At 39.7% G+C, this 144179-nt stretch overlaps 7 protein-coding genes and 1 long non-coding RNA gene across 11 annotated transcripts; 4 read left to right on the top strand and 4 right to left on the bottom strand.

Moving 5' to 3' along the window:
- Positions 1 to 18052: 18052 nt before the first annotated feature.
- Positions 18053 to 48461, bottom strand: nnt (nicotinamide nucleotide transhydrogenase). Of its 2 annotated transcripts, XM_010736594.3 has the most exons (22): positions 48372 to 48461; positions 46555 to 46751; positions 42305 to 42534; positions 41655 to 41872; positions 41366 to 41453; positions 41161 to 41249; positions 39561 to 39748; positions 39042 to 39175; positions 38752 to 38943; positions 37351 to 37504; positions 36282 to 36443; positions 32855 to 32965; positions 30293 to 30438; positions 29811 to 30006; positions 28941 to 29174; positions 28405 to 28565; positions 27086 to 27265; positions 26662 to 26821; positions 23827 to 23908; positions 22422 to 22540; positions 21228 to 21343; positions 20343 to 20492 (listed from the first exon to the last, which is right to left on the bottom strand). In XM_010736594.3, the coding sequence occupies exons 2-22, from the start codon at positions 46706 to 46708 to the stop codon at positions 20343 to 20345; spliced, it is 3264 nt and encodes a 1087-aa protein (XP_010734896.1). In that variant the 5' UTR covers positions 46709 to 46751; positions 48372 to 48461. The 2 variants fall into 2 exon arrangements, with proteins under 2 accessions (XP_027137881.1, XP_010734896.1); XM_027282080.1 differs by lacking the exon at positions 48372 to 48461 and having other exon boundaries at positions 18053 to 20492; positions 46555 to 46708.
- A 4773-nt stretch (positions 48462 to 53234) lies between these two features.
- On the top strand, positions 53235 to 59718 carry ccdc80l2 (coiled-coil domain containing 80 like 2). Its single transcript, XM_010737095.3, has 12 exons — positions 53235 to 53878; positions 53961 to 54049; positions 54137 to 54310; positions 54404 to 54555; positions 55223 to 55546; positions 55708 to 55942; positions 56061 to 56217; positions 56835 to 56971; positions 57429 to 57580; positions 57931 to 58034; positions 58348 to 58428; positions 58619 to 59718. The coding sequence occupies exons 1-12, from the start codon at positions 53596 to 53598 to the stop codon at positions 58951 to 58953; spliced, it is 2223 nt and encodes a 740-aa protein (XP_010735397.3). The 5' UTR covers positions 53235 to 53595; the 3' UTR covers positions 58954 to 59718.
- Positions 59719 to 62028: 2310 nt separating this feature from the next.
- On the top strand, positions 62029 to 75008 carry fyb1b (FYN binding protein 1 b). 2 transcript variants are annotated; one of them, XM_010736613.3, is made up of 19 exons: positions 62029 to 62274; positions 65161 to 66163; positions 68675 to 68801; positions 68900 to 68973; positions 69387 to 69409; positions 69520 to 69572; positions 70293 to 70416; positions 70694 to 70853; positions 71101 to 71224; positions 71603 to 71616; positions 71749 to 71824; positions 71988 to 72074; positions 72508 to 72548; positions 73158 to 73236; positions 73342 to 73432; positions 73769 to 73931; positions 74027 to 74060; positions 74214 to 74245; positions 74371 to 75008. In XM_010736613.3, the coding sequence occupies exons 1-19, from the start codon at positions 62272 to 62274 to the stop codon at positions 74391 to 74393; spliced, it is 2331 nt and encodes a 776-aa protein (XP_010734915.3). In that variant the 5' UTR covers positions 62029 to 62271; the 3' UTR covers positions 74394 to 75008. The 2 variants fall into 2 exon arrangements, with proteins under 2 accessions (XP_010734915.3, XP_010734906.3); XM_010736604.3 differs by lacking the exon at positions 71988 to 72074.
- A 1363-nt stretch (positions 75009 to 76371) lies between these two features.
- On the top strand, positions 76372 to 78659 carry LOC104923506 (uncharacterized). The gene is made up of 4 exons (XR_002042025.2): positions 76372 to 76503; positions 76929 to 76983; positions 78350 to 78448; positions 78582 to 78659. It is a non-coding gene; the product is annotated as an uncharacterized LOC104923506 (long non-coding RNA).
- A 1733-nt stretch (positions 78660 to 80392) lies between these two features.
- pde6b (phosphodiesterase 6B, cGMP-specific, rod, beta) lies at positions 80393 to 89390 on the bottom strand. Its single transcript, XM_019260131.2, has 23 exons — positions 88965 to 89390; positions 88494 to 88805; positions 86773 to 86925; positions 86224 to 86313; positions 85973 to 86113; positions 85799 to 85873; positions 85639 to 85703; positions 85351 to 85417; positions 85214 to 85261; positions 84969 to 85118; positions 84695 to 84838; positions 84458 to 84523; positions 84178 to 84327; positions 83968 to 84075; positions 83754 to 83863; positions 83277 to 83364; positions 83053 to 83153; positions 82833 to 82940; positions 82693 to 82756; positions 82517 to 82591; positions 81547 to 81630; positions 81216 to 81369; positions 80393 to 81107 (listed from the first exon to the last, which is right to left on the bottom strand). The coding sequence occupies exons 1-23, from the start codon at positions 89121 to 89123 to the stop codon at positions 81049 to 81051; spliced, it is 2571 nt and encodes an 856-aa protein (XP_019115676.1). The 5' UTR covers positions 89124 to 89390; the 3' UTR covers positions 80393 to 81048.
- Positions 84241 to 95530, top strand: rbp4l (retinol binding protein 4, like). 2 transcript variants are annotated; one of them, XM_019260132.2, is made up of 5 exons: positions 84241 to 84314; positions 94033 to 94150; positions 94246 to 94382; positions 94838 to 94950; positions 95038 to 95530. In XM_019260132.2, the coding sequence occupies exons 2-5, from the start codon at positions 94034 to 94036 to the stop codon at positions 95259 to 95261; spliced, it is 591 nt and encodes a 196-aa protein (XP_019115677.1). In that variant the 5' UTR covers positions 84241 to 84314; position 94033; the 3' UTR covers positions 95262 to 95530. The 2 variants fall into 2 exon arrangements, with proteins under 2 accessions (XP_019115677.1, XP_010734960.2); XM_010736658.3 differs by lacking the exon at positions 84241 to 84314 and adding an exon at positions 93451 to 93686.
- A 5780-nt stretch (positions 95531 to 101310) lies between these two features.
- On the bottom strand, positions 101311 to 113426 carry si:ch211-243g18.2 (keratin, type I cytoskeletal 18). Its single transcript, XM_010736670.3, has 11 exons — positions 113367 to 113426; positions 110132 to 110281; positions 108474 to 108743; positions 108145 to 108270; positions 107639 to 107721; positions 107080 to 107236; positions 105517 to 105684; positions 105072 to 105197; positions 103870 to 104087; positions 103066 to 103094; positions 101311 to 101972 (listed from the first exon to the last, which is right to left on the bottom strand). Exons 1-11 carry the CDS (start codon positions 113406 to 113408, stop codon positions 101857 to 101859), a joined length of 1485 nt encoding a protein of 494 aa, XP_010734972.2. The 5' UTR covers positions 113409 to 113426; the 3' UTR covers positions 101311 to 101856.
- A 24318-nt stretch (positions 113427 to 137744) lies between these two features.
- On the bottom strand, positions 137745 to 143357 carry ndufa8 (NADH:ubiquinone oxidoreductase subunit A8). The gene is made up of 4 exons (XM_019260120.2): positions 143165 to 143357; positions 141411 to 141574; positions 139122 to 139287; positions 137745 to 138215 (listed from the first exon to the last, which is right to left on the bottom strand). The coding sequence occupies exons 1-4, from the start codon at positions 143210 to 143212 to the stop codon at positions 138078 to 138080; spliced, it is 516 nt and encodes a 171-aa protein (XP_019115665.1). The 5' UTR covers positions 143213 to 143357; the 3' UTR covers positions 137745 to 138077.
- Positions 143358 to 144179: the final 822 nt, after the last annotated feature.

The raw sequence follows: 144179 nt of genomic DNA, 5'->3' as shown, positions 1-144179 counted from the left end.
AAAGGCGCGAAAATAACCCACAAATGTAGATACAAACGTGTCCCATAAGCAAAATGTGAGCTTGTGCTTACATATGCACAGCGCAGATGCAAACACGTACACATACAAACAGCAAAAAATACATTTGAGTGAGTCACCAGTAAACTCTGATAGATAAACAGAGTTGTTAGGAGGCAGCGAGTTTATTTGACATTTCTCTCTCGCTCTCCTTCTCTTTGTGGTGTCTCTCTTGGCTCATCTTTAACCGTGACCTCCTGCTGTATTTGTTTTAGAGTTGGGCTTTTCAGGGAAACACACGCACACAGATGGACACACTCACGTATGCATTCATACGCACACACTGTACATGCACACACATTAACACAGACATTGCTTAAACATGTTTACAGTCTGGTACAAAAAACACTTTTGGTCTCTGTAGCTAATTTATGTTCATGACAACTGAATACTGAATCTGAATTTCTATTGAACTAATCTGATCAGATTATATTAAGGCTTTATAAAGTTATGCATAATTAACAGCATGGTCACTTTGACTGACTTAACTGGGTGATGCTATAGGCAGCTTGTTTGAGCACCCAGGCTTTATTTCGTCTTTGCCAATTTTTTGATTAGCCGGGAGGTGGCAGAGGTCAGACTACCAAGATGGCGGCCAGAGCCATCATACTCTGAGCTTCAAAACGGCTCTTCCGAAACCTGTGGGTGACGTCACGAATACATTGTCCATCCTTTATACTGTCAATGGTCAAAACTAAAGATAAATTTTTTGCTGACAGAGCAAAGAATGCTCAGATGATCATAGGGTTAAAAGTTATTGCCACACTGTCCTTTGTCTGTGTACTCTCCGATGTCTTGGTTCAACTCTGACCTGGCAGCAGCAGTATAAAACTGGCTGCCATGCAAAATGTCAACCAGAGAAAAAAGATATACTGATGATGGATTGGTGGAAAGATGGATCGACGACTCTGCAGACAGGAAAAGTTTTTATTACATCCAGTAAAAAAACGTGGAAGAGAACACAGAAACAGATGAAGACGGATGAAAGCAAAAAGTCAGTATTTTATATTACTGTCATCATGAAGTCATCAGTTCAGTTTTGATGATGATGATGCACCTTCCTGGGTAGTCTTTCAGCCCATGCTGCACTGGTAGTTAACCTTATACCTCCATAGACTACAGGGTAATCAAGGAACACCCACACATCAGTGCGCACGTACACGCACACACACATACACAAGCACGCTCGTTCTCCCTGCCTGGTGATGAGCTGGCATGTATAGCTATCCATGTGCAGGGCGGGGTGTGAGGGATAACGTTTCAAAACACATCGTCAATTCTGCTCAGACACAAAGATGAAGTACCCGTACACACACACACACACACACACACACACACACACACACACACACACACACACACACATGTATATCCACATCTGCACAGCGAAAAAAGGAAAGAAAACAACAAATCAAATTCCAGGTGTGTGGAAAATTTGGAATAAACATCCTGAAGTAAAGTGAGCAGATCATGGAAAGATTATTTGGCAGCAAATAATAAACATTGCTCTTGCCTATTAGTTATTAGACTATTGATAGTCTAATAATGGCTAAATGCAAAATGTAGTGAAGACATTTCCCCTGTGGTGATTTAGATTGGCTCAACACAGTATGTGGCATTAGTGTCATTTGAAAGCCCCATTATGTAATTTATCTACCTTTTAGCATTTTGAAGCTACATTGACATGTAATAGGTGAACGGTGTCTCTGTCATTCCCGCTCTGCATCCCTCACTTCTAAGTCTGGGCAAGAAGTTTGTAACTTTTACGGCAATCAGTCACACACCACAGACTATTTCACTGATTTTGGTGAAACTGGATCATATTTTATGGAGAAAATTTTTTCTGTTTTCCTTCTGATGTCGTCTGCTCTGCATCAACTCTCTGTGATCTACAGAGTTTCTTAATGGACAGAAAGCTATCTTATATTTAAGATACTCTGCTGTTATATTTTAGCTTAACAATGTAAATGTGACATAAAAGAATGTTTGAAAGCTTAATTTCAGTAACCGGACTAAATTATTTGTAGTTTGTGTCCTGATATACAAAACACCAGTAGTGTTGCTGTTGTCTTCACAGATCATCTGCAGTATCATCATTTTCCATCCAACTCAAAGATACAGTATTTGATGCTTACCAAGACTTAAGAAATATAATTTCTTTGTCAGTTTTGCACATTCGTTTGTGACGTTGACGGGTCAGTTAAATGTTTTTACCGCACAGTCAGTGTGACTGACATAATGACATCTGAAATAACATACTAGAAAATGGGTGATGTATTCAAATACCACCCCAGTTACAGTCATTCTGTAGGAAACACTGCAACTGGTTCACAATATGTGCTCAGTGGTTGTTAATTATTGATTAATAATGTGTATTCTGTTTGCCCGGGACTTTTTAGTTTTGCCTGTGGTATTGAAACAAGTATCGAGTATCAAAGTTTGAAATGCTGCTGTCATGACAACTTTAATAACTATAGCGCATGTCCATTCCTGGCCTCAAAAGGCCTATCTGCTTTTCCTGTGATGTGTCATCTGTGTCTGCATACTTTTTTATTCACTTTCCAAGTCTTTGTATTGTTTGCTATGTGCGTTGTGGGTGGTTTGCATGGAGACTGTGTGAATGCAAGCTTGACCACTTCTGCATCTGGTTTTGAAGATTCAATAGCTATTTTTGCTAAATCTGATTTCCGGGCCTCCAAAAAGTCATATTGAAAAGATAAGTTCTAACTGTAGTTCTGGTCTAAAGAATTATCTAAGACCAACAAGAAATGATTCAGTCTATCACCAGGAAAGACACAGGAGAGAATTTCATGATTTAGTGCATATTTTTTATCAGGCACCGAGTCAAACCACACTCAAAATCAAAGTCAAATGCACACCCATTGTGCTAGAACAATATTCCAACTTTGGGGATCAACTACAAAAGGCTGAAAAAATAATGAAAAGAATTTTCATGTTGAGATTCACAAGCTTCGGGATTTCTCAGCATATATCAAAACATAAATGTTATGGCACTAATTGATTAGGCCCAAGTGGCCGTATTTCAAAACTGGATCACTTTCGTGGCTCTGTTTCTGTATCCAAAGCTCTAAAGGACTCTGCACTATGTTCACAGACAAACCTGTCTACAGCTGAAATGATTAGCAGATCAACAGAAAATTGTTGTAATAATTGGTTCACAATTTAAATGAATAATCTACATATGTGTCAGCCATGTTGGACCACCATGTTTTTGCTGTACCCCAGAACATAAAAAAAACAAACAGCAGGTCACATTTTTTGCGTGTTTTGGCCACCGTAGTTTCTCCTCTGTGCTTGCAATAGGAGGGCGAGGGGGTTGCAATCTGCAACTAAACCATTGGACGCCACCAAATCCTACAAACTGATGTTTAAGTCATTTATTTGAGTGAAAAAGCAGTGCTTTGACCTACAAATTAACCATAGCTTGCCAACATACTCACAGTGACAACATAAGCATGCACGTTTTTAGCAGGTTTATTAGTTATGGTAATGGTCTGTGTGGAATTGGTGAACAATGTAGTGTGTTAAATTATTTAACATGTATTTAACTTAATTCTTTAATAAAGTTCATTGTTAAGGAAAGCAGCCTTCTGAGTACTGCTACCATATCTGTGAATTTTTCTCCTCTAAAATCATGAATCCAATATCAGTAAGGCTCTAAAAGATACTAATAAGGATAGGTTAAGAGACTAACCATTTCATGGTAATACATCCAATTGTTGTTTAGACACTCAGAACCAATATGACTGAGTTTCCTGACGTCAGTAGGATTCATCCTCTAGAGACCATAAACATCTGTGATTATTTCCCCTCAAAAATTAGCATCGATCTCAAAAATCTAATCTCAGTTGGGCCGTAGACGCTACTAAAGACAATCATGGCAATCCGTCCAATCATTGCTGAGTTGTATCTGGATCAAAGCGATGGACCAATGTTACCATCCCTAGAGCCAGAACGAATCTGTAAATTGACAAAACAAATATGACCTGTATCTAAAAGAATCTCAACCAAACCTTTTATGGTGTGAGTGTGTGTTTGTGTGTGCGGTGAGTGAGTTATTACATAAGTTACATAAGTTATTAAGCTCTCAACACCACTTTGCCTTCAGTCTGTCTCGAGCCCTCTCAGGGCTCAGTACAGTGAACATGGTGTTCTTTGTTCACAATCACACTAACCAAAACAAGACTTCTCTAACCAGACGCACTTTATCATTTTTGTCTTTGAACTTGCTGAACTGAATCAACAGTTGTACTTGTGATTAAACAGAGCTAGGGCGGGGGAAAAAAAGTGAAAAAAATGAAGAGTGTAAATTCAGGACGATTAGTTGGCAACGACGTGTAATGAAAAATAAGAAAATAAACAAGCTTTGTCCTTCATTTCTTTGTACAATTAAACTCTCCACAGCTCATCTTCGTCACTAGCTCCATGCTTCCACTGCAACAGCTGAGGAACATCTCGTACTGATGCCATAACATACACACAACTGAACACACACACACATCCAGTCACACAACTATAAACTCACATACACACACACACACACACTTTCAAACATACTTATATGCTTGAACACACGCAGGCAGGTCATGGCCTCTTATTAGTGTTTCCTATTCTGGTGTGTTCTCTTGGCAGACTGAGATGTGTTGCTGAAGTGTGTGGGCCTGGCTGCACAAACAGTTTCACAAATAAATCTCTAAATTAAAGTTTTATTACCATCCCGAGGGGTGACTCATTGGACTGTCACGTTAATGAGGGGTTCCCCTACGTCTATTCCGTTTTTTCTCCTTGTTTATTTCTGTGTGCTAATGCGTCACTCGTTGAGACTTCCTATCTCTTAGTCATCATCATCACCACCATCGCTCTTTCAGTTCCACACAATGTTATAATTTAAAATCATTCCAAAAAGCCTGGTGTAATTTTACCAGACTGTCTTCAGTAGAAAACAACATCAGTGTAATACTCACTGGACCTTGGTTTACTTTATTCGCTGTCAGTGACACGCTGTGGTGGTGTAAAGAATGACTGATCTCATAAAGTAGCAAAGGTGGAAGTAGGGTGCTTCATTTGTACGTGTTACCTTCATAGCAAACATAATTTTTTATTAAATGTTCTATTCTTATATCTCTTCTTTATTATAATTCTATTTGATGCTATTTTCTTAACAAATGTAGGCGTTTATGGAAATATATTTCACTATGATTCCACCTGTGCTGCAAACTTCTTAAGGGAGAGATCAGGGTGGAAAGTTGGGTGTATGCACAGGTCTGCCCCCTAGTACAGGTCCAGATTTGAAACTACAAATGTGACAATCAAAAATGAGCTAAAACATGTTTGCATGCTCACATTAGTATTTAGCTCAAAGCAAAGCTCAGACATTAGCACTGCGTGATAGAAATCAGCAGGAGTGCTTTGGTAAAAATAATGGAGGTCATCCACCAAAGAAGATGCTGGACTACCAACATGGTGGCGGTTAGAGCCACAGACTTTGAGCTTAAAAATGGCTCTTTAGAAACCTGAGTGACATCACAGATACACCGTCCATTCTTTATACGGTCAGTGGTGCAAACATGAGCTTCAGAGAATGTCTTTGCCATGACTTGTAATGTGGATGAGCAGAAATTATTGCTCAAGTATTGATTAACCAACAAGAATCCAAGAGACAGACAGGCTTGTGTTTGCTGCTAGGCACATTTACAACACACTTCTGAAAACATGTGCAAGGCACAGCGTCTCTGCTATCTGAGTGATTGATTTAAAATTAGTTTCCTCGTCTGGCACCATGTAACCGCTGTTATTTTTCTCTGCCTGTAATCTGTTCATTGTGCCGAAGTCTGTCATATATTATTCATGTCTGTGCAGTTGGCAGGGCATCGATTGCTCTCTGTTATTACTGTCTGTTTGCAGTCAGTCTTGTCTGTCATAGAAAATTTATTTATACATTGTCTAAAAGAGTCCTTGTCTGTTACCACCATGTAGCGTGATAATTAATGGGGTGACATGTCACATGAAGTCTGCAGACTTACTTGAAGCAGTGTGCTGTGGATAGGCTGATGTGCCATCTTTAGTGCAGCCGTCAAAACGTCACTCTTTGCTGCTGCTGTCTATGCATCTCTCCCCTCATACAACTACATGTTAACCTCCCTTTACATTTTGTTTTTGTTGGCTGTGAATAAAATTTCACATTGATCGATGTCGTGCAAAACAGCCCACGATGCCAAATAAAATCTCCTAAAACTAGAGGAGCTGACAGTGGCATATTTGCTGTCAGCACTTTGCAATATTCTCACTCAAGGCAATAAATCCCAGATGGTGATTGTGTTTTTGTTGATTAAAGTACTTCACAACATATTTAACAATGTTTTGTGAACACGACTGATCACTGTACCTATCAACCCATAAATCTGTACAGCGAGTGTGAGCTCATCAGTAAGGTGGCAGATTGCTCTTTGTTGCGTGTTGGACAAATCCAAGCACGGAAAAGAGACAGCCCTGAGCCATCTTTTTTCCATCTTTTCATCCTTCCTCTGCACGGAATATATATTGTCGATCCACACAAAGACATGAACAACACCCACAGCCACAACAAGTGCTTTAAAAAACAACAACATCCGAGTGATGTGGGTAGCATGATGATGTGGATTTAACAAAGTTTCAAGGTTCCACCACTGCCACCATCAACATCATCATCAGCCGCCACACTACAATACTTTAGACGTCACTACGGTTCATCATGGACCCTTTTCACAGCAGACATTTTGACTTGTCACTGCAGGAAAAAGCACAGGTGTAATAAACACTGTTAACACTTTATTATTCAAGTTTATCAGTGGGTCAGCATGCCAGTGGCAGGACGCTGAAACTAGTAGAGCTTAATTAAGTAACAGCTTTAATAATGACAGCTCTGTTAAAACTCCTGTCCTTGGCATATCTATGTTTTATCAAATAACTTTATTATTATCTGGAGCATCTATTAGCATTGTTGGACTGGTTGACCAGTACTTAAAATCAGAAGACAAGCAAGAAATATTTGTGCTTTTCTGTGCTTGATTTTTTTTTCATTACACTGACTGAAGGGGCCAAGTGTGTGTTTGTTGTGGAGTTTTTATTTTACTCTAGCCAACTTTTCTCTGGAACCATCCCTTACAAATTATCATTATGCTGCCTTCAGGGCCTCGATGATAACCAACAATACAACTTGTTCATGCACAAACAATATAAAAAGTAAGGTAAATATGGAAAGAGTCAGAATTTTCAGTCAAAACCAAATTACCAAGATGTTCTACATATATTGTGCAGTATGAGTCACCTTACATATACAGTCTAGACAGCCTAGAATTCAGACTGTGCTCTGAAGTTCAAGTGGCAAGTGACATAACATGGTTACAAAGCTGTAACTAATTCAACTAACTATAACTAATAGAAATATAACACTTTTTGTTGTCTAATTAAGACACTCTCTACAGGGCAGTGAAGAGAAAGAAACACCACTCTTTGACTTTGTTTTTTAATCATTGTTTTATCATTGTTTGATTAGCTGATGAATCATTTAATGGTGACAAAATTAACACTATCCCAAGGTGATGCCTTCATATTGCCAACCAACAGTCCTAAAAGATATTCAGTGTCAGACAATAAATATTCACTTTTAAGAAGCCGCAACGAGTGAAGAATTTTTATCAGTTATCAAATATGATGCTTGTCATCATCAGGAAATTTACTGATGCTATCATTAATTAATTAATTAAAAGTTTTACTCTACATGTGTTATACAAACCTGCTACTGCCCAAACACAGGACTCATCATGGGTGATTAATATTACTATTTTAAAAAGCATGTAGTCCAACAAAATGAGTTGTCGCGTGTTAGTAGTTTCCCTGTTTTGTTCCAATTTGAGGTATATCAACCCAAAATACGAGAAAGCCAGCACATGAATCTCTACCTGGCTAACAAGCAGGTTTCATCAGATACCCACTCAGACTGTGTGATCAAACACTTTATGCGAGCCACTGATCACTGAATGGGCCACCATACAGCTGGGGAGCGTTCAAAGACTCTCAGGTAGGTAGACAAGTGAGGTATGCTGGCTGCGGCTGTTTCCCTCTCATCCAAACACCCAAACAGACACGCACGTACACCTGTGCGCACACGCACACACACAGCAAACCTCACACAAGTGGCACATTCCTTGTATGACATAGTGCTGCCCAAACAAGGGGCTCAGGTGTTTCTCCCTTTGTAGTTTAACAAACACATAAAGTGAGTGAGACAGAAAGAGAAAGGGAGGGGAGAGATATAATGTTTTCTTTTTTCTGCCTCGGCTCTGAAACTCCATCCCTCTTTCATTGTGTCAGTCGCTCTTTTGTATGCGTTGCTGATGAGGCCCCCTTGACACTGAAGAGGTTATGCAGCTGATACCTGACTCCCATTGAAGACGATTTTCTCTCAAACACACACACACACACACACACACACACACACACACATACATACACACTCCCATGCACACATCCACTACCCTCTTTTCTTACATGCACACAAGCCTCTGTCTCTCAATTTCTTCCTTTCTTCTTTGTTTCCCCGAGTCTTTTAGTCACCTCTCCGCCATCCTAACACAGATACGCAGGTCAAACCACAAAAAGATACCAGAGAAGAAGTGTCGGAAAACACTTACATCACCACCGTCAGGGGGGAAAGGGAGGGAAAGAGGAGTGGGAGTATAAAGGGAGATAAATCCTTTCTCTTCTCCCATCTGCTACCATCTGTATGGCTCCCTCTCCTCTTGTTTGCATCATTTCTTCCCTTCACCCTTCAGTGATAGTGATGATTAGACCATATTTCTATCCGCAGAAATGAGTGAAGTCTCTAAAGAGAAGTGCACTCTCAAACCCGAACCAACCAGACACAAGATGCACCAGTAGGTCAGATCCCGAGGGATTGAAGCTCCACTCCAAACCTTCTTTTTGTTTTCTTTTTTGGTGTCTCGCACTGAAAGCTCCGGAGTTCCCCCCTTCGATAAAAAACACCTCAGATAAGGCTGGGGTGTGTTTTACAGTGCTGGGTTGGGTATGATGAGACAGAGGGTAGTGTGTGTGTGCATCTGTTTGAATAAAAGCGTGATGACAACTCTTGAAACATTCAACAGCTGGCCCGTATACCCTCTACACTTCTACTTCACACCCACCACTCGGCAAAAACTTTGATAATCGGCCTCTGTTCTTTGTATTCCATCAGGTCTCAAGGTGAGATTCACCCACAGAGAATCGTCTTTTGTGACAAAGTGGGTGAGCACACCATGATGTCACAAGTGGTGAAGGGGGTGAAGGTGAGTTAATTTAGGATGTTATGTTTGGATACAATGTTGATTAATGGTAGAACAGCTAATGCTAGTGCATGTGATATTAGTTGTAATTTTTGTTGCTGTAAGTTTTTTGGAGTCCAACTGTTCAGTTATTCTTTTATTTATTGAATAAATCGCTCTGAGTCTGCCTCATACTTTAGCCACTCTGGTCAGGCTTCCCGACAATGTGCACTGATGCAACGTATGCAAAGTTCTTGTACTAATACCTAAATCCAATTTAAAAAAAAAACATATATAATATGCAACAAAAACTAAAAAACACATGGACGGAGAATCACAGGACAGAGTACAGGATGTCAAAAGTCTGATGATAATCCATGTATATATAGTAGCCATGTAAATGTCACTACATGAGGCAAAATTCTGTAAATGATGTTAAAATCGATGGTAAGAAGTCTGTAGATGATAGTACATTTATGTCTCTTTCTGCTCTGCTAAAACATGTTGATGTACACGTCATGAAAACTTCATCATTCGCAGTATAAATGAAGCTGTTTCACATTATACATACCATGATGTAAGAAGTCTTCTTTGAAAGATGAGATTATGGGATTATTAATATGCATAATATTATTTGTAGTAACATGTCTAAGGGCTTTGATGAGCTGAATTTCTGGCCCAAGTATTTACAGTGTAAAGCGGATTATAAGTCTACAGTTACGAGTCTATGATGTGTATCTTGTCTCCCACAGATCATACGGATCCTTACTGCAGCTGAGAACTGATTTAATCTCCAATTTTCCATGACTCAGACAAACTATTGTACATCATGAAAACATCAGACTTTGTTTTCACTACCCAAGTTTTGTAATCATAATCTTGTCCTGTCCTGGATTTAAGTCATTCAAATGTTTTGACCAAACTAAAAACAGGGGAGGAATAATAGTATTTTAGTAACAGTAGTAGGAACAGTTACCGCTGTTAGCTGTCCTTTCTGTTTAGAGGCATCTGGAAGTTACTCAACATCCTCCCCGATCCTAATCAGTATTTTGTCATCTTGATTGTTAGAGATGCACCGATTGAGAAAACTAAGATTGACTTGACTCGTAGTGAGGACAGTTGTAATAATCATAGCAGTACAACAGTCATAGTTAGCAGAAGCAGCAGTGATAATAGCAGTAGCTGCATGGTGATTTTACTACTAGTGATCGTAGTGAGTAGATTTATGTTAATCTAGCTCTGATAATATTGTCGTAGTGTCCTGAAGGAGTTCCACAAACATGGTCCAAAAGGACCAGGATCCCTTTCATTTATGGGGTGTATTGTCTTTGACTGCCCTGCTGCTAATGTAAAAGCATTCTGTCATCCATCCAAGTCTATATACTAAAACTGTAGGATTAGACGTAATCCACGGCCAGCAAAAACAGCCATAAAAAGGCTTGAAAGTAAACATTAAGTGAACCTTCTCAAAATGTAAAGTGATACACCCGTATATATAAGAATAGCTTACTGTGCATTATACAGTCTCTTTCTGCAAGGACGCAGGCATTTTGCCACCAACTACTGGAACAGATGTGTATATCTGTATATGTGTATATGTGAGTCTGCGTAAAGAGATTTAAATCTCATAAATATGATACATTTTGTGACTGTGCCTTGGCGTCAGATCATCCAGGATCAATAAACATTCAAACAGACCAATTAGACGGGCCGTTTCAGAAATGAAACAAAAGGGACCAGATGGACCACAGCAGCAATTACTGAACCTATCTTTCTCTCTCTCAGACAGACACACACAGAGCTGTTCTAGGTCACAAACTACCAGCCTATACATGATCCATTTTACAACCAGACTGTCCAGCTTTTCACCCAGCCTCAGACTAAACTGTGCGTGCGCCTGTGTATGACTGTGTTTTGCCTTGTGGCTAGTTTAAAAAACCTTTATGCAATGATTATAAAAAGAAAGTCCTTTTTTTTCTCAAAACAAAAGAAGCTGTGAGACAAATATTAGCACATTTAGCAATACAGCCTCGATACATCATAAATCTACCTTGCTATTGTTTTATGACTTGTTTACACAATGAAAACATTCAGCTTCAGTCATCATACGGGACACCGACAACAACTAGCACAACTGCAACCGCTTCTCGGATATTTACTGCATCTGAGGCTGCAGTAACAGCTGCTTTCTTTTCCACTCTGTTGGTTAGTGGGAACACCCACAATGAACAGATACATGTACACACTGCATGCACACAAGATGCACAAACATACTACTACAAACACAGCCAGAACTACACATATGGCCAAAGCGGCAAACTCTGTGGCTGTAAAGTAAAGCCTGTGTGGAACTGCCAAAAGCTGAAGTTTCTCAAATGTCCACTTGAGGCTCACTACAGAACAAGTCAACCTCCATATGCCTGTTCACAGCAAAAATAAACAGTTTTGGTTCGTAACTGTTTGTTCTGTTTCGTAACAATTGTACTGAGGGCGAATTTTTATAGAATTCATCTGTTCAAATTATGTTAAGGCTTAAAGTTATGCAGAATTAAGAGCGTGGATGCTTTGATTGACAGGTGGGTGCTGTTACACATGTCTTGTTTGAGTACCCAGGAGTCATTTGGTTCACCCATGATCCACATCTTTGCTGATTTTTAGATTAGGAGGTGGAAGAGGCTGAAGTGCCAACGTGGCAGTGGCCAGAGCCAGAGAGCCGGCTCTTGTCAATTCTTTATACTGTCAGTGATCATGACCTTCATTTTAAGATAAGATTTTACAAAAAAGAAACATTTTCAAAATTAATGCTGCTAAAATATGCAGTATCTGAGTCTATAGGGAATTTGAAAGTGGTTCAAGTCCAGCGTGGACTGGTAGCTGGAGAGGTGCCCTGCAGAGCACTGCTGAGATGCCCTTGAGCAAGGTACTGAACCCCTAACTGCTCCTACTGCTACATGGCTGCCCACCACTCCACCACATTTGCATTTCTGTGAGCCAGACATGCAACTGCAATTCAGACAGAAATAGAGTTCACAATCAACCCATTAGTGATTCTGTGCAGCTGCATACTCGACTCAGCCAGCAACCAACCATCCAACAAGACAAACCATCGAGTAGAAAAGTGCAATTTCTGAACAATGGAACTTATTTATTTATCATTTATTCCGATCCTTGGAAGGTTGTAGGAGAAAACAGAATCACAGCATCCTAATGGACCAAACCAGAGCTGAACACAGTATATTATAACAGACAAGAAGAATAAAAACTCTATATGCTGTTGACTATTTCGACACATCAGGTACAGACATGCCAAATGGGAAGCATGGGAGAAATAAGTTATATGTATGCGCTCTCTCAAGACGGACGGATAATCCGTTATGATGACATCTCATGAGCAAAACAAATAAATATCGCACTAAAAGACATGACAGTCACATAGCCGACATATTTTCAAGGATTTCCATCCCAGTGTTTGTGTCTGACAGCCACAGTGAGGCTACATCAGCTTCAAAGCCTCGTAGTGTGATTCCCCGCATTCATTTGCATAGGTTGGGGTTTCCAAACCGTTTCGGTGTAAATACAATTTGTTTCTTTTTGCATCTCTTTTTGCCCCTACAACTCTCGCCTGGCCACAAGACAATAACAAACTGATGCTAAGTGGTCTGGGAAGATGTTTCAATAAACATTTTGTTTCTCTGAACTTTGTGATGCCTCTGCTTTAATGACACATATGCACAAACATATGAGAGACAGAGAAAGAGAGAGAGAAACCACTCTAAAGGGTTCCTGCTTCCCATCCCCTCGCTACTTATCCCACTACATTAACCACCCCCTCACCTATTTTCACCCCCTCTTCTCTCATCCTTCCATCCCAACCTCTTAACAATTTACATCCAGAGGTTGAGAAGCAGCTGGACAATAAAAGCTACTTAAAAGGACACACTCCCACAATGTTTATGTTAGCCAGCCTTGAGCAGCAATGAAAATGAACAGTAAAGAGGCCAGTTGTGTTGCTCACCGGCCAGGTTAGTGTGTCTACATTTATCTCCGGCTGTCACAGTCAAAACGACTTTAGGACACACTGTATATATTTGTGTGTGTCCTGGGGACCATGTATCCAAGAGGCCTGGGTCTGTGGGGCTTTTAAGATAGCGCTCAATAACACAGTTTCTCCAAACAACCTGTTAGGACGATCAGATTAAACATTAAGGGAAGGGAACATGCTCGAGATCAAGGATGAAAGAGAATTCCTGTCGTTGAAGGGTCATACACCATCACTCTACCTGTAGATACAACAAGACCAGTGCTGCAGTGATAGATTAAGATGAATTGATACAGCATATAACTCTAAAAGATGGTTACTTCATCAGTAAAACCAGAAGCGATTGATGCTTTGCGCGGGTGTTCTATATTCTGGACAATCTGGCTGATTTTCAAAATAAATTTTCTCTGTATGTAAAAACAGCCAAAAGGGAAAGCACATAGACCAGGAAAATATTACCAAATCTGAGCAAAGTCCTGTGGGGTTTGAAGTCACGTGGAGAACAGACCTCTTTCACAACAGAAATCTGGCGAGACAGAAGCATCATAATACTACAACTACTACAAAAAAAAAGCTACAGCAAATCTATTTGCAATGAATTATGCAAGATCAGACTGAACGAGGAATAAAAGGGAACAAAAAAAGTTCTTATATCCCAAGATCACAAATTTAATCAAGACTATCAGGTAACAAGATGAGTATAAAATAAAGGCATAATTATTCTCTTAACTAACATACTTTAAATTTACATTTACAGGATGTTATGTCCATGTTAGGAGTTAGAACAACACAAAGGGAAGAAAAGACAGTAGTTTTAAGTCATAATAATGCCAAAGTTCACATTATAAAGTTTTTAATGTGCTTAAATATGAAATTGCATTACTAGACCTTTTGCCTCTTTAAATATCAAAATCAGTTGTGTGCATATTGCTTATGAAAATAATGAGTAGTAATGTAGTTTAATGAGCCTGTGCTGCAGGGTCTGATTTGGGACCTCAGTTAAAAATCTTTAATAACACCACCTGTAGTTAGTTGAGGCTGTATACGTCCATATTGCACGTCAGCTGAGTCTCAGATACAGTATGTACTATCTTTCATGTTTGGACTGACAATTAGTAGGAGGACATGTTAAACAGATGTTGATCCTGGTATAAAGGCTTGTTGAAGAGGTTTCGTCTCGTAGTACAGCCACATCCTCTGGCCTGATTTTGACTTACACACACACACACACATGCATCTGTGGTGGGGAACCCAGCTACAAATCTCTCCAATCACACATAGTTTCATCTGCACGCCTTTCAACAAGGATTACTTCATGTACACAAGGCTGTGTGCTCTCTCTCTCTTCCTCTAGCACACACACACACACACACACACAGCTAACTAGGGTCTGTGGGTTTGGAGTTGCAGATAGTTTTGAGGGCTGCGGGGTCTGAGGTTAGCGCACATCACACGATCAAACACACTGCCGAGACTCAAGCCTGTCTGCGTAGCATTGATGTAAAATGTGTTTCTTGAACTAACAGTGCCGAAAAACAGCATGGTTCCTATAGTGGTGAGTGGGGGGGGGGAGAAGATGAGCTGTTGCTGTAGCATTCAAACACTATTTGCACAGTTTGGGATGGAATTTTAGAATGAGTTTTGTCAGCCAACTCACAAGGAACTCATTTTTTTAAAGTATAGACTTGATACTTGGTGTCTAGACTATGACCTCATCGCCACCTGTAAACACACAACAAGCTGAGGTAGCAGAGATTGAGGGGTGACAACAGTTATCTCCCCCTCCAGCATGGGCTCATTCCCAAACACACAGCACCTCCAGACATGCAAGAAATATATATCAAGAGATGTGAGGTAGCATCAGGCCGAGACATCAGCTGTTGGGAGTTGACAATCTCAGCATGTAAACAGAAAGAAACACATTTCCCGGCTTTAAAGTTACGCTTTAGGCCCTGACATTGAGTGGGAAATATTATTTTTCCACAGAGCTGTTTATAAAGCCATAAAGTTTTGCAGTAGAGTATCTAATTTAATGCGCAAATTAGTAGCACAGGCAGAGGTAAACGGTGGGCGGATCAACGACAGGTTAGGGTGCGTTTGATTTCGTTAGATTGCAGCTATTACAAATGATCTTAGCCCATTATAGGCTTCTTTTCAATAACATTACAAATACATATTTAACAATATTAGAAGTCACATGAGAACATATTATTTGAATTTTAAGTGGTGGATGTATATTTACTCAAGTGCTAACTAGTATATTTCTGTGGTCTAACTTGCTACATTACAGAGGTAAATACTTTAATACTTAGTGGGTTAAGATTTGACAATAAAAGCATGTGAACAGTTAAAAGTCTAAAATATGATGTATTATTATGGATCAAACTACCCACCAACAACTACATATATTATAAATCTGGTAGCATAATATGATAATGTAATCTGGTATGTGACTCAGGTCATTTGGTCCAAGTCTCAAGTCCTTTTTTTCTTGGGCATGTTACATCAAAGCTTATGTCAAGTCTAGTCCGGAGTTTAGGCAAGTTAAGTCCTAAGTTACGTTACAGAGACAAAACAACATATTTATTAGAAATCTGAGTCATCATGTCAAGTTTAATTTACAAGTTCAAACTCAAGTTATTTCTTTTCTGTCAAATCAAGTTACAAGTCACCAAAACCGTGATTCAAGTCAACTCAAGTCCAATTCATGGTTGATTTTGTTAACAACCGGACAAACCAGTGAAGTGCCTCACGGTCTCTGACCCTCAGAAACCCCAAAAGCACCAGGTTCATTCATTGTCTGTGTCATTTGTGATAATTTTCTGAATTAAAATGATGTTTGGGAATATACAGTAGTCACAACACTAAAGTACAATCATCTTAAATTATATGGGCCCTTTGATACTTTATTGCATTGCATAGTAACACTTCTGTACTTAGACTTAATTCAAGCCTTGAATGTAGGATTTGAAATAATCACTTCATCTACAACTGCATATTTTCCTCTCACACATGTGCATGCGTGCTCACTGACCTTATCAAACATGCGATCCACATAGTACGTCTCATCATCAAATAGAATCAAAAGCATTCACTCATCAAAACACACCATCATAAATAAATCAAATACCAAATTGCATGCAAGACCAGGCAAAACAAACTGTTTTATTTTTTATTTTTTTCAGAGACTATCCCTATAAGGAGGAGGCATGGAGGCTTATTGTGGCTGGGACATGCTGGCTGTCCTTCAGCGCTCTGGGTAAATACTGGCGGTGTGACAATAGACCAGCTTGAGCTGAGGAGGCTGTCACCTCAGCACTTATCAGACTAGGAATCTTCATGCTGTCTCTCCCACTTATCACTCTCTCTTGAGACCATCCAGATGAACATTTCACCAAAAATAAATATTTGCAACAAGTAAATTGGACGGAAGAATTTACTTCTACTCAGATTCAAGTAGGTAACCATTCAGATAGATGACACTGACAGCAATTTCTCATTCTTTTATCACTATCTGCATCTCGCCTCTGCTGTGGGGGTGACAGTTCTCCTCAGATCTCCTCAAGCCTGAAAGCAGATAACAAGCCTGTCTGAGTGGTACTTGTTACAAGATGAAGCTGCCCTCATCACACACACATGCAATCCCCATCTTCATAAATCTATCTACTTCATCTCTATAGGGAGCACCCCCCGCCTTCTAAGTACCTTCAGTTCACTCCCCGCTGATGAATAGCAATCAAGTGCCGCTTGTAGGTGAAAATATCACACAAACTCGTATTTACATTTCAGTCATTATCCCAACCCTCATGACTGACTCATGCGATCTCATTCTGTTGCACGTGGGGGACACTTTGAGGTTTTAGAAGGTGGCTTTCCTAACCCACTATTCCCCCCATCAAGGCAGAGTTATTGTTGTGTTCATCTCCTGCCTTCATTTTTTTGGAAGATGAGTCGATGGTTGCATGACACTGGTTACATGACAGCAAAAAGAAACCACCTTCTCCCAGCTGTGTTTCTCCGGCTTATTCGTGACTGGCCTTAAAAGTATCTTTTTCTTGACAAAAACATGTTATAGTTGGATTGTTATCTGGGACTCTTCAGCTGCATTTGATTACTATTTCAGTGTGATAACAGCAACATGACAGTTCCTACAGAGAAGTTCTTTCTGAAACATTTACAGTATTTGGCCTTTTATCAGATCTTTCCTTTCAAAACTTTCATTTGTTTTTCCTGGCACACGCATCTGCAACTTTTGCCATCTTTTAAGGCCCATCGCTTGCCTCATCGTGCTTTGAAAACTCACCTATCAAAGTGATGATTGCCAGATTCTGATAAAGCTTAAACTCTTTCCCACAAAGTGCTTACATTATATGTTACATAGTCTTCCCTCTGTGAAGCAGACGAAGCATGTGTGCGAGTGTGGATACAACTTCTTTCCCCTCACGATCCTTCATCCAGGTAATTGCTGCAAATATTTGAGTTTTCAACCCCACCGTACCGAACTGGCCAGGTAACATTACCATCAAAGCTGTGGTAGACCTCAGGAAAAACCTCGCAGATCAACTTGTTTATTATTAGGGAATTCAATTGCACCTTTAAGAGTGTGTCAGGAAAGGAATGACACCCTGAGGCAAACTCTAGTGTAAATACAGGTTTATTAGGGATGAACATGTTCCATGAAAAACAAGAGGGGGAAAACATTCACAGTACATTTCATCTCCCTACATGGCGCATTGAAACATTGTACATCTTCATACCCTAACTGTTGCTCCGCACAAATAGCCTCTTTACAAAAAGATTCTCTTCTTTAGAAGATAAAAATTTAAAAGGGCACAGGGAGGACATGTTGGCCATTGTAAAATTTGATTTTCCTTCTTCCTTAGTTTGATCAATGCCTATACAATACAAAAATGGCAAGAAGAAATATTGAGCATACACCTCAATTTAATAGTCCCTAAAGACTTCATGTTTGTGTAAATTGAGTAAGAACAAAAACCCCTCATAAGCAGTAATGACATCGACAGCTCTACACTTGCATAACGTACAGTAAACTAGCCAGCAGCAAACTGAGGTCTGATGGTTAAAAACACAACACAAAAACAGGAGGCAATTGGTCAGGTTTAGGATCCATGAGACCCGACTGGTTGAATTAAGATGGAAAATGACTGGTCTGTTACACATCTGGTCAAAGGTGATTGGTCAGATGAAGTCCTATGGAAAGTTATTGATCATTTCATGGAGAGGTAGGTGTCATGGTCTATGTATCAGGTCCCGCGATGAAACTATAATAACTTAGTTATTATGAAGCACTTTCCTCAAACCGTGTACGAGGAAAACATATTACTAATTCATCTCTTGTATCATGCCCATAAAAAGGTGACAGCAATCCAACCTTAGTCAAAGATTCAAACTGGGTGGACAAAGTTTCTGTTGCTTGTAGTTCGGTTGGCTCAACTGTGTAGTGAGTGACAGGTGTAGAGTGGGAGCTACTGTCATTATATCGGTGATTTGTCAAGAAGTACTTACGTTGTTATACATTAATCAATATTTTGTATTTTGTTGGCACAAGTTAAGGTTTATGATGAATATCAGTCATTCAGATTAACATCTGGCCCTACTTTACAAGAAGTGTTCCTTCATTTCCCTTTAGAGCAATAATGAGGACACATATTGGAGTGGATGAGCCACATTCACTTAAAAAAAAACAAAAAGAAGGAAAAAAAAAACAACAACCCTTCTTTACCGTAATATCAGAGCCACACAGGATGATGGGACACACCTGGCTGAAAAACATCATAAAATCCATTCAGCTGTCAGAGCTACAAGAGTGTTTGTTTGCTCGCAGGAGTAATACAGTCTTTACAGGACAGCTGCGGTCTCGTACTTAAAAAAGCTCAGAGCCCGTTTGGTTTATTGCATTAAATGCTTGACAGTCTGAATGGATTTGTAACTGTATTTGGCCCCATGTGTGATTGCTGCACTAGAGGCATGGCGGAGGAGGAGACACACAGTGAAAAGAAAAAATAGGAGGATTGATGGTAATGACCTAATCAATAGGATGACTAGCTTCTAAAACGTGATCACACTGACATGTTCGAGGTTTTCTGGACCCGAATACAAAAATCTCTCAATACAGTATAAAACTGGAACTGAAAGAACTTTAGAAAAATGTCGCACTATTCTGCTTTTTTTTCTTTTAACTTACAGAAATAAGGAGGTGTGACATAAACATCTGAGCAAAGAGATCTACCAAAAGGAACATCAAATAACTTTGCCATAATGAAAGCAAAGAGAGAAAGAAAAAGAAATAAAGAAAGGGGGAGAAACAGTCTTTATAGTGTGGGGGGAAAAAAACTTTAGTCCTTAAGTCTCTGGGATTTACCATCATTATTATATTTATGTATATATGTCTGCTTTTGTTCCTTTTTTATTCCAATTCATCTAAGATTTACTTTCAGCTATTGACTATTTAAATTTAACACAACTAACATCTTAATGCATCTACGTTTTTGATTGTTGTACATTAACCTAAGTGTCTAAAATGAAGACGACACTCGTCAGATGCTCCGCAGATTACAGACTACATGCACATGGTCGATGTACCCTTCCTTTAATATCTAGAAATAAAAGAACAAATTCTGTATTTAAGTTCATGAGCACTGTGATATACACTAATAGAAAAACTACAATATCTGCATTGCTTGGCTCTTACTGTGTAAGTGTATCTTTGACATCAAACATTGCCAATTCTTTTATCGATAGATGACAGGAAGGGTGTGCCAAAGACCTTTTATTAAGCGATCATCTTTGCTCAATTGGCTGAGTCACAGTTGGACAAAGAGGATCTTAATGCTGAGATATTTTTGGAAAAACGTTGATTCCTTTTCTTTCTACTTCCACGTAGGCTCTCAGTGGCTCCCACAACCTTACTGTTCCTGGGACTCGCGGACCTTTGCTTGCAGGGCGTCACATGTCTTCTTGGCGTCACCTAGCAACATCGCAGTGTTGGGCTTGTAGAAGATGGGGTTGTCAACAGCTGCGTATCCCACGCCCAGGGAACGTTTCATCACAACCACCTTGAGTGGGAGAGAGGAGGTACAGTCACATACATGTGCACGCACAGACTCTAACTGGACGACTGGAAACGACAATAAGAGCAGGAAGCTTTTCTAAACAATTAATTAAATAAAGATGTATTCAACTTTTGACTTGAGCAAAAATCTGGTAGTTTATGTTCGTGTGTGTTCTCGCATGACTCATCCATGCATCACTGGGAACTTATGAATGACTATTTAAAAGCATTTCTGTGGTTTTCTTTTTTTTTTCATATATATACAATTTTTTGTCTTTGTGCAGTTTTCTCTATGCACCTGTATGTGTGTGCCTGTGTGCATCTGTAAGAGTGTGTGTGTGTGTGTGTGTGTGTGTGTGTGTTTAGGTAGGATGTCCTCTTTGATTTCCCCTGGGGGGTTGGGAAAGTGTGTGGAAACTAGTGGGAGCGCTGTATGAATCCCAGATCTCAGAGCGCTGCTAGTGGGATGTTCTGAATGTCGTCATTCCAAACAGTGACACAGTCACCACTAATGGGATCAGGATGGGACCGCACCTGGAATTGTAACAATCTGTGTGTGTGTGTGTGTGCATTTCTTCTGGGGTGTGTGTGTGTGTGTCCTCAAATGGAGGCTCTTCTGCGGCTGTGGACTCTAACATTCAACTTGTGGCGATAAAAAGCAGTCCAGTTGTTTCCATCTTTTTTTTTTTGAGCTTCAGGACAACCTCATTATCACACATGCATGCACCAGATGTCTCACCTGCTTAGACTTCCAGACCTCCAGCACAGGCATACCAGCAATGATGGAGTTGGGATCTTCCTGAGAGGCTGAGTTCACTGTATCATTGGCACCGATCACCAGGGTCAGGTCCGTCTCTGATTGGACATACAACAAATTAAAATAAGGATTCACATCTCAATATCTTATATGTTGTGTTTTTTCTGGATTTATTTGACTCTGTTTAAAAAAAAAATTGCATTATATCTTTTTCCCCTAAACAAATTTTTCATTTCGTTTCATTTATCATCAAGTTGCATCACTGCAGGTGTAATTTTAGAAACTCGATGCCACTTTATTGACGTCATTTTCAAACCCAACTACAGCGTGTCGTGGTTTCGTCGCAGCCCTACAACACATGCCAAATCCAATTTATCTCATTATGTACATCCTGTTTTGTGAGGACTGGAGATATGGCATACAAGTCACAGCTCATTTAGTCTGAGATTGTGCATGACACAATTGGAGGTGATGGTATCAATATTGTGTGGAAAGTTTACAAAAATAGGTTTTTCGAGAAATATATGGGTTACGGAAAGTCCAGCATGATGAAAAATTAATGGAACCACATGCAACGGATTCAAGAATTACCAAAAGATTTTAGGCAAAAATAAATTACTGTGTGTTTGCTGTGGTTACTGGGAAAAACAGGGGAGTAGTTGTTTTAATGTTGCCTGGCTCATTCATTCATAATTTCTAAACGATCTGCTCGTGGTATTGTAGTGTGTGTGGAGTTTATATTTATTCACCTTCTTGCCACGAGAAGATTAATACCAATATGATGCTATAGGCTGCAGCCAGGTAGCCTAGCTTAGTTTACTGGAAATGGGGGAACAGTTCGTCTAACATGACAAGTTTTATTTATTTGGCGGTGGAAGGAACTGTTTCTTGGCCAAGACTTCTTGGATTCTCGGTTGGTTGCCTGGCAACGTCACCGTAACAACAAGTTACGGTGACTACAGCTTCCAGTCTTTATGCTAAGCTAACGGAAAGTGGGCGCCATCTCCTCGTGTAAAGCGAATAAAGCAAATAGTTCCTAAACTGTCAAACAATTCTTTTAACTCAACATATTTTCAGATGGTCTTTGTTGGAAACTCGCTGAATAATTCTGTATTAATCAGTTAAGAGGTTGACAGCAGGTACAGTATGTAAAAGGCAGGGAGGACTGGATCTTACCAGGGAAGTCTTCATTAATCTCTTCCATTTCCAGGACAATATCATACGGGACACCAGCTTCAGCCAACAGCACATTGAGCTGACCAGGCATACGGCCAGCCACGGGGTGAATACCAAACCTGTGGGAACAGAATTTAATGAGTCCCTTAGAACAGCCCTGTCTCTATAGATCTGGTTTTTGTTAAACACTGTAACCAGCCTATCTTAAATCAGAGAGCAAGATGTGAAAAAATGAATGGAGTCAGGCAGAGAGAGAGAGACAACAAATGGAAATTTTGGACAAATGAAGCTGAGAGACGCGTGTGATTACAGTCTGGTTAAACACACGCTTCCCACTGCACTCCCTCACCATGTATTATTTGTTACGTGTGCGCGCATGTGTGTGTGACTGGGTGTACATAGCTCTCAAACTCAATTAGCCATGTCATTTAATCAGGGTAGAAAATTAACACCAGCCACTGAATTCTGTCGGCTGACTGTGTCTCTCTCTCTCTCTATTTCTCTTTCTTTAACCTTCCAGCCGCTTCGCCATGTGTCCGACCGCCATTCGAAGATGTATTTTTCTATTTGTTTGGCGGGTTTAGGAGGATACAGAGTGCAGACGGCCACTCAGTTCTGGGATCTATTAGCGGCGGTGGCTGCTGATTGAAAAAGTCAGTGTCTGCCCTTCATCTAAGCCCATATAGTCTACATGCGTCGGAGGACAGTTGTGCTTCCAAACTCCATGTTGTTAATATACTGTAGTGTCTAAAATGCATGGCTCTTTAGAGACTGAGGAAGAGGTGTGAGAAGCTTGCACATGCAGATATGAAGAGCAAGAAGTTATAAATAAAATAAAAGAGAATGGATTATAATACAGAACAGAGAAAAAGAGAAACTAGGAAAGAAAGAGATCAGGGTGAAGGAGTTTTTTTTTCTGACCACCCACTTTCCTCTAATCAAGCACAAATGCTCTAAGTAGCAGCAGCTGCAACAGCCAGGATCAAACGACTGAGGCAGGACAATTACACAAGCTTCCGCTGTACCTTGTCCTTCCTCTCCTTTCTTTCGCATTTTCCTTTTCTCATTCCTTCTTTGCATACAAGTTTCTTCCTATCTGTCCTATTCCATCTTCTTGTCATCAAGCCCAAAAACTCTCCTCTCTCAGCTCTTCCTTTCTTTCAACCCTTAGGGCAGTTTACATCTTGTATTGGGTAAAATTTGTTTTACTTATGTCTTTCCCTCCTTAAACTACATGTGCATCCATCTACACTATCTATATCTAGCTGCATGTAAACATACGGCCTGTATCTATACATCCATTCATCTGGAGTTTATTTCTTCAATACTTTTATGTTTAATTGAGACACATTACTTACTGTAGTTTCTTTCAAATAGACTAAATCATGTAATAACGTTCCTTTACCTGACTGATTTTCCAGCTTCATTAAGTATCTTCACCAGCTCAGCGATGGGGTACTGGGCCTTTGCAGCACAGAGTCCCCAACCTGAAGGAAATTATAAAAACAACAAGTAAGAGTGAGCTCATCTTAAAGTGCAGACTACACAACTTTTGCTTTGATTTTCCTTCCCAACATAATTTTTTAAGAAAACCCTCATGTTGATGCAGATGTCACAACAGGGTGTGTCTCTTGCAAGATGTCCTGACCTCAGTGTGAACTAATCCAGACTCTGTGACAATTTTCAAACATGTTTGACTTTTATTGTAGCTAAAAACAAGAACACATACAGGAGATGAATTGTATCTAATGCGACCGAAGAAAGAGTGAAACCGTGGACAGAGACACACAGTGAAATATAGTTAAATATCCCTCATCATTCGCTCCACTTATTGGTCTCTCAGACTGAAATAATTTTCTACTACGGCTCCTCTGAGATGAGTTGTTTTGGTTTGTGCATCGCATATTTATATGGCAACAGTCTAGGACAAAAAATATCTTAGTGCAAGCAGTACAGCACTAAAGCCGTGTGATCAATCGATTTGTCGATAGCCAGACATCTTTTTGATAACTGATAAATAATTTGGGTCAATTTCCAAGCAAAAATGCCAAACATGCTCTTGTTCCAGCTTCTCAAATGTGAAGATTTTGGCAAAAGTTGTATGTTACTGTGACAGTGGAGAAAAAGAGTGTAAGTGTGTGTATTAAATACATGACCCAGCTGACTTCAAAAGAATTACAATAAAAGTGATCTGAAGTTTTGAAAAACAAAACAAAAATACAATTATCAAACATATATTTATTCCACTTAAACATTTTCTGTGACTGTTCATTGTTTGCCTTCGTGTCTCTAAATAGAAACTTTTACCAAGTATTCTGAAACATTCTTATTTAATCATGCCAGTGTGTGGTACTTGATTTAAATCATACAGACACAAACACACGTCAAATGGTGCAGTGGTGTTTACTAGCCTTGTCATTAAGAGCAGAAACTGTCTTGTTACATCACACCAATAAAAATGACAAGGTTTCAAACTCAGCACAGAGAAAGAAAAAAAAAATGCTTTAAAGCTCAACAATTTAATGGTTTTTTTCCACCCCCCTCTCCATCATCACTATTCTTTCATTTCTTGTGCTTCCAATACTCTCTCTGGAGTTTCTGCTATAAGAAAAACAAGTAGACCCAGACCATGCAGAGATGGGCTTGACGAAGCCAGGAAAAAAACACTTATGTTTATCAGACAGAGTCTTAGCCATTTCCACAGATGTCAATCAGGGAAAGTGACTGTGACGGCTCCAATTAGAGAGAATAGTCAAAATGGCAATAAATGAAAGCCGAAGCTGGTTAACAATACTAGTCTGACTAGTGACTCAGTCAAGAGAATTACACATTGGTTGGTTCATTAGTGAAAGAATACCTGTATGCTGATGTCATATATACACCTTTAATAAATATACTTGGCATGTCATTTTATCAATGCATATTAACTTTGCACTAATCGTTTATATAAACCTTGCAACTACAGAAAGAAACATCTCTGTAAAACTGCTGCAACTGGATCAAATCTGATCGCAACAAAGTCTAAATGCTTAAGACCAAGTGTGTGACTTTCATGTCCAGGTTTAGAGGCTCCGTGATGCCCTAACTGACCTCCAGAGGTTGGGTAATTCATAAAATTACTTTTAAGGGGGTCTATTACGATGTGTTTCTACTTATTCGGATCCTCACATTTCACTGGTTTATGTTTTTTTATAATCCTTCAAAAAAATGTCTGGCATTTTATTATTGGTCTTGTCTTGGTGTGGTATTGTTTGTGGACCATTTTGAGGGGAAAAAAGGCCTAAAAACCAACATAATTTTTCATTTCCGCTCTTTCATTTCTCCCACTCTGTCCAACTCAAAATTTCTTAGGCCTGTTTTCTGTTTTCCAGCTTTTGTGTTACTCTTACAAAAGTAAGAAGAGAAAAAAAAATCATCTTCGTTGGATGGTGCTCCATGGATCACTTCTTTTTCACTTCTTCTCAACCACGTGACCACTTAAAGTTTGCAATTCTTGTAAATTGCAGAGGTTTCCTCTAAAGAGTTAGTTTTTGTATATAGGCACTCAACACTGTGACTGAAATCACCAATTTACAGGCTGGATGCCTTTAGTCTGTGTTTACATGTACCCACGTGAGTAAAACAACTCTTTGGAACTGTGACTAGTTCACAACAGTCTGGCGAGAGGACTGAAATGTCACTGGGCCACACAATGATGATGATTTTAGGACAAGGTAGCACCAAGGATCACTGCCATAGTCCAAGTGGGAGGTTCAGATACATATTTATAGTCAAAACACGTGAAACGAAGATAAGCATGTAGCTGGAACAAAGGTTGGGCCCCGCACTCGATCCCCGAAAAAGGACCTAGAAGCCAATTTTGAATGTAGTACTTGGAATTGTCAACAAAAACGCAGCATACTCTCATTCCATCTAATTTTCCCTTGACCTGGCATATATACGCTGCACTGTAGAATGTCTATTTACCAGGGACTGACGACCACACAGAAACCCAAGATTGTGTGTAAGTGTGCGCTTGTGTCAGTGTGTGTGTGGCCACTCTACCATGACTTGTCAATTAGCCTAGCGAAATGGTGATGTAACATGGGTCAAGAAAAGGTTAAATAAACAGAACACACACTTTGCTAATGCTGAGGGGGGAAAAGTGACTGGCAAAGTCAAAGTACCATGTTTTTCCACTCACGTACAAGACCTCTGAAGTGTATGTCTGTCTGTGTGTGTGTGTGTGTGTGTGTTTTACCTGGAGTGATGATTATGCTCTGGGCTTCTTTAATCATGTCGACGGTCTGATCCACGTTGACCTCTGTGTGTGTGCCTATGATCTCCATGGGCTTTCCTGTACCGGTGGAGGATGTTCCGTAGCCACCCAAGATCACGTTAGCCAGTGAACGATTCATGGCCTGAGAGGGGAGAGAGATATTTTGTATTTCCTTTTTAATGTTTGGCTTTCACCTCATTGACTGGGTGCAGTAAAATGCGACAATCAGAAGAAATCTGAAGGGGATATGTCACCAAAAACACACATTTGTGTCCTGGGATTTTATTGAGAACTGGGACTCGACTACAGTAAAGTTAGAGTCCCTCCTGGTGGACTGGAGAGGAACAACCACAAACAGTGTTGAAGAGACTTAAAGCAGCATCTTCCTCTTTAAACTGAGACTCACCACACACATGATGTATGACAGAATGGCTCCAGACGACCCAATGAGAGCTCCGACGATGGTCAGGAGGTTGTTATTGAGCAGGAAGCCCTCGGCACACAGGGCCCAGCCTGAGTAACTGTTCAGTACGGTGATGACCACCGGCATGTCGGCGCCTCCGATAGCTGCTGTCAGGGTTACACCCTAAAAGGATAGAAGAAGAAAATGGCAGAGGAGTTTTGATCCACTTCTGTAATCAGCGTAACCTTAGTGATGTGCTGGTTGAACTTTACAAGGATTCATGTCCACTAGATACACTTATTTATCACAATTAAATCTACTGGTTCTCTGTCCCTCCATCATCTGTACAGCTTTTGTTTAACCATGGCCAACTGTATCAAAGCAGCAGCAAGCTCCACACAGGTGCACATCACCGATTGCTCTTGTTGACATACTGTAGGTGTATTTTTAGAAAAACGTGCAAGTGAATGAACACATGCGCGCACATGGTAGATGATACATTATACTGTAATCTTAAGACTGATTAGAAATCAGATACAGCTATTTTAAAACAGATTTATTTCTAACTGAAACTGAAGTGATATCCATCTAACTCTTGGGATGCACTGCTAATTTTATTCTGGGACGGAGGCCACTGGCTGATTTTCCCTGCAACACGTGGAAATATGCAGAGCAAGCAAAAAATGCTGAAAATGGATAACGTCACTGTGTATATCCATTTTATGATAATAATTACATCAGCGTGTCCTAGATTCACCGGATTATGACCTATTTTCAGAAGCTGTAAGGCTCAAAACTCACCAATACTCACTTTCTTGATCTGGTTAATTGATGCTTTGCTTGCAATCATAGCATAATTATAGAGCTAATTTTACATTCACTCATGCATGAGGTTGATCTGCCACAGACTGACAATTTAGTACTAATAAGAAAGAACTATCTATATTTTACTGATGACCACATCTTTGTCTTTGTGGTAAACAAAAGCTCAACATGACTTAAGAGTGGTGCAGACAATAGAATGAGGCGAATACAAGCAAGAACTTGGCAGTTTTACAAAGTCGAGCATGTTTGCCACTCTGCCAGGCTATTAACAGCTCAACTCTGACTGGATTTCTGGGCACTTACCTGCCTCTTACATATTTTTAGTATTTTCCCTCTCACTGTCTCTTTTCGCACATATTACAACCTCGTCAAGCTTCCAGCATCATTCTGACTGACTCTTTTATGCCTTTTCCCCTTCCTGAAGTCTTTTAACAACATCCTTCCAATCTGCAATATTTAAGTGTGTATTTTTCTACTGACGGGCCCTCATGCCGTACCATGACAGCGGAGAGAGCAGAGACAGAGCCAAGACAGGTGAGGCCTGTGGTGTAACTGGGGTCCAACATGAAGGGAATCATCCCACCAACGCTGGCTGCCATAAGAGTGGCGTTCAGAGCGTGACGACCAGGGAGCATCAGGGGAGCACTGTTCAGGACACCTGCATGGAGAGAAGAGGGAGAAAATGGATGATAGGGATAGAAGGGAATCTGTCTGCAGTGATCTTAAAATATATACAAGACCAGTCTGTAGGATCTAGAGGTGTAGCTGCTGACTGTAACCACATCACCTCACCCTGTCCTTCCTAGTGTGAGGGAGAAACTATGTTGGCCATTCCTATTTAGAGCACAGCGTTTAGTTTGTCCATTCTGTGCTATTGTAGAAACATGACAGTTCAATCTGGTGGACTCTCCTGGAAAGAAGGGGGGTTATTTTTACCTGTGTGATCAACTGTGTGGTACTTTATAAATCCATAGCAAGTTCATATTAGAAATGTAAATATTTGTATGTAATATATATAAGACTTGTGCTTCACCTTGCAGTTTGCCGTATGCCACCAAAGATCCACTGAAAGTGATTCCACCGATGTAGGTGCCGATGTAGGCGACTATCTTGGTGAGGTTGGCCGCGGGGTCCGTGGCAAAGTGGGGATACTCGATCATGTATTCGGCCACACAGGTGAACACGGCAGCCAGCCCAACCAAGCTGTGGAAGGCAGCGACCAGCTGGGGCAGGTCAGTGATCTGGATCCTCTTAGCAATGGCCAGGCCTAAAAAGAGAGAGAGAGAGTGTGAGATAGAGAAAAAAAAAAAAAAAAGTGCAGTGGCCCTGAAGGACCCACACACAAATAACATGCAAATCACAAGCATGTGCACACACAGTCAAAAGATTGCTGGGAAGTGGGTCGGTCTGTGGAGCCAGGTGTTTGCTGATGAGGTCTGTTCGGGGAAATTCCATGCTTGTGAGCGGGCCTATACTTTGTGTGTATGTGTATGTGTTCTGCAATGTTACTGTATCTGTAAAAGAGCACTTTTGTCTGTGTGGATTAGTTTAGTCTGGGTTTCGGCTATGTTACTGGAACAATTAGCATTTAAATGATCAAACCGTCCTGCACGAGCGAGAGAAAGTGAGTAATACATGATGCTGACCATTTCGACAGACCTCCTGGTTCTGTTTAGTCATGTTGCGTTTGATGAAAACATCACAGAGTCTATGCGCTCTGCACACCTGCTGCTTAATCTGGCCAAGCTTGGAATACATGCGCACACACAGACAAAGCAATGATGCAAAACTCATTCATTTACATCTGCTGCATCTCATTTCTGCAAGTATCTTTTTCAAGTATTGCCTGTAAGTCTATCTTTTTTTTTTTTTTCCCTTTTGACATGAATACAAACAGACTCACCCGCAGTGCCACCGACAGCCATGGCTGCGCTCATCTGTGCCAGGAGCTCAGGGCTTGGCTTGAGGGCACCCAGAGTGGCAGCGATCCCACCTGCGACTCCCATCATACCCAAGGCGTTACCCAGGCGGGCTGTTTTCTGGTTGGAAAGGCCAGCAAGGGCACCGACACAGCACAGACCTGAGCCCAAGTACATCATCTGATGAGAGAAAGAGACAGGACAGAAAAGAGGGGGGTTATGGACACAGATTGAAGGACCACAGGATGAGAAATAAGCCCAAATGATTTATTTGGAAGGTCCCATACAACATCTGGGCAAACAAATAATCCATTTGGAGAATGATTAGCTGACTTTTATTTAGTCGTGGGCTGTTTTGCAGCAATTCCCAGAGACTAAGAACGTTTTGGGGTTTTTTTCCCTTTAGGAAACCACAAATATAATCTTGAGCTAAACATGTGGATACAGCATAAACATCCTCTCACACCTGTTCAATGTTGTATCCGGACTGCAGAGCGGCAGCGTAGCCTCCAACGAAGACACCACCAGGAAGCAGATAAAGGTAGTTATACTCTGGAGGATCAGTGGGACGCTTGAACATGTCCAACATCTTCTTAGTCACCAGGAAACCACCTGAGTGAGAGACGGGAAGAATGAATGTACCTACTCTTACAAGGGCACAAAAATCTGGTTTTAAAAAGTAACACAGAAAAAACCTTAATGATAAAAATGTGCACGACAGCAAAAGAGGGTAAGAGTTGTTGAGGCAAGGATGTGAATGCAGGGAATCAAGGCACCTGAAGGACATGAAGTCTATTTTTAGACGACAGGTGTTTTAAAGCCAATAGCTAAAAATGGTTGCCAAGTCCAATAACCAATGTTAGGAATTTAATGAGTCTACTTCATGTCAGTCTAAATATTTCAAGTAGAAAACCTCAAAAGTGTCAAACCGGACCAGACGGTGTCTCACTGGTTTACAGGACGAGATCACATTACAGTGTGCATGTCTCCCTTTTTCCCCTCTGGCATGATCATAGCCACGTGCACACACATGCACCCATACATACTAGGGTGAATCAGAGGCCAGTTTCTTTCCAGTCCATGTAATTTTAGTCGTAGACTGTTAAAACATGTAATAATAATAATCTGACTACTATTATTGCGGACCAATCTGAGTCAATATATTAATATGGAGGAATGTTCATGTATTTAAAGAACGTAAAGCCACTCATCTCTTTTGGTTAGTTTTTTGTTTTAAGCCAGAACGGGTCTGTTGCTATATTTAGAAAGCTCGGAGCCTAAAAACAAGCTGTGCTCGCAGCTCTGTGATGTTGTACTGTACACAGCAGCACTTTGAGCTAAATGCTGATATCAGCAGGTGATGGGAATGACATTAGTTTACAGGTTTCTTAGTCATAAACCAAACTGATGTAGAAAACCAAAATCATTAGGATTTATCCACTGGGAACCATGAATGATACATTTTTATGACAATCCATCCAATAGTTGTTGAGATATTTCAGTCTGGACCAACAGAATGACCCCATTAAGAGAGTCAACAACATGATGTCCTCCCACACAACACAACTACTTATCTATTTTCTCAACAATAATGTCAGAGTGTTTTTATTTACTGTTAATAAAAATGAGTGATTGTGTCAAACACTTTGATTGACTGGGTTGGCCGGCCGGCTGAGCTTTGGCAGTGGCATCAGAGCAATCCTAGGTAGGTTACAAACCAAGGACAGACCATTTCTTAATGTAGTGAAGACCAAGGACCACACCACTGTCTGAAGTTCTGAAGGTGTTTGATGCACTATGGCTGATTAACTATCTATCTATCTATTAACTATCTATACAGCAAATGTATGTTAGTAGTGAACACAGTGGATGTTACTAACAGTTTAAAATCTATGAAACCATGAATCCAAGAATATAAATACTATGTTCTCCTTTTAAAAGGTTAATTTTTTCCTCAAAGTAGAGCACAGGATGTGATTTACACAGTAGATGCATAATGTAGCACCCTAAAAACATGAAATAACAGGAATCTAATAAGACCCGGTACCATGTATTCACATTCAGACTGTGAGAAACTGAACACATTTAGCTCAAGATATTCAGACCCAGGTGTTTTCCATGCATTCCCACATCTTACGAGTGTGGAGACACAGGGAACAAGAAGCTACAGCCAGGGACCTGTTCTTCAAAACAGACATACAAACCAAAAAATTTCATGGTCTGTTTTATTGGGGCCAAATTTCACTATTGTGTTTCGGCCCGTTCCATGGAATGAATTTTTCTGTTCCCATGGGTTTATGGGTAAAGTGGTAAACCGCTTAGAAATGTGCGTGTGGAACCAAACCCATGAAGAACATCAAAAATGAAATTAAGCAACCGGTAAGAAACTAGGTATGTCTAAAAAGGCTGCAGTATTTCAGCATGCTTTCATTAAGGGGACTCTAAAACACTAATTTGTGGTTTGAACAGTAATGCCACCGAGCTTAGAGGGTCCATGATTTGTGGCAGGATTCACAGCTTGTCTTGAAAATTCAAAACCTTGCGGTGCCCTGCAACACATAAAACTCAAAGAACCTTTGTTGCATTTATAACAAACAGGCTGAACTGCTCTATCATGCAAGTTAACTATTCATTTGTTTGCATCAAAGTCTCCCCTGGTGTCTAGCTGTGCTCTAATAGGAGAAATTAAAACAAATCCATGGCTCGGCCCTGGAGGAACACTCTGTTTCCCAGGACTATTACAGAGTGATGAGTACCATAATGACTCCAGGAACACTTTGTCATTATAATGGGAATTATTATTGGAAATAGCAGGAATGAATGTGTGTGTGGTCCGAGCCAGAGCCACTGACTCTGGTGTGAGCAGGTGGGTAAGAAAGGGCAGCTGCAAAACTTGGGTTTGAAAAACATGTCATTATACAATTAATGTAAAACACCTTAATCTTCAGCCTAAGTTGATATTTTATTGGCTAAAGGTTGCTGTGATTGGCAGGGGTCGCTGTGAGGTGTCTATGTGCAGGTGACTCACCAGCAATGTTGACCGAGGAGATGAAGGCGGCCAGCACAGCCAGTGTCTCAGCACTAGTTGTAGGAGTGTAGCCGCCTCCCATCAGGGACAGACCACCCACAGCCGTCAGACCTGCAGAAGGAGAATATTTTAGTATTCATGAACCACGTTCATAACTCATTCACGCAGGACGTTGAAAACTTTGGTGAAGAGGTTAAAAGAACAACACATCTATGGACGTTTTACAGTTGTCTTCTTACGCTCAGAGCAGTCGGTGTGCTTCCCGGATTGGAAAAAGACATATCGGAAGATTTTTGAGATAAAAAGAAAAGGAGAAAGAAAGAAAAAGAGTGTGTGTTTACCAAAACAGACTTAGGAAACCTTGATAACATCAGCTCTTTAATGACTTACAGGCAGTAAGATGCAATGCACTGCACCCTGGGAGCCTGCATTCACACGGAATTGTGTGTGTACAATTTAGGTTGTCTAGCAGGTAGAGAGCCAGTGTGCGTGTGAGTCAACAGACTTTTAAGTTTTCTCACTAGCCTCCTTTTTTCCCCCCAACAAAGTCAGCTTTAAAATAGTGTGTGTATAACAGCTCTTAAACAAAGAGAGTCTTAAACTGCTGCCAAACATCATTTCACTTGACTTCGACTATGGAAATACAACTTAATTGAAAATGTTCACTGTTACAGAAGAGACAAATACAGCAGAGAACATGAATTGTTTCTGTGATGAGTATATTATATGAAAGGAATTCAAAGGAATAACAAGCTTTCCACACATTTGTAGCTCCCTGGCACACAAACACCTGTAAGTAGTGTGTCAGGATGCCATTAATCTGCAATTTTCTCAACAAGCTCATGATAAGCATGTTTTGCTCTTATTACCAAGCTGGCACGGACGCTAGCCAACGACCCGTAAGGAAAACTCCTGTGCATATTTACCCACACACAGCTCACATCCAATCTACAATCTTCACTTCTCAACTCTTTATTACATTTTGTTTTACATTCATACATTTATTAGATAGGTAATGAAAGGTTTGAATGTTCTCGTGTGTTTGCTCCGGGTACTCCGGCTTCCTCCCACAGTTCAAAAACATGCACTAAATAGATGAATTGGTGAGTCTAAATTATCCGTAGGTGTGAATGTGAGTGTGATTCTTGTTTGTCTCTATGTGCCCTGCGATGAACTGGCGACTTGTCCGGGATGTAACCTGCCTCTTGATAGGCTCCAGCCCTGATGAAGATAAGCAGCTACTGATAATGTATGTATGTTTTTGATAGCTTATTTTTATTGCAACATAAGTCCATAGGTTATTCCCTGTGTTGATGTTGAAACCTCTGAGTGCTGGACAAAGACCAAATCCAAACAGATTCCACCTTAATACTGATTCATTACGTATCTGACACATCATGTGTAGCTTCTTTTTGTCACATCTTATTTTTCAGGAGCTCCTTGATCCAAAAAAAGGTAGTTGGAGATCAAAGGCGAGTCTGGCCACCACAACTAACAAACCAGCCAGAAAGAAAGCCAGTAGGCATCAGTGGACACACACCAACTATGACACAGAGACACACACATACATACTGGGTGTGCAAACGTCCTTTAGGTGCGTCACTGTGACAAACAGGCTACAGGCAAGAGTGTGACAGTGAATCAGCGCTCTCAAGTAGATTAAAGCATTTCTATCAGACACCAGATATAAAGCCACCTGATACGAGACCAGTGTCTGAAAAATTTAAGATGACCCACCAGTCAGAGTCACTACTGGTTGTAACACTATAATCTCGCTGTGAAGAATCTAACTGTCTTTTATTCAAACCCTAAATTCCAATATGATTCCCTAATGTCTGAGTGATTGTGTGTGTGCGCACGTGTGTGTGTGTGTGTGTGTCTTTACGACTGCTGGCACAAGAATAACAGAATTCTGTTGGTCTCACGATTTCCATAACTGCAGTCAGTCAGTGACAGAAATAAAAAAAAAAAGGTAATAAAGGCCACACCAACTATGAAGGAAAAATACCTGGAGAAGGAGGTAAGGAGAGGAGGACAGATGGAGGGCAGACAACATGGTGATGGAGGGAAAACCTTCAAAAGAACTTTGACACGTATTCATTTATGATCTGATCTGATCCGGCTATAAAACGTGAAAAAAAAAAAACCTGACAGAGCTGCAGATAGTGAAATTCAAAAGAACATACAAGCGGGTGGAAATAAAATAGCACAGACCCAGAGGAATAAGAAAGATGGTGTGAAGATGGGAATGTGAAAACAGGGTGTAGGTGTAAGTAATAAAGTTTTAAAAGGGGAATAAAAACTGTCTCTCAGTTGTTACACTGCTGGGCTCCGCAACCGAGCTCTTATGTCCGGCTGGGTGCATGAGTAAACGAGCAAAGGGCTTCCCTGATCACCGGCGGTGTGTTACTTCCTACCCCAGTGTGGGTCTTAAGAGTGATCAAAGCCATGAAAACACACACACACTTACCTCTCTAACCTCTTAACCCCTCTGTGTTAAGCGGCAGCCGACAATAAGGACACAATCTTTAAAGTTTTTATTTGGAATGTAGAGACCTGCTGGCCTGATGTGTGACATGTTTTATCCTCTAGGTTTTTATTCTATTTATATTTACTACTAGTGTACTATAAATTTAATGACATTTCTCCACGTTTCATGTTGTTGTGGTATTTTTATTTTGATGTTTTAAGCTTCTACTCTGGTGGACAATAAAGTTGCAATCTCTTCTATAATGTCCAGCTCACCAGATTTAATACTATTTTACTTTAATAACTGCTAGTGTCTGAGGAAACCATGCTCTAATGTGTTATATACCATATTCACTCTCATCACAGTTTGCAATTAATTAATAGTCCAAATCTATCTTGAAACTGGTCATACTGTCCAGATGAATATATAAAAATTAAGCAAGCACAAGAAAAGCGTTTAAAATATTTCATTCTTATTTACTTTTATGTTATTGGGGTACTTTATCTTGATATATAAAAGTCTGATCATATTGTTCAGCCCTACCATGTGTCTGTGGCTTGTGGTGGTGTACTTGACCTCATTGCACTGAAAGGGATTTGTTCATTTTTGTTCACAACCCCTTCATTTGCAGCCGTGCGAGGCAGCTGGACTCACGAGATCACATGAGAATCTATCTTGCCAGGCTTCAAGCCACGTGCTTGTGTCTGAACCACAGTTATTCAGACCAATCAGCATCCCGCGAGGAACTACTGGAAGCTAGGCATGAGCTACGAGTGTGGTTTAAGTGTTTACTCTGAAAGAGCAATGGCAGCTGCTAAAGAGGTTAGCATAGATGCTGCTGGCATCAGTTATATCTTCGTTTAAAGAAAAGCAAAAACTGGCTTTGTTCAGAGTTTGACTGGTTGCCCTCGTCCAAACAGATGTAAGATGATATAAGATGCACTAAACGCAGCTAACCTGAGATAGCGTTGGTGACAGACATGAGTGGAGAATGCAGAGCAGGGGTGACTCCCCACACTGTGTGGTATCCCACGATGCCAGCCAGACCAAAGGTGGTGACGATCTGAGTGAAAGCGGCGTTGGGAGCGGACAGACCAAGACCTAGCAGGGTGGCAGCACCTGGCACAGACAGAGAAATAAAAAGAGAGCTACTGTTACAACCGGAGACAGATTTTACAGTAACTGTTGATATTATTACTACACAGTAACACACAAGGTAACATCCACTGCATCCAGAACATTTGAGCCAAAGAGCAGACACAAAACTATCCAATGTTTCACTAGATTTGGGGTAACAGTAGTGGTTAAATTAGTATAAATGAGTTTGGATGTAGTAGAGTTGCCCAACTCTAAGCTCACTCACATCACAGCAAGATGTGGTAGGTGCTTGACCACCCATGTTGTCCATTTCCTGTTGTAGGTATAGTCATCAGTCAGAGAGCAATTTGTCTGTTCTTGTTTGCGAGACTGATGTTAAGTCACAAACTTTCTTTTTCAGACTAACTACTACAGCAAAATAGGTTATCCATCTCAATGACGGTACATCTAAAATGATTAAAATTACTACATCACATGGCACACTAATGAGCAATGAGCAACTTCTCACTTGTGCAGCTAACATCAGCAGCTGTGTGGCGGTGTTAACTAGGAAACTACCGGAGCACCTAAGCAATGTGTGAACTACATTAAGTGCATGGGGTGCACTTACACAGAGCGCTGTGTGGCACCATGGGAACCGCTCGCTACAGCACTACTTCAAACACGCGCACAGCGTGACACTGTTTTTACAACGCACACTTCCTGACACTAACAGGGTGTCTGTGTGTGTGTCACTTCTCTCCTCCTGTGCACATTCCAGCAGTGACCTGAAAAGCTGATTATTAACCTGTCCTTCACCTTATGGCAGACCTCAACCCCCCCGTCCCCATGTGGTCTGTGAGAATAAACCTTGTGAATGAGCACATTTTACAGCGTCTTCCTGATTTCTTTACTTCGCCCAGAAAATCAATCAGTTTCAACAACTGACCTCCGGTGTAGACGCCAGCAGTGGTAAGCGTAGCCTTGAAGGGAGAGACTTGCGAAGCCTTCTCCTTCTCCATTTCCTGGACGGACTTGGGTTTAGGAGGAGCTGCAACAGGCACATTGTTGGGCTGAGGAGCGGGGAACAGGTTCTTTCCATTCTGGAGCAGACAGAGAATGGTATGATGTGAAGGGGAGAAAGAGAGAACAAACAGAAAGTTTCAATCTTTCCTAAGAATCATGTTAACCACTCTGTTATTTGTTATCTTCACCTTATAGAGAAAAGGTTGTAAAAAAAAGTGGTGGAAATGAGGGAGCAGTTACATTAAGAATATCAAATGAAACTTATTAGACGCTGATTTGGTCTCTGCTTTATTCCCCGATCTCATTGCCTGATGGTGTACAATGATCTGTTGCATTCGTCAGTCTGTGAAACATTAGACCGTGCTGTCAAGATCAAAGTAAGCAAACTAATGATCAGTAGGTACAAAAAGGAATATCTGCTTTTTAGCATCATTAGCAATCAGATATGGGTTAAATTACTATCTGAAATCTATTTATTTACTACAACAAATGAACACAGCTTGACTGAGTCTGATTACAGCAAAATAATCTCCCCAAAATATGATAATGATCAATGACTTGAGACTGATATAAATGACATGGGTCCACCTTGCTGGCTCCACATTAACATTTTACAGTTGAGAAATTAACTTTTGCACTGTATTTAAATTACCACACAAAGGAAAAGGGGCATATGTTCAATGGTATATGTTCAATGTGTGCAAATGAAGGTACTTAAAGGGCACACAGAACACTAAAAGAAATGGAACTGCTCCAAATGATTATTTTGGTGACACATTCACATTTTTAATTCTAATAAACAAGCATCTACTTGTTTAGAGTCGTTTTTATTGACTCTTATTAATGGGTCGGTCTTGAAAAAAAAGTCACATTAATTTACAACTGAATTTCATTTGTTGCCATAAAAGAACGATTTAGTACAATTATCTGAAAATAATAATAATATTTGACTAAATAATTACAACAGTAAAGCTGAATGGAGTTAGTAAGAAGCAGCTCATAGAGCCTGATAAACACAGGGACATTTTACATTGGACTTTTTGTTGTGTGCGTGTAGTTGTAACTTTATTTTTATTATAATGTGAATGCAATTTTTTTTTACTATTAATACTCAAACATGGATAATGAGGTTTTATGTTTACTGAAGGGACATTACTCCATTAGCAGCTGTATAGATGATTCAAGTAGAAGAGTATGGACTATGGTGACATCTAGTGACCGTAAAATAGACTTGCAGGGCATTTCGAATGATTTTCTACACGGCTTCTCAGTTGTACGCATACATGCATGTTTGTTGGGCTGTTGGCCACATGAGCCTTCATACCTGCATGACAATAGATCCTCTGACAACGTGGTCCATGGTACCATAGTCGAATGATTCCTTGACATCAAAGTAAAAGTTCTCCTTGTCGGGGCTGATGGCCCGGATCAACTTGGTGATGTTGTTGGAGTACAGACTGCTGGACTGTGTCGGCAAACGGCTGGGCAGGTCTGTGTAGCCGATATGGGTCACTCCCTAAAAAACAAAAAGGTTTTGTGATATTACACAAAACTGAATCCCTGAGTCACTTTTTGATATGGGTGTGAGTGTGTGTGTAAAATATGTGCACTGACGTTGTGTACTGAAAGCTCTCCAGGTACTGTGGTCTCAATGTTTCCTCCAGCCTCGGCAGCCAAGTCCACCACCACTGACCCATCTTTCATGCTCTCTACCATTGGTTTGGTGATCAGGATGGGTGCCCGCCTACCTACAATGATACAATGCAAACACAGACATCAAGGCCTGTACCTACTAAAAGAAGTGAAACGTTCACTACAGCTACTGTGAGTACGTGGCCATACTATGTACAAAAACCACTGACACCAACAGAGTAATGGAACAAATGTGAAGCTGTTGTAAAATATGTTCTGGTAAAGTTTTTTTTTTTAATGTTCAACATTCCGTGACTTATTCGTTTTATTTCTAAATTCCCCGACTACCTGCCCAGAATACACGTCTCACATTTTGTGATATTCCAAATATTCCATGATGAGAAGAAAACTGTTTACATGTCCTTTCATCTGTCTCGACACTTTTTACATACACTACATCCAGTGTTTACATTGTGCACGAGTCTGTGCTTCTGTGCATACCAGGGATAAGAGCAGTGCTGATGACAATGTCCACCTCCTGACACTGTTTGGCAAACAGCTTCATCTCTGCCTCTATGAACTCCTTTGACATTTCCTTGGCGTAGCCTCCCTGGCCCTCGCCTGACTCCTTAACGTGCACCTCCAGCGGCTCGGCGCCCAGAGATTTAAACTGCTCCAAAGCTGCAGCTCTGGGAAAGTGCGGGGGGGAAGAGGTAATTTCTTAGTCAGTCAGAAGGAAAATATCTCTGATTAGAACACATGCACATGATATTAAAAATTTCCATTCTCCTACATCGGTTCTGCTGGAGCAATTTTTTTTCCTTGCATACATAACGGTACTTAAAAGGCCAAGTGTTTAGAATTTAGTGGCATCTAGCTGTGTAGTTGTGAATTGCAACCCCTTTCTAGCTTCACCCTCTCTTTAGGACTGTGATGGAGAAACATGATAAAAGCCCCAGAACCAGTGTAGAGAGGCGTTTGTAGGCTCATTTTGAGGCAACATAAACATAACAATTTTAATTTTCTTCTACACACTACCTTACAGATATCATATTCTATTTCTACCAGATTCTGTAAATAGAGCCCCCTAAATCTGGTCCAAGCAGGTAATCCAGCATAATTTTATCTAATTCATAAGAAGCTCCATGTTTACTGTCCACTATCTTTAGACCAAATTAAGTTACTGCAAATGCAAATCGAACATTTCCTACTGCTGCTGATTCACATTAAAAGTGTTCATCTGGCCAAACACAAGATAGCTTTTATTGTGAAGAAGCCACAGCAGAGGAATGTGTCTTTCACTGTGGTTAGGTACCATGATATTCATCAAAACTGCACCAACCAAACAAGACAATTTGGGCATTTTTTGACAGTGGGTCAGTTTAAAATTTTCCAGGGCCTAAATGGAACAAGAAGGAGCAGCCACAGTGGGATGCCAGATGAAGAGTTGCGGGATTTGCAGAATGTAAATCTCAAACTCCTCAACAAGGGAACCAAATTTACTGTGCCCTGCTGTTGTGTGGAAACTACTCATGCTGCGCGCAGCATGATGTCAAACCCTGTTGCTCATGGCATAATGGAAAAAGACTGTGTATTGACAGACTCCTTTATTAAAACAATACAAATCTGCTATGTTGTAAAAAGTTACGTAAGGAGCTCCTCTGTTGTATTTATGAAAAAGTAGCTGTTTGTAAACCCCAGGACTGAAATACTGAAGATTACAACTTCAAACTGGATCTTTATGTTATATGTAATCAATCCATAATTTCAAGCTCAGCGCTGCAGCAGCTAGTCATGAGACATAATTTCCATATTAAGTGTGAAACTACATTACCAACTCATTGTCTCAGAACATCTGGTTTTGTTGATAGTTTCTCAAAGGCTTTTAATTAAGAGGGCTGGAATAAGCTAAGGATACGTGCACATGTGCATGGTGCCTTAGTAGATGTCAATCTATAAAGTTTAACAAAACTGATCATATTCATTGGTAAAGAAGAAGAAAACTTCATCCAATTCTACACGTGTGCTCAAATACAATCTTCCAAAGCAAGTGTTCATCTCAGTTGTAATTCAGACATGTAGTACAATATCAAAATCAAACCTGGTATCAAATCCTCTGACAATGGCTCCCATCGCCCTGGCAGTACCAGCTGCTGCCAATCCAGCCACCCCACCTCCAATGATCAGAACCTATTTACATGAAACAGTTTGAGATGGTTAACTGTTAAAATTAACAGACATATTCACACTTGTATAACACCTTCTATAATTTGCCAGTAAAAGGAGAGCTTAGTTCAGATACACACCTTTGCAGGTGGCACTTTACCAGCTGCTGTGATTTGTCCGGTGAAAAAGCGACCAAAGTTGTTAGCTGCCAACACAACTGACTTGTACCTGAAATGACAGAGAGGAAAATAACAGGAAATTTAAAAAAAATCAGCTAGAATGTATAAAAATATTCAAACAAACAAGATATATGAACATATTTGGAAGTGCAGTCAGTTGTGTCATAACTCATGAAAAGAAATGTAAAAACACTTCTTCTTCTTATAAACACTGTAAACACAAAGGCACTTAAAGTCACAGTGTACATACCCTGCAATGTTTGCCATGGAGCTCAGTGCATCAAAACCCTGGGCGATGGTGACTCGGGGCACCTGGTCCATAGCCAGGACGGTGGCCTTCTTCTGGGACAGCATGTCCATCAGCTCGGGGTTCTGAGCTGGGTAGATGAAGCTGATCAAAGTGGACGCATCTTTCATCATCTCCACCTCGTGGACGCTCAAAGCAGGGTTGAAAACAGGAGCGCGGACCTAGAAAGCAGAGAAAGTGGATGAAAAAGAGAGAAAGAAAGCTAAATATTCAACTAAAAGTTCTCACTCCTCTTCATTTCTCTATCTTGACCACCATGTCTTAAATGGAGACATATTTGAAAGTTAATTGTTGTATTTTCAAAGTGTTGGTCAAAGTGTTGGTCATTCACCCTCGTCCTTCTGTACCTAACAGATGTCCCTGCTGTCCATGCGGTACCATCCTCTCTTTTGGTCCATGGCATTATTGTTCATTACCCCTTCTTATACCTTAAACAGGCCTTCAGAAAAGAACACATCTGGTGTTTTCAGCTGCTTACAAGGTTGTCTGAATCATCAGACCACCTTATTTACCTCCTCCTCCCTCTCTGGCCTTAGTGAACAATTAAACAATCCACTTCTCATTCCTCTTTCCACACCCCACTTAAATCCTACCTTAACCACCACATCAGATGCCAAGACATCTTTAATGTCTTTAATTGTTGCTCCAGCCTGGGTGTACTGTTCATCAGGGAACTTGGAAGACTCTCCGGCTCCGGACTCCACGACGACATTGAAGCCCTGCTTGATGAGCGCCTGGACGCCAGCGGGTGAAATCGCCACACGACGCTCATTCTGGAATATTTCTTTGGGTACGCCGACCGTGATCTGTTTGTATGGAATACCTGCAGAGACCAAGAGAAACAACACATGGGCATGTGAGATGAGTGACAACTTAAATAATGACAATTAATTCATGCCAGGCTAATGAACTGTTGTTTCTGGTCTTGTTTAAGCCTCCGAAACGCTAAAGGTTTTTATAACTAACAGGCTATAAAACCAAAGCATTGTTGACACAGTCTGGTTGGTCTAAAGGGTTTTTCACAAAGTATTTTACAAGGTTTCATAGCACATTTAAACAAAAGAGCAAATACCACAGATATGAGAGAAATGTGCACAATGTGTATATGGGTTTGTGCATGTGTGCATCTTGTTCCTGGTCGAAACAATAGAAAGATACAAGGAATGAAATGAATCACTGCAGCTATTAAAGCCTTTCTCTTTCAGAAGTTGAAGCTAACGATTTAAGACGTTGGAGATAATTTGAGAAAAATGTTTTATTAAAGATCACAACAGCACAGAGCACAATACTCTTTCATGCAGATACATCTGCAGAGAATCTCGTCAGGAAACAACCATGACCTAAAAACCACGAGTTAAAACTGTGTTTACCATAAATACTGAACTGTGTGGCCTTTGTAGGAAGACGGACAAGGACAGGAACAACACAAAGTATCTACATTTAGCATTATACTGAACGTACATCTGAGGCTGATGGGAAGGTCTTTTGTTTTGCATGTCCTAAAGGAAAATAAAGGACATAGTGAAAGTGAACACCACACTCAACAAGGACACTTATTTAATGTCAGTAGTCCGGTCAGTGAGGTGATAATGAGAATAAAACTGGTAAAGGGAAGACAATAAGACAGAAACATCAAGAGAAAGACACTGGCCTATTATTATATTCAGCCAGTTCTTTCTGTGTCTTTTTTTAGGACTCTTAATCAGGTCCAGTGTCCAAGCAACAGACAGGTCACATTTTGCGCTGGCTCCTATGGAAAATTCCACTGCAGCTCTTCCCTTTGGTCTCCTCGTATATACATAAACAGACAGGCTGCCTTTCCTCTCACCCTGCTGTGCTGACCTGTCCTCTAACAACTTTTGTTTTCTGAAAAGCTCCACAACACAAGACGGCCGACAGACGTAGATGCAGCAGCAGCAACGATCCTTTATCTCTCTCTGTTTACGCTTCACATATTTGTCTATTAAGATAACTCACAGTAGAGATAACAACATGAGAACCTGCAAGCTTCAACAACTAGATTATACCTAAAGATAGGATGTGTCAACTTTTCATAACAGAGTTCTAATGTAAACTGTGTTTCTTTCATGTTTTCATCCAGCTTAACTCCGTGTCTCAATGAATAATTCAATTCACATTTTGCAGGAACTAGCAGAGACAGTTTTTGGCCAAGCCCAAATCTATGATGGGTATTTAGCTAAACCAGAGGCACAAGTAAAGTCCTGCTTTAGCACCCTCTTCTGGCTGTGAGAGAGAGAAAACTCAACAGAAAGTAAACCTCGTTTAGCCTCAAGGCTGAGAAACAGTTACAGCCTCACTTCTCTTCCAGTGTCATATTCAATTTGTGACATGACTGGAAATGGGTAAAAAAAAATGATATTGATATCATCAGCTGTTCTAAATAATCTCATCTGTTGTGATGCTTTACTACTAGTAACAGTATTAACCAAGTTGGGTATCAGTGAGTCCTGGCTTTGTTTCTATGACCGAGAGGATACACATGTACTTCCATGATTCACATGTGACATTAATCTGCAAAAAGAATTGAGCCAAGAAAGCCAGAGAAGAAGAAGAGGACAGGGTTAGGCAGCAACCAGTGATTGATATGTTCACACAGGTGTGTCTCCTTCTGAGTTTCAGCTGGGAGATGTGTGCTGAGCTTGCTACATTCCAGTAATAAACATAATAAACTCATAAAATGTCAAGAAAGGAAATACTTCTGCACATATACAACCATACAACTTCTGAATTCAGGTTCTCTCTTTTAAAAAGGACTAAGACTAAACTGCCTTGTTAACTCATCGTAAAACCCTCTAATAAAACTGTCTTGGTTAGTCTTTCCAGTGATCCAACAATCACCAACTATGGTCAGAATAAACTCTTAATCCACCGACTCGATGTGAAAATTTTCTGGCTCTACAGCTGTTTTTCCTCTCGCTCATTCTTCAGCTCAGTGTGTGTACTGAAAGAGTCTGTCGTCGGGCAGTGGCTCCCACTCTTTCTTCAGAGGCAGTCTATTAAATTAGCAAAATAAAATGACAGAAATTGCCCAAAAACAACTGGCACCTAACCCTAGAGGAGAACTTCAAGCAAGCAAACATGGATGTCAAATGCTGCAGGATTTTAAATATATTCAAACAAGCTTTGTAAATATTTTATGGAGGAAAGGCATTTAACACTTAGGCCTTCAAGCCAATGTTCAGAGCACTATTTAAACAGAAACACTCAGTCATTCCAATGCAATGCAGAAGTTGCACTGTATTGACACAGAGTCACATCATGATAACTTTCCAGAGTTGTACAATACAGTATTATAAATGAATGCACAGTGTTTTGACTCTAAAATCTGGGATGGATGACTCAAATCTGACTTCCCGGATTATAAAGGCAACACGCCCCCTCAAACACACTGGTGGTTTCCTGTTTTCAGTTCAAATTCTCGGTGAAGGTGCTGCGTCAGTGTTTCAACACTATGTCAACACGGACTACATGAGGTAGCATCTGCTAACTAACACTCATGCCACAAACATCTAAGTTAGTACTCCTCTCCCTCACTCGTCTGTGACCCTATGAACTGTATCCAGAATAGACGCTGCCAGCTGTTACTGGAGCTAGCTGAACCACACAGATGTCACCATGGACTGAGTCACATGCACCCCTCCTCAACATACAAACACACACAGTGGCACAACCGTGACGTACTGACATGAAGCACCTACAACCAGCTGGTACTGGTTTTCAAAGTGTACACCTACATACATACGCAATCACGCACGCACACACACAAAGTGAGGGCATGGAAAATGGAGAATAACGCCTGCAGGGACTGCAGTGTCCCAAATGTGACCTTGAGACTCAAAGCAGCTGCAGGCAGCAACACTGACCTCTACAATAAACAGAGTTAAAGGAAAAGCTGCAGTGTGAGGCTCAGAGATGTCCTTTGCCTTCATAACAGTTACAATGACCTTAAAAAATGAATGAATAGGTGGCGCTCTACTTTACCGCATATTTTTTAATCACAATGACAGATTTGTTTCAGTGGTTGCCAAGGCCACTGAAGGACAATGGTATGAATAGCATGCCTGTCTGGTCATTCTCAGGCTGAGTAGTACCACTCTGCTGAAAAACGAACCTCAGTCATTGTTTGTGTAATCCCACCTGCCTGTGCATGTTGCACCTGATGCACAAGTGCATGAGAATGCACACAGACGCTACAGGTGGCGTTGCTATCAGTCGTAAAACATGTATCTATAAACCTCAACAGCGCTGGGGGTTTTAAATTAAGATACCAACAGGCGGAAAAAACAGCAGAAATTAAACATCCCTTTATGGTTTCTTTTACTTTTAGTTGTATAAAGCTACTGTGAATACAGACAAGTCTGAACAATCCAGATGAAAATCCCCTTCAGTCCACACCCTAAAGAGATTAAGAGACCCAAGAAGACCAACATATCGTCTATCTATCACACTAATCACTGTTGCAGGCAGGCAAACCTGAAACACTATTAAAATACCTACGTTTAGAACTTTATTTGCTCAAGGATGTTTGGAAATGTAGCTCTCAAACTGGGACAATGTGTGTTACCGTCACCACCTCCATGCTTTTAATGTGTGTTGCACATATAGGACCCATGTCATGACTACAAACCTCTTGGTCAGACTTCATTGCGACCAGAAAACCTCTTTCCGTTTTCTTGCACTGTCTTAATAGTAATGTTGATTTACTGAGCAATTGTAATCAAAATGTTTGATTATTATTTGCACCAATGAGCACTAGATGCGTTCTCTGAATTATTCTAATATTTATGCCCATCAAATCACCATCTGTGCATTAGGGTCTTACCTGGACTGGCACATCGTCCGAGAGCTTGATGGGTCCTGAAAAAGCGAAGGCATGAAGATTTGACGGTGCGGCCGCTCTGCAGCTTCACACAGGAAACCCCGCTGAACACAGGGGCCGAGCAGCTGGCTGCCACGACACGTAGGAGGCTCGCCATGGTGCACACAGGAGGAGCTCAACAGTATACACCAGCACCCCTCCTGGGGAAGAGACGGTTGACAGACAGAGAGGGGAGGAGAGGGGGGGCATGGGTAAAGAATAACAGGAGGGTGGAAGTGTGTGAAACAGATAAATAAGAGTGTCAGTATCTCTGTCCACCGTTACCAGCTTTGAACAGCATTGCACATCCTCTCACATTTGATAGCGTACATACTATTCACACTACCCTGCTCCCTTGGAGATCAAGCATGTGCCTGACCTTGTGTTTATAAAAGAAATCCCATTCATTCAACACTTTCCAACAAATCCTCCAAACATTCTGGCTGTTGGAGCCACATTATGAGTCTTGTCCTAGTTTTTTGCCGTCATTACAAACATAATAACAAAATTCCCCATGAACAAGTCTGTACCGTGGACAACCACAGCCACGGTAAACAGCATGAGGGGACGGCATGTTTACTTTGAAGGGAGATAGTGGAACTGGGAAAGACTGGGACAGCGTGGCTGGTGTAAAAGGGTTTAAACTAGAATTGACTGGCAATAAACTCCACTGCGTGTCCCTGCAGAAATGTCAACTGGATTTGGAGAGGCAAGTGAAAACTTGATGTTGATGTTGATGACTTATTTTTTTGACATTTTAAAGAGCTAATCGTAAAAACACTTAAGTAATTGCTAATGAAATTAATTATTAGCTGCAGCCCTAAAACACATTTCCCACTATACAAATAAAAAATAAAGATATCTTAGCATCATCATAACTGTGTCCCACTTACACCACCAATGCAAAACTGACCTATTTGGTAGACTAGAGAGAGGATTAACACATCATTGTATCTAATCAGACGCATCTTTTTGTTTGTTTCTGTTATTTGCTGTCTACTCTCATTTATTGTAATGTGTCAGAAAGGCGCCTATGAAATAAAATGTATTATTATTATTATATCAAAAGTCCTGCAAGTATTTTGTCAATTAAGGACAAAACATGTATTTATTCAGTCACAGGAATGATTAATAAATGATTTAAAAAAGTTATTTTTAGGACTAGAGCACACTGTGTGTTGTGTTCAAGTCTCTCATATAAAGTCTGGAAAAAAAAAATCAATCCACCACGTCACCAAAAAACAGTCGCGATGTTAAAAAAATATGTATCACACGGATTCCCGTTAACTATTTACTGACAATACAACATCAGCTCATAAAAATATAATCTTAAAAAAGTGAACACGATATAAAAAACCCGGGTCAGGACCTGCAACGGCTGTCATAAAGCCGTTAACGGCGCCGTTGTTGACGTTTATGACCCAATAAAACAACGCTAAATCAGCGGCGTTCATTCGACTGTGTGCTGTCTGAGCGTAAAAAACTGATGTATTAAATGTGTATTTTTGGTCGGTGCCGTTTCTCCATGAGTCAGACATCAGGCGGGCACCACTTCTCTCTTTTTGTCTCCGCTCACTGCAGAAAAAAAAAAAAATCAAGCCGGGGCTAGCCTGCAACTAGCCTTAGCGCGCTAAGCTAATCCAGATTTGTTTTGTGTGTGTGTTTTGGTGCATGAAGGCGATGAAACACAAACTTACACACACTCACAGAAATGCAAACCGAGACAAATGCATGACGGAAAGTGAGAGCAGGAAAGGTTAGCGGCACATAAGTCAACTGACCTTTACAAATAGTCCTGGCTCTGTGTGCAGCACAGGCGAACTGTGTGTGTTAACCCCGGAAGGAGTTTGGTGAATGAAAAATGATGCGTTCAAAGCGTCTATGATTTATAACTGTCCACTAAGATCTGAATGAAATGCCACCAGCCTTATTCTGATCAAACATACACGTACAACAAACATCTTTGTTTGTTTTTCATTCATAGGCTAGTCTGTACTTGTATGTGTTCTCAACTGAGAAGTGATAAACTAAATCTGTCTGATTTGAAATCAAACGAATTTATTGAAAGCCCGGATGTCCCAGTTTTACACCAGTTCCTAAATGCAGCATGTTATTTGTAGATCTGTATGAAAAAACAATGAAATAAATTAAAAAATAAAAATTAATTCATAAAAAACTGAGATGAAATGGATGAATGATGAAGTGATTTGATGCATTTGAAGCCAATCTGAAAGTGGCTTCAAAGGTTGGAGTAGGATCTATCTATCTATCTATCTATCTATCTATCTATCTATCTATCTATCTATCTATCTATCTATCCGTCCATCCATCCATCTATCTATCTATCTATCTATCTATCTATCTATCTATCTATCTATCTATCTATCTATCCATCCATCCATCTATCTATCTATCTATCCATCCATCCATCCATCCATCCATCTATCTATCTATCTATCTATCTATCTATCTATCTATCTATCTATCTATCTATCTATCTATCTATCTATCTATCTATCTATCTATCTATCTATCTAACTATCTATCTATCTATCTATCTGACATTTATCCTTTTTTGTTATTTTCAGCCCAAATCACGGCCACCTCCATGCAATGAAGGCCTCAGTGGCTTCACTGGTCGTGTCTGTGTTTTTCTAGCAGCTCATTTGTAAAACAAACATCCAGCGATGGTGCTGATGCAGCAGATTGTGAGCTGCAGTCCACTCTGATAAACTCTCCGACCTCTGCGTGTGTCACAGTAACTCCAGTCTGGCCTGATGGATGAATGAATGCAATGAGAATACAGGTGATAATAACATGACATATTTTTGAATCGTATTTTGAGGAGAACATATTATATATTATTTATTATATCATAGATATTTTCCCAGTATTGGGGCTAACACGTTTATTAACTGACAATAATACTAATGTTCCAATTTTGTGCTATTATCCAGTTTATCACTTAAGGTTAACTTTGTTTCTTAGAAGCTGATGCAGGAGAAAATTTCTAATCAACCATAACTACATACAAATACATATGTAGTAATAAAGAAATTCAATAATGGGCACACTTACGTCTCAGAAATGGTGTCCCAAAAATATACAAACAAACATACTAAAGATGTAACTCTGTAGCCTTCCACTGAGGGACGCTCTTTTACCATTTTATAACCGCAGCACTCAAACTCTGTGTTGGTCAATAAAAATAGGACTTGCACATACATTTGGATATGCCTGATATGTCACGCATGGCCAAATGGTTCATGGGGCACAAACATGAGTAATTAGTAAGTTAATGTGAAGTACTACCAGACCTCAACTTTTCAGTGCGGTAATTTGATTATACACAACCAAATTGAGGAATATGCAGAATTCAGTTTATCCTGTGCAGAGTTACAGGGGACTGGAGCCAAATCCACCTGGATTTGGCTAAGGAGTGTGGTAGACTTCAAGGCCCTCTGTAGTTGTAGCATTGGGAGTCATATTATTCCTCCTGCAATAATATCTCAAAGGAATTACTTCAACATATAATGGGCCCAGTTTTGGAAGATTATTGTACATTTTGAGGGTATTAAGGTATGTTCTTAAAATCTTGTCTGGACACTTAATTTCCTAACAGCGGTATAAGCTAATGCTTTGTTCACCAAAACTGTACACTAAGTTAAAACATACTTTGAGTTTTCAAAACACACTGTAAACATTTTAAATATTTCTCTCTATATATTAGTAATATTCTGCTATAATTATTACATCTATCCACATTTACAGCATTGCTTTACCCCCATACTGGTACACACATTCACCCCTTCTAGATTACTCTCATCCCTGAGCAATTAAGCATTATGACTTGTGTGTATGTGTATTTGTCATTTTTCATTTTCTGTTATAATTTTGTGTAACGTTTTGTGTACTGTGGTATAATCTGCTCTGTTGGAATATTATTGTTTCGTGTCATAATGTGATTCAAATCCTTTAAACTAAATAAAACTGTTCATATTTTCACTTGAGAACACCTGGTCTTAATTTTGAGATTGTGAGTGGTAGAGATAAACATACAAAACTGTATGGGACCCAGTGTTTTCAGATATTTAAGTCATTTGGATGGCAGTGTGAGGTCAGTGGAAGGAGGCTGTGAATCAAAAGATGTTGTTGTATGTGTAATCTACAGCATCACATCATGGTAAACAGATGTGGGCTAGCAGCATAACTGATAATTTCATCTATTTGTACTGTAAATAAAAACATATCATCTCATTACATTAACATTATTATGTGCTGTAAGAAATGGAAAATCTGATCTATAGCGTTGAATTGTTTACTAAATCCTCTCTCTGTTTTGTAAGGATTATAACAATCATCATCGATAAACCAAATGTTTAAACATGTGGTGTAAGCGTCACATGCCTCCACTAAGGGGTGCTGCTTATTGATTTTACACCATGTCATGAATATATATTCATCCATCCACATTTGTTTTATTTTACTTTCATTGCAAATGAGAAACTGCTAATCTGATCTGATACACTGATTATTAAAGTATAATTATCATTAAGACTTTTGGGCTCCATACTTCTGGTTGATAACGTCTTCTTACAGCTATTTACTATAATGTCTTCCACTTCCTCTCTGGCACCATTGCAGTATGATGAGATTGCTGAACTGTCTATGACAACACATGCATGTTGTCTTGTTCCTCCGGTGCTGATGTGCTATAGATTTTGTGTTTGTGAGCTACAGATTGCATCTGTGTTCTGTACTCATAGAGGCGTTTGGTTCTGCTGTCATGTAAATCTTTGTTTATGGAAAACTAGCATTGAGACAGAACATGTGTTGGAGCAATTACTTCTTTGTCTGTAATTTATTCTCTCTTCCATTCACTTTCCATTCACTGCACAGTGCAGTATATGTACTGTATACAGTATATAGGTTATGTATATACTCTCACACACACACACATATGCTGATCATCTGGTTTCTTTTATCAGGCTCAGAGAGAGGAATGCATTGCTGCTACGCCTGGTTCTCATTTCAGCCTTTCACCCTAAAACGGCTCTTTTAATTGCTTTTGTTTGTCCATCTTTCTTTTTACATTCTCTCTTCATTTCTACTTCTTCTTCTTCTTCTTACATTAAAACAACACGTGTCTTATTTTGATATCAGGAAGCAGGTCGAAGGACAATTCTGATGATAACACCCCGTAATTGTTGCTGTTTTCAGTAGCTGCCGTCTTTTTAATTTTCTAAAACTGTCTCTCATCTTTCTCTTTCAGACCATGTGTTTCCCATTAACAAATTAAGGATCAAATAAAGACTTTATAATTGCCAAAGATGTTAAAAATAAACTTAAATTTGCCACTAAAATGCAACAGATTTATGCTAGTAAAAAAAGTAAAAAATAAAAAAAGAGAGCATGAATTCAGCAGCGATTCATTATCTTCTATTATATCGCACATCTTTTCAAAAGTATTATGGCTGGAACAGACTTTTGTACATCAAAGACCATCAACATCTCAAATCAAAAGAGAGTACAACAATAGGATCATTAATCAAATTTCCATATGGATTTTATCAGAACTCTAATGGTAATATTACCTGTTTAAAGTGAATTCTGCGTTTGATTCCTGGCGGGAACTGATAGTTCATTAAGTGACTGTTGACTAGTTTCAGGTGATTTTAGTTGGTGGATCATTTACGGCCCAGTATGAGACACTTTTTATTGGCAGATTATCTTCAGGGTTAACTTTCTTGGGGGCATGTTTGCCTCAGATTCACAGCTTTGAACTGGCGTGAACTTTTTTAGACCGCAACGTCCCATCTGTGTTATTTACGGTTACTACCATTTCCCTTTATTTAAAAGCTTTCAGTCCCCCTGGACAAACAGCTTTGAGCTCAACTGCTCTACCTCCACCCACCAACTTTAACGCCTTCATTCTGTCAACGCTCAATTTCTTTTTCTCAGTTTTTTTCCAACTACACGTGCAAAACAGCCTGAAATAGTTTGCCAATAATATTACTCAGGTTAGTGCCAAACAGATGTCAAAATCAAAACTGTCAAATACAATCAGTTTTCACCAGCTGTAATAATGCAGGTAATTTGATATTTTACTGACCCTCGCTGGGATATTGTCTCTGCACTTGAGGTCAGGGGGTCAGGATGAGTTTCAAAGCGGCGCCCCTGAGGCAGGTAGGGATTTAGTCTCTTGAAGACAAAGTAGGGCATGCCCTCCCAATGCCCTAGTGTTATATAATATAAGAATGTGTGTGTTTTTACATGTGTTTGTGAATGCACGTGTGGGTGCATGGGACACCACAACTGTCAGTTGTAGGACAAACCAACAGCACACGTATACAAAGAGTGTGTGCGTGCGTGTGGGTGAGAGAGAGAGAGAGAGAGAGAGAGAGAGAGAGAGAGAGAAACAAAGAGATTTTTTTCCACAAGAAAATGCTTTGAAGTCACAGAAAATTCAAGGAGTTTCCTGTTAACGAGGCCTGGGGTATAATGTGAACCAGGAGGGTGTGTGTGTGTGTGTGTGTGTGTGTGTGTGTGTGTGTGTGTGTGTGTGTGTGTGTGGGTGTGTGTGTGTGTGTGAGGGGAGGAGGAAAGTCTCCCCAGTCAGTCTCTTTCTCCTGGTGTGAGGCGTGAACATCACCGCAGTCTTTGCTGTCCTTTTGTCTTCCAGATTCATGTCAGATTTGTTCCACCTGTTATTGTTTATAAGGATATAGAATGCTTCCACTCTTAATGGTGTTTTAAATGTGGATTTGAAGTATGGAGATTTCTCAGCTGGGAGTTTTATGACTGACAACCGAGAGCTCTTCAAACCACTCAAATTTACTCTCAAACAGCCGGTGAATCTGTCTCGTCTGGTTCAGATGCAACGCTGCTGTCTAGGAGCAAGCAGTGGTGAACACAGCGCTCTGCAAATCTGCCAGAGGAGGATTTGTGTGCTGCTAACCTGTTCCAGCTGATCAACAAGCCAACCACTCAACCGAGACAGTGACAATGTTTAATTTCTGCAACTCACATTGGCCTCTGTTGTTGTTTGCTGCCCTGTGGAGCCTCAGCTACCCCAGTTTGCTTACCGCCTGGCCGGGCATCAGTCGGAGCAAGCCCAAGGACCATCTGGACCCTAATGTGAGGGACTGGGGAGACTATTCAGATCTCCCTCCAGGAATCGAGCAGGGCTTAGGGTTGGAAGAAGACGGAGAACATGGAGACAACAGAGGAGTTGCAGAGTCAACAACAAGTCTGGCTGCGGAGCTGGATTTCCTGGCTGACTTTGCAGGCAAGACAGATGAGCTGATCAGCTGGTGTGTCTACTTGTCTGTAAACCTACTTACAGTACCTACACCACTTCTTCCTTCCAGGTAAAAAGCGACTGTGGGTGATAACAGCCCCATCACACAATGACAACTACCTTCGTATGATGGAGAAACAACTGGAAGACATGGAGCAGGTACAGTACATTTTGCACATTTTCACTCAAAATAGTCTTCTTTCTGTCTCTTCTGTAACTTTTCTTTGTTTTTGGTGTCTGTCTCAGAAAGGGCTGAATTGCCGTCTTGCAGAAAGAGACACATTCATCATCACCATCATCCAGAACGCCATGATGGAAGGTCGAATCCAGAAAACAACTTTCCAAGGAGACGCCATAGTAGAAAGCTTGGACCCGGACACAGTTACCAAACTGCTGCACTACCTGGAGCTTACCAACCAGGTAACACGTTTCAAGCAAGACATGAACAATGACTAATATTGTCCTTTGTGCATAGCTTTGCCTGAAGTTTTTATACTACAACAATTGTTTCAGGAGCAAGGGTTCACAATGCTGGTTATGAAGAAGAACCTTCTGGTCAGTGAGCGCTTCCCTTATCCGGTCCGTGTAGAGGCGATTTTGGAGCTCATTGATCATTTCCCCATGAGGAAGCTGGAGATGATGACCAGAAAAGAAGCCAACATGAGGTTTCATTATAACATTGTCATTGAATCTAACAGATAACCCAGGATCAGAAGCTCATTTAGTTAACTTTCAAGTTAAAGTGGTGCTTTTACTGTATGTACCAAAGCAGCCACAGCCAGGAAAACTGAAAACACCTGTTTGTCACTGTTTGCTGCTAACAGTTGTAAAAATGGAGAATCAAGGCCGGGAGAGTACAGTACTTTTAAACATCAAAAAAATAGATCATGCTCCAGTTACTAAATATATCTCTTACTTAGATCAATGGTATAACCAAATTTACACATCCTGTTGCACCAATGGTCTACATCTGTGTGTCACAGGAGGGTAATTGCAGTTACCTTTTGAACTCAAGAACTCTAGCTGTAGCTGGGCCTTGAGGTCTTTGGTCACTTTGTTTCACATTACACATCATCAGCTTCATTAACATCGTCACTGTGAGCATTTTAGCATTCATCACAATACTCTACTGTGTCTTAGTTAAGCCTCACACAGCCACAAGAATGGCTGTAGACTTTTATTTTTCTAGCCTAAACTCAAGAAAACTTCTAGAAGAGCTGCTACTTTCACTCATGAGTTGTACAAAACCAGGAATCAAAATATAACTGATGGAAAGTATGGCCATGCATTATAATGTTTTTCCCTTGTTATTGTTGTTACATTTTTATTCAGGTGTAAAACCATTAAAAAGAAGGTTGTGGTGACGAGGAAAAAGATGAGGAAGAAGACTGGACCGAGCCCTCAGACGCAAGGGAATGTGACTTCTATCGTGGCATCACAGAGACAGCCTCTCCTGGACAAAAAAGCTGCCCTGAAGAGTAAGATTCAGGATATACTGAGTGGACGGAGAAGGTTTGTTATCCGTAAAGAGCCAGCGGTGGGGTCCACGAGGGGAAAGGACTTGACCAGTGGTGGTCAGGTCACTTCTAACAGACAGGAAAAGGTGCCCAGCCCTCCATCGGTGTCAAAGAGCAGTGAGGAACTGAAAAAAGACAGGTACTGCTTCATATTTTTTCAAACGTAGTAGCCATAACCCTGCTTAGGTTTTGAGTTCCCATCTGGTATGCCATGCCTCCTCATCCCCTTAACTCCACAGGGAGATATGCTTCTTTAGCACTGGATGAACATCAAAGTTATTTTTTTCGATTCTACTGCAGGACTGACTCCGCTGTGGAAGAAGGAAAGAAAAGACATAAAAACAGTGAAAACAAGAAAGAGGAGAAAGCGAAGGAGGAAACACAGGAGAAACAGAGCTCTAAGAAAAAGGGCAAAGGGAAAAAAGGGAAGAAAGGGAAAGGAAGAGGGAAAAAGTCTAACAGAGAGGCCAGTGAGAAGGATAAAGCTGCCCTGAAGGAGTTTTTGGACAGTTTGAAGGGGACAAGAAGGTTAATGGTAAGACATTTTCATGTACAGTGACATCCACATTATAAATGCACGCAAGCTGCAGCTTCCTGTCATCCGTTGAATGATGTATGTCTGCTTGTGTGTGCGTGTGTTGTCCCGGCACTAGTTGATCTCAACGCCCAGCAGTGATGCAACGCTGTACACCCAGCAGAAAGAGGAGAATGAGAAGCAGCACTGCAACCTCGCTATCAGGAAGATCACTGTTGCGACTATTGTGGGTGAAGGAAGTGACGCCATGCTCACAATACAGCACCACCAGCTCGGTAGAGTGTTTGTACACGTGTTAATGCATGATGTGTATGTGTGTGTGAATATTTGCATCTATTGCAAAACAGTTGATAAGGTTCTCTACAGGTCTTTTCCAAGTAACCTGGAAAACCTTGTACAGATATAATCTTCTTTTAAAATAGACACGACTAATGTTGGGCTGATCTAAATATAAAACAGGAACACATTGTATTCTTTTACTAAAGCGTGACCAAAGTTAAATGTGGTGCTACTGTAATTACAGAAGCAGAGGATTATTATTCCCTGCACTTCTGTTTGCTATATGCTGTGGGTACTTCTGACTTCCGTCATTCTACTGCCACGCTAAGGGTCATTGAGGTTTCGTTGCACTAAAACCACAGTAGTACTTTGAGCTACATGATAACACGCTTAGATTAGCCTGTTAGATTGCTGTATTGGAAATCAACCAAGCAAGAAATACTGTCCTTAAAGGTTTAAACATTGTTTAGACTAGAGGTGTTAATACTTTAAGTTGTAGATTAATGTATTGTGGGTGTATTAGGTGTCACTGTTATTTTGTCTGCTCACTCCAAATTGATGCACACACATTCATTTGTATATCTGTGTGTGTGTGTGTGTGTTTGTGTTTCAGAGTCAGAGCCTCCCCTCAGCGACCAATCAGATCGTTTCTCAGATTCAGGTCTGATCTCTCTGTTGAGAACAGAGCTCGGCCTGTCTTCCCCCGACCTATTTTCCATGACTGTTTCAGACTACGACATCAAGCCTGGTGTAAGACACTGTACGAAATATAAACAGTAGTTACCTTGATGTAACTCCAGTTCTGGCAGCACTGGGTATACCGGGTGACCATGAAATCTTCTTTCAGGCGTCAGAGGTGTTGCCTCGGAGGATAAACTGAGGCTGGGCTACACACATACTCATAGAACTGGAGTTACATCAAGGTTATTATATATTATATATATACATATATATCTATTTCACAGCTGAAAGCAGTTTAGTTTATAGCTGCTCAGAATGGCAAGAACAATATTCACCTCATCTGCTAAGACCTTTTCAAGCCAGTGCAAGAGTCAAACAGGAACTTTTATTTAGTGCTTTATTAAGAGATATAAAATAATGAATTGATCTCTTTTTCTCAGACCATGCCAGGAATTGTTCTAATGTAACTTTTTAACTCCTTTTCTTTGTATTGTTATTTAATTCGCTTTTATTTTCTTGCCCTTAGAGAGTCTTTGAGGCTCCTCCATCAAGTCCCGCTCTGTTAGAATACATTGACAACTTTCCCTCAAGGCGTTCAGAAAAAGAAAAGGAAAGAAGGAGTCCTCCAATCTGCTCCAAAGACAAGAAACCACCTGGACCTGAGAATTCACTGCTCAGGTAGAGCGACTACTTAATTATTAAGGCTTAAATTGATTTATTATTATAATTTCAAGGCATTTTTTTTTAAAGTAGATGGAAAGCTGGAAAAGGTTCACTGGTGTAAAAGTAAAGGTGTACATCAATGATTATTTTTGTATTCAAAATAATGGAATGACGTCCATCTGTTACATTTTATTTACTTTTCTGGAGTTACTCCTCTTTGCTTTTGTAGGACAGTGTTAGCTTATAGTATAATATTAAGTTATTTATTTATAGTCTGATGTTATTGTACAAAATATGTCTCAGCGCATCATGACCGAATGAAAGCCATGATTTACCACAACATTCAAACGTATATTATCGTTCAGGTTCATGTCTAAGAGGAGACTGCTGCTTATCTCTGCTCCCTCTGAGGACGACTACTCCTTCCAACAGCAACTCTCTGCTCTCAGTGGACAGGGGTGTCACCTGGGTCAGTAACACACCTCACTTCCATATTGAACAATGCACCATCTGTCCGCTCTGTACTTTTTGGTGCAATATGGAAATATAATAGTCTGGTTTCCCTTCTGACCTTTAGGCCAGGGAAAGATGATCTGAGCCAACACTGTCTCTGTCCTATTATTGCATAAGAACTATATTAAAAAAAAAAACATGTAAATTAATGTTACATGCTATTTGTACTCTTCTTTCTCTAGATTCTTATTCATACTATAATATGCACACCTGACACAACTGTTTCTTACTCACATTTAACCATTAAGCACTTTTGGATCTTTCCTCAGGCATTCGCCACTTTGCCATGTTGAAGCTGACTGGTACTGGAGACAAAGCATCAGGAACTGTTGAGTTATTTCCCCTAAATGGTGAGTCACTGTCATGTAGGGCGGTCCAGGTGCATGGGATGGTGATGGAAACAGGAACCTGTGCACTGATGTTAATATTTGGAGACATGTCCATTATGAAGTGTTGTTCAGTGTTCCTACTCATCTTTTTAAATCTCTTTTTACTGTAAATTGTAAAATACACTGCTGAGAATTGACCCTTTCCTTCCAGGTCGTAGTCAGAGTGAAGTTGAGCCGTTGCCCCGTGACACAGTCAACAATATGAGAGAACAGCTGAAGATCAGTAAGGACTATTTTAGCATGCTGGTTGTTGGGAAGGATGGTGATGTCAAGGCGTGGTTCCCATCACCCATGTGGTCCTTGGATAACATCTACGACCTGGTGGACTCCATGGAGCTCCGTCTTCAGGAGGAGAAGCTGCAGAAGAGACTGGGGATCTCTTGCCCTGACGACAGAGGGAGAGGAGGCAGCGAGGGGGAGCACTATCGTGGCTATGATGAAGAGGGGGCGGAGGAGACGTACTTGTATCACCGGTCAGAGGAATAATGAAAAAGAATGAAGAACGTGCAGTGAAGTGAAGAAGAGCTACGCACATGAACACATGGACTACACACAAGCACACTATTAAACAAAGACCTCATAAACTCATCTTCAGGACTCCCAGGATTCAATTTATAGATTCTAACTAGATTATGACATATCTGTTGAACACCACAATAATAAGCTGAATATTTTATGTTTGCAAGTAATACATTTGAAAAGCTATACTGGAATACTGGAATGGTTTCAGTCCAAAAAAGTCTTAATAAAAAGCTGATTAAAGCAAATAATAAACAGAAAGTCCATCCAAGGCCGAGCAGATTGTGTTTTTTGGCAGCACGTCAGTCTTTTTCACATTCACTGTGTAAAATATACAATTCCTCAGCTGAAATGTTGTAATTTAAAGTAAACAAATGTTCTCTGAGCTTAAACATCTGTTTTTAAAGAGCTGCAGCCTTGACTCACCTCAGGGTCAGTAAAGTTTTTGATGCTGGACTCATTGCATGCTTCAGGCCATTCTTTTATAGTGTTCTTTAAAAAGCTTGATTTAAACGCAAAGGTTTTTGAGTTGTTGAATAAAAAACATCACACCATCTGTGTACCCAAGAAAAGTACCACATCTTCTGTAGCCACTTTAATTTCAGTAAATGCCATACAAATAAACAAACATATAGACTTTTTTTTCATTTAAAGGTACATGTGTCTCACACAAACAATTTAGCACTTTTAAAAGCCATATTTTTAAATCATAAAAGGTATAGTATGCACCATTTCTGCTTTAAAATATCTAAAAACGAGATCTATGTTATATATTTTGAGTTGTGTACTAACACTACCCCAAATGTTTTCAACCACCTTCCAACCCAAAGAAACCCATAATTACATCCAAGGTAACGGTAAGTTTTTTTTTGTTTGTTTGTTTTATTTTTTATTTGGTCACCTGTCAATGGCGTCACATCCCCTAGTTATTCTAGTTGCTATAACTTCCAGGAAAACACAAGATACATCTCAGGGTGAGTCAGCCAACGCGACTAAATGTAAATGTGAATAAAAACTTTATTACATCACCTTGTCTGTAAACATGTTTTCTGCTCGAGTCAACTCTGATGATCCCATGCTACATGTAATGATGTAATCAAACTATATCTTTCTATCCCAGAAATTGCGTACTCTGTGTTTAACCAGTCCAGGAACAGTAAAGAGAATAGAACAATCATGATGTGGCAGCGCTGGAAATATCTGAACACAATGTTTTTGTAAAATCATCAAGATAAGAAGATATGCAAACTCAGCTCAGGGGAAATGTATCTGTGTGAAGGCTAAAGGTCTTGATTGTAAGATTTAGGGTGATCTATTGGCAGAATATAGCAGAAACTTATGCTTTTATTATGCTGACATTACTTTGTCTATGTCTACAGAGGGCGGAGGTTCAATGTCCACCATGATGAAACACCATGATTTTACAGTAGACCAAAATGGATAAACCAAACAGTGGCTTTAGATGGGGTCTTTTTAAATATGACACTTCTCCCGCACATTTGGAAGGGGCGGGTAAGGCTAGGGGTATTCAGTCAGTTGTAATATGCAACCTTGTCTTGTCAGACGCTACTTAATCATACACAATGGACCTTTAACAACAGAAACCACACATGCATAAATGTTCGTTTCGAAGTGTAGCAGCGTCTTGCACCTCTTGGGGTGTAAAAAGACTTTGTTTGTAGTCATGGAAACAGTATGTGTACATGAAATGTGTCAAAGTAAAATGCTTCAAATACCAGAGTAAGAGATTTTATTTTGTTTAATTCTACTGTAGTTTAAGCTAATGATATCAAAGAGCTTCATAGAGAGCAGAAAATTGAAAAGTTGAAGCATGAGAGTAAATAAGAATTAAGGGGTTTTGGTGAAACAGTATGTTGCTTTTAACTTTGTGTCACATTTGCATGTTGGCGTGATGTACCATCACAACCAGGCACCTTGGAGACTTCAGATTGTATCAGATGATGGTAACATACAATTCATTATGATTGTTTCTTTATGATTACATGTGGCCTTTCACCCAGCGCATTCTCGAGAATGCAACCTGCTATGAACCACAGCAGATTTACGTGGGTGAGTGTTACTTCCCGCACTCTTCTCTCACATATATTTCTGTTAATGTCTTTATTCTAGGTTTTGATGAATCAGTAAATTCAGTTGAGGTATTTTAGGTTGTATCTCCTATCAACTTGACGTCTTCTTTTTGCTTAATTTAATTTCTCATTTTTTAATTTTTTCTCCTGTTTTTATTGTGCCAAGATGACACTAGAACAACCACGACAACCACCAGGGGGGACTGCTCAGCTCTTTTTAGACCCACTGAGGTCGACCTAGTCAACTCAAGCATTTGTTGGCACCTGTTCTACTGTGGTGTGTTTCACTCTTTATTCAGGGGGATCAAAGTAGTCTGGTGTGGATGTATTTCAATGCTGATCATTGCCACCTGATTGTCTCCGGTCCACGCTGGTAGCTAAAGTGACTCATGCCCAACAGTGTCCTAAATCAGCCATGTCTAGATGCAGGACTCCAGAGTGCCAGAATATTTTCACTTCCACTTCTGGATGACATTGAACCAAAGTTGATCCTCTTAGAATCAGCAGCTGGTTGACATTTTTGTATTTTAGCAAAATATCTCTCTATGGTGAACATTTGACCTGCTAAACATCAGCATGCTGATGTTATTGTGAGCATGCTTGCATCACAATAGCTTGCATTTTAATTTTCTTGTTATGGAGTACATGTAGCCAAATTCTTTAGTGTTAAGTATAGTTGTTGCATATAATGGCAACTTTTAGTCATGTCATATTTGTTTACTAAAATCCCTCCATCATATTTAAGTGTTTAATATGGTTGCTAAGGAACAAGTCTCACCTTAGTTTGTCTGTTGATCAGCCACCGATGTGAGTGAGCATCAGGTGTTGAGCACAGAGGGGGAACTGCAGGGAGTTTGCCAGGGATAGGCAAATCAATGAGATGAAAACACGTAGATAACAAAGGCTGTGAGAGTCACGCTCACACAAAACACACATACTACCAAGAGAGGAAGTAGTCCAGCAGCAGACTGCGTACGTCACACACAAAACAGGACTATACATCCCCCGACATACAAACACACAGACTCACTCGCTCAATGCTCAGTCACACTCTCCATTCACTATCTCTTAGTACCTTTCTCTCTTCGACAGAAACAAAAACTCACACTGAGACACTGAACAAACACACACTCAACCACCTTACACACCAAACTGCTCGGACCTAGCAGAGGCACCAGGGAGTGTTGCCCTAAATATGGTGAGTACAACTTAACTGTCAACTAAATGTTAGAAAAAATGAAAAACCACTTCCTTTTGCTTTGGTAAAATCTAAAGAAAGAAAGTTGATAACTGGAATCTTTGGTATGAGCATTTTGCAAGACTTATGACTCAATATTATGTGAGTATTTCTGTATAACAGCAACCTCAAGTCATTCATCCTTGTACATATACGGTTGACGGTGAAATTAGGTTGAGCAAGTTACTTATGTTATGTCTGAATAGAGAAAATAAGCTGGTATATTTGTAAGTAAGTAAGCTGTACTTGCATTTAAGAGAACATGAACTACAAAGTCACTTTTCCTATTATAGTATTTAAGACGCGTGTAATTATTTTCTGCTCGATATATAAGGAATTTTTAGTCACATTTCTTCACAACATTGTGTAAAAAACAGGAGAAGTAACCATTAGGGTTTTTTTGTTGGGTTTTGTGTCACCTAAGATTGAGCAAGACAACTTTGGCCTCCTGTTTACATCACACTGGAAATAGAAACCATGGTTCCTCTTTGTTTTAGGCAAAAGATCTCTTCTTTCAGTTGCTGGACTTGAAATATACTTAATAACTGCATAGACAACAAGATTTTTATTTAGATTTTCAGTAACTGGGAAGCTGGCTAGGAAATACCTAACCATCCAGCAGCTGAAGTGTTTATGGCCAGCATAGCAATGCTGTGGTTTTTACTTCTGCTCATGAATTTCCACATAATAAAAATGCGCTAAAGCCATGGTTTGTATACAGAGTACACTCAGTTGCTAATTTACTACCTAGTTAAAAATTAATGTAGCCTAACACACAAACCCTGTAATAAGTCCTTCATGAAGGTTATAAGGTTGTTTTTGACAGTTTTAGGTTGCTGTTTGTTGTTCAGCTGAGTTGTGTCACAGTACTCTGAGAAATGTTTCCAGGATTTGACAGAATTTATAATTTTTCTTAAAAATTGCAACTGAAAAAACATTTAGAGAAGCAGTAATTGCAACTGTCGAACATAGAACATATTGGGTAATTTTTAGTTTACTGCGGTTAAGAAACAGAAGCACGCTAAGGGAACTTTCCTCATTTTCTTTAGCCCCGATTTCATCTTCGGCTGACTTTGTGTTATCACACTAAATTATGCCGCCTCTGCAAGATGTTACTGGCACTTTTAAGGTGACAGTCCGCCCAAAGCCCCTTTTTTTTTTTAGCACAAAATACAGAACTTCAGTTAGCTTCACTACTGTACACCAAGTATACAAGATACACAGTATACACAGTGTGTAGTGAATGCGTGATTGAAATGGTGACAGTTTCCACAGTTGAATGAAAAGTATCCATCCATTTCCTGCAACTGCTTATCCTTATCGGGGTCGTGGGGGGCTGGAGACGATCCCAGCTGGCAGTGGGAGTGTGTGGACAAGTTGCCAATTCATCAGAGGGTTAACACATAGAGACAAATAAACATTCACACTATAAAAATCTTTTGCTGACTAAATAAATTGCTTCAGTGTGTCCATATAAAGTTTAGATGCTTAAATTGAAGCAGGATGGATGTCTGGACAAGTTTGTGGAATTGTTTTTTCTACATCTGCACATGGCAGCAAAAAGATCAGAAACATTTAATTATAGTTTCGTTCAAACAACTCAAAAGACCTGGTTAACTTTCCAAAAGATCTTCGTTTGATCTTCTTTTTCAACATTTAACCAAAACCGTGATCTATGCTGTACAAGAGAACTTTCCTCTAAAACATAAACACATTCGGCCTCTAAGCCAAAAACAGGTAGCGGTGTATGAACATACGTTTTAGGAGACAGGTGTTAGAAGAAGAAGACAAGAATCTCGTATGTCACTGTTCAATTTATTATGTACAGATTTTAAAGATCACTGATGTGATATCAGGCTATACAAATCTATCTAGTTACAATAACACGCAGTATCTTCTTTCTTCTTCAACTTACCTGGCTCAGTGTCAGTGTTACTGTTTTGACAATAACGATACTGTGTCTAACACAACACCAGTGGTTTGACTTCCCATTTAGTTTCATACAGACACGCTTGTACTGTTTTCCCTCACTTTTACTGCCCTGCAGTTGGAATAGCAGTAACTGTGTGTCCTCACGCTCTTATCTCCACTTCCTGGTGTCGATGTCTCTGAGTCCAGTCAAACAAGCCTCATTAAAATAGGTGTGGCTGCTACTTGGTCACTCAGTTGTGACACTTTGTGAAACAGCTGCATGATAATGGACCAAACCTGCTATTTCGGGAACATTTTGGATGTAACTTTTGGTAAATGATGCAAATTCCCAAACATTTGACACACCTCTGGTTGCTCACAGGACAGACTCTTTTTCTCAGTGTAATACACTATAAACTGGAGAATGTGCAGTATATAAAAATAGATATAACCAATGTGTCTATGAAAAAGAGAAGCCAGCCTCTGTGGTCTGAGAAGTAACAAAGCTCTTTACCATTATCTGAAATAATGACCCATGTCATATGATTTCTCAGTGGTAAATGTTTTACTCCTGAGTTAATCTATTTTATCGTACTGGAATTTGCTTTGGAGGGCTTTTGGTTTTGGCCCTGGTTTATGCCTTACTTCCCTGTTAAAACCAACAATTAAATAATAAATAAAGGAGAGTTCAAATTGATTAGTTACTTTATTTTACTTTTTTTATGCTGACTTGAATGGCAGCTTTCGATGGTTCAAACAATTTACTGCCAATAACAGGACACAACTTGCAACTTTCTGTTCCTATGTCCTATGTTTCTCTTATTCCTCTTTAGTTTTTTCTAGCAATCTCTGTTTTGTTGTTGTAGGACTTTAACTGAAGTTATTTCCTATATTGGTTTTGCATTCTGGTCATTAACTCCTTTTCTCGTCCTCCAGTCTTTCCAGCAAAACAAAGCTGATGTAAAGGCCATCATGGCTCGCTTCCAAGCGAGTGGGGCGAGCACTGACGAGACTTCTTCCATGCCGGCTGCACGTCCCAAACCAGTCCTTCAACCCACCCTCTCCTCCGGCCCGCCTGTACAGACAAAGAAGCCTGTCTTGGAGAGCCTCTCAGGCAGCGCAATAAATGTTGCTCCCAAACCCAATTTCCTGAAAAATACAGTATCAGCTAAAAGTGACACAGAGCCCCCTGAACTAAACAAAGCCAAAGCCCTTGCAAGCAGGTTTGCAAACACACAGGATGACACCAATGCCAATAGCAAACCTTTACAGCATAAACAGCCATCAGCCTTGAAAACTTTTTCACAGCTTCCTGAAACTAAAGGCCCTGTACAGAAGCCTCCATTCAGTAAGACTCCACTCAGCTCCACCATGTCAGATGCCAAACCTGCTTTTCCTAAACCCTCTCCAGCAGTCACTTCCAAGCCCAGCTGGGTGAAAGAAGACAGCGGTGGTGGTCCAGCTGTCCCCACGCCACCCACTGCACCTCCTTTACAACAAAAACCGAGCAGCAGCGTTTTAAAGTTACGCCATCAAAATGAAGACATCACGGGAGCTAACAAGGACATTGTGAACAAACCTCTGATTAAGTCGCAGTCCAACTTCAAGTCAGCGCAGAACATGTTCAACAAGGAGAAGGACAAGACTGAGCAGTCAGATAACGATGCGACAGCGGACGGAGTCAACAAAGCGCCTCTCTCTGCTAAAAACTCTTCCGTTCCTCCCAAACCTCCAGCCACTAAAAAACCTAGCATCTATAAGCCTTCAAAGCCTTCTCCTCCTCCTCAGACCAGCAGCATTAACGATGATGCCACTTCAGGTCCAAAACGTAAACCCCTTCCCAACAGTTTAGCCTTGGGCCCTGCTCCTTCAAAACCCAACAGACCCCCCAAGGTCAACTTGGAGAACTTTAAAAGGGGCACGGAGGCCTCTGATGACGGTAAGTTGAACCCGGATTAATAGTTTTATTTAGTAATGACACCATAGATTATGATGAAGATGGAACCATCAATCCAGTGAAGGAATATTACATCAGTAATTACACAAATGAAATCCATTGTCAGTACGGTGCAATGCATTAGAAAGTTGCTTGCTTCTTCAGCTGTTGTCACAAGCACTACCAAAATAAGTTTAGCTACACAGTGAACTATTACATTCTAAACGATGTGTGATCACACTTAAACTTCAGCGAGCATTCTTCATTTAGATTCAGCAGGAAGTTCCTACTTTTACATTTGCAACGTCTTTATACTTTTTACAAAAGTATAAAGTTCAAACCAAAAATATCGCTTCATGAATTGGGAAAGGTTGGTGATTTGAAACGAAACCAATTTGAATCTAAACTGATGTGCTAAAAAACCTTATTCTTTATGTGTGTATGATATTGTGTGAAGTTTGAGGCAGATTCTGACATGTTTCATGGTCTCTATGTTTGAGGACAAATATCTAAAGTGACTTAGTACTTATATAAGAGAAAAATATATTCCTGAAAGTGTGGAAACAACATTTTGACCTTCATGTGGATCTTGCTGCAATCTTTTGAATATATAATTTGGTCTCAGGTCTCTGCTGCAAAAGTAATACTGACTTAACTACTAACTTAACTTGTGTTGCACAATTAAGGACTTGCTACAATTGCTACAAACAGCAACAGTGTGGCTGCTACAGCCAGCAAGGATCATACACGTGGCACCCACAAGCATGAACACTCCAGCTATATCTGGCATCATTTACATCATTTGTTTTCCATTTGATATGAGGTGTCATCGGTGCACTCCTCATAATCACTGTGCAACAAACACGGCACCAGAAAAGAGTCAAAGAGTCAAAGTCATTTCCTAACAACTAAACAACCAACAACATTTGAAATAATCAACACTGTCCTCAGACTAAGCCAGACGCTTGCTGTCTAGAGTTTGCAGGTCATGTTACCATGTGATAAAAACGTTACAGTCTGTGAAGAGAAGTAGGGGTTTCTCTTATTTTTTCATCTCAAGTGTATTTCCTCTCTGACTACCAGACTTTGTGATAGCATTTCAGAGGTGTGAAAAAAAAAAAAAGCTAAGTGTGGTTTCGGTGATTGCGTAGCCTGCAGTTTACTTTGGGTTATCTGACCAACGCAAACAACTAAACAACTTCTGTTTGTGCACGGCAGCATTAAAAGTGCTTTTATCTCTTTATACCCCCTGTACCCCCCAAGATATGAATCTGAATTTGAATCCTGTACATTCTGTACAAAACTAGTGTGAGTTCACAGATATGCTTAACTTAAAAGAGCTTCAGATACGAGACCAAAGTCACAGAAACACACTTGGTTCCTCTATTTCGCCCGACCAAGTTCCCTCTCCAGCCCTGCCCCACCCCTTCACCCCCCCCACAACCCCTACAGCTCTCTGGTCTGGGTTCATCACATGAGGAAGTAAATTCCAGCAAACAGGGATAGTTTCGAGTGAGAGGCTCTGTTTATAGACACATACCTTGTCTGGAGTGATTTCAGATGTGAAGCATCACAAAACAAGATTGTAAACTTTAACCACAGTTTGCAATTTTCTCAGGAGTCAGACTTTTACCTCTACAAGCCATGAATATGCATTTCTTTCTCATTATTATGCGCTCTGCTATGAGTAAGATTTATGATCTGGTTTTGTGTTTTGTGGTGCATTTCTTGTGAATGGCCTTTGGCACTTGTCGAGTATAATTAAGTACATACTTTGTGCTACAGTACAATTTTGAGGTTGTTTTGGTTTCAGAGGCACATATTCAGCTTTTTACTCCACTGGTTACTTTACAGACTGCAAGTTTACTCACAAAACAGACGATGAGCTTCTAAAATATGAAGAGGAAGATTCATTTTAATGATCCGTCAGTGGGAAAAATTCTTTTTAACTCGCCGAAGATACAACCACACACACACAAAGGGCTCGTAGACATGCAAATGTGGAGGGATGGGTTGCCATGTGGGGGCGTTCTGGGAACACCACGGCAGTGCCCGGGAGATGAACTGGCACCTCTTCAGTTACCAGTCCACGCTCCATACTTGGGCCTGGACTTGAACCACCATCCTCTTTGTCCCGAACCAAATCTGTATGGACTGAGCTACTGCCGCCTCAATAGAAGTATTGTATGTGGTGTAAATTACATTATTCAACAAGTATCTCCACATCTGCCAACTACGACTATAAAAAGCTGCTTACCCAGTAATATAAGATAAGGAGCTATTCTGCTCTGTAATGAACATTTTCCAAATAATTCCTGATAAGACTCTAAATGCAGAAGGTATTTTTACATCATCATACTGTTTGTTTGAACCTGACTTTTTTTTTTTTGCAACCAGACTAGTTTCCACTGTGGGGACTGATAAAGTTATCCATTCATCTGTTTATCTATAAATATATTACATGCGTGACACTGTCATTGAAGGGCTCTGGTAAAAAGACTGTTTTTGTTGTAGGTCCTAGCGCCTTTAAGAAACCCACTGTACCAGCTCCTCTAGCCTCTCACCCCAGTAACCTCAGCAACCACGTGCCACCGACTCCGGCTGCAGTCCCGAGTCTGCCTCCACGTCACCCCGGATCCATGTAGGCCATACATTCATACACACAATGTGATATGTGCTGTATGTTTTCTACATAAAGCTACACCAGGTAACAAGGTGACTGTGTGTTTTTTTTTTTAGGGTCCAGCAGGAGGACTTCTATGATGACGTTGATGAATTCAGCAGTGCTCCTCCACCTCTGCCACCATCTGCAGGTTCAGTAACGGTCACTATTTGATCTAATGTGATGTCTCTAATGTCTGCCATGTTGCAAGAGCTTCTTTTTTTTTAGCACCACAGAAAGCAGGGTATGTATGTTGTTTGTACTATTTTTACCAATTAGACAACACGAACAAGAGGAACTATTTTAGCAGTGTCTCGTCTGTCTTACTGATGTCTTACCTTTGAGGAGGTTATTTGGGGTATTTGTCTGTCAGTACTTTTAAAGGCAGTCTAGTTTCATTCTCACTTCATGAAAATAACACAGAAATGTTTTACAGTTACCTGAAAAATGTTTGGGTGACTCTCTGTAACTGTATCTGAAGTGTGAGTCAGATCATAATGATCAAAGTTATTCCAAAAGGATCAAATTCTCTTGTAACGTTGACTCTTTTACGTTTTTCTTCAGCTCACCCAAGTCAAAGAGGAAAGGTGAGGCATGCTGAATGCTGAATTAAATGTATATTTACATGTACAGTTGCTCAGTTAAGAACGTGTGTGTGCTCAGCAGCTCATTTTTATTCATGTCTCCTCCGGCCCAGGAGGAAGAGACTGATGATGATGGAGAGACGTATGAGGATCTTGATGAACGATGGTGAGACAATGTTCTCTTTGACCTGTTCATCCCAAAGCTCAACACACCTCACTAATTCTGTCTTATCTTTAAATTATGTTAAGATTTAAAATGATTTGTGTATGTATGGACGAGTGGAGCGCTCATGCTTGTGGTGTGTACTGTATATCTATGACCAGGGCTGAAAAGTGTTGGCAAGAACTAAATTTGTCTCTACAATGTACTCATGACTGATTTTAATAACGTGTGTTTATTAATTAATTCTGCACTTACATGTTGGTTGGAATGTGTTATGTGATGACGATGAGCTGTGTACATTTACTAACACTACCCTCTGGTGGTTATTTTGCAACACTACAAGAAGTCATTCCCTCTCACTGGCATGTACTTTCAAAGTATTAGAGATTAGTAGAGCAGGGTATTTCCTCAGTATTTTATTTTATTAAATAACTCTTTTATTGTAATTTGTGTTCTATTCTTGTTTGCGTTTCGGATTTTCAGAAAAGCCTAACTAAAAATTAATGTAAATATAGAAAATATACATTTTAAACTAGTGTACACAATCGTATTTTGTCACTCTTTCAACCTATTTGTCAAATAGTAAGAATAAGATTCGTCATCTGTCAAGCATCGGGTCCTCTGTTACCTACAGTAATAAGCTACATCTTGCAAGTGCATCTGTTTATCTGTCACATCTTTCACACTTAGGTAATTGCTCTCTTTCTTTCTTGCTCATAAAAGGGAAGCGGCTGAACAAAAACAAGAGAAGAAAGACGAGAAAGAGGAGAAAAAACGACTGGAGGCCGAGAAGAAGGAGCAGAAGGAACGTGAGAAGAAGGAACAAGATGCCAGAAAGAAATTTAAAGTGAGTGAACAAGACCGGAACTGTCAGATAAATCTGTTAACGACACACTGAAGGAATATTTTGACATTTTGAAAATCTCCTGGCTCAAGCTTCATATCTAGTGTTTTTCCTATAATATCATACTTTTTTTCCAAGACCTGTTATATCCATTATATATTATATATCCACATGTGCACACACAGCAAATATCTTGTTCTGTCCATGTTATAAGTCAATCTGATCTTTTTTTTTTCTGTGTGTGTTTGCATATGTGTTTGTACATGGCTGTGTGTATTAGTTGGTTGGCTCCCTGGAAGTCATCCACCAAGGGAAGGCCCGTGTGGATTGCAAAGGCGGTAAGACTGACCTTGCTCTGAAGCAGGGAGAACCTCTGGACATCATCCGTGTCCAAGGCAATCCAGAGGGAAAATGGTTGGGACGGACGCAGGACGGATCCAGTGAGTTCATACAATTCTTCTATTTTTTTTTTTCCATGATGTCCCTCCAATCCCATGTGTAAACTCGGGATAAGCCTTTAAATTAGCGCATCGCTCAACCCAATTATCACTTTTAGTTTTGACCTACTCCCATTTTTTTCTCTTGAATTATATACGAGCTTTGATCATGCAATGAATTATACCCAGGATCCTAATCAGACACAATAAATAAAATGTATTAATTCACTTTGCCTTTTTTTCCCAACAGTTGGTTATGTGAAAACTACTTCAGTGGAAATTGACTTTAACACTCTGAAGAAACGTAAAGCAACCCAACAGACATATGACCCTGAGGTATACGATGACATTGATGTGGCCCCGTCTGATAACAGGTACCACGAACATTGAATTATATATTTTAAATACACATCAGTCAGTCAGTACGTCGCACAGATGAGCTTTTACAAAGTGTTGCAGTTACTATATACTGCAGTGTATTCAGTGTTTTGTTCCAGGTTTAATCCAGAATCTCACAGAATTAGTTTGTCATTCTGGGAACTATGTTAATTATCTTTCTTGCAAAGAGTTAGATGATCAGACTGATAGATTCAATATAAAGCCACAGTCAGCTATCTTTTCTTACCACAAAGACTAGAAACAAAACTCTGTCCAAAGGTAAAAAACTTGTGTAACACTTGTTAGGTTTATAGTGAGAAATGAAAGTTCACTAAATTCTTTAATGTTGATGTCATATGTTTTTCTCTCTACAGTGGGAAGAAAGGAGGTATGCCCTAAAATCCTTTAATTTTTAATTTATTCATTACAGTCGGTTACAATCTATGCAGTCAGTTAATGTTAAGGCTGTTTTACTGAGAAAAAATGTGCCACTAATTACATATTCACTTTTGTTCTGCAGTTGTCCTACCTCCGTTGCCCGGAGGAGAAGGAGGAGAAATATATGACGATGTTCTTGATCCAAACTTGGACGTCAGGTGGGAATTGATCTATTATTAACAACAAAAGGGTAAAGGCGGAATGAGTGTTTCAGTACATTCAAATATCAGATGTTAAATAGAGATGGATACACGGCAAAGATTTAAAAAATGAAACAGAAAAAGAAATGCAGGTTTTTTTCTTCCTTGGTTGGCTCTCTAGTATGTCGGACATCAAGTCTTCTCTTATGAAGAATGGTAGCTTCCTGCGGATCTTTGACCGGAGCAGACGTCTTGCCAGCACTAAAGAGTAAAATATACTCAGTAGTAAGACCGATGACAGATCTACTGTCCACTGCCTCTCCCCTTTTAATGACTAAACAGTTCTTCTCCTATGAAGCTGTCTTTGAACGTTGATTTTCTCCCCAGATCAGCTCGATCAACTACTTTGCGTCTTACTGAATAACACTGAAGGATGTTCGTTTGCAAACTGAAATCAAAATGTTCTTCCTGTGATTAAAATCAGTGCTGCTGATTGTCTGTGATTTTACTAATCTCCTCAACGCATATATGACTGTTGACGTCAGAAAAATCATCCACTAACGCAGTCAAAAGCATGTTTTAACAAATAATTCAAATACCATATTGTAATTCATTAACTTGGGCTGCTTCGAATCATATTAACATGAAACTGTGATGATTTCAATTATGTAACATTTGAATATTTTTTCTTCTGTTGACAGAGTGCCTCCACCCAGCCAGTTTACCGCAGACGGGAATTCAGGTATCACTCACTGTCATGATACTACCATGTTTTGCGATTAAGCGCCCACATTTTAGAATGTAATCTCACTGTGGTAAATATGGACAGCTTTACATGGTTTTGCCATGATTATATTACTTATGATCGAAAACTAGTGAGTCAACAACTTTGCTAACAGCCAAATATCAAGCAGATGCAACAACACGAGACATAGCAGCCAGCTAATATTACCCTTTACCCTCGTACGGCAGCTTCTTAGCTTCCTCTGCCATTATTTCCATAGAGGCTGTTGAGTCTGGTTACAGTTCCTGCTTGCGCAGTTCAGGTTCTGGCACCTGAACTGGGCCTAAAAACCTCCTCCACCCAGTGGTCTAAAACACCTCTGGTACAAACACTAACCCTCCTCCCACGCCAACCCAGCTAACAAACTGAGCTAACATTACCTAACAGCCACTACAGTTGGCTATAGGAAAACATATTCTAAAAAGGTACACCTTCCCTTATGCAACTGGCCTTTGGCCATTTATTTACCCTAAAACAGAGGTCCCTGGTCTATGTAACAAGTGTTTCCTCTGAGTATGTGCTAATGTCAGGTGTTAAAAATCAGACTTCTTCCACATGTTATCACAGATCAGCCAGCAGCGACTGATGAGGAGATATACGATGATGTTGACTCGCAAAACGTGCCTCCACCTCCTTCCCTCAGCAGGTACAAATTTAGAGCCATAATTTCTATTTTTCTTATGTGTATTTTCAAAACTTGGTTGATGAAAAATGTTAACATGAAACATTTTACTCTAATTTTGCTCTCCAGCCTTTTAACCCTGAAAAAGAAGAATGACGAGGACTCGAAGAAGCAGAAGAAGTTCGAGAAAGAGGAGAAGGAATTCAGGAAAAAGTTTAAAGTCTGTCTCTCCATTATGTTTTTTAAGCATATTTATCAACGCAGTCCTCTTACTATCTGCAGAAAAACTTCTGTACAAATTACCTGTTGCTTGCTAATTTGAATATAGTAATACTTGAACATTAATAAATCCAAATTCAGTAGAATATTATTATATAATATAATGTATAGTAATCATCCTAGGCAATATGTAACTTATTAAATGTCCTAAACCCTACATGACAAACTAACATGCAATGAATAACATGAAATTAAATTCATATACTCATATATTCATATTCAATATATTCATAGTCATAAACTCAATAATAATGATCCAATTTTCAATCTCTTTCAGTATGAAGGGGAGATACAGGTGCTGTACCAGGTGGACATCATCCCGACACTTAATAATAAGAAGTGGAGTGGGAAAGAGCTTCCAGTGAAAGCGGGAGAAAAACTTGACGTCATTGTTAAAGCCGCGGATAACAAACTGATCTGTCGGAATGAGGAGGGCAAGTGTGAGTATCAGCTGCTTTTTATTTTGAATTTAATTATTCAGTAGATGTATTTCAATTTTAATTCATACATCTGTCTGTCTGTCTGTATTTTACAGTTGGTTATGTTTCGACCAGTCACATCGTTACGGAGTAAGCACCACGAACATTCTCACACACACACACACACACACACACACACACACACACACATAAAGTAAAAAAGAAAGACTGACAACAACAACAATAATGATAATAATAATAATAATATACTGTCTTTACTGATCGTTTTGTTTTTGTTTACAGCGATGGTGATATCTATGATGATATTGGAGATGGTATGACAATATTTAATTTCATATTTCACTGTATATATTAACATATTAACAGAGTGGCCTTTAATCACCATTCAAATTCATTTCAGTTCAATTCATTTTTAATCAATATTATATTTTCATTTCAGATTGCATCTACGACAACGATTAAGAAACATCCTGCACAGGGTTTTATTGTTTTACACGGATATCAGTCTTGTTATTTATTATGTTTGTCGATGGTATGCACTGGGAAATGCTTTTGGTCGACCTGATAATCAGATTGTCATTTAATTTCCACTTCATTACTTATTCATCACAACCTGAAATCGCTGAATAAATTGGATATGTGAGCGATGATTTGGAGATTTGGATTTCTCAGGCTAGATTTAATTCCTTTGAACAATGTCGTCCTTTTAAATTTTGATTCTTCAAAAAAACAACAAAATTATTTCATGTTTTCTTGCAACATCTCAGCAACATGGGAAACATTTGTTAGAACAACAGTATTTGCATATGTTTGTTTTTCTTCTTTTGGACCACCTTTAGACCTTTACACAGCTCTGCACTGTGTTTACGTGTAAGTTTCTACTGTAATGCAATTGTATAAGAATGGCTACAAGTTTAAATGAAAGTTGTAAACATTACTTGTTTTTGTGGTTTTAATTATTGTCCGTGATACTGTCTGAGAGAACTCTGGTGTCTAAAGTTTCAACATGTAGACTAAACAAATGTTTTAGTGTCTGTACAAACTATTATGAAATACAATTTTGGAGAAAAAAAAAAAGAGTGATCTTTTGTTTGCACACCTTAGTTTTTTTTGTTTTGTTAAAATGAGCATAAGCATATCTCACAGTAACAGCAACAAAGAACTGTAACTTCTCAATCATGACTTCCTCCGTGCAGAGACTGGAGATAAGAACTAAGAACAATATTTAGCTACACTAATGTTACTAGTTTTAGACTTGAAACAGCTGATTAATTAATCTTAACAAATTAAATAAACAACAAATACACAAGCCAGGATTTATGTCAGGTAATGTTAAATGACTTGACCACAGACATTCAGCTTACTCTGCAGCAACTTTAGTGACAATGTGCAAAAAAAACAACTAACTAACTAGCTAACATGACTTGTTGCTGTTCACACTAACATGGTATTTGTCGTGGTGTCATTGGATTGTTCCAGAATCGCTTACCCCACCTTTAATAGTGACTATTTTCTGCTTTTCCATGTGTGACGCCATCACATAATATCAAAGACTTGACACTTACTTGGTCTTACTTTTGTCCTACGCACCTTCTGACACAGGTGAAAGTCCTCAGTCATCAGTTCTCCCAGATAAGCAGGAATCCATCCAGCAGTCCAACAGTACCAAAACCTCACACCACAAAAAACATTTTTTTCTTGACTGCTGGGAGCCTCATCAACAAGGTTCGGGGCTCCCTCTGTCACTGACTCTCACAATCCACCCTAGACCCTACATGTTACATGAGTGAATGGTCTATTGACTATGCGTTACATTAACACTTAACACTTTTCTTGGATTACTATGTTTTGATAAATATCATTTAAATTGACAACAGTCAATGCCTTTCCTTTATTTTTTATTACTATGCTTAAGTTTTTATAGGAGTTTCTATCTGCTTAGTGTAGCAGAGCGGTTAGTGCATTCATTGGGTGGTTTCAAAGAGTCTGTAAAGGCAATGCCAGTTGGCTACAGCAATTTATTGATATTAGAAAGTGTAATTTTTTTTACTTTTGAATCCTTCAGTAAAAAGGATGTATTGAATAATTTGAATAATTTAAGTGATATATGTCTACACATAAATCAGTCAAACCAGCACTACATGTGTCTAAATTATTAAGGTATAAGTTATAAAACAAAGAGTCGTTTGAGAGAGCCGACTCTTCCTGGCTACAGAAATTTATTGATATTAGAAAATGTCATTTTTACTTTTGAATCCTTCAGTGAGAAGAATGTAGTGAATAATTTAAGTGATATATGTCTACACATAAATCAGTCAAACCAGCAGTAAATTTGTCAAAATTATAAGTGATAAAACAAAGAGTCGTTTGAGAGCCGACTCTTTTTGGTGAGTTAAATAATCCCGCTCACTAAAAACAACCGAACTTCCCATCACTGGTGCGTTCACTGCACTCTTGTGCTGCGTTCACTGTCCTCTCATGCGGAGAAAAAAAAAACTCTTTCCGCCCAAACCGGACGTCACTTCATCGCTTCACAATGGTTCCTCCGGTCGCAGTGTCGCCGCTCATCAAGGTAATAACTCAGATTATTTGTCCAGACGGTTACAGTTGTTATTTTGTCAGTTTAATATGAATAAATAAATTAAAAAACCGCAGCCTCGAGACGTGCATCCGTCGACGAGCACGCCGTCAGTCACTGCAGGGTCGTGTGAGCTAACGTCTGCTAGCAGTGACATTGAGAGTACAGGTGAACCTTTCTCCGCTTAAACACCTGAAGTGAAGTCTGCAGCAGCTTCCACGTCTGCCTCATGCTACAGTCGTGTTTATTACTGCGAGCTGCAGAGCTGCGATGATAATAAATGTGTCATTTTAGTCAGCAGACAGGTCTTTAGCAGGAGGGTCAATGTCATTCATCAAGTGTCGCAGTGGACTCATTTTGCTGACATGTTGTTTAAAGGCTGTTTCTCTCGTTTTAAATGTTTGAATCACGTGTTTCAGACGGCCAGGTGGTCTGCCCTGCTACTCGGCGTCTTCTATGGCAAGCAGAGGTTTGGTAAGTTCATGTCTGCGCATGCGCAGTTCATGTACGGCGTGTACCTGTCAATGTCCAAATTTCAAGGGCAGCAGTGTGTGTGTGTATATATATTTTTTTTCTTCTTCTTCTCACTGCATTCACTCTGCTTACATTTAAAGTAAAGCAGGCCTGAAGTGAATAACATTTCAGATGGCTGAAGTCCATTTAGCTGCTGAATCTTTGAAGAAAAACCCTTGAATAAGGAAGACTGGATATATAGATAGATACAGGGGCGCCGCCAGGAATATTGGGCCCCCATGACAAATAAAATCAAATTGGGCCCCCTCTGCGCAGCTCTTGTCACCACATCTCTAGGACCTAACTATCCCATCAAAAGCTTTACATAACTCTAATCAAAGGGTGGCAACTGTTTTTGTGTCTTGTAGTTCAATACTAGTACTAGCACAATATTTACTGCTGGTGATTTGTCTGCATACACTATGCAGTGCAGTTCACTATTTGATGCAAGAATAAAAGCCATAAAAATGTGCCCCTGTCAGTTGTGGGCCCTTGGATTTGTCCTAACTTTCCCCCCTAAACGCTGCCCATGGATGGATGGATAGATAGATAGATTTTCTGATCAGTAATAAACATTATATTTTATATCCACATGGTACTCCCCTAGCCTGTCTCTCCTGTCCTTGTACTACTAATTTATAATTATCTCTCCCTGCCAGCCTCAGTAAATCAGAGGCCAATATAAGGGAAGTGCACAAGACACACACACACTATCTATATGAGTTAAAACATCTGCACCCCAGTATAATCCTAATTTTTAGAACAGCTGCTTCACTGGACCTTACAGGGACACTTAGAAAACCTGTGCACTTTCTTCTTTGCCAAAACAAAATGTCTGCTGGGTAAAGGCCTGTTATAAAACTGAAGTAATGCAACACACTACAATGAGACCTGCCTACAACTTCTTTAGTATTATTATTATTATTATTATTATTATTATTATTATTAATACTGTTGACGTGTTCAACTCAGGGTACTTCACAAAACAGTAGCCGGGCTTGAACATTAAATTTTAACATCTGACCCCCTGTAAACTGCAGAACCTGTTTATTTTGGGCATCTGACCCCCTGTAAACTGCAGAACCTGTTTATTTTGGGTTGATGGTGTGGTCTAGAAATTATGCGTATGTTGCACAAACTATAGATTTAGGCTCTGCTGCATGTTTGAAAAATCCTCATTTAAGTTTTTAATGCCCAATAAACATTAGACAAGTCCTTATCAGTAGCTCACAGCCCTACTGGACCTCTTGATTGTCATTAGGATTATTTTGTGCACTGCATGAAGGTAAAATAAAATTGTTAAGTGAAGTAATGCCTCGTTCTTCAGAGTACCTAAAGCCCATTGCTGAAGAGGAGAGGAAGGTCGAGGAAGCAGAGAAAAAGGCCAGAGAGGAGCAGGAGCGCATCTACAAACAACTGTCTGAAGGTAACACAGCCTCACTTTAATTCTGTGTCACACAATCACAGCTTTTATTGTTGTTAATTCTAATGAGCCAAAGTACGTTTCCACATTATGTCAGCAAAAGTCTCATTTCCTTTTTCTTCTGTCTCCTCTGCAGCAAATTCTGACACCATCCTGAAATGAACGATCTGGACCTGAGTCGTTAAACACAATAAAAACATTATTTTCCATGTAATAATCAAAGTGTTTTTTTTGTTTTTTTTTAAAGACTATTTTCAAGCTTTATTTTGATAGACAGCTGAGGAGTGATGGGAATGTGGGGAAAGAGCCACAGGTCGGATTCGAACCTTGGGCTTTCGCAGCAAGGACTGAGCCTTCGCACAACACCGCCCCAGTGTTTTTGGTGTTTTGTTGTGGATGTTTAACTTATACTAGTTCTAGTTTGTTAGATGTGCAAAGGCAGAACACACAGTAGTACACACATTTTGTGACGTGACTGTGTCGTGTACCCGTCCTTCAGTAGGAGATGAGCATGGTTGTAATCCCTGCCTAGTTTAGCAGCAATCCCAGGATTGGGGTCAGGGACCAGTGGTAGAAAGTGCAGTGTGGACAGAAGTGTTCCCTCAATACTCTTGTGTGTTGTGCAATATTATAGCCTTGATTATGAACCAGATTGCTAGTGTCATTGTGTAGTACATGCTATTACATTATATTTGTTATGGCTTAGTGGTTGCCGATAAGGTTTTAGCACATTTCAGGTTGTGACTCACACACAAAATGTGATGTGTTTTGTTTTTAGTTCCAAGTTATGATAATGATACATCATTAACAGTCTATTCCCTGGAGTAGTGAGTGTGTTTAGTGAACAGTGAGTATCAATTATCACAAAGTAGACAATTAATTCACTCAGATGCCTCATAAAAACACATTTGCTTTATTTGGATCATTGTACATGTGGAGCACATGAAGAGACAAGCCTTAAAATACTGACCATAAAGTAAAAGAAGTCTATTTAAAAATAATGGGTGTATCCACTGCTTTAAAATACATGTACTGTCTAACAGTCATTTCTGATACACCCTCTCTTTCTTTTCCGTATGTGATATATGAGGCAAGCACGATTTAAAAACCGTCTCATTTAAGGGAATAAGACATTCCTTGAATCATTTGCGAGTGCTTAAAAATCACACTAATTTTACTGTTTACAAAATTAGCATCTATATTTTCAACTAGAAAAATATTTTTTTATATATATTTACAGGGAGGAAGGGAATATGTACAAGTTGTTCTTTTGTTTTAAACAGCTTCATCATCTGCAGGAATTGTTTTTGCAGATGCAGGATGGACTTGTGATCGCCTCACAATAGTCCTGGGTTTTGTTTTCCACATTTACACACATTTACATTTGTGTGTTCGTGTTTCCTCTCACATGAAAATACATCTGTGTTAACTATTATAAATACTCCTCCAACTATCGTTGCCCTTGAAGAAGAACCTGGTCTGAGAACTGGAGTTAGTCCTCAGGTGGTGCACTGGGGCTGACCCCTGCTCCTCTTTAGGAGGGGATCATTACAATGGATGAATTTCTCATCAATATGTGGTGACGTTTTGCAGCAGCTGAAGAGAGATGTTGTCTCCTGCTTTTCTTTCTTTAGAAAAATTGTAAATACCATCGAGGTCCAATCATAATAAAATTAATCTCATCTGGAACCAACATATTTCCAGAATAATAACTCGGTGTTAACATGCTCTTATGTAATAAGACATTTGTAAATTTATATTCATAAAATATAATAACTCTCAGCTACTCTCTCAGATGTATGTACAGTATGAAGGCATCATGAGGAAGCGACTACAGGCTTGTATGCAGAGACTAAAGTTACATTTCTATGCCTCAGTATTCATATTAAGTAGCCATTCTCTTTACAAAATATGCATCTGTGCAGCTCGTCCTCTACATTTGGCTCTCTGCAATCCAGTTAAACAAACTCTCAGCTGTAAATGACGTGACTGGAAGTTGACATGAAGTTATCATTTTGAAATATTGGATATTTACAACAGTTTAATCATATTTGTATCCACCTTTTATCGCTAAATGAATGAACATTACATTAATGTACAATATACGACATGATATATAATCTACAGTGACTTTGCAGCAAAGAATGACTTAAATAGTGTGTTCACTATTTACATAATACGTACTGTACATGGATATTACTACACATATATGTACACGTTTTAATTTCCGCTTCATTACACAACTACTGTCAAAAATTACTGTATAAAAGTTTGTCCGACAATGAACAAGCTCGCATACAGACACACAGAATATTTCCATCTGGACTAACATTAATCCCCAAAATATAAGAAAACTGTTACTGTATGAGTGAAAACCTGAGATTTAAAAATCACCTGGAGTCTTGATTTTTATTTAACTACGAAGGGGACGGTGAGGATTCTGAAGAAATACTACGGGGCTGTGCATTCATGTATCCGTCTTCCTGACCTTATTGCATTTTTTCCTTGGCGGTCAGACTGACTTGTCTTGCTGCGATGCTCAGGTGATTCTGAAGTCAGTCTGTCAAAAGCACTCCAATCGCGTGCACAGCTTTTTGGACCTTTTAGCACACAGAGCAGGTCGAAGAGCCTGAGCTTCCACCACTGGGCTTGTTTGCAGCAGCTGGTGGACAAAGACACATCAAACAAAAGAGTCAGTGTATGTGTGGATCATGGGGATGATGGTATTTGTGTCACATAGAGCCAAGAAAATTTGAGCAAACATAAGCACCTTTACTGGGCGCGGCCGCCTCTTTAGCAGCCTTCTCTTCCTCCATGGCTTTCAGTTTAGCCTCATACTCTTCTTTTTTGGCATTCCACTCTTTCCTGTTATTCAGGATGCCATCCAGCATGGGCGTGATTTGTGGGTGGAAGCGAGAAAATTCCTGAGAAGAAAAGAGTCACATCACGTTAAAGAAGAGGTTTGTTCACACTTGCTCCAGTGAAATTTATAATAATACTATAAAGGTTTATGTACAAAATTCATACAAAAATAGACTTTGCGTTAGGTAACCTAAAAAGAGCCATGTGCTGTTTAGTCAATATTAAATATTGGATGTTACCTTGTAGACAAATGTGCAGACAAAGTCAATAAAACCACACTGTAGCTTTGGAAGCTCTGCTGCCTTGTTTCTGTCCATCATGGGCTGGTGGGAGGGACAAGAAGTGTTTGAGCCACTCAAAAACATCACATCAACATCCAATAAATCAGTTACAACAGCTGCTGCTTAAGTGAATGGGAGACATTATTATGAAACCCCCTTGTTTGTCTTTGCAAGTCACCCAGCTGGATATTCAAGCACCTCTGATTGGCTAGTAGTCATTGCTCCTGATGGTTAGATTGGTTAAGGTCTGGGGCAGGTCAATTTAGAAGCAGAATATGTGTCTTTGTGAAAAAGCAGTGAGATTCAACATGACACGACTTGAAGTAGTGTGAAATATAAGTACTGTTGCAATACAACTTTCACACTCTGTGGCTCAACTTTTGTTACTAAACACCTGACATACATCAACTGTCCGCTCCTGACAGGCGTCTGAAAAGTTTACACAAGGCACTTAATGCCTGAAATGGTCGAGTGACTTAAATCAGGACTCGATCAACACTTTGTGTATTTGTAGGTTGGTTAAAGATGCTACAACAAGCCATGTTTATTGGCTGATTTATCAGTGCGCATCTCTTGCTGCATACATTGTCAGTGAAATAGTCCAAATCTTAGTCTTATTAGTCAAAAGCAGCCCATAAATAGAACAGAAAATATAGAAATGTCTTGAACCTTTGCAACACCAAATATATATATGTCATAATACATCATAGAAAATGAGTTTGACAACTGATTTATCATTTAAGTTATTTTTTGGACTTTTTCACTGTATGTCTATTTATGTCACAGTAGACACTGTGGTGGATCTTTTTCACTATTTCCGGATAAATAACAGGCTTGGATTAATATATAACGAAAATAATCATTAGTTGTAGCTCTTATTAGCTAACACATGCCTTCACATATTCAACACAACAATTTCTAAACTCACAATAGGTTGTTGTTCCAGTACTGTCCTCTCCAGGTCACCCTGCTCCCAAAACTCTGCTGCTACAGACAAGGCAACCTAAGAGATACACAGAGAGAGAGAGAGAGAGAGTCATTTGTAGAAAAGCAGATAACAAACACTCACAAGTCATTGATTTAGTACATTTTTATGCTTCTCACCTTGCTCTGCACCTCCCAAGGCTTGGTGATAGCTGACAAGTCACATGCGGTCATCATCATAGCCCTGAAATATAAAAGATTTAGAGGATCAGAGAAATGTGAACAGACAAAAGAACTACATGCACGCTCATCGTACTCACATGACGATTTCTTTTCTGGTTGTTTCCAGAGACATGAAGTCGACCCACTTCTTTTCATCCTCGTATGTGTGTGAGAGGTCCACGATCTTCTGGAACATTGTTCTTTTTCTAGCAAGGTACGGAGAGAAGAACTATTTTACTATTTGTCATCATGTGTTTTTACAGTATAGATAATAGAGAGAAGCATACGGAAATAAACAAGTAGACAGCTTATGCTAACTTGAAATAAAGAGCCAGGTCAGTAGCTATGATGGCGATGTCCATGAGATGAATCACATGCTCTGACTGTCGCCTGTTAAGGTTCTGGTAGATATTCAGTGACTGCAGGTGAGAGGAGAGGAGAGAGACGGGCAACAGTCAGTTTATGTTCAGAGTATGGGATAAGGAAGAGATTTCAGTAACATACAAGTTAAGTTATTCTCCAGTTCACTTCTTATTTCTCACCTCATCGCCCAAGAGGAACTTTCCAAACTCTAAATGGTGTCGTTCCAAGATGGAGGAGCCATGTAGCTTGGCCAGCGGGTTGCCAGATCTGTTGTGGTCAAAATAAAATTCCTCAAATAAGATTTAAATGACTTAAACGCAACAACAATCCTCATCATCAAGTATGAGGCTTCATCATTGACAGAACATGATCTGACTCTCATACCAACAAATTATCCCCTGCTTTCAAAAGCAGAGATTAGTAAGTCTGTTTTCTTTGACAAATCCATAAAATAAAATGTATGAAATAGATAATTCACTCCAGTAAATATCATATCAGTTTTTATTGTTATCAAAACTACATTATACATTCAGATAGAAGGTGGCATGTGTGCATATAGAGCATATAAAGATTTAGTACCTCTGAGGGCAACTTATTTAGTCTTTGTTGGATTATTTATTCTACCGATAAATGAAAAAGTTCCTGACAGCACTTACTTGACTTGGTACAAGTTGTTGGTCCCTCTGTGATCAATATCATGGAGGAAGCCTGCAGTTATCATGGCCATAACCTCTAAGTCAGTGTAGTACCGCTTCAGCATTCCCGTCTGAGCGCACACAGTGGTCAAAACAAAGAAATTACAACAAAATTGTAGATAGTTTTACCTTTTTTTTAGAGCTTTATTTAGAGAGTAGAAAATTCTAATAATACCGTTAAGAGCGTAAACATGGTCTGTCCCACGTTGAAGCCATGACGCCAGTTGTGGTAGGTGATTCTTCTGTAGCCTTTGCTGACTGAGTACATGAACCGAACCAGCACCTGAGAGGAGACAGCGGATTAATCACACAGACTTAGTGCTTTATAATAATGTATAGTAGTGTTGTTTGTATGTATGTGTGTGTGTTTGTATGCCTAGATCACCTCTTGAGGAACCTGGAACTTCTTCACCACTCCGACCTCGTAGTACATCTGGATCCCACACCTCACCAGGTCCATCTCCGTGCAGTTAAAATCTGAAAAGCGGAACTCGTAGATCTCGAACTTCTTGATCAGTGGAGGTAGATCTTTTTTCTAAGAGGGAAATAGACATAACAAAAACAGGGGAAGGTAAAAAAAATATTCAACTCAAATCTTCCTCTTCTTCTGAAGATTAGATGTCACATAGAGGACAAATTAAATAGCAGGCAAGTTTCAGTGTTACCAGGATTTCTAGGAGCTCTTCCTCTTCACACTCTTTGGGTTCACAATCGTAGACTTCTCTTGTGTTCTGGGAGAGATGAGAAAACCACTGTCAGTATGGACCGACCAAATAGCAAGTAAATGGAGTGATTAAAACTCCTACAAAGTGAAACAGTCATACAGCAAGAAGGCCCATTTCTCTTGTCTTGTGTTGGGCCATAAATAGCGTAGTTTGAATCTGAAAGTATACAGCACTGACCAGAATATTCTGAATCTCATCATCCCGACATTTGACGTGGTAGAGCACCATGTCTTGAGCAATGTCTTTCCGATTCTCCAGTTTGTTCATCTTGTCATAAGTGTCCGGGTTCAAAACGGACCAGCCCAGGAACTGAGTCAAAGCCTGAGGATGTACAGCAGAGAGTGATTCACTGACAAAGTCCTTGGTAGACTTCTCTTAACCATGTCATATCAATGCACATGAAATCTTTATCTTTAATGTGACAAAATCAGTGTAAAGACGGTTTATATACCTCCATGAGCTGCTCATCCTGATCGTCGAAAGGCTTCCCATCTTTTCTGTTGTAAAAAGTGGCCACACCAACTATCTCTTCTTTTTTGTTGACGATTGGCAGCGATAGAACATTTTTTATGGTCCAACCACTATTGTCGAGTGGCTCAGTCTGCAACATCAAAACAAACCAGCATAAAACATGTGATACCGTGCACGTGCATCTGTTTTTCTTTCAGCTGAGTTTAACAGTCTTAACTCTCTCACCTGAAACTCAAACATCTCATCAGCAGATGCGTTCATAATGTTACAAATCTGCGGAGAAGAAATGAGATCGATTGATTAAGCAGGAAGATGCAAGCTGATTCAACAGCTTGTAATCATGTAATGATTAAGAAACTCACATAACCGCTCTCGGCAACATAAGTAGGCAGGCCACTACACAAGGCCCAGTGATCTGGAGTAGGATTTCTGTGTGGCAAACAGCAAAGTCGACATGTTAGCACGGATTATGTCCAAACTGGGATTGCACCACTGGCCGTCTGCTCTCTGACATATCATTCATGTTTTTCATGGTACATAAATATACAAATTTGGCTCCAGGTTGATTCTCTGTCATGTTTATCTTCGACTACATAATGAAATAAATATTCAGACTAAGACAAAGTGCCAAATAAAACAGATTTACTCACGGTATTACTTTGATGTCCTCTTTTCCATGCAATATATAATCAATCACTTTGTAGAAAATTACCTCCTGGAGACACAGAGATTGGATTTAAAGCATTTAAAAACAGTGTTGATAATAATATGTTTTTAATAATGTTAGATAAATAATAGCAGGTGATGTACCCTGCCATCAGGAGTGACCGGGCCGGAGTAAGGTGCTTGCTCTCCCATTAACACTGGCCAGATATCAAAGAACTCCTGGAAGAAGAGAAGCAGAAAATCCAGTATTTCACGGTGATAAATGCACGAACACAAAACATGTAGTATTAAAGGAAAAGACACAGAAAGACACAGTACCTTCTCTTTTGTCATGTCTAGTAAACCGACAGAGTAGCGGTCACAGTTGAGGTAGGCTCGGACTGTGTACAAGGCTTTGTGAAACTGTCGCTCAATGTCTGTCAGTTCTTCAAATACCTTGTTGGCAGACCACAGCAGCAGCTACAGGACACAGAACACACATACAGCAGTCTCGTGAGGCATTGTATCGAATAAGTAGCATGAGAAGTTGGTGACTTCTATCAAAACATGTGCAGGGTAGGCTCCTTCACCTGTCCTTTACGTGTCTCGCAGCTGTGGAGGTAACTCAGGTGGTAGATCTTCAAGTTCAAAGTGGCAATTTTCAGATACTTTAAAAAAAGCTAAACAAGAGAAAAAGAATGCAAGATTAAACCACGACACAGCGTCAGAACAAAACATCTGATCAGACATAACATGAATTATAAATATGAATTGTGGTGTGGTGTGTGAGGACACAGCATAAGCTAGACATCACAGTACAAGGTTTATTTTAATTCTGAAGCTTTGTTTATTGCTAAGTGAGATGACATCCTTAAACTGGATGGATTAATAACGTGACGTAAAGTGAAGACTTTAATAATCTATCAGTCAACTCAAAGGGAATTCCCTCTTTTAAGACCACATCATCACATTTTGATATACTCTGATGGTCCCCAAACAGATTCTATGAAACTATGATTTTATTTTAATTTGGTATTTGTCAGAGCCTCTGTATGCCACACTGCTCTGCACCGTGTGTATCTGTGCTTGGTCTGTGTGTGTGTGCTTTGTGCGTCAGTGCTTGTGCATTTGTGACTCACATCTTCATCCTCAGGAGTGAAATGTGGTCCTGTGGTCTTATTTAGAGCCAAGATCACGGCCACCAGGTCTTTGCCATTGAGGATGGGCGTCGCCAGAATGTTCCGGGTCGTGTAATCTGTGAGTTCATCGACGAATGGGCTATAGTATTGGTTCTAATGGACAGAAAATACATGTTTTAGTATACACACACGTGCACACAATTTACAAATGCTTTCAGTTATATTATTGTGAACTCTTGATTTATTTTCTCTTTTAACTAGTTATTGTTTAGTTAATAAAATAGTTGTTGTATTTAAAGTTTAGTTTTGATTGTTCTGTAACTTTTAAATGTATTTATTAGAGCTCAGTTGTGTTCCTAATCTTAATATTTTGCTGAAAATCTAAATGTTTAAATGCCATGTGTCAGATAGTTAGTTCTATGGCTCCTATGTACAAAAAAGGCCAAAACCAAGACTGTTATTGTAAGACTAACCCAGATAGCAAATAAATATGAAATCAGTTGATTTTTAGGAAAAATGACCGAACATGCCTTGGAGGATTTTGTTTTCCCACAGTCGTATTAACTAGCCGTATTTCCACGGCTTGATAACTTGTGATTTCATCATCAAACTACAGTAGTACAATATGAGTTAGCTGAATAACTTTAAAAGCCTGATATAAAAGCACTCTACGGACACTCTTTATGCAGGCAGAGTAATGTAAACTAGTTTTTAGATTCCTGCTGACTGCTGACTAAATGCCAGAGACGTCTAATCCACAGCTAGAGCAGAGGCTGATGGGATCTAGAAATAAATGGATTATGTCTGACAAGGGGATTTACACCCTCACTTGGTCACTTATAGATACGTGTTACTAGCTCTTATTTTGTCTACAACCATTACAGTTTTGTAATAATAATCCATGAAGACATAAAGATTCAGCATGGACATGAACTATTTTAACATCTGTTCAGTTTATAAAAAGAGGAGCAGACGATAAAGCTGGACAACTATGTTTTAAACCCTGACTGGCCACTACAGTGTTTTTATGCAGCATTTTCTATAATGTGGGTTGTATATTTCAACAGTTGCATATTTTTTTGCATTTAATGTTTCCAGGAACTCTAAAACAAAAATATTTTAAGAATTTTAATTAAACATGAAATGAACATGTCAGTTGTCATGGATACCGTGACCGTATGGTGAACTTTCAACACTTGCCAACATGCTATTTTCAGCATAGACATACGTCTGTTTCACTGGGATTACTTTTGGGGAGAAGAATATCAGCCAGCATACTACACGCAACAACAACATGCCATCATCTGTCATAAAGATTTTTAAAAAAGACACTTCCTCCCAATTTTAATATGATTCATAATTGTCTAATAGAACCAGATATATAAGGGTCATATAACACATTATGAAACATATGGCTTATCGATAGATAAGGCTTTCTGCAGCTTATTTTCACTAAAGAGGGACTTTATCATTGCCCATAATGCTGCGTCCTTTTCTGTGCTGCAGCTCCACTTTGTGTTTCATGCAGAAACAGGCTTTCTTGCATTGATTTTAAGATTTATTGGTTGAGTAGATAAACATTTAATTATTATTTAAAGCCACTATATGTGTGATTTGAAATTCTAAAAACTGAAAGCAATGGCGACATCTAGTGGTGATATCACGAACAACACTGACAGACAGCAGTACAGATATGCTTTAACAACTGCACCCTCACTTACCTCTGTGACATTTTTCACATTAATAGTCTTCTTGGTCACGGCAACGTGGGCCACTATTCCCAAGTCCATTGGGTAGACGATCTCAGAGTCTGGTGGCACCACACAGTCATCCAACTCGGCCTGTGTGTTCACGTTGAAGAGCCTTGTGGCAAGCTCTCCGATGCCGTTACGCTGCCGGTACATGAACAAGCTGCAGCGGTCTGCATGGATGAGAGCACTGATCCTCCTAAGGATCTTGAAGACCACCTTTTCCACGTTGATGTTCTCCTGCATGTCTTTGATCAGGTCATACATGATTTGGCCCTCTTCCAACTTGAAAAGGAGAGAACATTTTTTAGATTGGTTTCAGTAGAGTCACTGACACTGTATTTAGATGGTTTTCTGTGGCGTAGCTTAGGCTACCTACATCTATCTGCCCTTTTTACCTAAATAAACATGAATTAATAATAATAATGAAATAATGAAATTTACCTGACTGAGCTCCTGGAACTGGCTGAAGTCAATCTGTTTCTCTGGGAGTCCTGACGCCTTTGATAAGGTGTCAGGGGTCATCTTCTTGGCAAAGTACTTTTTAGCAAAATCAGGGTTCCCTTGGAGGAACTTTTCCACATCTTCCTTTTGCACACCCATGATTCCTTCTTTGTCCTGTTCTCCAAAATGTTCCTGTCTTCTCCCTCTTCAGCTCAGTGATTGAGCTCCTGCTTGGTCCAACGCTGCTCCAAACAAGCTAAATCCAACTTCTCACAGTAGAAATAAAAGAAAAGGAATAAGAAAAACAACGTGCACAGCTGCCAGTTTATCCCCTAAAGAAAGAAAAAACAAATCCTACCCAGGTGTTACATGCAGAAAGGGAAAAACAGAAGCAGACACATTCAAACGAAGGTAAAAAATAATCCCCCTTTGTAGGATGAGTGGACTGAGTGAGGGAGAGCTCTGAGGAGGAAGGAGAGGGCTGAATCCAAACAATCCTTCTGTCATCAGCAGATAGTGCTGAAGGTTAGCAGGGATCTGCCTATGCTAAACTTGTCAGCTGATCATCTAGTAACGGATATGTGGACCAAGTGATCCAGTCTGCAGTCTGCTTCAGTACACTCACTACCTTTGTAACAGTGCAGACAGAACAAATTTCACACAAGAGCTGCTGCATTTTTTTTTACATACAGTATATAAACATATTTTATATATAATATATTATTTTATTCTAATTAAATAAAAGTGCAGAAAGACAATTAAACATAACTTCAACTAACATCAACCACAGAGCAAAATGAAGTTGGAAACAACAACAGCTCCAAATCTAATTAATCTTGGCGTGGTTATTTCTAACTAACACCCGATGTACAGACAAGAATAACACCCTGAATGAAATTATTACACTTGTTAAATAAATAACAGAAATGAGAGAAATCTTAGGCAGGCTTTGTATAAATATAGTAAATGTTTTCCCTGTATTTACAATAAATCTGTGATAAAATGCAGATATTTATGAGATGCCCATGAATATTTTAGTTTATAGTATGTCCTTCCATGTTGTATTTCAGTTTCTTAAGTGCAATCCACAGTATATTCTTTCTGTCTATCTCTCTCACTCGTGCAGGTCTACCTGTACAAGCTCTTTAAGTCCTTATTAAACAAGGCCTCCTCTGGCATAAGCCCTATTTAGTTAGGACACTAGCTGATTATCTCAGCACCCCAACTCTCCACATGCAATCTTTAATGCAGTCTACCTGCGGTGCCTTTCTAAGTTTTCAACAGTAATAACTGTCATTATCATATTTAAGAGGCCGATGGTTGATGATATCCCGAAAAAGGTACAAGCGAGTAAAACCAGATGGAAGCTAGGAGCTAAATTAACATTCATGAGATGTACTCTCAACAACAGACGCATACAGACACAAAGTGGGAAAAGAAACAAGTTTTATAAGAAAGTTAATCCTTTCATTCAGAGCAGGGAGGACCTGTCTATAATAAGGTTTCATAAACACCTTAAACAAAAGGTCAAATACATAATCTGCTTCCACTATAATAGATTACAGCTGGTCCTGAGCGTATGTGTCCAGTCTAGAATGAGTGTGAGAGCGAGGGCATTGTGTTTTAGGGTTGGCCAGTTAGATAAGAGTGTGTATTTCATGTGTCATCTGTTGAGTCTCTTGTGTAAACACTGGGCCAGTCTGTTGAATGCAGTTCTGTGTACAACAGCAACATGTTATCTGTACTTCTTTTGAGATTCAGAAATAGCTCAGGTTCAGAGCAGCTTTGTACATGTGGTAGTGCTTGCAAACAAGTGGCATTAAAAAAAAAAAGAAAAATATTCAAGGCATGTTTGATCCCTGTTGCACATCCACGAGCCAGATTTCTTCTAGATGTCAATCGAGATATTTGCACAGGCAATTTTAATAAAGAATTAAAGGCTTTCAGCTTCTAGAATAAAAACCATTGGACTACAGTGGCCATATTCACTTTTATTTTTGCTATCCCGTCTCTTTTTAGCATGAGGACCACAGTGAGTGTACTGAATATGATATATGGACAATGAAGGGATCTCTTCAGGGCTAGAGTGAGCAGTATATCAATAACATCATACATCGAGGCCAAGTCTTCGGTCAGATAACATGGATTTATTGATCCTCTCCACTGTTATGCCAATACTATCAAGTTGCAATGCTGATATTGACCACAAGATGGGGGCAGATTCACTTCTCAACACCTGTACTTATTAAAGCTCCCACGCACATCTGGTCCATCAATGCAGGTGTTTTGATTGATTTTACTTGATTAGAAGTTTGGATAGTAGCTGAGGAACAAAGGACCATGGGACCATGCTTTCACCCCCATAAGAAACAATTTGACATGACAGATATAAATATTTCTTTAGTCAGAGCTTCCTATTTTTAGCCTAAAAATAAAAATGAAACTGTCTTTCCCTGAAATGTTTTAGTGCCATAAAATCTCCATGTTTTTTTTTTTTTGTTTTTTTTAAAGGGATATACAGTATATGTTTAAAGTTTTAGGCAGCTGGTATCTGCACAGTCCTTGAACGTGACATGATGGCTCACGTGTTTCTTCAGATGAGAGGTTGATTTATATAAAACAGTTTTACAGGATCAGTAGACATACTCATCATCAATCACCAACTGTTTTACACTAAACAATTTATATTCTCCCATTTTAACCGTCACATTTGAATCAATATAATTTACTACATTTAGGAACCTATATATATATAAAGGTGTGTAGTAAATCTATTTTTGGCAATGATCTATTTCAGGTCACACAAGTAGGATTATACAGTAGCAAAGACAAAATAGATCCATCTGTCTTGACTGGCTTGTCTGTCTTTATTCTTACTGTGGAGGCTGTTTATTATCAGTGCCATGTGAGTCTGCAGTTAATAACTTACTCCTTTATTTTGTGTGTAAGAAAAATGTAGAATAGAATAACAAAGCGACACATGAAGAAGACTTTGGATGTTATTTCATAATACACGGTATTATGCCAACAGCAATCTCATGTGACCAGGAATAATCCAGGAAATGAGAGTTCACGAGTTCACAGCAGAGTATGTGTGTGTATGTTAGTCAGTGATTCTCACTTCTGTTTTTTTTTACATTAAAAATAGGTTGCAACGTTGATCTTTTTATGTGTTTAAAACCTCAAACGCAATATATCATATTTTCCTCTTTCCCAACATCTTTGGGCAAATATACAAGCATAATACTATACTCCCATTCACCATCTCTTCCCTCCACCCCTTAAAAGCAAAGAAATACAACAATAAAAGAAGTTTACTCACTCAGAAACAGTTCAGGTTACATTTAGTGTGTTAAAAGTGTATGAAAAAAGTTCATCAATTCAATAACCACTACACTGCTTATGTAATGAAGTGCCAGTGCCAGTATACCATCACATGAGCACGTACATGTGGAAATATACATTTAACACATGATCAGTATAAAAACAAATGAACAAACAAGAACAGTGAGCTTTTACGTGTTCGTGAATATTGATGTTTTATAGTATTTGTATCATAAGCAGGTCATCACATTATTTGTTGACTTGGTAACAGACTACTTCTTCAAGATTTATGCATTAGTCTAACTGTATTTACTCTCTCAGGTGGTTACCCTGTCCTGTATAACTTTAGGCATAACAGTGTTTGTCTTTGTGTGTGTATGCTGTTATAATAATGCAATATATTTGCATATTTATATAATGTTCATATTTTTAAATTTGAAATATAAATGAGGTAAGACAACTCTGCTCAATTACATACGTAATACACAATAGTACATTTTCATGCACTGTTTTTGAAGATTTTAGCATTTCTAGAGCATTTATTGTGTAAAGTATGTACTTGTAGTACTTGTATGTACTTGTACTTGTAGTAGTCTTGGTTTGGTTTGTTAGTGAGCGACCTTTAACGTAGCATACCGTGACAGAAAATTCTAGATGTCTTTTGTCCTTTTTCTTTCTCTACCTCTTATCACAGTACTTTCCAGTCCTTGTATTGGTGGACTCGCCAATCAAAAGCAAGTGTTAAATCCGTTTGTCTAAATGTAAAGCTGCTTAAGACATTTAATGAGAGGTCATTACTGAGTAAATGGCTGTTTTCCAATCAGGAAAAGTGTAAAAATGTTTCTGTTTTGCAGAGTTGCAGAGTTTTAGCTTGTTTTCTTGTTGATCTTATGCTTCCTGTTTAGTTTCACAGGTGGTTTTCTACCATTCTTACCAGTTAAGTGCGACACTTAAACTTTCACTGTTGTTGTATAGGTGTTATCTGCTAAATCATGTATTTTGTGTGGCAGTATTTATGTCAATTATTAATACTTTACATTTAAGCCACATCTCTGGTCTGTATATAATTTCACTTTATGTGTAAGCACCTGCATCTGCTCAGATATGCACGTGCCTGTTTTATTGGGCTTCCAGTTAGTTACATAAAGGTTTAATTGTTTTTATGGTAACTCTTGGGCAAGTTTGAACGTAGAAGCCAGATTACGGTAAGGATTTTAAGCCCAACAGGATTACCTCTAGATTTAAGCACCTTATTTAGTTCTAAGCAATGAAAATCAGCCACAAGCTTGTCTGTAGAGTGTGTATATAAAGGCTGCTTCAGACGCAAAACCCAATCTGGTGGATAACCACGCACAGTTGTAGAATTTGAATCACTGTTCCTTCTTTGAGTCGTAACAGGTAAGATGCTGAAATTTTTACTGATTTTAAGACGACTAGTTACTTTTTTGGAAATGTCTTTAAATTTTTAAACAGCAGAAAGGATGTGACATTATGTTCTGAAACTGTGACTGTGGAGTTACTGTTGTTGAAAGTTTATTTTCCATAGACCTTTTAACTGAAAGTATATATTTCAGACTGTGTTGCTCCAGCATAGGTACAGTTTAATATTGTTGGTGTGTTCATAGTATATCAATATAGAAGAGATCATGGAAACGTTGGACTATTTTGTTCTGTGTTTAGTAATGATACTTGACGCAGCCTGTTTTTTCTGATCTGAATACACTCATATGTGTGTTGGTCATAGAATGGGATCCTCTAAGCTGGCCCTGCTGCTGGTCTTGCTGTCCTGTGTAGAGCGCTCTCTGTCTGCCTCCTGTGTTGTCGACAGCTTCACGGTCAAAGAGGACTTTGACCCCAAGAGGGTGAGTGATATGAAACACACCAATAAGTATGCATGTCGACAGAAAAAAGTCTAGAAAACACTATACTTACTAGACTTTCATGCTTTTTATCGCAGTACGCAGGTAAATGGTACGCACTGCAGAAGAAAGATCCAGAGGGCCTGTTCCTGCAGGACAACATCTCAGCTGAGTACACCATTGATGATGACGGCTCCATGATTGCCTCCTCCAAGGGACGTGTCACTCTGTTTGGGTAAGTCAGAAGGCCAGTGAGGGGCTTTACATGGCTGATAGACTAAATGATGATCACAAAGACCTTCTTGACTCTCTGCAGAGACGAGGGCAGCTCAAATATTCCGTTTAGAAGTTTAAAAAAATGTTCTGTTGACAGATTTAAGATAGGAACAGGTGTAATTTACCAGAAGGACATTGTGAACAGTATTAGCTACAAGCTGGGTTTTCCCTGGATTATGCAGGATTAGGATGAAATTCAGGATGGAGAGGTGATTTTTTTTACACAGGAATGTGTTTCAGTGCTCAAAAACTTAAATACTTCAGCTGATTTAAGTTCCCATGACAGGACTGAACACTAATTAAGTTAAACGTTCCTGTAATTGCTAGAAAAGGACAATGATACACAAAAGTCTGTTGATTTGTTTACATACAATACATAACAACAATATGTGTGTTTGTATCATTATGCTTTAGCTTCTGGGTTGTGTGTGCTGACATGGCCGCCCAGTACTCTGTCCCCGACCCCACCATCCCCGGCAAGATGTTCATGAACTACCAGGGTCTGGCCAGCTACCTGTCCAGTGGAGGTCAGCCGTGCACAGATATCACAACGTTCTTATAGCTCCTCATTCCTCTTCACACTCACTGACCTCTCCTTTTCTGTCTCTGACCAGGTGACAATTACTGGGTGATTGACACAGACTACGACAACTACGCCATCACCTACGCCTGCCGTACCCTGAAGGACGACGGCACCTGTGACGACGGCTATGCCATTGTGTTCTCCAGAAACCCCCGTGGCCTGCCACCCGCCATCCAGCGCACCGTCCGTCAGAAACAGGATGACATCTGCATGACCGGACAGTTTCAACCCGTCCTGCAGTCCGGAGCCTGCTAAAGAGAAAGAGGGGAGGAGAGTGTGAAGCTAAGAGAGCCAGCTGGTTGCAAGCAAGAAGAGGGAGGATGAGAGAGTGCATGTGACAGTGTGTGTTGTGTATGTGAGAGGGATAATATGCAGTCAATGGACAGATAAAAAAAAAACAACTAAGAACGAGGAGGACACACATTATAAAAAATGGAAAGACAGTGAAAGACCTTTTCATTTCCTCCTCTTGCACTCTGTGTTCATCCATTGTTTGTCCAAAATGTTTGTGAGTGTACATGAAAATTAACCATAAAGCTGTTTGAACAAAAACATCAAGTGGCTGTGATCCCTCCTGAGCTCCAGAGAATGCAGCCAACACAATACACACTGAGCGGTAATGGGTTTACTGGTGGTCTGATGTTTAAAGACCTTAGTCCTATTATACTAACTCAACTGTTAGGCCACTTAGCATGCACCAGGTGTCAAGGATCATACCAGGAGCTTTCTGGAGCCACATCTTGCTTAGATTGCAAAGAAGCAGCACGTTGATGCTCAAATGGTGACTACTCTTTTTTTTTTTATATATGTCACTAAAAATGTGAAATGTTGTCAGGCGGGAGAAGCAAGGGAGAGGCTGACAAAGGAAAAACGTATTAAGAAATTAACAGGAAACATGTTGAGTTAATTCACCCTTTGCAGCATTTACAGCTTTAAATTATTTTTGAGATGTAGACTGATACCACGGAGGATTAGAAAACTGTCAACTCCATTTAGAAAACAATATAGTACAACATGTGCATTTGTCAATTTCACTTACTTTCTCATACATAACACTGAAGCATGCTGTATTGATTGGTTTGTCTACATCTTTTACAGTACAGTAACAGTAAACCATGAAAATAATCATGACATCTTATACGCAGCAACATCAAACCATATCCTGTGATATTTTACAGTGCTCTGTTCGGCAGAGCATCCCAGTTGTAAAATGTTAAAGTGTGACAGAGGATCGAGGGCAGTCTCTCTGAGTAATGACACTAGTTGGCTGGACAGTGTGTCAGGCGCAGCAGGCCAAAGCTTCAATTAGTGTGTGCTTGTACCATAGCAGATTACAACATTGCAGTTATACAAGTATCACTTTAAATTCTGGATGATCTCCAGGGGAATTTTGTGGAAACTGGATGTCATGTGAGCCCCCAGACCCTCAAGGTGTCTGAAACCTTGGTGGTGGTGATCAGGCAACGTGAAGGATTGTGAGGTACATAGATAGCCACTTGGACGAGCTGGCAGCCAAGGAGGACTGGTGCCATAACCTAGTGGACGCCGCTGTCTCAGTAAAAGTGATGTTGTGAGATGTACCCGAGGGCGATCAAGCTGCTGCTGACTCTGGTTGGCTTGGATTCCTGAGTTTGGCCTGTCAGAGTAAGCACTGAAATTAGCCTGGTAAACTCTGTGGTCATCAGGTCAAGAAGTCTACTTGTCCACTTGCCAAAGAAACATCAGTTTGTCACAGTCAGGGTGTGTTTACATTTGCCGTTGCTCACCTGAAAGCTGGTAAAGTCCAACCTCCAACTCTGGCTGGAGCATCAGGCTCAGCATACCTCACTAACCCATTAATCCTGCTTTTCAGTACACCCCTCAAGTCACATGCGACTTTGTTGATCTAAAATACCCAACTTGCACATGTATGAGACGGATAACATCCAGTGTTAAGCACTGCCTCCGGTGGTCAGAATGAAACAGGACAAACAACAACAAAAACACCAGAACAACGTAACAGACCCAAACTGTCCCAGACTTTAAACAGTCACCAAGCCTGAGGTAAGAATAAACGTGGATTTATCTGCTAGAGTCTGATGAGGCTCCAACTGAAATATCAAGAGTTAGTTCAGCTAAAGTGATGCTTTGTACAAATTTGTTGAGTCTAAGACTAATCTAGTGTTATTCAGTATCTCCAGTATCAAGCAAGTGGTTTCCCCTTATGCTGTCACATCTTGAAGGTTTTCATGGCCAAGCAGACTCTATCACGTCACTGCATTCAATGCAGCATGATGGACTTTACCGTACATCATATTAACTGCTATACTAAGATCTGTCCACCAGAGTGCATTCAATCCACATCGCACAATGAACACTGGGCTTGTAAATCTCTAATATTCTTCATACATTATGACTGTTTATATACATTTGTCATAGTTTTTAATAACAGCCAATAATTTGCATCTTTGATCATTTGATGTTGAACTTTAATATTTCACACCTCTGCAGCTGAAAAGTCGAGTCTGTCTCTTAGAAACTGGAAACAAAGTGTAATAAAAGCCTGAATGTCGTTTATTGCCATTGAGTGATTAATGTTAAGCTCAAGTTTCCTCTTTACTTTACATTCCAGCGCTCTGCTCAGGGAGAGGTGTATTTCAGTGCTGTTATTGTAAGTACAAGGATTAATGCTGGAGCTATCTCTCAGCGTGTCATTAGCAGAGTCAACAGGTGAAGGGACGCTATTGTGTTTGTGATTGTGGGCTGGGAGTAGGGATGAGATTTGATCTGGCCTTTGTAGTGCCTTTAAAATGTCACTGTGCTTTTGTTCACATAACCAATAAAGGATCAGAAAACAGGAAGGGAAATATGACTTCATATTACAGATTAACGTTAAAGTTGAAGATGTTATTCTTTAACGAAGTAGCGTCCGTCTGAGGTGTGCTTGCTATTGAAACATCAGCAGACAGCTTAATCCAATGATCTGTCTCTTTCTCATGTCTCTTGTTATTTTCTCTCTTTGGGTTCCTGTCTGTGTTGAATAGAAAAGAGGAGAGAAACAAAGATGACTGACTGTGTACTCTGCCATCATTTAAAACATACATAAAAACATGAACAAGCTTGTAGATCAGGCTCCGTTAATCTGCTCTACAGGGGAAGCACGGCAGACAAAAAGCTCAACACAACAGTGTATTATATACAGTATATGCCTACGTGTACATATAACCATGCACATACTGGTCATTGAACCATACACTAAGATAACTAGAGTAAAGAAATCTCATTAAACAGACTGTAAAGAAAATGGCTAAGACTTTATTTTGTTTCTAATTATTTCCTTGATATGTAGCTTTAATTTCATTTGGGATGTTTTCTGTAAAAGTCTGTAATTTATTGTAATTTATCAGTTACATAAAATGGAGAAAGTGGTCAGTGGCACATTTTAAAATTCTAGCTAACCTAGAAAGAGTGTTACTCAGTGATCTGGTTACCTGAACCTGAAAATATGTCTTCCTGTGTGGTTATAAATAGCAGATAAGTTTAGAGCATTGTGACTCCTTCAGTTATTACTGTAAGACTCACTACTCTTACTTACCCTAAGCTCTTTCTAGGAATTTACACATTTTATTGATTATTGCTCATAATTGCTGGTAACATTTCTTATCGCTTCTGCAATATGTACCAAGGTCTCCAAATCTATTTTTGATTATATACAAATGAATGATCTTGTCTCAGCCTCAACAGGAAATTAAAAGCTGATGATTCCGTTTGTTTCCATTGCAATTTATTTCTTGTTTTAGATGTGAGTGCATCTTGTACTGTTGTAAGCAGAAGATTGACACAATTAGACGGCTAAAAAGTTTTGAGAGTTAACATGTTTGTGTTGATAGCAGGCTCAGAGCTCGGCAGGCCTATTATTTCAAAGGTTTTAAACACTACTTGTTCAACACAAATGTTAAGTTATAGCCTCAGTCTCTCATTCATTGTCATTATTCAAATTCCGTGTGAGACATTTCTGTCTGTCTTGTTTGCCCAAATGTCTGTTAAAATACCCCCTTGTCTCTTTGTTTGTACTCCTGATTCATCAGACTTCTGGTCTCTTTATGACTTGTCCGACTGGAACTCTGCTATGGGGTCTTAACAAACTTGACTAACTGCTCTGTAAACAGATGGTACCTTCATTACAAAGCCCTCATGAGAATCACCTGATGCTGGAGTCTGTAGTATTTCCGACTATTTAGACTAAGGCACCATTTTCTCAGGGTCATGATCTTAAATTAAACAGTTAACGGAAGATGTGGACTACAGCAAACAGACAGACAGACATCATCTGTCAGTAAATGATTTTCTCTTACAGCTCATCAATCTCACTTTAGTAGTCTCCTGTGTATTTTCTTTGCAGTGAGTAAGAGAGTTGTCTCTGGTGTGTGTTTGATGAAAGACCTGCAGTAGAGACATTACTTCACACCTAACCTCAATGACAACAGGTGTGTCCACCCACATAATATCTGTGGGAAGGCGTCACGTGTTATCAGCACCAACAGCACTCTGTTTTCTTTAGATTTCATGTTCTCTCCATTTTTTAATCACTGTAGGCACTACCCCAAAACTAAACTCAATTATGTGTTTAAAAAAAAAAAAAGACTGCATGATAATCAAACAACAAAGCAATAGAGTGGTTTTGTTGTTTTGTAGAAATCTGTATTTATCAGTGTAATACCACTCTTTTAAATATGGACAGTTGTATGTGTCAGCCTTTTATTCATGAAGCTCTGGCCAACGACTAAAAGTCAGTCAGTTTGACGTGTTACAAACTGAATAAAATGTCTTGAGAATTTCAGGTGAAGGATATTGTGCAATTCTCATCAAAAACAGTTGGTTTGTACAAACAGATTTAATCATTTAATGTCACAGTGTTTTGATTTTGTGTTGTCTTTAGTCCCTCATGTTGTGAGACAAAGATGAACATTTGCAAAACACCCTGAAGTTTGTTAATCCAGCAGCGTGACTGGGTCGTGTTATGGAGAAATTGCTGAAGTCAAGGGTCAATGGTGAGGTCAGGAGGGAAGAAAGTGTTCAGGAGCCTCTGATGTCTTATGCTGTATTACTTATTGACGCTTGGCCAAGGGGAATTACAGACACTCTCATAGTTCATCAGAAGTGCCTGAGTCGGTCTCACATTCTGCCGAACTCATCCTGGTGGATAGACGTTAAACCCAAAGATAACACCCCAAATACTACACACCCAGAATTAGTCAAAGAGAATGTTTTTATTCATGGAGGTGTTATTGTCAGCATATTCTAGTCTGGAGACACAGATGTCTGTTTACGCAGATTAGAACGTCAATGGCAGCTATCTGTTATGTCTAGGAAGGCAACAATAGTTCTCTTTGACCCTGGCCACCACGGTGTTGAGATAGACTGGCACCTACTGTTCTCAATCAAAGCCAAACAACTAATACTGCCGAGGAACTCAAGGTCCACATGTGACCTCGTGTAACCTAAGGATAGAAAATTCCATAACAGGTCAGATTAAGACAGTTAACATTGAGATAAATGTTTTCACTCTCACATTTGTTGCTATAGGAGCTGAGGCGTCACAGGCGTTTGCGCTGTTTTGCATTGTTCATAAAACAGTCATTACAACCCAGACCTCTTGGATGTGTGTGAAATAATATACGTATGTCTCGCTGTCTGTCTTACTGCAAAGTTATCTCACGAAGCTCTCACCAACGACTAAAAGTCAGTCTCAGATTTACTCTCGTCTGGCGGCCTCTTGCTCGATCACTTTCTCATTTTCTCTCTTAGCTTTCTCCGTCACCTTCGGTCTTTTCGCCTGCGTCATTAGATCTATAGGAGATACGTTACATTGTCTGCCTGCCCAGCTCCTGTTCTGGCACTACACCGGGCGGCTCAGCTTCCTGTCAGCCATTCCCAACCCCCTGCGACCTGGACCTGAAAACATCCTCTTCCCAGTCATATAAGACACCTGTGGTACATACACTAACAATGCAAGGCAGCCTGGCTAACAAACTGAGCTAACAGCAACTAATAGTTTCCAGCAGCTTACTTTACTGTCCATTAGGAAACTCTATGAGTTAAAGCACAGGAGCTGGAGGACGTCAGACTTAAAACCAGAAAACATTTTACTCTCAGTAAAATCTGATGTAGATTCATCATCATATGCGAAACAGTTGGTAGTGTGTGACTTAATGCTGCAATGTGTTTTTTCATACATACAAACTGATACTTCTAAAAATCCCAAAGATGACTGTGAAAATGTAAACTAAATTATGATGTTCATAAGAAAAAAGAAGCAGACATGTCATGGATTAAAGAAACTTTATTTTAGGTACAAACACATAAGGGGCAAATACAGATAAATGATATTCTTGTAAAAGTATGTGTTACATCCACTAAAGTAAACTTTAACACACTAACAAATAAATATCTTGTTTAACCACTCAGGACTTTATTAGTAAAACTGTATGAAGATGGTTAGTCAGTTGCTCTCACACAACACACACACACAGTCTCTATTCAAAATAAGTATAGGCATGCATAGCTACAGCAGTAATGGACATATGTTTGTCACATTTTCTCCAAAACAAACAATTAATTAAAGTATAACTGATCAGGTCAACTGTAGGAAAACATTTCTCTGAAAACATAAAACATTCGTCATCGAACAATGCTCCCAAAATGAAAACAATATTTTCTCTTTAAGAATAAACGATGCCTCAAATGAAGCTCCACAGCTCATGTGAAATAATCCGATACTAATCTTTTAATTTCTCTTCCTGTCTCTGCAAATCTCTGTGTCACTTCCTGCCACTTTCTATTTTCATTTTTTTATTTTCACTTCCTCTTTTTATTTCTTGGTCTCCTCGATCTGCTCCACCTCGCTGGATTCATCCACCACTTTGCCGTTAACCATCGTCTGGGTCACCACCTTCACAATTTTCCTGGTCCGAACGTCAGGCTCTTCTGCACAGACAGAGATGAGAAAAAGATGAGATTAAATGAAATGGGATGAGAAGGGATGAGATGAGAGATGAGAAAAATGGAAAGAGATCAAGACAAGACAAGAAAAGATGAGTTTAAATGAGATCCTTTGAGATTTACACTGGTGAGATAGTAAGCTGCGATGAAAAGAGATGATATAAGGTGAGATGGAAGAGAATGGTTTGATGGCATGAGATTAAATAAGAAGAGAGGTGAAAGAAGAAGAAGAAGATGTGAGATGAGATGAGGTGGTGTGGTGGAAATGATATGAGAGGAGAGAAGGAAAAAGCAGAAAATAAAATCAGATGAGTAATTTTATTCTCATATTCCTCTTTAATTTGTGCTGAATCATGTACAAAGCCATAATTATAATAATATCTGTTGACTGATGTGTATGTTACTGCTCTGATGTAGTTCGACGTGTTACAAACTGAATAAAATGCCCTGAGAGCTTCAGGTGAAGGATGTCGTGCAACTCTCATCAAAAACACTTAGATTTGTACAAACAGCTTTAACCATTCAGTGTCACAGTGTGTTGTCTTTAGTCTCTAATGTTGTGAGACAAAGATGAACATTTGCAAACCACCTTGAAGTTTGTTAATCCAGCAGCGTGACTCGGTCGGATTAAGACAGTTACAACATTGGGATAAATGTTTTTAACGCTCACATTTGTTGCTATAGCAGCTGAGGCGTCACGGGCGTTTGCGTTTTGCATTGTTCATAAAACAATCATTAGTCCCAGACCTCTTGGGTGTGTGTGAAATAATATACGTATGTCTCAAATTCACATTTGAATCCATATAAGGCTCAGCTGTTATCCAGCAGATGCTAAGTAAACATTTGCAACCAGTTTGCTCAACTTATCGCCTTCATCATTACAACTTTAGTCATTCTTTAACTCACTGATGTGTTGGTCAGGGTGTGATGCATTCAAGATGAATGAATAACCAGTGCTTCACTCTTCACTCTTCACTCGCAAATGCTATTATACAACACTGTGGTTGGATGTCATTCAGTTTGTCTGACATTCAAGCAGAGAGACTTTATTTTCTTTTATCCAAACCCAAGTACTCACTTTTTGGTGGAGGAGGAACTTCCTTGACTCTGAGGGGCAGAAAGGAAACTTGTTGTTACTATCAGCTTTGAATTAACTTCAAAATAAGAGGCACACGTGACTTTTAACAGGAGGGGAACAGCTAACCTGGATACGTCCACAACTAACAAAGTCACCAGCATCTCTAGAGATCAATATATCGCATTTGTTTATCTGTATCAAATCAATGTGAAAAATGAGAAGCTGTAGTTTTATAGGAATTTGTTTCATTTGAATAGAACCAACCTAGCTCTTTCCCCCTGGATCAAGCTAAATTAAAAGACTGCTGCCTGTAGTGGACAGATATGAGTCTATCTGATCTACATCCAGTTTGGATGACAAAAGATGTCTTGAGGAATGTTATACAAATTTAAACCTCCTTTTTTTATACTAATAGCTGACATTCAGGGACACAGTGCCTACAAACAGAGTATGACGGGATAGGGTTTGTGCTGTACTTTCCACATTGGTTGGCATATTATTTACATTGTATTGATTGTTTGACCTTGGTGGCAGAGTGCTAGGATTAGTGATTCAATGCAGAAGAAAACCTTAACCCCAACCCTCATCCTGTGCACAGCTGCAATAAGTATAAGACCAGGTACACTTGAGGTTTTAGACCTGTATGATCTTCTGACTGCTCATATCTCTTCCCCCATGGGACGAGATATAGCTTTTGCAGCATTGGCTAAAACTACGAAAATAAAACTCGCAATAAACTTTATTTTTCTTTGACGATTCAACTTTTTTTCCTGGCGTTTCTTCATTAGACTGCTTAAAACTCACGTTTCCTCTCCCTCCAGCAGGCGCCTGTAGGTGGCGATCTCCATTTCCAGGTTTTGCTTGATGCGGAGGAGCTGCTCATAGTCGGTCTTGGTGCGCTGCATGTCCAGCCTGAGCTGAGAGAGGTCATCCTCGAGCTGGCTCAAGTTGGACTGCAGCCGATCCATCTCGCCAGAGTATTTCTGACCCGTCTCACCCATGTTACCTTCCAGCGCACCTATCTGTGGAAAGGAAGGGGAAATAATAGGAGAGTTTTATCCACATACTTTGGTCTAATATTACTATTGTGTGCTTTTTCCCATAATTTTATCAGTTTATCAGTTAAAGGACATGAATAATCGTTGTCTAATTCAGGAAATGTCACACAATTATTCACAATTCTGTGATGCCAAACATTTACCCATCATCACAGTGTCTGTACTGACTGTGCTGTAATCAGTGTGCAGTAATGCGATGCTTCAGGTTGGCTGGTATTAAAAGCTCTGGCTTTTCAACCTGCCCACATTTCCTCAGAAGATGTTGGCCAGCAGAAAACAAAACCTCAATGTCTCCTGATTTTGAAATGACTTCCCAAACCATTATCAACAAATACCTGTGAACTGACAAGGCCTTGGCATCCAAAACAAACATCACTGCCTAGACAGGATTACCCTCCTAACCACCGAAACTCACTCCCATACAGTTTTGCAACTGGATCCAGAATGTATTTGCATGACTTGTCAGCGTGGGAAAACATGATTACTGTCAACACAGCATTAGAGAAAAACAAAATGATTTTTCCATGACCTTTTCCTGACAGTAGCAACGAAATGCACAAGTAAAAAAAAATAAAAAGATCTACCTGTGACTGAACCTTAACCTCTGTCTGTAAGGTAACATAATACTGTTACTCATTGTGGCTTTGTCGAAAGATAATACTCATAATCATATTTTAAAATCATAGTTGTGGTGTTTGCACAGTTGTATGTACATTGGGTTTGTTTGCACAGCTCCAGATTCAGTAACTAAGTCCCTCCTGGCAAGACAAGAATATTCTAATCAACACTAATCCGTTTAATTCCCAAAATATATAAAACTGATGTGTTTGCTTTGTATGCATGGGAACACTTCTTTAATCTTACTGTATGCAGAATAAAATCCTTCTCTTATGCCCGTAGGTGCAATCATTTTGCTCTACTACTACTCACACAGGTGTTGCAGCTCACCTGTTTGTGCAGACTATCCAGCTCCACCTCCAGGGTCTGCAGGAAGCGCTGCCTCTCGGTCAGCTCGCTCTGAGCTCCTCTCAGAGCCTCGTTGCTCTCCTTCACCTCGCTCTGCACGGTCTCCAGCTAGACAGGACACAAAAGAATCGCACCAACATGAAATACATGTGGCTGAATTTGACGATTGTGCATTTCCACTCACTTATCTGCTAATTCTTCTCAGAAAATATTTATTTTAAATTTGTTTTGGCCTGGATCACACTGTCAGGTGTAATATTTCAAGCAAAAATTGTGAAATATTCACTTGTTCGAGCTTCACATACGGGAGGACTTGTTGCTTTTCTTAAATGTCTTTTTTGGACATATACATCATGAAAATATAATGATCATTAGTTGCAGTAATATTTCAATGATTGACTGAAAGAAATGGCAGTTCTCCCCACACCTTCTTGCGGTACCACTGCTCTGCTTGGTCCTTGTTCTTCTTGACAATCCCCTCATACTGGGTACGCAGGTCATTCAGAATGGTACCCAGGTCCGGCCCGCTGATACCAGAGTCCACCTCCACTTGGACCTCATCTCTGGCAATACGAGACTTCATCTGCTCCATTTCCTGCAGGGTGACGAAGATACTTATAGTTTCATTGTGTCATCTTGAAATAAACTTAGTGGTATCATCTGTGTAAACAAACTTGTGCGTGCGTGCGACATATGGAGCCATGATTAGTTTTGTGAATCTTACACCGCAGGGTGGCAGAGAGGATGTGAGGGCATCTTCATAATTTAGATGTTCTCCATCAATAGTTGATGGGGGCAGAGCTCATCTTACGCCTGGCTTTTCAACTCTCTCACACACACAAGTTATACTCCTGCTGTCTATCCATGCGTGCTCGCTGGACCTCTTTCACTCTCGTTTCTCTGTGCCGTTGTGTTGTGTTGTTATGGCGCTTTGTTTTAATGCGATTTCATCTGGTTTTAACGTTCTTGACATATATTCATACACAACTCCTAAGGGATCATTTCCCAGTCTTTGTTGGACAAAACAGTTGTTTTTTTTTGCACGGTATCGTTGCTCAGGAGGTGGAAGCATGAGAGAATACAGTGTTATCTAGTTTCCAAGCTAACCCCCAGAGATAGTACTTTGCTATTTTAATGGGGAAAAGTCTATATTTTCAACATAAAGGACTGACATAGATGCCACAGAAGACATCAGACAAAAAGGCCAGTTCTTAGCAAAAAGTTTAAAAGAGCAATTCACCAAGCAAGAAGTCAAGTACGACAAACAAGCAAAGGTAAGACAAGTATACATAGGTAACATGCAAACCCATATAATAGATGTGCATGTATTGCAGGATTCATAAAAATCATGTTAAAATAATCTATTCTCAATATCTGCAGTAGGTCATAGTTTGGGTACAAAATTGTGGCCTTGAAACCTGGACGACCCGACACCAAATCTAACTTTTAGCACTGTGTTATTGTCATTGGCCTCAATTGGATCCACACAGCCCTTATTCTCATCTTGTTTCAGTAAACAAGAGGTCAATCCTTCCTTTGGTGAGAGGGGGTAAGTTTATCTAGTTTCTTATTCTCCCCAAAGGACAGCAGTCCGGATGCCTTGCATCAGCTGATTGGACAGAAAGAGCAGGTTTGGGAAACCAGATCTACCTGCTCCTTTTGTGTGTAGTAACCAGAGGACCACCTCTGTGTCCCTTACCCCCTCCCTACATGTTTTTTTTTCTTCCTGTCACTTTAGCCTGTTAAAAAAAGACCTCTTGAGTCCACCAAATTGGGTCAGTCTGATATCAAACAACTTGTTGTTTGTGAAGGGAGGTTGGAGCCCATGAGAGAGGGCCAAAATGTAAACGAGAAGAAGCAAATGTCAAGTAATGGAGAAGGCAAAGTAAATGTGACAAAAGTGTTAAAAGGCCTGCATACCAAGGCGAAGAAAAGAAAAAGGCTACAAAAAAATGAGTGCACACAGACAAGAGTTTACAAACAGACTTACCTCCTCATGGTTTTTCTTTAGGAAGTAAAGTTCTTCTTTCAGGCTGTCCAGATCTCCCCTCAGAGAGGCGATGATCTGCTCATGGTCAGTCTTGGCCTTTTTCAGAGCAACACAGTCTCGCTCCACAGACTGACACATCACCAGCTCAGTCTCCCACCTAGTAAAGTCCAGAAAAATAATAGAGAAATGCAAAAAATTAAAAAATTAAAAATCTTATTAGACTCCTTTTAGTTGTAATAGAAAAAGCCTAATAAAGTTACATACACATTTAAAAGCTCATATATGTCTGCAGATGGAAAGCAAACATTTGTCTTGCTCTAGGTCTCACAGCTCTGAACAAATACTCAAAAATCAAATATGCACTCAAATCAAAGTGATATATTTTCAACAGTTAGGCCTTCAGTCAATCCAAAATGAAACTAAAGTGTGCCAAATTTTTCATGCTGGCCACTGCTGCACGGTGCAGATGCAGCAAATGCTTAAATGAAGACATGGATTCAATTCTAAAGGGCTCAATAGGTCATATTACATGTTCATACTGTAATCATTAATCACTCACTTGATTCTGAAGTCATCAGCAGCCAGTTTAGCATTATCAATCTCCAACATGAGACGAGCATTTTCCAAGGTCTTCTTCCTCACCTGACAAATATTAATGTAGGGAAAGAGTCTTATAATGAAGTCGCACTGAAATCTACACACATGCTTCTACATTTGACATGTTTATAGTGAGTACTTGTATATTAAAGTTATAACTGGTTATAAAAGACACACAGAATTTGAATCCTTGTCAAATCAGGTAACGCATTGCAGCTTCATTAAACTGTAACTTTTTTCTTTGGTTAAAATAGGCTTCATAATCATTAACTTCACTCGGGCTTCGTGTGGTACAAGTTAACTCAAAGATCAAGTGTGAGTCAAATTTTCATCTACTGATGTCACTCCAAATAAGACGTGACATGTCGACATTTGCATGAATGTTTTGTCTATGTAAAGTAACCAAAGTCCTCACAACCTTGAGCTTTGCTTATTGCTTATTGCAAACTGGAACTTGTGCATGTCTACCTCTTGCTCAACAGCATGAGCTTGGGCCATCATGGAGTCGAGGTCATGACCTTTGGGAATGCGGTCGAGCATCAGCTGCTTAATCTTCATCTCCAGGTCTGCGTTGGAGCGCTCCAGTGAACGCACCTGGAGGAAGACAAAGAAAAAAGAAAAGGAGGCAGTTTAATGATCAAAGTGTTTCAGCTTGCTGCTAATGGTATCCATCTCCATTTGGCGCCGTGCGGTCAAGGAAATCCTTGACTGCACGGTGCCAAATGGAGATAAACCCCATCACCCGTTTGGCTGCTGACCAATAGCTTAACAGAGGGGCACTGTTTTATGTGTCAGACCTTGTCCAGGTAGTTGGCCAGACGGTTGTTGAGACTCTGCATGGCTTCCTTGTCGTTGGTGCTGTTGCCGTGCAGTCCATTAAGTTGCAGGCTCATTGGCCCGTTGAGATCCTGACTGATAGATGGTGAACGGCTCAGCGGGCTGGCTGCGGCGAAAGAGACCGATGCACGGGAGCGAGCGCGGCCCGTGTCCATCAGAGAACGACTGGAAAAGGAGGGCTGGCGGCTCATGGAGTAACTCCTCATTGATATGCTGGACATTATGAGTGGCTGTAAGGGCGGAAAATGAAGTGTTGGTGAAGACAAAATGGAGGCGAGACATGAAGAGAGAAACAGAACTGGAGTGTGTTACATCTATTACAGCTCCTAAGAGTTAATCTCTCTGAAGAGAGAGTGGATGGATATTCAAATTACAGATGTCAAAAGGAAAATATATAACCTCAAATGCCTGACTGTTTGACCTATTGCAGTCATTTAGAGCTAGTGTTACATGGCATCTGGCTGCAGAAAAGCTCTTAAGCAAACGTGTTTTATTCCAGCATTTGGCCCGACAAGTAGGGCCTTATATTCAAGACCACTGGACACCCACTGAAAGTGATGAAAGGAACCTTTAAATGAGTGTCTGTACGGCTGGTTAGAGGCTTTTCAAACTAACCGCCTGCATCGAAGAGATGACTGACTATATGTGCAGAGCCACTTCAGTCTGTCCGTCTAGGCTCTGTTCAAATATGACTTCAACTCAAGTCAGTATAAAATCAAAATGTAAATGAGTACAGCTCAACCTGGGTGGAAGAAGAGCCTCTCACCAGGATGGAGAATGCTGTCATATAGTCTTATTACTATGATAATAAGACGGGTTTTATGTTCAAGGAGAGACTAATAGAGGAAAAGCTGAGGAGATGAAAAGTGGCACCAAAAAATAAAAGCCTTCCTAAAAATGTGGCTGAATAAAGTATGTTTCTATGTATATCCAGTGTATATGCAAAGAATATTGTTGTTTTTAATTGTTAATAATTAAAACAGGTGTTCACAGTACTTCCTGGATTTCGAGGATGACTCGGTGCATGGACATGAAACCTACAGGACAGTCTATCTTTGTCTTCGCATGTGCATGTGTGTGTGTGTGTGTGTGTGTGTGAGAGAGAGAGAGAAAGAAAGAAAGAGAGAGGTTTCGCGCAAGCCTGCTTTTGTGCGTTTCTGTAGATTAGCAGCCAAGGGAACCTCTCAGTCTACCTGTCACTTGATCCTTGCAACACTGTTCCCACAACACTACAAAGGACCCAGCAGGAGACAGACAGTCCTTGTTCAGATGAAAGATAGAGCTTGGGAAAATGATCGGGAAAATATTCCGAGTGAATTCCAGTGACACAAGGAGACACTTTGTTCAGCAAGGAAACGGGCTTTCATTGTTTTTGTAATCATTTTGCGATGACAACTTTGAATGAGATCGAATAAGAAAATATTATCATCATTTGCTCAAGAAAAGTTTTTCCAATTATGAATATCATTTATATCAGTGCATTTTTTATAATCTCAATTATTAAACTTAATAAAATAACAAAGCGGAATCATTGGAAATTATTTAAATCATCAGTTTTAATCTAACTAATCGCCTCACAATGACAATTTCTTTAAAAATATCATAAAATATCACTCACCAGTGTTTTCTTGAGATAGAAGCGGAGAGGGATCCAGAGGAATAAAGCAGTCTCTGTGCTGCTGATGCTACAGGTGTGCTTATATGCAGGTGTGCAGGGAGTGGGTGGAGCAAGCTCTGAACAGGAGGTGTGTTTACTGTACCTGAAGCTCTTGAGAAAAGGTAGATGTGTTAGAAAAATTGCTGTTTTTCCTGTCGAATGACTCAGAAGGTCATTGTAACCTCTATCTTGCGAAAAGGTTTCTGTCTCAATTTCTTGAGAAATGCGTGTTGGCTCAGTGGTTCTGGTAAGTGTTTGGATATGAATCCTCTGTAAGCCATTTATCAAAGGTGAAAGCTTTTGGCTCGTAAGTACGTGTGGAGTTTTGGTAATAAACCTTTAAGATACCTTTTCATTCACTATGCCTAGTATGAAGGAGCAACACGATTTCTTGCAGTGATGTCCACTTTGTATCTGTTTCATGGGAAGGTGTACAGAATGAAGGTGTGTACTACAGTGACATTTTTAATTGATAATATATACACTGAAAATATATAATATCTGTAGAACCTTTTTCTAACCTTCACAGTTTGTTGTGATGTCTAAAATACTTACAAGTCCCCTTCAGAATATAATAAGCAAGGTTTAATTGAGAAATTCAGAATCTACAGTATGAACATACAAGTATTGCTGATGATAATATTTCAACTGCTTGACACGAAATGTCTCCTAGTCCATATTTGTTTGCACACTTGTGTAAGTTGCTTATTTGGGCTACGATTGGCCTTAAACTAGCTCTAATGTCACAAAATCACATACATTGACGCCTGAAAGTCAGATTTAAGGTGAACAACATTCCCTCTTCAGCGGACAAATGTAAAAACAGCCTCCTTATGTCAAACAACACATTCATCACGGTGACTTTAAACATTGGGGGCTGAGCATAAACAGAAGACTGACATATTATAACCTCATAAAGTTGATTTTAGCAAACAACTTCCTATTTGCGCATCCAGCAGAGTAACATTATCATTCATGTGGAGTCATGTTTCTGGCCACCTGATGAATGCAAGTACAGTATTTACTCTCGTTCAACATTTACAGTGCTTTTTTACTGACAGCTGCTGGTTGCAAACAAGATAAACAACGCTAAAATGGAGAGGAGAGCTGTAGATTGGGTGGGAGAGACCCCTTTGACATTACATGTATACATTTAAATTGTTAATATAAACTATAGATGATTGCAGCTATACATTTTTTTAATTGTTAATATAAACTATAGATGATTGCAGCTATAAATACTAAAAAAGCTTTGAAAACTGATCACAAAGTCCTCTCATGTCTCTGTGCTATTAAATATCTCATTATCATTAATATCCCTTTACTGATTGTATCTGGGTGGGTGGGTGGAGCCCTGCCTGCATTTCTCTGGAGCCCTCCTGTCCTGCAGTCAGTCATCTCGCTGTTACCTGACCCTCCTTCTACCTGGTCAGAGATAAAATATTTAACAAGTCAGTCGGTGAAAGAAAAGCTGCTTTGAAACAAACATGGTATAAAGGCTTGATTCAAACAGGTCAGGATGGCAAATATATCATTACCTCCAGCACTTTAGTCGAAATTGTTTATATGCAGACACAAAATATATTAAAGCTTAAATCGTGCACCATGAAATGCTCCAAAAAATGTGTCGTGGTTAAGAGCTACAGGAACTGTTAAATACGCATATTCTCACGCTTATGTGGGAAGGACTGATAACAGACTTCCTCATATTCATATTTGCTATAATTCTTGTGAGCCATGCAAAGTCTTACAGAAACATAAAGGGACATGTCACATTAAAAATATGTGGTTCAAACCATGTTTCCCAAATATTATCATATTCAAATTCAGTTGAGATCATTTTTTCTTTGTGTCTTTCAGAATTGCAAATATCTCTATTTGCATTTAGTTGTATATGAACAAATAAAGTGAATAGGTGAGTCATTATGAGTTTGTCAGTTTGTAGTTCTCTGAAATGTTACAGATGACCATTTTGTATTTAGGGTTCGTGCAATGATCATATTCAATCAAAATAATGGTACCACCTGATACCTAACCCTTGTGTGGTACTGATGAAGGTTTGTTTACCAGAACACATCAGCCTAACAAGTAAAAAATGAAGCAAGTATTCAGAAATATTTTGTACATTCTGACTGCTGCTGTCATCTCGTATTCAGAAATATTTTGTACATTCTGACTGCTGCTGTCATCTCTTACAATTTATAATAAATAACAATATTTATAAAGATTTAAAGATACAGGAATAAAATCAAAAGTGTGCAAAATACTGAACATAATAATATGTCAAGCATAACATATAAAACTTACTGATAAGCTGATCAATAGAAATTAGTTTTGAGAAATGATGAAAATATAAACATTTATAGGAAGATTATGATCTTGTGTAGTTTCCTAAACATTGATGTAAATGGAAAACAGAGCAAAGTTGAACTGGGACGTCAACATTTGTATTTGATTATTGCAGATGTATCCAACCTTCATTGGTTTCAAAATGTTGTGAACACTCCTGGGGCAAATTCCCATCAGACCACACATCACTCTCAGTCATTGAAGTCAAGTGTTACAGCTGTAATCTATCTCCACTATGTGGTGAAGGCCGGTAAACACAAGTGAAGCGCACAACAAAGAAGATACCAAGACTTTCCAAAAGAGGGCAGCAATAAGCTGTACTCACATAGTGCCTGCTTTAGTGTTGTCCATGTTTTAAAGGGACTTCTTCATGTTTTTAAGTGGTTGGCAAATTAAAACGTAGTTGGAAATAGATTTTGGTTTGGGTAAGAATTATAAATAAATAAATAAATAAAAGACATTCTTTTATATCATTAATCTGTGATATAGTATTTAAATTACCGCTTTAAATAGTTTTAAAGTTGGAAAATCATCATTAATCGGCTTATTTTAGCACTTCATTGAAGCTAAATTATGTTTACACTGAAACCCAGAGCTTCAGATGTCGTGTGCATCATTTTATATACATTTCCTCTAAATCCACCATCAACTCCTGACATGTTTGGTATCTTTGGAAACTCAACCAACTGTACAGAAAGTTCTAAAAAAGAGACATCTTAACTTAACTTAACATCAAACAAGAAGTGTGTTAGCACTTTGTGGCAGAAATTCCACAAAATATGAGATGCACATCTCTGCATGAGACCAATTATGATCGAACTGAACCTTAATCAACCTTTCCTCTTACTTTCACTTTCTCTCTCCTCTCCTTCGGGTTGGTGTGGATCATAGTTTGGTTGTTAAAAAAATAAACAGGTGATTAGACTAGCAGGATGTCAGGATACTACTCATGACCCCACTTGACCCCTCATGACCCCTGTCACAAGTGATCATGTGACCATACCAGCAAAATGTGCACACCAGCACTGAAGAGGACTAACACTGCGGTACTAAAGACATCCAGGGCAGGTTGTCACTTTCATAATAATACAAGATATTAAACCACACAGACAGAACATCTTATTTGGATGATGAAAAATGTGTGAAAATTAAATTTAGGACACGACCACAGCGTAAAAACACAAAATAATTTTGTGGTTGTGGGTTTTTAAATGATTGATTTTGGATCGGAAAACTGTTATGTAAGTTAATGAGACAACACTTCTGTGGAAACTGTAATTAAATCAACTAAAGTCCCGAAAAAAAAGACTTCTGTGCAACAAAGGACTCACTTGCCTTCATGTTGGCTGTCTGACAGACAGAAACAAACACAGACACGCAGAGACGCTGGCAAACAGACACACAGACTGAGCCAAGGATGAGCGAGCAGACACCACAGCTTTTTCACTGTGTGTTTAGTCTTCATGAGCAGCATGACCAGCCTGATCAGGATGGTTTTGGGTGAAAACAGGTGTTAGCCTGCAGAAAGAAACAAACAAATAAAGGTTGTGTTCATAGTTTGAGCATAAAGTGGAATCACAGATTTGGGGACCTGATCCGAGCGCTGTAAGTAAGACAGCAGAAACATAGCGTGGCTGTCCTGTGAACGATATATGTCCAAAACATCAGGCCTGTTCATCAAATGGTATTTTAAATTGTCTCATTTAGCTTTAGACAAACCCTTCAACACTTCAGTTAACTGGAGAATTAAACATTAAAACTTTGGAATGGGAATGCCAAGAAGTCTCCATGTTTTGGAAATCGGTATATCTAATATCATAGGTAAGCATTTGTGTCCCAGATTTCAACTTAAAGATTATTTGTTTAATTTATCATGGTTATGGCAAAGGCATTATTTATTCAGAACAAGGTGAGAAGGCATAAAAGTTGGTGTGTTCCCTGTTTTGTTTTTTTTTTGTCTTCTGCCTTCACGTGAATTTGTCTTGTGTCATATGTTATCGAGTCAGAAACAGTGATGATAATCAAAATCACCAGTTCTTCAGAGTAAAATTACTTTATTGTGGAAATCAAAGGTGTAAACGTGGTGGGCTGAAGGTCAGAGAAAAGAGAGCTTGTGACTGGGAGGTCAACAGGTCTGACTGGGTGAAGTGAAAAAGAAGCACTTGCCTAACGTAGAGAGGACTCGCAAGATCACAAGAGAATCCATCTTGCCAGGCTTCAAGGTACCAACCAACGAGCGCCCTGTGAGGAACTACTTTAAGTTTAAGCTCAGTGTTCATGACGATGTGGTAGAATTGACTGAAACAACAATTGTGGCAGCCAAAGAGGTTAGTGTAGATGCCGTTAGCATCATATCAGAACTGGAGAGCATTTCTTCATTGAACTGCATTGAACTCCTCCCGACTGGCTTTGGTAAGAGCTTGACTACATTTTATAGCTAAAGTCAAACAGTTTCCAACGACCTCCATCATTACTACCACTGAAGTGCTCTTGAACAAAGCCATTAACCCCAACCGCTGAAAGTAAAGTGGCCAGCAGATCAGACTGTGGTTGTACTGGGCAGCTTCCAGGCATGAATGTGTGTAACTTGGCGAATGTGATCAGGGTGTTCCTGCAAAACAAAAAGCTTCCTGTCAGTGACATTTCCCTGAATAAATAAAGATTAAACAGAATTATTCACTACGTTACACCTGCGTGTCTCCTAGCGTGACATTTCGACATGTCACTGTAAGAAAAGCACGTTTAAGTCATAAAATTATTGAAGGCTGAATTCCATTTAGCTCCATTTAGTTCATGGTGTCTCACTGTCATGACTTACTGGGACACTTGAACTCTTGAACAAGGTTAGCCAATTGACAGTCCGCAGTGGTTTTGTCATATGACGCCTTCAGATGATTTGAGCCTTTAAACGATGAATGATAAGAGGGAGGTCAGACGTTTCTTGAAGTGTGATCAACTCTGGAGATCCACTTGACTTGTGAGGCTGAATAAATTACGCATAAAACAATCTGATGTTTACAATAACTTCCTTCATATTATGAGGAAAATATTACCGTTAATTATTCGGGGCAGCAACAAGTTGCACATGCCAAACGAGCCTCAGCTGCAGGCTGTCTTGGATATTTCTTGGGTTTTTCTGCCTTGTTTCTCATAGTTTCCCATCAAAAGTTAAAATCTAAGGAAACGAATGGAAGTAGATTCGTCATTCCACCAATTTAAGGAACTCAAAGCACCGCTCCACTCCAGACCCTGATTGATGCAATTTGGGCCCAGAGTCACTGTTTGATAGGCGGACTTCAGTCCACCAGCCACTCTCTGATAAGACGATAAGAATCTGCAGCGGAGTAATTACACACAGATAACAACATATGTGAGCAACTCTGGAGGTCAGCACCTGCACTCGCTCTTTCTTTTCTTTTACGTTAGCTATCAAGGTTTTTTTTCCCCTTCCCTCCCACTCCCTCCCCGCCTGTGTGCAGGTTGCTTTTGTGTGACGGAAACACGTTAGACTGCTCAGTATGTGATGTGGAGATCATTATCAGGCGGGTTGGTAATATTTAAGATATAGATCTATATGCATAGCTGGCGAATGTATAAAAAGTTGAAAGGGAAAAGAGGTCTGTGCATTTGTGTGTGTGCGTATGAATGTGTTAACCCTTATTTAAGAGCAAAACTTAAGGAGAACACACTTTTATTCCGTTCACAGGGAAGTAGCAGCAGCTCTGGGAGCTGCTTTGGGGTGCAACTACAGTCCTGTTGACATCTGAGCCACTTTTTTACGAGCTTTCCACTGTGAGGGTTTCACAGTAGTTTGAGTATCTCACCTACTATGGCAGTAAAGTACCTATTTCAGATAATTGTTTTAACCAGTAAAATACAATATCATCTCCATTATTAGATCATGTCTTGTACGAGGGCCACGTTTCAAAATCTAATTTTAAAGGACCAGTGCGCAGCATTTAGTGGCATCTAGCGGTGTAGTTGCTGATTGCACTGTGGTGCCCGAGAAACACTAGAACCAGCGTTCAGTTTGTCTGTTCTGGGCTACTGTAGAAATATGGTGGTTCAACCTGGCGAAGGACTCACGGCTGAATTACACAGCTGTAGATGTAGATCATTCTAAGTTAACATATACATATATATTACACTAATAAAAACAGAGCTATGAATCTTATATTCCATTTCTGCTATATTCTGAAAATAGTGACCCCTAAATCTGACACATTGGACCTTTAAAGTCCCTAAAACCTTTTTTTTTCAATTAGTTTTGTATGAGTGATGAACATGGAAACTTTCTGCCAAAGGTGGAACAGTTCTGTTTATTTTAAATAAGAGATTACTCTATTTTATGCCTTTCTTATATGTTTTTTAAGTTTTAGTTTTAATTACTTAGTCATACATCTTATATTATATAGAAATTCTAAAGATTTGACACCAAGCTTTAAAAACTTTATTATTTGTTTGTATTGTGTTGTGTTCACACGTCTTAGCATTAAGCTAATATTGGTGTATATGAATACATTTGGATCACTATTTTCTTTGCCCAGCAAACACAAAAAATAACTAAATGAATATCATTTTTGCCCAGCAAACACAAAAAATAACTAAATGAATATCATTTTAAAAATTTGACTCTCCAGAGAGGAAGTTTTTGTCATTTCAAATCTTTTTTTTTTCAAACGTGAAAATGACTGAGGCTGACGCTCTAAAACCAGACAAGACACACAAGACAATAATGACACAGCTCTGTGATCCATCACTAATGTGATCATTGGATGTTTGTTTTGAGGGAAAGAGCTCAAAATCTGATGTTGCTCAGCTTTCCTTCATTTGGTCCCATTAACCGCTGGCAGCACTCTTGTTTTTCCGTTGTTGTTGAAAGAAGCCCTTTCATATTCATATTCCATGTTCAAGTCTGCACTGCGTGGTGTGTTTGTGTGTGTCTTTCAGGAATGAGTCCACGAAACGTGTGCTCTACGAAATATCAGTTAAAACTAAAACAGGAAAAGTTCAGTTGTCAGTGGTGAGGATTAAATACTGATGGCGTAGGTGCTTATTAGCAGCATGAAAACAGGAAAAATGCATGTCATTTCAACACGGTCCCTAATGAACAGCTATTAGTATAATGACATAATTCTGACTTACATAGACCAATCATGTTAACACTAAATGAAACTGAACTGCTCTTTAATGCAAATGTGAAAGAATGCATTGCATTCAATACTAATATTCCTGATTCAGTCTCATGAAAACAATTCATCTTATTGCAAAAACCCAGCAGGGTATCATCTTAACATGTATTTTAGAATAAGACAGAATGAGAATCACTTTTATTAGCCAGATGTGTGTACAAATACAAGGAATTTGACTCTGGTTTATCTTTGTTCTCGATGTACCACACAGATATAGAGATAAATACAGCTAAAAACAAGGAGCTCGACAGGTAAACATCAACATTAAACTACTGTGTGCAGATTCAAAATATATATATCTCTCTTTCTATATATATAAACTACAATAGCATTTGTAGACAGATTATTTGTCAGTGATACCGACAAAAACTTAAAGCTGCATATCTACGTTTGGGGCAGTGAACTTTAAGTGGAATTAATTAGGTAAAGTACAAGCATAAATTAACATCTAAATTAAAACTGTTTTGTAATGAATGACATGTTTTGTCACTTCTTTTTCAATGTAACATATTAGCAATTAGCCTATACCTGAGCTTGATTAAAATAAATACTCCTTACAAAGTTAAAGGGCCCGTCCTACTACATGATACAATGTCAATTTTGACAACAGGAAAAGAAAGAGTATTTTTTTTATAGAACTGACTGAGCGACATGATACATTTCAGTGCTTCTTGCCTGAAGTAAGTTGTTGATCAATATGCCCAGCGGGTGCGATGAATATGCACGAGGCGTCCGCCGTGGCGGCCCGGTAATTGCCGGTCGTCAGGGGTGGCAGGCACGGTAATTTGCATCTTGGGGATCCTGCAATCAGCGTTCTATTCATTAGCGCGCCAGCCGCTTCATCTGCTGGCCACTCAGAGCTGCCAATCTCCCCTCGGCAGCCAAAGCATTTGAAAAAAACAGAATGGAAAAGTTTCAATTACAAGCCTGCGAGTAGTGGTGTAACAAGTCTTAAACCCTATATTTAGGCTGTTTTATGCAGGTGATTGACTGTTACTGCATTGTGAAAGAGAATTGGTGGAAAAGCTCAATGAAACAACCGTAATCTCATGTATTTTATATCACCTTTATCTCGGGGAGACTGTCTGTATTCACAGGGGGGGGAAGGAGGACGGTGGCTAGGACGTCTTTGCCCGTCTGAAGTGGGCCTTCAGTGCTTCCATCGAAACCGAGGGGGGAAGGGTTACATGAAAGAAAGCTTATTATACCTCTGTAAGTGAACACTGGCACTCAAGGCTATTGTCTCACGAAGATTACACACAGTGGGCAGGCTATAGGCTAACTCCGGAAATCTATCATTTTTCTTTGCAACAATAATGTAGTGATTTCTAATCTGATAGCAGCGTATGGCTCCATATGACACAGTTAATCAAAGCAGGAAAGGACAGTTAGCTGATATATGAGGGCGACACACAAACAACAATACTTTTCTCTTTCTCCTCTCACAGATATAACCTCATAAATATATGTGACAGCTCGTACGTGGACACACACGACTTCTCACTTTTATTTCCTGTATCCTGTCTCTGCTATTTCCCATGTGCTTTATTTCTTCTTCTTCTTTTTTTTTCTTTTACCCATACTTTTAAAAAAAGAGGATGCACGATTGTTGGAAGCTTTATCCTGATGACTTGTAAGCCCAGGGGATGTGTCACTCAGTGTGTGTGTGTGTGTGTGTGTGTCTGCCAGCATTGTAGCAGGAAGGGAGTTCCTTGTGGTAGAAGCAAAGGGGTCTCAGGAGAAGTGAATGCCAAAAGAGTGCACATGTGTGAGTGTATGTTTGCAGTAGCGCTGTGAATCTTCTATTGTTTTACAGTGACATAGTCGCTGTTTCCTGCGTCATAAATCCACGCGCACACACACATACACACACTGAGACACAAAATATAGATAAATTATAAACAGAAAAACATAATTATACACAAAATCTACAAAGAACAGATACAAGATTGCAGGAATAATATATCTATCGATGCTGCACCTATAAGCACATTTGGAAATAAATACGCACGCACACACATGTCTCTACGCACACAGCTCCTTTGCCCATTGTCTTACAGAGGAAGCCTGTGAGTGGAGGAGGAGGTCAGATCTTGTCCTCAGCCGAAGGAGAATGGGACAGGACAGAGGGGCCAGATGGAGAGAAAACACCAGGGTGGAAAGACGAGGCCGAGAGGAGGCGAAATGTTATTTCTAAAAATTCAGATGTTTACTGACAGAATCTGAGGTGAGGTTACAGATGAATACAAACACAAACCAGACGGGTTTGCCGGATAAATAAGACTCACTGGTAATTTTGAAACGTTGTATCGAGCAAAACCTGAACAATTAAATGAAGGTTATTAAAAAGAAAATAATTGAAAAACCTTGACTGTCAGTCTATATTTTACATTAACAGTACAGTACAGTCACACACACACACACACTCATCAAGCGTGTAAGACTCTGATGACTTTATAATAGTGTCTTCTAACTGGATAGAAATACTTTTCATTGGCATGAAGCTATTTAACTGATTAAAGCCACCACATCAATCTATGTGTGTACAAGTGTGTGTGTGTGATTGATTCATCATTTATATGGTCATAAAAGAGCTGACAGCTACGCTTGATATATGAAGGCCTAAACAAAAGCAGGCAGTAGTCTAATTAAAAGAAAATTAGAGTTTTGTTGAAGGTTTTTTCTTTTTTTTTTCTTTTTTTTTAGGGGGGAAGAGACTCACTTCCTCTCGCGCCACCTTGAAGTTGACGTTTGTGGTTTTGGAGTATGATGTCTCAACAATTGGTCGGTTTGCCATGAAATTTGGTTCAGACCAGTTCGTGTTCCCCCGAGGATGAGTTGTAATAACTTTGATGATGCCTTAACTTTTCAACAGTGTTTTGGTTTATGACCAAATACTTCAGCTGTACTTTGTTTAGCGCTAATTGGAAAATGTTACAACGCTAACAAAGCGAAACATTATACCTGCTCATCATCAGCATGTTGGGATACTAACAAAAGCATTTATCTCAAAGCACTGCCGCACAGTGCTGCTGTAATGATTGTAAAAGATTTATCGTATTTATATTTATCTCCGTTTTTTGACAGATTTTGGCACATAATCCAACACACTGTCTAGGATGGTAATAGTCATCAGCTTAACATTTGAAGTTATTATATGGTATACAAACAAATCTTTACTCGCTTACTTTCTGTTTGTGACTAACACCCCCACAGCACCAAATGTGCCTGTATAACACCCAGGATGAAACCTGGGTTAAAAAGTTCAGTTTTTGGCTGCTACCACATGCTTGATCTCAACCCAGACTTGCAAGTATAAGGGTCACAAGGAGACAGATTCCTGCCACTCATTTCTAACACTAACAGCGAGCTATTTGTTGTCTTTGCACCGCAGCCTTATACTGTATCACTGAAATTAAAAGCGACCTATTTCTGTAATCGCTGAAACAACACCATTGATTCGACACGTCCCTGTCAAATGATCGTGAAGCACGTCCTCTCCCAGCTCTGCTCCGATGCATATCTTTGCCATGCAACTGGACTCTCTGTCTCTCCTTCTATCACACATGCACACACACACACACACACACAGTACCTCCCTTTCTCCAAATGACTGAAATAACACTATTACTCTTGCCATCATCATGTCAAAACTCTTTTCGGTGTCAGTCTGTCTCGCCCATGGATGACCAGACCTGCAGCTGTCAAAATTCCACAAAACAAAAAAAAAAAAAAAAAAAAAAAAAAGGAAAGAAGAAAAATAATAAAGTCTGCTCGAGACACAAGAAGACGAGAGCAGCAGTTGAAAAGGTAAGGTGAATTCCAGGGTAGTAAAACGCTGGGAATTTTGGGACTCTCCTTGTCCGGTTTAGATCAACAAACCCTTTTTTTTAGCTAAGAGGTGTGAGCGGTACGCCAACACCGTTGCGCCTTCGTGGACCTGAAAAGAAAACGACGGCAACCTTGCAGCCCTGCCTCACAGAGGCACCTTGACACGCACCTGTCAAAGACTTCAGTGTGGGGTGCGTGCACGTGCTTCGAGAGGTGGTGGTGGTGGTGGGGGGGAGACAGAAAGGGAGAGAATGGAGTGTGCAGTGCGGCTCTGTGGGTGGCAAAGGAGAGGGATCACTGGATCTGACAGGAGCTATTTGACTAATCCAAAACAACAGCTGTAAGGTAGGGATGAGGGGATGAAGGGGGGGGTGGACGTGGAGGGGAGGTACAGGAGGTGAAAGAGGGGTGGTGGGGGGTGGTGGCTGTCAGTTGAGGAGGATTTTGGGAGAGAGAGAGGGAATCATGGAAAGGGAATATGAAAATTAATTCCGCATGTAAGCCCTGAGGGGGAAGAGAACCTAAAACACCGCAAATAGAAAAAGAAAATGTTGGACGCGGCAAAAAGGAAAAACGGAGGGTGTGGTGATGTAAGATCTGCAGGATTGTGACTGCAAAGGAGAGAGACAAAAAGAGAGGGGAGAGAGAGAGAGAGAAAAGGGGGAGACAGGCAGAAACTGCTTGGTCGAACCTCACAGGGTTTTTGCATCCGTTTCGCCTCCACACAGGGGGTTGTATCAGCACGTACGGCAACACAGGTGAGAATGATTACACTCACACATACACACACACACACACACACACACACACACACACACACACACACACACACCGTCCTCACGCATACGCTGGCCTTCATTACACATCTGGTTGAGTTTTGTTGAGGGAAGCTGCGTTGGGGTGGTCTTCGCTCCTCTAACAGGTCTGTCCTGTTAACACGGCAGGCCACAGCGAGTCCGTCACCCTGCGGGGCAGCATCTTAACATCTTAACATCTTAACTCTGTGTGCAGCTCGGCAGCAGCCACAGCTTCAGTGAAGCAGCTGAGTTCTAACATGGCGGCGATGGTGGGATAACTAGCCTCTAGGCTCTCTCTCTTTCAGAAGTCCATATATAAGAAGCTTGAACATTGATTTTATTTGTTTAATCAATACAAAAAATGAAGAATATGAGCTTTTCCCCCTCTGTTTCCACTCTTTAAGAGAGCAAATAACCATACTTTCCAAAATATCTAACTATTAGGGGAGGTTGCGGTCAAATTATATGCATCTTAGACTTAGCTGGCCCACCAGGACATCTCATTGGTTCCCCTTCTGCTGATCTGCCAGAACCAAAGAAGAACCACCGCAGATACATAGATGTTGAAGCCCATGTGAACAGTCTCTTCAATTCACAGCTACTTCAAGAAGATTCAGTTCATTCATTCATTACTATTATTAATGGTCACTAACCTTCACCACTGAAGGCAAACTATGCATTTAACAGCAGGATAATACATGTTCCTTTAGATGCCACAAGCGATAAACATATTGATATTTCAGATTAACAATGAATTTATTTGTATTTTTTTGCTTGTTTTGCATGTTCAGAAAGGTTGCTAAATGTCCAAATGAAATAAAATAAAATTCTTGCATGTGCTAAATAAAACAGCTGTCTCCTGTACCCCAACAGGAATAAATAGTCCATTTGTAGGGTCCTATTTTCAGCTGTGGATTTGGTGTGCCGGTGAGTATTTACAGCAGCAGGATGGTGTATGTGGGATGGACACGTCACACTGCTGTGTACACATGTGTGGTGAAGGTGTGGTGTTGGGCAACAATGGAGGTCTGTGGCAGTGACGAATAAGCTGTATGAGGCTATTAAAATTGTTGGTTTTATTTTTTTTCCATGGGATTTGTTGATAGGAACACAGGTACCTTACAGTACTTTGATTTCTCTTTGATTTCCACTCTGTTGAATGCGATTTCTTTTGTGTATCAATTATGAAGTAAAAACACTTAATTGAAGTGTGTGTGTTTTAATCTTTGCCTCTCTTCAGTGCATAAATGTGAAAAAAACAAACATGAGGTTCAACTGGAATCCAGACCCCTCTGCATACCGAGACAGAGGTCTGAGATCTGCGGTTCTGGGTTCTATTTAACCCACTGAGGTTATGTCGGTTCTGCTCAGGGACTTGGCTGTGAAGCCCAGTTCCTGTGGCTTCAGACCAAACCAAGAACAGAAACCCTTTCCCTTACAGATCTTTTATGATGTCTGGTTTCTCTCATTTCTCTGCTCAGTGTCTCCTCGATCCCGTTCCAGAAACCCTGAGAGCAAAATGGGTTTCTTCTTCTCTGCTTCCATCACTGTGGTATCGCTGAAGTATCTGAGGGTTTCACTTAGGTATTCTGAGGCATCACTTTGATGGGATCAGGCCATGTTTGGTCATGAATGTGGTTTTGGGCGAAGAGACGTGAATGAAGGGGAATGAAAACTGACAGGGTAAAACACTTGAGGGTGAAGGGCTGATGCAGCGGACGGCTTTGGCCAGACGAACGCAGCCAAATGTAACTATCCAGGTGTACTGTTCACTTTGGCTCCAGCTCTGATAAATGAACGACTGTCTGCATGTCAGCAATCTGATATATCAAGAAGAACACGCACACATGAAGAAGAAGGTAAGACTGCATGATGTCATACAGACATCATGAAAGTCTAAAATTAGGTCTGAATAAATTATTTTATTGCATCTAACCATTGTTTTAAGGCTAATAACTCATTTATAGCCCTTAAAATAATGATGCATTTCCTTCATCATTTCATACACCCTCTTAACCTCCATGTTAAACCTGGAGGTCTAGACCTGGACTCCCCTTTAAAGTCACTTTGGGAACTTTAAACACGCCTTCATGTCTGATTGGGTCTCAGGTCTTCAGTAACTTATACAAAGCAGCTCCTGCACCATGCACGTGTGTGTATGTGTACGTGTAGTGTGTGTGTGTATGTGTGTGTGTGTGTGTAAGTGCTCATGACTGCATCTCGGACCTAAGTAGCAACAGATGCTGCGCTGACCTCAGAGGCTTCCTGGAAACGCAAATTTGTCAAAATGAAGCAGGAAAAAGAGAGAGCAGCAGTTTAGGTAAATGTAACATATAGGGGAGACACACAAACACACACACACACACACACTCACACACAGCATAGACACACTCATAAGCATGCCCCTTCAGGTACTGGACACACACACACACCAAGCTTAGGATAGTGTTACATGGGATGCACAAAATGAATAATTACAAAGACACACACACAGCATTAAAAAAGAGAGCGAAATAAATGAATAAATATAACAAACACACAACCTCCTGTGAGTGGGCTGCTGATGTGGATTCACAGCTCACTGTTTGTGTGTCAATGTTTAAGCAACCATGAATCTTCATGGTGAATAATTTTGTCCACTAGAGGAGCCAATGCAGCTTTTTGACTCGTCAGACCAGATTTTTAAAGACGTAAACAAAGATATATTTATAAAGAAAGATCCCCTCAGCTAACCCCTCGTCTAATTTTATGTTTCAGAATCCCTGCAGCTGAGATTTTATCTTCAGAAGATATGTTTTAGAGGTAAAAAGAAAAATTAGGCAGCTTAGTTTAGTTTTTGATAACGGACAATTTCCTGCCGGTGTAATGACAGAGCATTTGAAACACAGCTTGTAAAACTAATCATGTTCTTTCTTTGTTTTTTTTTTTTCCGGGGAGTGTTTTTCTTTTTTTGCACTCGCTGGACTTTAAGCGATAACACCAAATGATTTGATGTGTGATTTCAATGCAGCAGTGCCTCGGTGAGAACCACATTGCCCTCTGATCCATCTCTCCTTTTCTTTTTCCTTTCTTATTCTTTCTTCAGTACCGGAAGCAATCACACTATCTCGGTGACGAACAAGCTGCCTGAACCACATGATATCACCTCTTTAGGAAAACAAGAGGAAACGCGTGCCAGTTGCTCTCACATGCGATCAATTATTTTACGGTGAAGTCGGGCTAGGGGGAAATTTTCAGCCATTAGCCTTTTAGTGCAGGGATCATACTGAGGGTAATAGTGACTAAACACTGAATAAACACATTTGGCTAATAGGTCATTCGAACCTGAAGCGGAGAAGGTGGGCATGTTGATTGGCCAGAAGGTTGTTCTAGCATTCGCAATATGTGCATGTACGCTCACTCAGAAAGCACAAATGCAACATGAAATACAACAGCTGATAGTGTTGTTGTTTTTTGTCACAAGCTACACAAGTGTGCCATGCAGCTGACTTGCAGTTAGTAGTGTATGTGTCAGCTTTAATAGAGCTTTTAGAGCAACGTGATGAGACTTAAGACAGCTGATTTCTGCACAGATTTCTGATTTGTTAGTTAAACTGAAAAAAAAGAAATCATGGTTTAAAACCAGATTATTTGCCAGGAATTTCTCAATCAGTGTGTACGTTTATTACTAATAATAGATCCATACGTTTTCTTTTACATACATGCATATCATGTACAACACATATCACATCGAAAAACATACCCACATCTCCCCCCACTGGTGGAGTAAGTATTCATATCCTTTGTTTAAGTAAAAATCAAAATAACACGGTATAAAGTTATTTATTTACAATTAAAAGTCCTGCATTCAATATTGTACTTGATTAAAAGTACATAAATATTATAAACATAATGTGGTACTAAAAGTAAGACTACACAGTAAGACTATATGTATTTTTATTATTGTGCTGTGTTGAATTATTTTATCATTACCAGTGGTGGAAGAAGTAATTGAATTCAAAAAGTTTAGTTAAGTTATTTGCCCTAAATGTATCAAAAGTATTACAAGTAAAAGTACTTATTAGGCCAAATGACTTGGCAAGTGTTGTTTTATTATTTATTATCTTGTCTGAAGTACTTTATCGTTCTAGCTGATTGAGGTAGAAGTCTTGTATATGTTTTTTATGGTGGTGTTTTATGAACGGTTTTATGAACGGATCACATATTGTGTATGTAAAATGTAAAATCTAGATCTACAATTCCCTCTGAAATTCAATGGGATAGAAATATATTGCAGTAGCATAAAATGGAAGTATTGAAGCAAAGTACCTCAAAATCATACTTAAAGTATCGGTGTGTAGGATTTAGTTTACATATATATATAGGTGTATATAGGTATAGGTGAGGATAGCAACACCCTGACCTCAACCTTTCCTTCCTAGTGTGAAGAAGAAACTCCTGTTAAATGTGTCCTTTCTGGACTACTGTAGAAACATAGCAGACTGCATGGAAGAGGACCCGTAACAATGATTATATACTGATTACAATGTATATTATTCTTGAATAAAGAGTTCTTGAATAAAAAAAACAAAAAACATTGACATACAGATACATGTCACAACACAATCCAGCACCTGAGTCATCAAATATCACCACAGGTAAAATATTGTTAAGTTTTTAGTGAGATTAGCAGAATTAAAGTCTCTGACGGTCTCAACATTACGATTTTAAAATGGATACTTTTTAACAGTGTTGCAGGTCTTTCTATTATTTTGTCCACCCTGTAAGTACACACACACACACACACACACACACACACATGCATACACACACACACAGCTCCAGGCACTGCATGAGCGGGGTGAAACTTAACTACTCACCTAATTAACACAAGCTGAAGGTTTCCCCCTCTAATTCCAGCACCTTTAACCTCAACATAAGAGCTGGGTACTCGCCAGAGAAACCTCATAAACCTTGACCTCGAAATTCACAGCAGTGAATACAGTACAACAGTATGTTCATCTGCTCAAATATGCTCTATGTACTTTTCTATTTATAGTATATCTGAGTTTTTTTCTTCCATCCAGGAGACAATACTGTACGAGAAATGTAATCATTTATGTTAAAACATGATTTTTAGACGTGGATTCATCCTGAGACTTGTGAGATTTTTTGCAGCAGCGATTGTGATGATGCTTTTTTAAAATTTGTTTTTACTGCAGAAGTTGAGGAACATGCTGGCCATACTCTCTCTCTCTCTTTCTCTCTCTCTCTCTCTCTTCCCATCACCCTCTCTTGTCTCTCCCCGCCTCTCTTTCTCCTCCCCTCCCTCTGTTTATTCTTCTGGCGGTGCAACAGGCCCCAGAGCCCAGAGGCAAGTCATGTTCTCAGGGAAACGGCAACTCTCCACAGAGCTGATATCAAAATAGTTTAAAATGTGAATTGTCTGATAGTTCCCAGTGAGTGCAGAGCCGAGCCAAACACTTCCAGATCCCCCTGCCAGCAGAATGTAAACAGAGCCGGGGGCTGGGAGAGAGAACGAGTGAACCTGTTGTGTTCTTGTCACACAGCAGAGCTCGTAGCGGTCTGGTTGGTTTGGTTGGCTGGGAGCAAGATTTCCAAAACCCCATTATTATTTTTTTTTTGTTTAAGTTAAAAGTAGTGTGTTGTTTTTGCTCAAAAATTCAAGGGTGTGCAGGTGGTCACTACTGATGAGGAAATATTTTGTCAGAGCTAGAATACTGAGACGAACCAGACATCAGCAGAGTTTTTTCTTCATGTCCAGAATTAACAACAGCGAGAAAACAACAGTTGTATTTTCCTCTGAATGATATATATAAAAAAAAGGTTCGTCTAGGGTTGAAGATGCTGAACATGTAAATTCATTGTCCGCAATGCCACTGTCTGTCTGTCTGTCTGCCTGCCTAATAAAGTCTCCATGTCCAACACACAAATCAACTTTTCCACTTCATTGTGGGCCAGTTTCTCTTTCTCTTTCTCTATTATTTATATGTTATGTCTTTTTTACAACACACAATAATGCAGTTATATGCAGATATGAGGATATTTCAATGTGTTTGTATTTGTTACCAATTATAACTTTTCCTATTAAGACATAAACTATATTATTTTAACTGTGTTTTACTATATTGTCATTTAATATGAATTTATACACCAGCCTTCACTTACAGGTACAGACAGGAGGAGTTATAGTTGTTAACAAATAACTGATAAACACTCATATCTGTGTTACAGTGTCGTATATACTATTTATAGATTTTATATACACTGTTGCCCATAAAGTTGGAATAATTTTGTTTTCAGACAAATTCCTCTTTTTATTCCTGTTTATACACATCAGAGGTTAATTGTGGTTTAATTTTCACTGTGATATGTTTGAAAGAGATTGATCAATTAAAAAAATATCACATTGTCTTTTGCACAAAAATAAACAGAAGTCTACCACAAAAGTTGCTTTGGCATCCAAAGTCAAAATCTGTCAACTGTCTCCTTCTGTGTTTTCTTTCATTCTTCTTCACACAGCGGGTAATGTCTCCTTGTAGCATTGGTTTCTGGTGTAGTAGGATTACTTCTAAAATCTGTATTGTCTCTCAGAGCACATTAAAGTTATTATAAATGATTGCTCCCCACAGCTCTTAAAAGGTGCAGTGAACTACTTATGTAATAGTATGCTGGACCTCTGGACCGCTGGCGAGGGAAATAGGGAAACACCTCAGTTAGGTGTTTCCTTTAGAGAAACACCAAACAGAGAAACCATTATAGACGAGGAAAAAAGTTGGCATCTTATCAAACATGAAAAATGTGTACGTGTGAAAAAATTTAAAATGAAATGTACAAATGAGTCCGATGACAGGCGAGTACTGGAAGAAAAGTCATGACCTCAAGGTGTAAATATAAAATCCTGTGTGTGTAAAATCTCAACCACCACATCTAACGCACACTAAAAACCTCCCCAGAAAATGGAAAATTCAATCATCTTCACTGGTTTTCTAAAAGAAATATAATTTTATTCATTCCATGTGTTTGTGTGTGGAAAATATCTAAATGTCTGTATATTTTCAGTGCATTTGTGATTTGTGGGTTTTATTGATGTGCTGGAAGATTTAATATTTCTGTGTATTTATGCAAGCAGGCCTGCACACTGAAAGAAAAACAAATATTCCATAATGCTTGATTTGCACCTTCATTTGTTTGCCTGCATGTTTGTTTGCACTGGCGTTCAGCACATGTTTGTCAGGTAGCTGCAGATGCCAGCATGTAGTTATACAGTGTAATGTATGAAATAAATTATATTATCATCATCATCATGTGCAGGACAGTGACGTGTGTGAGAGATGTTTAACCAGGATATTTAGACTTCTCTTCAGGGTGATTTTTATTTTTTATTCACTTATTGAATATAAGTCATATCTACAAAGCTTGCTGATGCTCGCTGTTATCATTAACAACTCATTAATTTCATTCTTTTTTCTTTTTTTTATTCATTTTGCACTAATAAAGTTTTTTTTTTTTTTGCGACAAAGATAAATGTTGCGCACTCTTGCTCGGCTGTTTGTTGCTGATCCAAATATTGAAATGTATCCCATCCATCCCAGCAATAATATATCACTCTGTAAGTCACTTAAATGCTTAAAATGTCAAACAAAAATGTACTGTTTACATGGATGCAACATCTCTAATGTTTGACTATCAACTCGACTAAATGAAGATTTAAAAAAAATACAAATAAAAAATAAAAATAATAAAAGAAATCACAAGCATGTCTGCTTGTTGGGGAAGGTTTATGGGCTTTGCCTGAATAAGCACTGGAACTTTCCAGCATTTCTTTTCCTTTTTATTTATTTTTTGTCTGTGTTGTTTTCTCAGTATTGCAATGCATCACTTGACATTACCCAAGCAAGTTTGAGCTGCAGCGAATCAGCTGAAAGCAATTTGGTCCGGAGCGCAGCTGCCAGGCGGATAAGACTTTCCTTCTTTCGTTTACTTTGAAATGTTCCTTTTTTTTTTCAACATCCAAAATACACAAGGCAGCCAAATTGCTGACATGTGTGAGAGGGGCAGCGAGACTCCTGCATTCTTTCATGCCCCACTATGCAAAACTCCACATTGTTTATTTAAAGAACACTGAACACTTTAGCACTATTAAGAAACATGTCATATAGTAAACTAAAGGTTTCCTTTCAGGAAAAATCCCTGTCAGTTTATTTTTCTTTTGCAAAAAGTTATTTTAGTTTTGACTCACAAACTGCCTGCATTCACAATTAAGCAACAGTGTAGTAACACGGCGCAGGACGCTAACAGGCTCTGCAAACCTGGAAGTGGTGTGATTATTTATGTGTTGAGGCGTGGACGTGTGAGATGGGAGTACTGGACTGTCTCTTTCACACTACCTCGCAGTGACCCAAACAAGACAACACTGCAAAGAGGACAGAGGGGTGAGAAAAGCCGTGTTTCCTTCACTTTCAGCAGATTTTTCTGCATTGGCTTGGCTAACTACAAATATATATATTTTTTAAATATGTTCCGTTATCTGAAAAGATGTTTGGGCTGCAGCCTCAGCAGACAAGATGTTTCCAGGAAAAAAATAAAACATGATTCAATGTGGCCTCAACACCTACGGCAATGAAATGTAGCTCTCCCAATGGCTCATTGTGGACTGCAGAGAATTCAAGAACAGCGAAAGTTTGTTTTAATGCATGATAGGTTGGAGAGAAAAATTAAAGATGACAAGTGAGGACCGTACTCTGACACACCACGATCTGAACGGAAAGAAAAGAGCAAGACAGAGGGGATGTAAGGTCTGAGAGACACAGACAAGGAAAAAGGGCAAAACCTGACAAGTAAACCAGGGACGACAGCCAGAAGACAGCCTGTGCGTCAGTGCAGGCGAGGTGGTGGGTGGGAGGAGGGCGTGGAGTGAGGGAATGAGGCTTCCAGAGAGAAAGACGGGAGGGCCCGGTTGTGAGTGATAGCCCACCGGGGCCTCAGAACGGCCCGACACTGGGAACAGCTAACCTACCTTGACATGCGTAGGAAACCCAAAACTCTCTGAGCCCTCTGTCCGATAGGAGCCACCCAGAGGAGCCCCGCCACAACTGTGTAGCCCGAGCCCCTGTGCGTCCTTTTTAACTAGCTTTGTTTAGATGAGCGCATGGCGGAGGAATGCTTCAGTATACCTTGCAGAAACCACAAGCACAACAGCATTAGAGCGACATCAGCTTCCCAGCGCATGGGAATAAGTCAACTCTAGCTACTGGCAGGATTATAACTGCTGGGCTGGAGTTCAACTTGTACATGTGTGTGTGTGTGTGTGTGAATGTCAGCCTGTGCATACAGTATGTATGGAAATATACTTCAGTTAAAGTCCCTTTGATGCTGTAAAACTGTCAGATAGATAAGAGTTGAAGAGTAAAGTGACTCTGAGGTGGGTTTAGGTTATGTCGTCATAACAAGATATTAAAGGAAAGTGTTGAACGTTGCTGACAAGGAGCGGTGATACAATCATCTTCTTTTTGTCAACAAGTTAGAAAAGTACAGAGGAATCCCCTCAGTGTAGAGATGAGAGCTGAGTCTTGGGCTAGAGCAGCAAAGGCTTCCAAGTTATGACCTAGTGAATAAGACATTATCAGGTGCGCCTTGGACACTGACACAGCTATTATTTTATTTTTAGGCCAATGCATTGAAAGTTGTAAAAAAAAAAAAAAACACACACACACTATTCACACAGTAAAAAACTGATCTTGACTTGGAATTTGCCTGCAAAGACTTGATTTAGACTTGCCTGTTTTTACCATTTGTGAATAACAGACGAGGACTGCCTAATTTTAAACGCACAGTGTGTAGAATTTAGTGGCACCTAGTGGCGAAGTTGCAGGTTGCAACCGACTGAATACCCCCTACAGAGACTGTGATCCTACGTAGAGCCAGTGTTTGGTTTGTCACTCATTTTTATTTTCAGGTGATTAAAAATCAATGGAAACATAATTATGAATATTATATTTTAATTTCTCTCAATAAATACCCTTAAATGTTATACAACGGACCTTTAAGATAATGACATAATAAAGCCTTCTGTCATGAAATGCAGCCAGGAAAAGCACAAAACTAACAACATCTAATCGTCACACTGTCATGACTTACTGGGACACAGTAGTTAATGTTATTAGTAACACCTGTACTTTTCCTACTATGACAAGTCAAAATGTCTGTTGTAGTAAGAGTATACCTGAACTTTTAGCTGTCACTTTAGTAGATAGTATAGAAGCATAAATTATTATTTTTTTATTACCTATTTATACTTTATTTTTGATATGATGGAAGGTCATACGGTAATACAAAATATAAATCATAAAAAACATAATCACTTAACTGTGGGAACTGTGTTGTGGCATATATTTCATTGTTCAGTCCACACACAGAAGAGTTGTTATTATTATTTCACTTTATAAATACATTTTTCTTTCTACAAGGAGCACAGCAAGACCAATGTACACACTGCTCCGTATAAACAAATAAGTCAGAGGAGAGAATGAGTAAAGGGTGGATGTGCATATGTGTTCCAGTTTGGCAAGGTTCAGTGTATTTGGCTGACAGGAAGAAGAGTGAGACGGAGAAGGAGAAGGAGGAGAGGAGAGGAGAGGAGAGGAGAGGAGAGGAGAGGAGAGGAGAGGAGAGGACGGGGAAGAAAAAGGATTGTATGTTGGCACGCAGGGAAAGGCAGTCTGCGGTAGACTTGTAAATAGCCGGAGGGACAGAGGGATGGAGGAATGGAGCTATCAGCAGAGAAGTGATGAAGGTCTGGGATCAGGCCAAGATAAACACAGGCTAGCCCAGAAGGAGCTGCAGCACCACACACACACACACACACACACGCACACACACACACACACACGCACACACACACACACGCACGTTTACACACTAATACACACATGTATGAACGTCACTCACACATACATGCACAAACGCACAAACATACAAACACTTAAGGCTGCGGGCACTTTATATTCATCATACACCCACATTGAACACATATACACAAACTCACACACTCACGCATGCACGCACACACCTGCGGACAAATAAACAGTGCACTGCATGGCTCCCAGACCGCAACTTCTTGAGTGTTAAGCCGGGTGACAACAGCCTGAGCTGTCATTTAGACATCTCATTTCATCACATACTTCACATTAGTCCATTTGCTAAGATACCACAGAGTAAACATGCAGGGAAAAGAAATGGCTGGAGTTTTAGTTTTTAAACATGTGGGATAAACAGACTCAAAGTTAGCTGAGAGCTCTGAAAGTCCCTCTTAATGTAATGAAGAGTAGAGTCATTTAAAATGCTACTTCATCCCTCACTTTATAATTATAAAAAAAACTTCTCAATGTGCTTGCATATGTCTTTTTTTCTCCAGTGTGTTTCAGTGTGTTTGTTTGTGACTGTGGGACTGAGCTCCATTAGTGTGCTATGAAGCAAGAGATCTCCTGCTCTGTCTTGTCTCTGACCAACACCTTGAGTGAAACCTTAAAATTTGCTAAATGTTATCTTAAGCGCTGCATTCAGAGGCGTTTGGCAAAACTGCAGCATGAAAGAGCAGCTGTGAAGCGTGTCTGGCTGGAATGCAAAACACAAGTCATGGTCATCACTCTGTCACCATACAGATTTAGACTTTGAGGACATATCGTCTGTGTGTGTGTGTGTGTGTGTGTGTGTGTCTTTACTGTTTTGGTTCACTCTCAGCGCTCTCATCAACCTTGTTTCCAGCCACAGGCACTTTTCTTTCAGAGAAAAAGCTCAGAAAGAAAACTGTACACCAAATGCCCAGTGCCAAACAGCAGACAAAGTTAGAGACATGCTAGTAAACATAGTTGAGCAATTAGCAGCCAAAGAGTCAGACAGTACCCTGAGGAGCTAGTGGAAACCATAGAAAGTATAAAACATGGACGCCATGTCACATCCATAATATTAGAAGCAGCCATACTCTTAATTCTGCCACATCCATAATATTAGAAGCAGCCATACTCTTAATTCTGCATAACTTAAAGCCTTAATATGATTTGAACAGGTGAGTTTTATAAAAATTAACCCTCAGTACAGTTGTCATGAATGGGGGAAATTAGAGAGCAAAACCAGGCTGTAAACATGTTTATTTCTGCTGTGAAGTTGGACATTTTAACATGGGAACTTATGGAGATTGACTCACTTCTGGAGGCAACCTCAAGTGGACGTTTGAGGAACTGCAGTTTTTGGCCTTACTTAAGATAAGATATACTTTATTAATCCCATGAACGGGGAAATTATTTTTACATGCATTTTAACCCAGATACACACACATGCAGTACAAGGCATAGACATGCATTTTTTGGAGAGAGATGGTGGAGTGATGGGCAGCCCCCCTGAGAAGCGCCAAGTGAGCAGTTGGGGAGGGATCGGTGGAGGCCCAGGAGGTGAACTAGCACCTCTCCAGCTACCAGTCCACCTTCCATATTTGGTCCATGTGGGATTTGAACCAGCCATATCAACATATAAGGTGGTATGTCAGTGCTACATTCACAGCTTGTCATAAATATTCCCAAATAATGTACCGTACTTTATTTACCTCAACATTTGTGCACAGCCTTGGCCGTCTTCTTTTCGCATTATCAGCTCCACTGCAGGTTGAATAAAAAGAGCATTTATAATTCAGCAAACAGCTTTAAAGGAAGAAAAGAAGCTTTTACCGCATGATAAAAGACCATACATTTCTCCTAATTTCATTCTTATCTAATAATCCACAATATCTTAATGTTGCTTAGCACACCAGATAGTGGCTCACCGGAAACTCTGCTGCATCTCCATTGTGAGGAGTTCATCTGTCAAAACACAAAATCATATGGTGCAACACAGCTATTATTTTAGATCTGAAGTTTGAAATTTATTTTTCCTCAGTAAGCACACATCCACATTGTGGTCATTCCTTTGAAATTGGTGGTGTCAAGATTGTAGAAGTTAACCGATCACGTCTACATGAAATTTGACTCTGCTGACGTTCCGTCTCCTGTAAATGTACCTGCATGTCTCCTCTTAAAAAACACAAAGACAACGTCTGCTGTGTAAGTGAGCACATGTGCATGTGTGTTTGAAGCTTATTAATCTCCATGAGTGGTGGTCATGGATGTAGTGGTGGTACTTGTGGCTGTGTGTTTTATACATAGAGCAACCTGCATGGCAGTTCAAAGCCACCCTGTGCAGAATGAGGGGATGAGAGGAGACATAAAAGCGGCACTCAGTACCATGTACAGTCTAAAGATCACAGAGCCAAATGGCAAGGAGGCTCACCAACGTAAACAAATCAAACACACCTACACTTTAGAGTTTGCCAAATCAAGTGCACCCACATGCTAGGGGCACTTGATGACATGGATGCAGCAGACATCTCATGGAAAAGAAGTGCACTCGAGTGTTACTGATGCAAAAGTAATGCATTGGTAGAGTATTCAAGAAAAGGGAAATTGAATGTAACTTTCTTGGAGAATATTTCAGACAGCACTTATCTATTTATCTATCTGTTGAGCATTAAAAGGTTAGTTTCAAGTCTCCTTGAACTCCATCTTCAGTCTCAAACACAGGTGACTAGATGGAAGAAAATAAACATCTACCAGCTATGACTGCTGGTGCTCATCACCACTTCAAACATTCAATTTATTATGTCGAACCTGACCGTGAACAATGGGAATATTGACAGTCATGTGTTATGAACAAGCCGGGTTGTTTGAGTATTTTAGCGCGTCGGGCTCCCAGGCGGGCTGTAGCTTTGTGAAAGCCCTGTATTGTATTTCTTTCCTGTGCCAGAGCCCGTTTCCTGTGGCGGTGCAGTGTCAAACGATGACCCTCAGCTTCCTGCAAGTCGCATGGAGACGGGCCTGCCACGAGCCCTGGGGCCTCACCGGCAGCCACTGAACAACCTCCGAGCCTCAACTCTGTCTGTCTGTCTGCTTTCAAGTCATTCTCCACCTTGCCCTCACTTTTCCCTCCCACCCCGTTCTCTCCTTTTACCTCTCTTTAACGCTTGCTTGTTTTATTTTACTCTCATTTCCTTTATCCTTCTCTCCCTACTTCAATATTTTCTTATTCGCCACCTCCTGTATGTCCTTCTCCTCCATATTTCCCTCTGTCCACACCTCTTTTCCTCTTTGCATCTCTTCTTCCCTCCTCCCTTTGTCCTACTGTCCAGGTCAGAAGAGGGTCTGTCAGGCGTTTCCTGTGCAAGCTGCAGGTCCAGACCACACCTTGTGAGGGGGATTTCTGCTACTGTCAGTGACGCCCTACAGAAACAAGGAGACATGCATGCTCATGTCTCAATATAAACATGGAGCTACTGTATATACTGAAATTATATAGTTGTTTTTGGCAATAAGCTGAAAATATGACCTGTTGTTCTTGCTGCCTGTAGGATAAAAAGAAACTTGTGGGAAAAATGTTGAAAACAGTGTAGAGCAACACATTATATAATTGCTCCTCAAAAAAACAAGCTCAAAGTGTATTTTTATAAATTCTGAATAAAATTATAGTGACTGTGGATAGATGCTGACCTTATAAGTCAAGTCGTTGTGTTTTTGTGCACTGAAACAAGACGCTTTTACATCATATGCAAATACCCCAGGGCTACATCTCTGCTCTTTGAGTATGAGAAAGCTGTCAAACCATGCATTACTATTGGTCCCCAAAGAAATCAACCACATGGCAGGGGTCAAAGACTCAACCTGCCTGACGTTTGTAGTGGAGTGAGTCAAATCGCGACTGCTACTACTCGTATCGTTTTTGAACAGCTGATATGTGAAACAAAATCTGAGCTTTTATGGTAACTTGTACGCAACAGAGCTCCCTCACCACATTACAGAGCAACTTTGATCTCGCTGTGTGTGTGTGTGTGTGTGTGTGTGTGTGTGTGTGTGTGTTCGCAATGGCACAGTGTGGCTATGTTCCACACGGGAGCACGTCTTTGAATTGGCTTCACATCTCCTTCCACTCAAGGTCATGAGTGTGCACGCACACGTGTCCCGGCAGCAATAACATACTTTACTGTGCATCTTCTGAAATGACTCCTCCAGTCGTCTTCCAGCGCGGGTCAGAGGCAGGAAGAGAGCTGGGAGAAAAGGAGGAAGCAGAAGCAGCTCTCTCTGGTTGCAGGTAGTGACCCTCAACCTTGACCTCCAACCTTGCTCTCCATCAGTCTGACAATATGCACGCTGACAAAACACAGATGTGCAAACGCTGTGTTGTTGGATACAATTTGCACACATTGAAGGAACTGTGTCTGGCAAGCCTCTGAATAGCAGATCGCTATAAATCTTTTAATTCTGTCTTAAGGCAACACAGTGTGTAACAGATGTATACTTTAACAAAAGACAATAATGTCCAGAATTATAATTTATCTCTTTATTATTTGACAACAATAACAGCATGTCATTACATTTACAGAAGTGGTCAGGAAAGCTGAACTTTGTTCACACAATGATCAACCCTTCCTTTCTTGAACGTTGATGATGTTGGAGGTACCGCTGATGAAGACACTGTTAGGACATGAGCTCTGTCCAAAAACAACCCTCAGACCATTCAGAGACAAAGGTGCCAAAACCAGCATCTTTAATGCTTGTGTCTGCACCTGAGATTTAAACCTTTTAAAGTATCAAGTGGTCGAGCTGTTTTTGGACAGAGTGCATGGCTTTGGAGGGTGACTGACGTTCTGGAGTTGCCTCACCAGTTCCAGAAGAATAGCTTGCTGCCGTGTTTGGAAGGTTCCAGTTTGCCCTCGATGACTGGGTTGGGCTCAGGACGTGGTCTAGAATGGTAGGGGTTCTCAGGGAGGGGTCGCGCGGTCGACACTTTGGTCACCTACAAAAGAAAAAGCCGTGACTTTTTCAAACAAAGTGAAACTAAAATAAAATAACGGTTGAGTTGCAAGGCATTGTGTATACCTTGTCCATTCTCTTCATCCTGCAGGTCTTTCCTCATATCATGATATACATTCTCCCTGGTCGTCTTTATCCATCTCATCCCTCATCATCTCCCCTGCCTCTTACTTCCTTTCCAACTTCTTTATAACCTCTGGGTCAGGTCTGCCAGTCCTTAACTCACTTCCCCCATTCTTCACAAGCTCTAGTTTTCCATCCAAAAAATGGGTATCTCCTAACCTGAATGGGTAACTCTCTTCCCTCTCAACCGCCCAACAAATTTAGTTTACTCCCACCATCTCAAACACAAGAAGCTCTTTTCAATACAAGTCTTCTCATTTGTTATATAGCTGGGAAAGGAGAGAAGCTCGGCCATGTGTGGATAGTCAACCTGAACTTTTCTCACAGTGATCGAAGTCGGATTTCTGTTATTTTGTTTCCCTGCTCGTGTTATTTGATTCTATGAACAGCGGCTCTGCCTGGCAAGTGCAAAATGGCCTGAAAGTTGATTATACAGTTCCCAGTTTTGCACAAGTGACTTTTCAAAGAGTACAGAAATAAAAGGCCAAAAAAGCGATTGTCAACATCAGTTTTTGCTCTTGTTTTGATTGCTGCTACCTAATTAGTGCTTGCAGGCAAGTTATGCATGCCCCTTAGAAACAGCAATTTTATGACAACAAAAGCACAACATAAAATACATGATTTACCTGCTCAGAACTGTAGCTGAATGAAACCACTACGCAGATGCAATCAGAGCCTCTTGCACAGCCCACAATCAGCAAGAATAGAGCCCATTAACCAACCCGCTCATACTGTGAACGAACAGTCAACCCCTCACAAATCTCACCTTAGACAGGTCTCCCAGCTCAGGTCTCTCCCATCCCAACTTATCAAGGACGCAGCTGTCGAAGGCTTGCTGTTGCTTACGGCAATGGCGCAGTTCTGCCAAGTTGGAATAATCCAGACAGGTCCAGTACTCTGTGAAGGACTCGGCACAGTTTCCCTTGATTTGCCTACAAGGATTTGAATCAGAATCAAATATTACAAGATTAAAATAGACCAAACTGTTCTCATGCATGAGCTTGAACTCAAAAAATCTGTTTAAAGAGATACTGTGACTCAGAGAGGGAACGAAAACCGATATTTAAATATTATAGAACTTTCTAAATAAATGTGCCTGAACTGCTCGCATTCAACCATGTCAAGATATATGACATATTATATTAAATTGTGGTTTATGACTGATCAGTTCCCACAAGTGAAAAGATTTCTGAGATTTCCATAATAAGAACTATCTGAACTGGTCATGTGAATGAGACGCTGCACAAGGTGCCTGGCAGTCGCCAGAAACACCAAAGAATCAAACCAGGTCCCGGGTGCAATTACAACTTTTCTCAAATCTTTCCTCATTAAAATAATTACAGGTATCACAGAAACTCTCAGTTTAAATTTGGGGTCAGAGTATCGGTTGTTTGTTTCGCCTTTAGAATTAGGGGGCTTTTTTTTTTTTTGAGAACCAGAAACACAAGCTGTTTGAGACACACACAAACACACAAAAGCACCTTAGTCAGTGCATGGGTATCAGGGTATAACCAAAGCTCAGTCCAAAACTTTCAGTAAACACAGACGCAGCAGTTACGATTGAAAAACTCCAGACCACTTCCTCAAACAGCCCCCAAGGGCACTTTTATAGACACAATAAACTCTGTACTTAAGTTATTTGAGTTTTTAAAACAACCTTTTTAACACTGGTCATTTCTATTGATAAAAAAAGTAGCAGATATAAATAACAAATAACAATGACAGTGTTCTCTACATCATACTTCACCAGTAGTAATGATTTACTTCAAGATAACAAGCAGTTATTGAGAATTTTTTGAGAAGAGACTGACATTTTCATTAGCCAAAAATAATCGTTTATAATTTAAAAAGCTTTCCCGGAATAAATACTGACTCATAAAGAATACAAATGATCCAAAAATACACACAGCTGTAAGATTAGTACTCTGACAAAGTTCACTTACACAATGGAAAATAACTTTTGAGAAATTTGGCAACATCCCAGGAAAGTTAAGTAAGTAAAAGTTTGACCACTTTTTTTTTTTATTCAATTTTTTTCATCGCACGAAGCATAAACGGACTATAAAAAGATCAAGGATGTTGAAGTTATCCTTTAGCATCATACCCTTTCAGTTGTACTGAGTTCAGTTCAACTTTCACAAAAAGTTTGGTTCTACCCATAGCCTTACCCACTGTGCAGGTTTTAGTCTCAACAACACTGCAAATTAAGATACATCACATGAACCATTTTCACCCAGACTTTATCAAATATAGTTAAGACTTCAGTGCATGGAAATTGATGGAGGACTAATGTTTTATAAACATCTGTCCTTAGTGGACTTGGACAAGAATTAATCATTTTAATCCAACTCCTCTTTTTCTGTAAAATCTGGTCACTCACCTCACTCTCAGATTTCCTTCTGGAACTTAATAATGGCCAAATATCCGTACTGTTACATTACTACTGTTAAATTGCAAATCATTCTACTTGGCCAAGAAAGACTGGCGTCCAGAGCCCACTTCCGCAAAAAAAAAAAAATAATAATGGAAAGGAAAGCTAATTAGCAAGACGACTTACAGAAAAGGAAACCGAACCAGACGTCCCAACTCTGAAATTGTAATAACTGTAACCCCCAGAAGAATTGTCCAACAACAGTATCTGCTACCTCGCATGTCCATTTTCTACCCATGTCCATCACTGAGGAAAAACAGCAATAACATCTGACCGCAAACCTCTTCTGACCAGGGTTCGACATGGACTCTCAAACTCTGCACTCTCCAGCTGGCTCGAGCCATATCTTCAATCAGTCACTGACCACAAACGCACTATATATTTTTTCAGATGACGCCACTGTGGCAGCCTTCATCTCCAAAATAATCCTGCCTAATCACTATGTTTTAACCTTAATTAAGTCTTTTAGTACTGAATCACTAGAAGAAGAAAACACCCACACACCCACCCACACACACACACCCACACACACACACCCACACACAGTGTGTAAACCTCCTGACTGTTTCAGACACTGTGTCAATGCATTTGGCACCAAAAAGAAAAACCCTGAGTGTGAGTTACCTGAAGAAGTTTAGTGCACACTCGTTGACTTTCCTCCCTTCTTCTAGACACTTCCTGGGGTCCTTCTCCTCCCAGCGGCAGAGCATGAACTCTTTATTGGGTTTGTCACACTGGGAGCCATAATGGTGGGCAGCAGCCTTCAGCACTGCGGAGGACACATTGATCTGGAAAGAGACAGGGACAGATGCATGGAAAACATTAGGACTGGGTAAAGGTTATTATTAATTAGCAAATACTAGATACACTCATATTTCCTATAATTTCCTTAATTGAGACACAGGATTATTTTAGTGGAGCCTAACACTTGTTGATATTTATGAGTCTAATGAAACAAAAGAACGGTAAATTTTTATTGTTGTTCAACATCAGACAGTAATTTTGTAGATATATAATAGGAAGTTATGACATCCAGTGAAAAGCACAAATTATTTAATATTTAATTTAAATTCTATATATATCTATATAATATCTAGATCATAATCTCTCGATATAAAATAGATAGATAGATAGATAGATAGATAGAAATATATAAAAGATCAAATTTACAGTTAAATATATATACATACTATTAACTAAACTTGAAACAATGAAATAAGAATGTGATTTAAGAGGCAGCAGAGATGTACTCAAGTCAAATTGCATTTATATTATTACATCTATATTATTTATACAGCCCAAAACCATAAATGACAATTTGCTCAGAGGGTCAGAGGATCTCTGTCCTTAGACCACCTGTAAATCTCTTTAAACAGTCATGTTGTCAGGTGAGTGAGTGGAGTGTGTTAATCTCTAATAGACTTTTCATCTTCAAGACTGAAGTCCTTCACTATACAACAGCTAAATATAAAACAGCACATTGATATGAAGTTGGTAGCGGGGCGCTTAAATCATTATACAGCCTGAAGTCTAGAACGCATAGACATCACCAGACGCTGGGTTTCATCCCTGGTGATCATCTACCAGGCCTCTACTGCAACTGTCTTCAGTTTCTGCTTGTTTTTGGGGCATTTTCCCTTCAGTTTTGTCTTCAGCAAGTGAAATGCATGCTCAATCGGATTCAGGTCAAGATGTAATTGACTGCAAAGGATTTGCAACCAAGTTAACCATTTATGATTGTTAATTTGTCCCATTACTTTTGGGAGGCACATATACAAACTGTTGTAATCCCTACACCGCTCACCTGATTTGGATGTTAAAGCTGAAAGTCTGCAGTTAAAGCACATCTTGTTTGTTTTATTTCAAATCCATCGTGGTGGTGTATAGAAGCAAAATGATTAGAACTGTGTCGATGTCCCAATATTTATGGACCTGACTGTAGTTCATTAGGTCCTTGACGTGGACCTGTTGTTGTTGCCAGCTAACACCTGACCTCCAAGGACAAGTTCAATGTACCGAATATCACAGCTGCTAGCTACAGATTTATTATTACGGTCAGCACAGCGGGTAAATGAGTAAATTTAGGAGGTAATACGACTACGAAAAGTGCAACACAACATTAATAAGTTTCTGTATATTGTGAATTATCTTACGCTGTTCAAACATACCGTGTTGGGTGTCATAAAGATATATTCACCGGCTTCAAATACACTCAGAAATATCTGCTAGTGGATCTTTTACCCGTCTGTGTTAGTTAAATAAAAGCAGGTAGGTAAAGTAACAAGTTATCCTCAAAGCTACAGCTAAGCTAGTTAGCTTAGCATGCTCTGCTTTATGCTTTTCGTTCAGGCTAAAACAAACAAACATGTCCGCCTCACCTCGTCCACGCTCAGCTCCTGCAGCGAAGGGACTTCCAGCGTGGGCATGGCTGCGTGTGTGTAAGAAAAACGCCAAAAAATCAAATCAAACGCGGCCGCTGAAAATCATTCAAGGTCCCCTCGTCTGGCTCCAGGACGAGCGACGAGGCCGCGAGGAAGGTCAGTTTGTTTCTGTTACTGCGCGAGCTGCTGTCAGCTGGGAGGCGCGCGCTGATGACGCAACCGAGCGCGAGCAGCAGAAAATTAAAATATGATTTACTTAAAAGATTTGTTTAATCCTAATGACCAACTACTTAATTATGAAGACTTTCGTACACAGAAGGCATTCCCCTAATAAAATTTAAAGCTGTGAATATTATATATTATACTATATATATGTATATATATATATATTATATATATATATATATATACTACTATCTAAATTGGTGTTGACATTCCTGAGTAAACATGCCTAATAAACATACCAGAGAATGTTTCTACAGTGTTAAGGAAATAACACCTAGATGGAAATTCTTTTGGAATGCTATCTTTATGTTTATCTTTATTTTTATGGTGTAATCCCGGTCACATCACGACTAAAGAACAGCTCTGTAGCCCGGATGTTGAACTGCTAATTTCACCCTGGGATTATTTAAAGTATTTCTGATTCTGATTTATGGATACTGATTGGCATAAAGCCTGGCTTGTTCCTTTTTAAATTCTGTGTCACAAATGAAATCAGAGAATTACATTTAAAAATACTACATAACATATACCCATCTAAAGCAAATATATATATCAAAATTCCTTGACATCAATAACAAATGTACCTTTTGTAAAACCGAACCCGAAAATGTAACTCCTTTATTTTATGGTTGCCCATATAGTAGTACATTTTGGAAAGAACTTGAGAACTATATATTGTGTAAAACAAAACCTGAAATCAGCACTGAGGGGAAAAAAACAACAACATCATTACTTATTTTGAATACAAACAAAAGAAACTATGGATTATTGTCAACCTCTATATTTT

This window comes from Larimichthys crocea, chromosome IX (genome assembly GCF_000972845.2).
Source record: "Larimichthys crocea isolate SSNF chromosome IX, L_crocea_2.0, whole genome shotgun sequence".
Lineage (NCBI taxonomy): Eukaryota > Metazoa > Chordata > Actinopteri > Sciaenidae > Larimichthys > Larimichthys crocea.
This window is presented reverse-complemented; position numbering and strand designations above follow the sequence as displayed.

What these genes read in the sequence shown, in the direction of transcription:
- nnt (XM_010736594.3), bottom strand. Translation starts at nt 46,708, where the DNA reads ATGGCGAGCCTCCTACGTGTCGTGGCAGCCAGCTGCTCGGCCCCTGTG. An exon ending in GAGGATCTATTGTCATGCAG is followed by an intron (nt 37,505 to 38,751) that starts GTATGAAGGCTC and finishes TGTCTGCTCCAG; the next exon opens with AATGGAAAGAACCTGTTCCC. An exon ending in AGGTCTGGAAGTCTAAGCAG is followed by an intron (nt 20,493 to 21,227) that starts GTGAGACATCTG and finishes CTCCCACTCAAG; the next exon opens with GTGGTTGTGATGAAACGTTC.
- si:ch211-243g18.2 (XM_010736670.3), bottom strand. Translation starts at nt 113,408, where the DNA reads ATGATCCACACCAACCCGAAGGAGAGGAGAGAGAAAGTGAAA. An exon ending in AGAGGAGAGAGAAAGTGAAA is followed by an intron (nt 110,282 to 113,366) that starts GTAAGAGGAAAG and finishes CCTTTTCTCAAG; the next exon opens with AGCTTCAGGTACAGTAAACA. An exon ending in AGCAGTGGTACCGCAAGAAG is followed by an intron (nt 105,198 to 105,516) that starts GTGTGGGGAGAA and finishes TGTCCTGTCTAG; the next exon opens with CTGGAGACCGTGCAGAGCGA.
- ccdc80l2 (XM_010737095.3), top strand. Translation starts at nt 53,596, where the DNA reads ATGTTTAATTTCTGCAACTCACATTGGCCTCTGTTGTTGTTTGCTGCC. An exon ending in AGGGGACAAGAAGGTTAATG is followed by an intron (nt 55,943 to 56,060) that starts GTAAGACATTTT and finishes TCCCGGCACTAG; the next exon opens with TTGATCTCAACGCCCAGCAG. An exon ending in AATACAGCACCACCAGCTCG is followed by an intron (nt 56,218 to 56,834) that starts GTAGAGTGTTTG and finishes TTTGTGTTTCAG; the next exon opens with AGTCAGAGCCTCCCCTCAGC.
- pde6b (XM_019260131.2), bottom strand. Translation starts at nt 89,123, where the DNA reads ATGGGTGTGCAAAAGGAAGATGTGGAAAAGTTCCTCCAAGGGAACCCT. An exon ending in ATGTGAAAAATGTCACAGAG is followed by an intron (nt 86,926 to 88,493) that starts GTAAGTGAGGGT and finishes TCTGTCCATTAG; the next exon opens with AACCAATACTATAGCCCATT. An exon ending in GAGGACATCAAAGTAATACC is followed by an intron (nt 85,418 to 85,638) that starts GTGAGTAAATCT and finishes TTTGCCACACAG; the next exon opens with AAATCCTACTCCAGATCACT.
- fyb1b (XM_010736613.3), top strand. An exon ending in CACGGAGGCCTCTGATGACG is followed by an intron (nt 66,164 to 68,674) that starts GTAAGTTGAACC and finishes TTTTTGTTGTAG; the next exon opens with GTCCTAGCGCCTTTAAGAAA. An exon ending in CCACGTCACCCCGGATCCAT is followed by an intron (nt 68,802 to 68,899) that starts GTAGGCCATACA and finishes TTTTTTTTTTAG; the next exon opens with GGTCCAGCAGGAGGACTTCT.
- ndufa8 (XM_019260120.2), bottom strand. Translation starts at nt 143,212, where the DNA reads ATGCCCACGCTGGAAGTCCCTTCGCTGCAGGAGCTGAGCGTGGACGAG. An exon ending in AGGAGCTGAGCGTGGACGAG is followed by an intron (nt 141,575 to 143,164) that starts GTGAGGCGGACA and finishes GTCTCTTTCCAG; the next exon opens with ATCAATGTGTCCTCCGCAGT. An exon ending in AGCTGGGAGACCTGTCTAAG is followed by an intron (nt 138,216 to 139,121) that starts GTGAGATTTGTG and finishes TTTCTTTTGTAG; the next exon opens with GTGACCAAAGTGTCGACCGC.
- rbp4l (XM_019260132.2), top strand. Translation starts at nt 94,034, where the DNA reads ATGGGATCCTCTAAGCTGGCCCTGCTGCTGGTCTTGCTGTCCTGTGTA. An exon ending in AGGACTTTGACCCCAAGAGG is followed by an intron (nt 94,151 to 94,245) that starts GTGAGTGATATG and finishes TTTTTATCGCAG; the next exon opens with TACGCAGGTAAATGGTACGC. An exon ending in CAGCTACCTGTCCAGTGGAG is followed by an intron (nt 94,951 to 95,037) that starts GTCAGCCGTGCA and finishes GTCTCTGACCAG; the next exon opens with GTGACAATTACTGGGTGATT.